The following is a 121,896-nucleotide window of genomic DNA, read 5'->3' on the forward strand; positions in this document are numbered from 1 at the left end:
TAGAGATCGCCAGTCCCTTCTAGTTGATAATCCACCACAAGTAGAGAACAGAGAGGATTTTGGTTTGGCCTTTTTGACTACTTACTCCAGTCAACACTGGGCCATCAAACGAATAATTAAGAGACATTGGCCCATTATAAAAAATGATAGGGTCTTGGGGCCTTTGCTGGCAGATAAGCCTTGCGTATTATTCAGGGGAGCCTCAAACCTTAAGCACTTTATAGCACCTAACGTCCCGGATCCACCCACAAGACCCACCTTTTTTGGTGATCTAAAAGGTTTTTTTCCTTGCAAAAAATGTCAAGTTTGTAAAATTAATGAGTTTAAGGGTAGGAAACTAACTGAGTTCACATCAACTGGGACAGGTATGACATATCCGATTAGATCCTTTATCACCTGTACCACAAGATGTGTAGTATATCTTTTGAGGTGCCCTTGCGGGTTAGAATATGTAGGGCGTACTACCAGGAAGTTACAGGTCAGATTGGGTGAACACATCGCCAATATACGAAGGGGTTTTGACAAACATAATGTTTCAAAACATTATGACCCTAAGCATGACAGGGACCCCACAGGCACAACATTTTTTGCCTTGGAGAAATATATACCACACTGGCGAGGGAGCAACAGTAGACGTTGTATATCCAGGAGTGAGACTAACTGGATATACCGTCTGGGCTGTCATGTACCCATGGGCCTTAATGTAGAGTGGGACATCAACTGTTTTATTAATAACAGTTGATGTCCCCTCTCCTGTCTTTCTTCCTTCTTTTGTTGTAATTTTTCTTTTTTTTTTTTTTTTCTTAAATTCCTCTTAAAGTTAATGTCCCCCCCTTTTTTATAATGGGGTTTTCACTATTCTATGATATGGTCGGAATGGAGATACAGTATTCAGATTGTGATTTCTGAATATAGAATATATTTCTGAATATATAGAAAATTTTGATTGAAATATATCTGTCACGGAACGCCCCACACTCCGCTTGAGTGCTTCCGTCTGTATACCGCTTCCTAAGTTCTGGAACACGAGTCCAATGGATCTGGCTATAGAAACCCCAAGAACTAGACAACACCAGTCTTGGAGTACATCAGAACTGCCTTTATTTTGAGATCTCACAGACCTTTTTATGTCAGGGATGACTCAAAGCTAACCTAATTAACATGACCTAATTTACTACAAAATGTACCCAGACCAGATGACAGTCTTGTGGGCACCGGGCTTCACACATTAATACAATTAACAATACAAACAACAATCTCCCCCCTCCTCAGCCTAGACCATTCGTCTATTAGCCAGGGCTGGTGGCTAATGTGATCAGCTCTCTCAATTAACATAAACAACAATGGGTGAAAAGACTCTTAGAGCCACACTAAACACATTATAGCAGAGTTGATGACATTAGCATTTAACAGTACGAGTCCCAATGGTATAAATCAGTCACCATTCTAATATGGCATATAAAGGGTTCCAGAGTCTGTGTGTTTTGGGGGGACATGGAGCTGAATCCATAGTAACATCAACCCCAGGGTCCCCAGGCATACAGCTCACAGAGAGCACCATTCCCCCAAATGCTAGGGCCCATAATCGGTGGGCAACAGGCCTGCATACAGTCCTCTCCAACAGCCTCCGTCCCGGCCAGGTCCGTGACATTTCTCCCCTTTCGGCAGGAGACTAACACAGGAGGAGACCCCAGACGGGTTGACTCCGAAGTTAGTAAACAGCTCCAGTCCTCTACTGCCTGTACCCACACCGTACCCCAAATAAATTATTCCAAACAGAGTATCACTCACCCAGCCAACCTCTGCCTCTCTCAGAGAACATATCTGCCGCTGGGGAGAGGCCCGGACTGGCTCTTCTCCCTGGAATCCTTTCTGCCGCTGGAGAGAAGACAGGGGGACTGGGCTCACTCCATCCTGCTGTTGGGGATCTGGGCCGACTGCCCAGCATTCCTGGGGTATACAGGTGGGGACTGAAGCCCCATCAACCGACACCAGATCAAGCTGCAGTTGTGAGGTGATGACTGCATTCTCTCCTTGGACCTCCACAATTGCTGCAGGTGTGGGGCAGAGGTCTTGGACCCTCTGTCCGGTTGCCAGCACTTCTGCTGGGGGTTTGCCAGGTGGTTCCTCCTCTACAGAAACGTCTATTAAATCCCCAGTCTCTGGAATTGGTAAAAGTGTGGGACAGAGGTCTTGGACCCTCTGTTCAGTTACCAGATCTTCAGCTGGAGAAGTTTGTTTTAACTCCATAGATGCTGCTGGCAGAAAATCACATGTCCCTGTCAGTGTTGTGGGAGAAAGGCTGACTACCTCTTCTCTCAGTAAGGCCGAAGCCACTGTTGGTGCTGGGCAGAACACAGTGAACTTTGGCCCTGATAGCAGCTCTTCTGCTGGAGGCTCATCAGGTTGTTCTTCCTCAGCAGAAAAGTCTATCAAATCCCATGTCTCTGCAACTGATGTCTGGGAATAGAGGTTCACCATCTCCTGTCCATGGAACCCAGAAGATGCTATCATTTCTGGACAGAGGTTAGCAGAGCTCTGCCCTGTTGTCAGCACTTCAGGTTTGGGGACGGCAATCTCCGGATTTTCCACTGCCGATTCTCTGGCATGCTGCTGAACTTGTTCTAGCAGTTTCCTGTATGCCCTTTCCAGATGCTGTTCCTTCCTAAGCAAATGGTCCAGATCAGGTTTGAGCTCTGAGACCCCTGCAAGACCGAGCATAGACTCTCTATAGTCTCTCATGTCCTCAAGGTCAGGTTCCCCCTCATCGCCAAACATAAAAAGATCTGTAAGGTTCTCCCACAGCAATCCAGGGCCGCCAAAGTCATATCCCTCCGGAGAGCATTCTGTTGTCTCCCCTAAATATCCCTCCTCTGCGTGCCATTGCAGAGCCCGATAACGATTGTCCAGCTCTATCTCCTGCTGGACCAACCTGTCCAACTCAGTCACCCATTGCTCCTGGGGCTGCTCTCCCAGGAATGCCATCCGCAATGCCCGTTGGTCACTGGCCCGTTGCTCTTGGGTTTGAAAGCACTTGCCCTGTTTTATACCAGCGAGACGGAGGGCTGCATTCCAGAGCTCCACCCGAATCAGCTGCCTGAGCTCCAGGTATTCATCCTCAGACACAGTCCTGGTGTACGTTGAAAGGATGATCCGCAGCAGCCCCGGGAATTCTGATGCCAGGTCCATATCTCCGCTGGGGTGACTGAAGTCTGCTATGCTGATCTTGGATCCAGTTGGAGGTTTGGATGTCCCAGACTTCAGACTTCAGGAAGCTTTCCCGCTGCTTGCCACCAATGTCACGGAACGCCCCACACTCCGCTTGAGTGCTTCCGTCTGTATACCGCTTCCTAAGTTCTGGAACACAAGTCCAATGGATCTGGCTATAGAAACCCCAAGAACTAGACAACACCAGTCTTGGAGTACATCAGAACTGCCTTTATTTTGAGATCTCACAGACCTTTTTATGTCAGGGATGACTCAAAGCTAACCTAATCAACATGACCTAATTTACTACAAAATGTACCCAGACCAGATGACAGTCTTGTGGGCACCGGGCTTCACACATTAATACAATTAACAATACAAACAACAATCTCCCCCCTCCTCAGCCTAGACCATTCGTCTATTAGCCAGGGCTGGTGGCTCATGTGATCAGCTCTCTCAATTAACATAAACAACAATGGGTGAAAAGACTCTTAGAGCCACACTAAACACATTATAGCAGAGTTGATGACATTAGCATTTAACAGTACGAGTCCCAATGGTATAAATCAGTCACCATTCTAATATGGCATATAAAGGGTTCCAGAGTCTGTGTGTTTTGGGGGGACATGGAGCTGAATCCATAGTAACATCAACCCCAGGGTCCCCAGGCATACAGCTCACAGAGAGCACCATTCCCCCAAATGCTAGGGCCCATAATCGGTGGGCAACAGGCCTGCATACAGTCCTCTCCAACAGCCTCCGTCCCGGCCAGGTCCGTGACAATATCTAAATTCCTCCTCTCTTTATTATTATTTTTATTGATATAGAGGTCTATATGATTTCAGTTGCTGAAGGGTGATTCGAATGAATCTTTAGTCATTGGTTTTTCCCCCCACCTCTTTTAATGTTTTTTAATAAAGTTTTTGAATAGTAAGGGTAATGTAATAAAATCCATTGCTCTGAAGTAATATCAAGTTTGTCCACAAGATGGCACCATGATGACTCTATGGAGTTTTAATTGTAAAGGTTAAAAAGCAGGTGTGTGTGTAATTGCCATCCCCCTGGAATGGTAATTGTTTGCAGCTTTAACACCTTCCTAGTGTTACCAATGGCTGAACTTTTTCGTTTTGCCGCTCGGACATATAAGGCGCATGCGCAGACGTGCGGGCGTGCCCCTGATGATGTCATTTCTGACGAAACGGCCGTAGGATAGACACGCTCGTACCGACGGCGCATGCGCGGAGTTTCGTTTTAAAGCTGTATTGGTTCCTTGCAAGGAAAAGTGTTTTTATGGATGCCAGTGAGGCGACTTTTAATAAACAAGAGATAAAACGTTCTACACCATTGGAGTTTTCTCTTTTCTTTTAAACACTTCCATATCAGTGAGAGCTCTCTTCCCTGATTGTACCGCTGTCTGGAAGCCTGTGGCGATCGTTTGTGGATCTACATCCATCATCCCAGCTAAAGTTCCAGCCGCTGTGGAGGGCAAACCCCAAGCTGTTAGCTCTATGCCTCTGATCAGAGGCTATCTGGTAAGCCTTCAATCTATACCAGGTGACGGGATTTCAACACGGTGACAGTCACGGATTTATTATTCAAAGTCACATTTAATTGCTTTTTTGGACATTTGTTTTGACATAATTTTTGCATCTTTGGACTTTTTTCTAAATGTGTGGATAAAAAACTGGGAATAGTCACGCATATATATCGCTATAGTGAAGCATTCATGTTATTGTTCACGCATATATATCACTATAGTGAAGCATTCATGTTATTGTTCATTTCTATTTTTTTCTTTTATCACATATGAAAGTTGTTGGTGCTTTAATAGTAATATCAATTTTTGTTGTATTTTTGCATTTATATCCAGCGCTGTGCTTTTTGTTATATCTATTTAGTAGTGCCCTTATCAAGGTATAGTGCATAGCTGCAGGATTTTCCTTCACGGGTGATATTCACTAAGTTACTGTTTGTACACCTAGCGCAAATTTTTTCTTTAGAAACATTTATTCACTTTTGATAAGCACTATTTGCTGCTGGTGTATCCATAATGGATATTTTTGATTATAGATCACAGATTGTCACTAACACTGCAGGGGTTTTTGATGGTAATGATGACCCAAGAGATGATTTAGCAGGTTGTTTTTTGAGATTGAAAAATTTGACCACCACTGAGGTTCACACTAGGTGGGACATAGCATATCTGGAGGAATATGTTAGATTAAATATGGTCCCTAGGAGCCTCCGATGGGATGTTAACCCTCAAAAGGAAGACAGTGAGTTAGCCGAATGGTTTAAGTATTTTAATGAGGTGGGAGTAAATTTTTTACAGTTTCTAATAGCAAAAAAGAAACGAAAGTTGACTGCTCTGGATTTAGACATTAATAATATTAAGAGCAAATTAACACCCTTTAAGAATGAAACTGAATATGTGCAGAGATCTGAGGCTCTAAAAAATATTTTAATCAAGGAGGAATCAGAACAAAGAATAAAGAATGTAGCTCCTCCGGAACCATTACCAGTTCCAACTGGAGTGGATCTGCGCCCCCCCCGCAGTTAATAGTGGAGTTACCACATATCAAACCTCTCCCAAACCCCCAAGGGGTAGAGTAGGTGCATACCAATCTCAAGGCCATCCCAGAGGAGGAGGTAGAGGTAGACGCTCTCTTTCTCGTCCTAACTACCAATCACCCCCCCCCATGGAGGCATTGGGAAGAACAACACCCTCACTCTAATTACAATGGGGTACCCAATCCCCATGAACATAATGATCCACAGGATCAATATGGGGTGGTTACCAGGAACAGATTTATTCCCCTATCCAATAACACCAGAGGATCTAATTTGAGGGCAGGGAGGGGTTATGATGCCCCCCTTCCCCCCTCAAATCAGCGGGATTTTCAGAAGGCCAACAGGGGGGTCTGAAAAGAAATGGAGACGGAAGAGAGGGAGCAGAGGGGGGAGGAATTTTTACTCCAAAAAGAAGAAGGACCTAGATACTAATGGTATTATTAATCTTAGCAATAAGTAATTAACTAAGGAAGAACTTTTGACTTTAAGTAAAGGGTTAAAATTTGCCCCAGAACGGAATCTGAATAAGTTCCAAACCTTCATAGATGTCCATAAGTATACAAGGAGACTAAATATCAAAAGGTATCTTATGAGCAATCCAACCAGACAATCAATGAGGGAAACCTCTACTATCGTTCATTCAAACTTGTCCAACGCCTCACTTTTTAACCCCCCGGGGAATTTGGCGCCTAATGTCAATATTTTCCGGGATCTGGTTATTAAAGATTTGGCAAGTTTGAATACAAGAGTTATTCGATCTAAACAGGACATTAAGGTTGGAATGGAATCTCTTTGTAAGAGGAAGGACATAGTGGTTCGCCCTGCGGACAAGGGAAGGGCCATTGTTGTCTTAGATAAAGAGTCATATTCTAATGAAATGATACGGATCCTCTCTGATTCTGAGACATACTCCCCCTTGCCCGCAGACCCCACTTTAAAATTTAAACAAAATTTAAAAGCCTTGGTTCAGAAGGGCTCAGATATGGGTATTCTGAACAAAAAGGAGAGAGAATATCTGGTGCCTTTGGCACCACGGCTGCCAATTATGTATATATTGCCTAAGATACATAAAACCTTGGTCAATCCCCCTGGAAGACCCATCATCAGTGGGATTGACTCAGTCACATCACGAGTCGGTAAGTACATTGATAAGTACTTACAACCACTGGTGATGGGGACCCCCTCCTTCCTAAAAGACACTAAACATGTCATCAACTTACTAGGTGAGATAGAGTGGAAATCTTCATATCTGCTGGTAACCGCAGATGTAGCATCACTCTATACGGCTATCTCCCATCACTTAGGCCTTGAAGCGGTGCAGCATTTCCTTTATCGAGACTCCAGTATCTCCATCACGCAGAGTAAATTCGTGTTGGAGCTACTGGACTTTTCGATGAAGCACAATTACTTTTGGTATAGTGGTACTCACTACCTACAAATAAAGGGAGTAGCCATGGGAGCAAAATTTGCTCCGAGCATGGCTAACTTATTCATGGCCAAGTGGGAGGAGGATGTGGTTTTGAATGTGAGACGCGATGAGCTGATCCTATGGAAAAGGTTCATTGATGATGTCCTTTTCATATGGGACGGTGACATCGAATCTGTCATGGCCTTTTTATCATTTTTGAACAATAACGATAGGGGTATTGTCCTTACACATGAAGTGAATGCTTCGCAGATTCACTTTTTAGATTTGAAAATAACCATTGAAAATGGGAGGCTTATTACATCTACGTACTTCAAAACAACAGACAGGAACGGGTACATTCCATTAGACTCTTGCCATCACCGTTCCTGGCTATCAGCAGTCCCTAAGGGACAATTTTTGCGACTCAGGCGTAACTGCACTAATCTAGAGGATTACAAAAAAGAGGCCTTGGTTCTTAAATCTAGATTTTTAACCAAGGGCTATGAAAATCAGACTCTAGATTTAATAATAGCAGAAGTGGGAAATAGAGATCGCCAGTCCCTTCTAGTTGATAATCCACCACAAGTAGAGAACAGAGAGGATTTTGGTTTGGCCTTTTTGACTACTTACTCCAGTCAACACTGGGCCATCAAACGAATAATTAAGAGACATTGGCCCAATATAAAAAATGATAGGGTCTTGGGGCCTTTGCTGGCAGATAAGCCTTGCGTATTATTCAGGGGAGCCTCAAACCTTAGGCACTTTATAGCACCTAACGTCCCGGATCCACCCACAAGACCCACCTTTTTTGGTGATCTAAAAGGTTTTTTTCCTTGCAAAAAATGTCAAGTTTGTAAAATTAATGAGTTTAAGGGTAGGAAACTAACTGAGTTCACATCAACTGGGACAGGTATGACATATCCGATTAGATCCTTTATCACCTGTACCACAAGATGTGTAGTATATCTTTTGAGGTGCCCTTGCGGGTTAGAATATGTAGGGCGTACTACCAGGAAGTTACAGGTCAGATTGGGTGAACACATCGCCAATATACGAAGGGGTTTTGACAAACATAATGTTTCAAAACATTATGACCCTAAGCATGACAGGGACCCCACAGGCACGACATTTTTTGCCTTGGAGAAATATATACCACACTGGCGAGGGAGCAACAGTAGACGTTGTATATCCAGGAGTGAGACTAACTGGATATACCGTCTGGGCTGTCATGTACCCATGGGCCTTAATGTAGAGTGGGACATCAACTGTTTTATTAATAAAAGTTGATGTCCCCTCTCCTGTCTTTCTTCCTTCTTTTGTTGTAATTTTTTTTTTTTTTTTTTTCTTAAATTCCTCTTAAAGTTAATGTCCCCCCCTTTTTTATAATGGGGTTTTCGCTATTCTATGATATGGTCGGAATGGAGATACAGTATTCAGATTGTGATTTCTGAATATAGAATATATTTCTGAATATATAGAAAATTTTGATTGAAATATATCTAAATTCCTCCTCTCTTTATTATTATTTTTATTGATATAGAGGTCTATATGATTTCAGTTGCTGAAGGGTGATTCCAATGAATCTTTAGTCATTGGTTTTTCCCCCCACCTCTTTTAATGTTTTTTAATAAAGTTTTTGAATAGTAAGGGTAATGTAATAAAATCCATTGCTCTGAAGTAATATCAAGTTTGTCCACAAGATGGCACCATGATGACTCTATGGAGTTTTAATTGTAAAGGTTAAAAAGCAGGTGTGTGTGTAATTGCCATCCCCCTGGAATGGTAATTGTTTGCAGCTTTAACACCTTCCTAGTGTTACCAATGGCTGAACTTTTTCGTTTTGCCGCTCGGATATATAAGGCGCATGCGCAGACGTGCGGGCGTGCCCCTGATGATGTCATTTCTGACGAAACGGCCGTAGGATAGACACGCTCGTACCGACGGCGCATGCGCAGAGTTTCGTTTTAAAGCTGTATTGGTTCCTTGCAAGGAAAAGTGTTTTTATGGATGCCAGTGAGGCGACTTTTAATAAACAAGAGATAAAACGTTCTACACCATTGGAGTTTTCTCTTTTCTTTTAAACACTTCCATATCGGTGAGAGCTCTCTTCCCTGATTGTACCGCTGTCTGGAAGCCTGTGGCGATCGTTTGTGGATCTACATCCATCATCCCAGCTAAAGTTCCAGCCGCTGTGGAGGGCAAACCCCAAGCTGTTAGCTCTATGCCTCTGATCAGAGGCTATCTGGTAAGCCTTCAATCTATACCAGGTGACGGGATTTCAACACGGTGACAGTCACGGATTTATTATTCAAAGTCACATTTAATTGCTTTTTTGGACATTTGTTTTGACATAATTTTTGCATCTTTGGACTTTTTTCTAAATGTGTGGATAAAAAACTGGGAATAGTCACGCATATATATCACTATAGTGAAGCATTCATGTTATTGTTCATTTCTATTTTTTTCTTTTATCACATATGAAAGTTGTTGGTGCTTTAATAGTAATATCAATTTTTGTTGTATTTTTGCATTTATATCCAGCGCTGTGCTTTTTGTTATATCTATTGCCTCCTACTATGCCTATGATCGTCTCTCCCCCCACTCGTCCATCTAATATTCCTCCTCCATTTTCCGCTCCTGCCTTCTCTTCATCTGATCATCTACACATCCCCCTTCGTGACAGCTTTGCTTCTGCCAGTTCATCTGCTGTGTTTTCTCCTCCCTCTGAACTTCCCATCTCTGACGTTTCTGTCTATGGTGGACGAATGGATCCTCCCTCCGATTCTCTCACAGGCACAAATGACGCAGCTCTATCAGCTGTTCTCGTTCAGCAGCTGACCAACTCTTCCTCTACTCAGCTATCTGTCAATCAACATAGAAAGTCTTCTCGTAATTCAAGACGCTCTTCATCTCGTCCTGTCTCCTCCTTATCTCACTCAGCTGTTTCTTCTAGAGGAAGAATTCAAAAGACAGGTCGTATTTCATCTCCTTCTACACACAAACAGCAGGGTAAGCATCTCTCCTCTGCTAAAAAGACTAAATTCTCGGGCATTTCTACTCCTCTTGTTTCTGAAAATTCTAACATTGCTAATGACTTGTCTGGTGCTGTCTTTCCTGAACAATTAACTATTAATTCAGAATGCTTTCAGACTTCTCCCCCTTTGCAAGCTACAGAGTCCTCTTCAGCTGCTCAGTCACAGGCTTCACTCCATGCTGATGACGTCATTAATATTGCTGCAGGCTTGCAGAATGTTAACCCTTTACTTCCTGTACAAGTACCATCTATGCCAAATAATGGTGAGTTACAAAACTATCAAATGTTTTGTGATTTTGCTCGTAATTTTGGTTCCTTTATGGAACATTTGAACAAAACTGTATCTCCTATATCTAATACTGACTCTGGTGTAGCACATGTTTGGTTAAATAATAATGCTAATGTAGAAACTACTTCTTCTGCTTCTTCTGTTGCGATACCTACCGTATTGTCTATCCCTCCTGTTATGCCTGTTTCTACTGCTGTCCCTGAAAGTACTTTTAAAGAAGTGTTACATTGTGAGTTGTCGCCACTTGGATTTCATTTGCCTGTTGCAGTAAAAGAAAAAATACAGAATGGCGACTATGTTGACATTATGTCTTTAATTCCTTCATCAAAAGATAACCATTTTGATAAGAAAGATTTGGAAAAATTTGCTGATGATAAATCTAAGTCTAATCCTAGAAATTTTTCTAATTGGCTTCATGCTTTCTGCATATATGCAAGTGTTTTAGGTGAGAGACATCCGGAGCTATGCTGCAGCCTTTTTCAGCATGTCGACATCATTTTAGAAGCATATAAGAACTTTAATGGCCTCGCGTGGTTCTATTATGATGAAGCATTTCGACAGAAACTCTCTGTGCATAAATCCTTAAAATGGGGGGAAAAAGATGTAGGATTGTGGTTGAACTTATTGTTACCACAGAAGCAATTTGTGAAATCTACGCCTCCTGCTACTTTCCGTCGCGGGGTGTGCTTTGGTTTTAATGAAGCCCATTGCAAATGGCCTCATTCTTGTAAATATAAGCATGAATGTGCTTTTTGCACTGGTAATCACCCTGCTTCACGGTGTTTTAAGAAAGTTTCTTCTTCTACGACTCCTTCCTCTCGTGATCTTTTTCTTAAAAGCGGACACACCGGTGAAGCTTATAAGCATGGTTCCGTGGCTTCAACTGTGGCCAAATCAGCAGATAGCAGTCATGCTGTTTAAAGGTTTTACAGATGGCTTCCCTTTGCCCAGTTATCAAGGTTTTGGTTGTTCGATCGTAAAAAATTTACCTTCGGTTGATCGACACTTTCCTATAGTTGCTGAAAAAATTTCAAAAGAAATACAAGATGGTAGAGTTGCTGGCCCTTTTCTTTCCCCCCGTTTGCCAATTTTAGAATTTCCCCATTGGGTATTATTCCTAAAAAGGAACCAAATTCATTCAGGATGATACATCATCTTTCCTATCCCTTTGGTTATTCCCTGAATGATGACATTGATGCTACACTATGCAGTGTCTCTTATTCTTCTTTTGATGACGCCTTGATAAAAATTAGGAGATTGGGTCATAAAGCATTATTAGCTAAAGCGGATATTAAGTCTGCTTTTAGACTTTTACCTATTCATCCTTTAGCGTTTAACTCATTAGGTTTTTATTTTAATGATGCCTATTATTTTGACAAATGCCTTCCCATGGGCTGCTCACTTTCTTGTCGTTATTTTGAGATGTTTTCATCGTTTTTGGAGTGGGTAGTCTCTTATCAATCCGGTTCGACCAATTTATTGCATTGTTTGGACGATTTTCTTTTTATGGGTCCTTCTGATTCTGAGGAATGTATGTATCTTTTTACGGAATTTCAATGTATTTGTCGGTTTTTTGGCGTACCGCTTGCACATGAAAAATCTGTCCTTCTGACTACTTGTTTAGAATTTTTGGGTGTAACTCTAGATACGGATTTAATGCAATTTCGCTTACCTCAACAGAAGATTGCCAAGCTTCTTTTTCTGGTTGATTTTGTTCTCTCTAGACAGAAAGTGGTTTTGCGAACGTTGCAATCCTTATTGGGTTTGTTGGCCTTCGCTTCCAGGGTCATTCCTATGGGCAGGGTGTTTTCTAAACGATTATATCGGTCTATTTCGGGCATTAAGTCTCCTTATCATTTTATTAGGATTACTGCTTCTTTGCGTGCTGATTTGCTAGTTTGGAAGCAATTTTTGTCCTCTTTCAATGGTTGTCCTTTTTGGCAACATCCTTTTTGTTCTTCAGTGGCCCTTGATCTATTTACAGATGCTGCTGGCTCCGTCGGTTATGGCGCTTATTGGCAAGGTCATTAGTCAGCGGGTGAATGGCCCCGTTCCTGGGTTGACAGTGGTTTGACGGCTAATATTGCCCTTTTGGAACTGTTCCCTGTGCTGATTTCCTTTGAAATTTGGGGTTCTTATTTCGCTAAATCGAAGAATACTGTTATATTCTGATAATAAGGCTGTTGTATATGCTGTTAACTGTCTTTCATCTAAATCTTTACCAGTCTTGGCCGTTCTTCGTCTTTTAGTTTTAAAATGCTTGGAATTAAACATTTGGTTGAAAGCTAAATATGTTCCCGGAATTGATAATTCTGTCGCTGATTCTTTGTCACGTCTACAGTTGGAACGTTTTCGAATGTTGGTTCCGGATGCGGACGCATACGGAGTGCAATGCCCTTCTCGGCTGTGGGATCTGGTTTCTTGAAGGTTGGTTTGGCCATCAGTAATTCGTTAGCCCCTTCCACGTGGGTGGAGTATAAAGCCGCGTGGAATTCTTGGTGTGCTTACCTGGATACTATTGGTCAGGCTAGCACTCTTATTTCTGAACATTTACTATTGTCTTTTTTGGAACGACTAATGCTTCAAGGTTATTCTTATTCGCATATATTGAAACAATTAGCTGGAATTTCCTTTTTTGCAAAGTTGCTGGGTTTCCCATCTTGTATGAGTTTTTTCTCTGTTAAGCAAGTCTTGAAAGGTTATCGTAAATCATCTGTGACACATGATTCTCGTTTGCCTATTTCCGTTGATATTTTGAAAAAACTCTGTATTTCAACTAAAACAGTCTGTTTTTCCATTTACGAAGCTTTATTGTTTCAATTGGTCTTTAGTTTATTTTTCTTTGGAGCTTTTAGAATTTCTGAACTTTTACCTAACAATGTTAAGGGCTGTTCTGGTATTACTTTTTCGGATTTAGTTTTAGGTAGTGATTTTATAAAAATTAGGATTAAAAGAAGCAAAACGGATCAATTGGGTCTTGGGCGATGGGTCACGTTACGTCCACTAGACTCTTCTCCAATTTGTCCCATTTTATTGATTCATCAATATTTAACAGTCCGCCCGGTTGGTCCTGGTTGTCTTTTGATCCATTGTTCTGGCCTACCGCTCACACGTTATCAATTTTGCTCAGTTTTAAAAATGTTTGATTCATTTAGGTTTAGGTCATCTACCTATTACTTCTCATTCTTTTCGGATTGGGGCTGCTACTACTGCTTCCGAACTGGGTTTATCTGCAGATGTTGTTAAGAATATAGGTGGATGGAGATCGAGTTGTTATCGTTCTTACATACGTCCTAATTTTTCTGTTTAATTTCAGGTCAGTTCTATAACGTCTGGATCGTCGGACATTCGTTCATATATTGGGCTTTTCATAGAGCTGTGGTTAGAACATATGGTGTTAACTTAAGTTTTCCTTTTGACAATTTTCATTTATGGTGGTATGCTTTGCGTGGAATGCGACTAAATGATATGCGACAGACTTTATCTTCATTGTATGCCTCCTGGCCTCCTCCAAATTGTCATAATTCATATTTCCGGTAATGATATTGGCAATCGCCATACTTTAGACATCATTTCGCAATTAAAATTTGATTTTATTCAATTACATTCCGTTTTGCCTAATTCCATTCTTGTATTTTCCGAAATTGTCCCACGTTTGACATGGCTACTTACCCCTGAACTTAAACATTGTGAAAAAATTTGCAAAAAAATCAATAGAGCCATGGCTAAATTTATGCCTTACGTCAATGGTTTGTCTTACCGACATATCGATTTGGAAGGAGGTCTGGTTGGTTTTTATAGGTCTGACGCTGTTCATTTGTCAGATATCGCTTTGGATGTTTTTAATGTAGGTATTCAAAACTGTATTGAATTGGCCGTGGGGCAGGTGGGGTGCCAGGCTCATCTTTGATAAGCCTGGCGTATGGGACAGTTATGGAACTGTTTAACATGTCTTGGTATTAACTCGAGCTGTCATGGCTGAGTTATAGTGATGGTTTACAGTATAAATAAATGAGTGTTATGTTTTAAAGAAAATGGACATGTTTATTATTGTTATAAGTTGGTAAATAAATTATAATACCAATAATAAAGGGCCCCGGCCATTCAAATCCATTGTAGTATTGGTTTATTATTGATTAATTATTATAATTGTAAATGTAATTGTTCTGCATACGGTCCCATGGAAAAGGGAGGAGCAAACGAATTTGCTCCGCCCACCTATGGGGCCGGGGCAGACTACATGTAAAAAATGACAGTTATTTAGTAAATTTTTTAAATAAATATTTTAAATAATATTGGCTAAAAAGGCAGGTCACATGTTAAGGTGGCACGAGCTAACCCTTATATAAGGAATTAATACTGCGTAGGAACAACAGACAGCGGAGGATCAGCTGAGAAGAAGAAGCATCCCACCCTCCCTCCCATCGTCGAGGCCCTTGTTATGTGGTTTGGTCCTTTTCTCAAGAAAAGGGACAGTTATGGAACTGTTTAACATGTCTTGGTATTAACTCGAGCTGTCATGGCTGAGTTATAGTGATGAAAAAATAAGGGGTTGCGCTAATAACTAGGTTCATCAATATAGTGTCTACAGTGAAGATAATTGAGTCTTAACTATGAATAAATCAAAAATATTGTGCAAACATGACATGTGAAATACATTCATCAAATAAAGCCATCAAAAATGATATCTTAGTGAGTCCCAAAAACATCAACAAAACCCAACAAAAGTCCAAGTGATGTTTATAATTAATCCGTGACAGCAGGAAAGGGTCCACCACCAGAAAATAGAAGGGGTAGATCCTTACCAGATGTCCGTGACCCCCCACTACAGAGGATCACAGCAAGCAGAAATCTTTACAGGCCAGAGTTAGGAATTGCCCACGATATCCACTAGAGGTCCTCACACCATCAGTCACCGCAATGAGCCCATGGCAGCGATCCGAAGATGGATCTGGATGGCTATCGTAGAGCTTAGCAGCAGATGTACTTCAAAGAAAGGAGAGGAAATGGCTGGAGGAAGCTGATGCAAGGCCTGATGGGATTGAAAGTACGGAGGCTTGAGTTATAGTGATGGTTTACAGTATAAATAAATGAGTGTTATGTTTTAAAGAAAATGGACATGTTTATTATTGTTATAAGTTGGTAAATAAATTATAATACCAATAATAAAGGGCCCCGGCCATTCAAATCCATTGTAGTATTGGTTTATTATTGATTAATTATTATAATTGTAAATGTAATTGTTCTGCATACGGTCCCATGTGCAGTACAAGAAAGTCAACGTACTCAAGTGAACATGGCAAGACCTGTTACACTGATGGGTAAGACTGTTGCTGTTGAAGTCATGGGAAAGGCTGACTGTGGGATTGCTCACATTGAAGTGGAAATGATCCCAGAGGGGAGATCCACTGTTAGTGCAGAAAAGGACTTGCCTCACTGCAGTGCCCTGTCCAGTGGGGAGGCAAGTGTTAAAATTGAATGTGATGATGTGAAACTTACTGAGGAGTATGATCATACTGGTTTTGAGTTAACTAATGCTGATAATGTGATGCTTAATTAGGTAGGGGTGATGGCTAAGCAGGATATGCAATTCCCCTTAGCAACAGTATATAAGGCTGCAGAGGTGTCCCTAGAAACCTCAAGGGAGCTCTGTGTGTTGGAGCCAGAGATTGCCCGGGACAACTGTGGTGCCACTCTGATTTATAAGAGGGTACTTGACCTTGGTGATGAGAATGTGTCAAATGGTAAAACTAAAATATTTGAAGTTACTTGTGATTAATAATGGGTTACTGTGGTCTGTCACTGCTGACAGCAAAAGTCTTCATGAGTTTAATGAAGCGCCACCCGAGCAAGGAGGTGAAGTTATGGTATTGCAGCCTGCTGTGTTTAAAAATGTTTTCCACAGGTTAGTTTAAACAAAAGTGATATGTGCAATGTGTCTGCTGTGGAGCCACCCTCTCCTATGATTCCTTTGGTAGTTGGAGCGGTACTGCGTAAAACCTCTGATGGGAGCACAGAGAAAGTAGACTGGGACAGATGGGCAACAAGTCTGTTGGCTTTATTGAAAGAAGGCTTAGTGTGTAACAGACACAAATTCCTGTTGTGCTGAATGGAGGGACTGCAGAGCAACTTATAGCCCAGGGTGCATTTGTTGCTGCAGAAGGTATCCCTCAGGAGATGGAAGGGCCAAGGGAGCTTGAGCACATAGCAGAGGTCGTGCCCACAACCCATAAAGAAGTTATTTGTGTGGTATACCAAACTAATTTTATCCATAAAGAAGACCTGGAACAGATCATTGACACTGCACCTGAGAGTTTTGTAGTGACTCCCGCATCTGGCTGCGCTCTAGGAGAGCACCAGGTTATTACATTGGATACCTCCAGTGGGGAGGAAGCCCCTTTAAGAAGCACCACCTCTAAGGCATCAGTAAATGAGTCTTTCCACATCCCCAGGAACATAAAAGACCCCAGGAAGGTCTTAGGTGTAGAATCATGGTGCCTTTTTATGACAGATATGCTGAGAGAAATATTAAAGTGTCCTCTCCTGCGTTTGGAGAACTTGTACCATGGGGTATGCATAAATGGAGCTGGATGTTACAGGCTGTACGATGCAGAGATTGCCAAAGTTGGAAGCATTTAATGCGATTGTTGTTAATGTGGAAAGTTGTCTCACTTGGGGCACTCTGGGGTACTGTTGGACAGGACAGATGTCTGGGCGGAAGTGCCAGAGGGCTCAAGTACATGTGATGTGGTTGGGGTCATCAACCCAAAGGTGAAATCAGATAGTGAGGATCAGGTATTGGGACAGTTGCTGGAGGAGGATCATGTGGCAATGGAGTTGGTGATTAGTGACGTTGCCAGGGGAAACAACCACTCTGCATTGTACGATTCCCCTCCAGACACTGCCTTGCAGAACACTGGCAAAATGAGTTCTGATAAATTTGTTGATACTTCTGACAATGTGGAAAAGTGCAACGCACTGGTAAATGTTTTGGTTACCATGGGTGACAACAAAAATAAAAGTAGACCTGAGGGTCAAGGTGACGTGGGTGCTGCTAAACGTAAAAAATGTGGGAAGATGAATGATGGTATGACTGACCCGGAAGATGGAATAAGTGCACTAGAATTAGGCCCCATACAGGTTCAGTTAGGTAATTTTGGGAAAGATTTCCAGAGGTCCAGGAACCTCCCAAGTTGTAAGAGTAAAAGGTCTGAGGACAATGGCCCAAAACTTAACAAGGTGTCATTAAAAGAGTTTCATTCGGGGGGGCGTGTCCTGACCATGGAGGAGTGAGGTCGTGTCTTGCCTCAGCTCCGCTCCACCGCCGCACTAATCAGCAAAAAACGGGGGGTAAATCGCCGCTTCAGACTCCCCACATGTCACAGCGACTAAGGCAACCCTCCCAACCGGCAAGGACCGACAAAAAAAGACAGGGACAGCTGGACTCCTACTTTTCAGGGACCCGGGGACAAGGCTGCGAGCCCTCCAAGATGGCGCCGACCGGGAAGGCCCAGAAAGCAGGCAAATCCTCCCAGCCAGCTGCAGCCACGGCCCGGACACTGAAGGGAACAAACTCCCCAGCATCTCCGGTTCCATCCCCAGGGTCGGTGAGTGATTCAGCCCCATGTGCCTCCCCTGCTTCTCTGGGAGGCCGCTCTGAGATCTCTGACCATCTAAGTGATGAGGACATTCGGCGCCATATCATGTCCCTACCCACCAAAGAGGACTTGGAGCGCTTTACATGCAGGGTAGAAAAAGCCTTCACTGAGGATATAGCCCAATTAAAAGCTGACACTACACACCTGGGCAATAGAGTGGAATCCATAGAAGAAAAATTAGAGGAGGTTCTCCCCACTATTGCGCTGCTGCAATCTCAATGTCAAGTACAAAGCCAGCAAATTGAAACCTTGCTTTGCCAGCTGGATGACGCTGAAAATCGCAGCAGGAGAGCCAATATTAGGATCAGAGGTCTGCCTGAAGCCACAGCATCAAGGGACATTATTCCCACACTGACAGACATCTTTAGAGATATACTGGGCCTATCAGCTACCACGCCAATAGAAATTGATAGAGCACATAGAGCCTTAAGACCTCCGTCTCAAGATGTGGACAATCCTAGGGACATAATTTGCAAACTTCACAAATACAACATCAAAGACCGCATTATGCAAAAAATGCGTGGTAAACCATTCTATGACTTTGACGGCGCGCACTTATTTTTTTATCAAGATAGCTCCAGGCGCACCCTCATGCAACGCAGAGCTCTACGTCCCCTCCTGAATGCCATCCAGGAGGCGGGTCTGCCATACCGCTGGGGCTTTCCTTTCTTCCTACAAGTAACTAAAAACGGACGCCAAGTTACATTGCGCAATAAAGATGACCTCCCAAATTTCCTCTCCAATCTTGATCTAGATCCAGTGGACTTTCCAGATTGGAGGAACCCATTTGATGCCTCTGGGATTCAATTACCCTCTCAGTGGTCAACGGTCTCCCGCAAGAATCGCAGAAGAGACAGACAACACCAGAATCAAGATCCTGTAGTGGGGCCCTCCACCACACGAGATTAAAGCTGCATTCTTCATGTGATATCTTGATGACTCTGGGTTACCTATACATTTACCATGAAGGAACCATACACACATTCTGAGACGTTCCCCTCTCTCTATCAATCTGATATGCAAGGCGGGCTATACAAATGCAAGACCTCAGATTAACCAATTTAGAACCAAGATACCCGTGAGAGAAGTCGATTACTAACTCCAATCAACAAATGAGGGACCTTTGCTGACAAAGCCCGGGACCCAGACAACCCCACACGATAACCACCCTTCTTATATTAATGTTTTACCTCTCTCACCTAGGCCCCATATAAGAAAAGGCTGTATTTATTCCCCCAGAATGTCTCCCCCTGTCCAAAACCACAACTTAAAAGATGCGGTGGACGGAGACGGTACCCCATGTCTCCCCCCCGTGTTTAGGCTCACGTTTCCCCACGTAGGCCACCCCTTGTTGGGTACTGTCCCTAGTTGGGACATTAGTCTAAGGTCTGAGGCCCCTTCCGTTGTTAAAGCGGACCTCACACCTCACACGCAGAAGTTTTTTTCATTAACAATGTTACTCATAAGTTGTACTGTTTTGTATGTTTTAACAGTAATCTTTTTGTGCTATCTCTCCCTTTACTTTTCTGACTTCCTTCACCCTCTTCCTACCCCACCCCCTCTTTCCCAGGAGCAACATATCGCTGGGGGCTCTGCGCCGGGCGGGTTCGATCGCGCGACATACGTCCAAACACCTGACACATCATGTCTACGCTAAAGGTAATATCCTATAACATAAGAGGCCTATGCTCCCCTGGGAAGAGGAGCAAATTATGGTGGGAACTTAAAAAACTGAAGGCACAAATAGTTTTCTTACAGGAAACTCATTTTACCCACCTCTCCTTACCTAGACTTCCAACCCATTTATATAATCAATGGTTCCATAGCACTTCCCCCAACTCTAAATCTAAAGGGACCACAATAACGATCCATAAAACATGCCTTTTTCAACTTTCAGACAGTAAAATAGATCCACAAGGCCGATACATTTTCCTGAAAGGTATCATAGCAGGGCGCAAATACACACTCGCCTCGATATACGCTCCCAACTCAAATCAAATTTCCTTCATAGATAAAGTCCTCGAACTTTTGACAGAGTTTAAGGAAGGATTTGTTGTCCTTGGAGGAGACTTCAATGTCAGCCCAGACCCTTCCATTGACACCTCCAACACTAGCCACACATACTCTTATGCTTTTCTCAAGCATTTTCGTAAGTCCCTTCAATCACATATGCTTCTTGATAGCTGGAGGACCCTACACCCTGTAGAGAGGGACTTCAGCTATTATTCTGTAGTACACAATGTCTATACCCGTATAGACCATATATATGTTGATCGACCCGCACTGGAGCTCCTACAGTCAGCATTCATTGGAAACATCACACTGTCAGACCACGCACCGGTAGGTGTGACACTCAAGCTCCATGGCTCTCGTGGGGCCTGGACGTAGAGATTAAATGAAAATTTGCTGGACGATGTGGCGGTGGGGGCTAAAGTGTCGGAGGTCATCACAAACTATTTTAGAGAAAATACCACTAGCGATGTCAAAGAAGGCATGGTGTGGGAAGGCCATAAGGCTGTAGTCAGAGGAGAGTTAATATCCCTAGGGGCCAAACTTAAAAAGATGCTTCAGGCAGACTTCACAAGAGTACTGACCACCCTACAAGAAGCAGAACTGAAACATAAATAAAATGGGAGCCCTGAGGCGTTACAGAGGTTAACTGAACTACGAAACTTGTTGTTACGTCTACTAGATAGGCAGACTCGCAAGCAGGCCAGTTACCTTTCACACAAATATTATGAACATGGAAACAAGTGTGGGCGCATGCTCGCTAGAGCTCTTCGTAAGAAGCAAGCTCAGACTTATGTCCAAAAACTACGCTCCTTAAATGGAGACATTTTGGTTCGGTCCTCTGGAATTGCCTCAGGGTTTCAAGACTATTATACACAACTCTATAACCTGACCCCTGACCACCCTTTAGACGCTCAGACAAATAGAACTACAGCCATACGAGACTATTTGGCTTCAGCCGGTGTCCCGCCTTTAAATGACGATCAATGCACAGAACTAGAACTACCAATATCACCAGGGGAAATAGAGTTGACAGTGAAATCCTTGCCCAAAGGGAAAAGTCCAGGACCGGATGGCTTCACGGGGACATACTATAAAACATTCCTACAGCTCCTAAGTCCCCACATGTGCAAATACTTCAACGCCATTGCGGAAGGGAACCCTATCCCCACTGGGGCGCTTCTAGCACACATAACAGTGCTACCCAAAGAGGGCAAAGACCCGATGCTGCCCCAAAGCTACCGGCCCATATCCCTTCTTAACGTTGATGTTAAGATTATGGCGAAGGTATTAGCAAATAGACTCGGAAACCTTATACCTCACATAGTCCACTCAGATCAAACGGGGTTCATCAAAGGGAGGGAGGCAAGAGACAACTCAGTCAGAGCCATCCAACTTACACACTGGGCACGTACTCGCCCACACCCAAAACCTTATGTAATTCTCTCTACTGATGCCGAGAAGGCTTTCGATCGGGTTGATTGGACATTTCTAAAATTGGTATTAGAGACTCTAGGACCTAAAACACGCATGCTAGCCTCGATTCTAGCTCTATACTCCACTCCCTGTGCACAGGTAAAAGTGAACGGAGTCCTATCCTCCCAGTTCCCGATTCGGAATGGCACGAGACAGGGGTGCCCCCTTTCTCCTCTCCTCTTTGCTCTAGTTCTTAAACAGTTATTATGCACTGTCAGAGCAAACACAGACATAAAGGGCCTAAAGGTTGGAACAACTGAACATAAACTGTCGGCATATGCAGAAGACGTTCTGTTCCATTTATCAGAACCTCTGATCTCGCTGCCAATTCTGATGAAGGAACTAAACAAATTCGGGTCATTATCAAATTTTAAAATTAATTTCTCTAATGCCGCGTACACACGGTCGGACTTTTCGTCTACAAAAGTCCAACGGACGCCGACGGACTAAAGCTGGCTGGTAATCCGATCGTGTGTGGGCTTCTCCAGACTTTCAGCGGACTTTTTCAGCCTCAAATCCGACGGACTTTAGATTTGAAACATGCTTCAAATCTTTACGTCGTAACTACGACGGACCCCGAAATCCGCTCGTCTGTGTGCTAGTCCGACGGACAAAAACCGACGCTAGGGCAGCTATTGGCTACTGGCTATGAACTTCCTTATTTTAGTCCGGTGTACGTCATCACGTACGAATCCGTCGGACTTTTGTGTGGTCGTGTGTAGGCAAGTCCGTTCGTTAGAAAGTCTGCCGCAAGTCTGCCGCAAGTCCGCCGAAAGTCCGCCGGAAGTCCGCCGGAAGTCTGTCGGACAGGCTGTCGGACTTTTGTAGACGAAAAGTCCGACCGTGTGTACGCGGCATAAGTCAGAAATTTTGCCTGTTCACTTGCCTCCCTCCCTGAAGATTAACTTACAAAACACCTTTCCCTTTACCTGGGCTAAATCCTCAATCAGATATCTAGGAATACAACTGACAGACAGTTATGATACCCTGTACGCCACAAATTTCCCCCCACTACTTAACATAATTAAGAAAGACCTTTCACAGTGGACTAAGACCGCTTTCACATGGATAGGACGTGTCAATATAACAAAAATGAACATTTTGCGCCGTATCCTTTTTTACCTACAAATGATTCCTATCTCCTTACCGAACAATTTTTTCTCCCAGATTAACAGTATACTATCGGGTTTTGTATGGAATGCACAGAAATCTAGAATAGCTTTGAGAGTACTGAAAAAATCCAAATTGATGGGGGGTCTGGGAATTCCTGACATCTTGAAATATCATAGAGCCATAGTCCTTCAGAGAATCCTCAGCTGGCACTTCCACACCCAGTCCAAGCTTTGGGTTTCCTTGGAAAAATGGCTAGCGGACAGGAACCTGGCCTATGCTCCATGGCTACCCAGAGAGTGCAGGGGACTGTCGGATGATACTTCCCCTCTGACGCTTCACGCACTCTCCACTTGGGACAAATTAAATTCGGCTCTAAATCTGTCTCCTCCTATGTCCCCGCTAGCTCCATTGGGAGGGTTCCTTTGGTTCCCACCAGGTGAGCAAATGGCCTTCTTTGGTCCTTGGTGGGATGATGGTAATGCCAGCTGTGGGAAACTAATGCATAAAGGCAAACTAATGGACTTTGAATCTCTACAAAAGAGACACGGGGGCTCCAAAATGAATTTCTGGAGGTATAGGCAGCTCCACCACTTCTTCGAGATACATGGGAAATCAATTAGAGACCTTTCCACTCTCACAAGTTTTGAAAAGTTTTTCATAGAAGAAGAACCAATTCCTCACATGGTCTCGGAAATGTACCATTTATTAAGTAATGTTACCGACAATCTTAGACCAACCTATATACGGGCATGGGAAAGGGACTTAAAGATGGACCTCTCCCCAGCTCAACTGACACACCTATATCACCTCACTCACTCGAGCTCCATAGAATCCAAATCCCAAGAAACTAATTACAAAATTTTATCACGCTGGTACCGTGTTCCGGCCGACCTAGCTCGCATCTACCCCTTGGTGTCGGACCAATGCTGGAGGAGGTGTGGACAAAGGGGTACACTCCTCCATATTTGGTGGGAATGTTCACTGATCCAACCATATTGGATTGAAGTCAAAAACCTAATAAAGGAGATCTTAGATCTTGACATCCCCTTGTCCCCGGCATACTTCCTCTTGCATATACACCACATAGTGAACAAGCTCCACTTCAAATATTGAAAGGACCTGCCGTGGTCGGGACCCGCTCGGCGCAGATCTCTGAGACCCCTCCAGACCACAAGGTACGCTCCTCACTTACCCCCCCATTTTCCCCCACCTAACTTCTTCCCTCCCCCTACTTCAATTCTTTTTCTAATCTTTTCTCTCTTTTTTCCATTTCTCTTCTACTACTAACTATGGTTTATAAAGCACACAATATCTCTCTGCCCATAGGTTGGATAATAACTTTCTCATTTACTGCAACAACCAGAAATAAGATTGCAGTGGCCAACCACAGGAGGGGGGACCCGGCTCCTCTAAACCCTATTGGGACGGGGGGGCCGTGTCTCACGCTCCGGAAAAAGGGAATTTGTTATACATGTTTACTCTGTGTACAGTTTTTCACTGAAATGTTCTTAAAATAAAGATTTTACAAAAAAAAAAGAGTTTAATTCTAAAATAAAAGAGCCCACTCGTAATACTGAAGTGTTTTTAAAAGTGTGGCCCCTAGGAAAATGGGCAGATGGCGCTTTTGGAAGCACACCCACAAAAAGTCACAGGGGTATCTTTGTTGTACCCAAGTCAGTGTAGCAGGGGGACACAGGGAAAGTCACCTGATAAGACTGGGTTTAGCCCTTGTGGGTGATAACTGGCACAGAGGTGCCAATTTGAAGAGGTTTGGCTGGTGTGTTATGCCCCCTCCGGGGTCGAAACGGGGGGGAGGATATGTGGCAGAGTGTTGCCCTGCCAGAGTCTAGAAGGAGGTTGTGACCCAGAATTCTCAACCGGACAGGTTGAGGGGCTCCAGAGAGCTTGTATCATGAAGGAAACTGGCTTTTCAGTTTTCTCCCTTCTTAGAAAAGTCCACTTTGGGAACTGGAGCCCGGGGATTTCTGAGGGATTCTGGTGGGATGAAATCCCCAGTCCTGGGTCCTGATTTTGATAATAGCCAGCATACTAATTGGTCAGGTGTGTGCTGGGCTTTTAGTAGCAACCTGACCATGGTTCTGGGCTCCACAGATAGGAAGTCTGGCCAGGAGGGCTCCACGGGTGAGCCAGTGCAGCAAGAGGCTGCTAGCTTTGTGCACAAAGTTGGTCGGTGAAACAGTCTGTACAAGACAGACAAGGGCCTGACGTGTACGGCCAGAGCAGCAGTGCTGCAAGTGAGAGCCAACTAGGCTCAATGTTGTTTTGTTGATGGAAAAAGGAATGCTGAAACCCCTGCGAGGGAACTTGCTTTTAATAAAAATGGGCAAACAAAGCCCTTTAAAAAGAAGAAAAAGCAAGTGGCGGTGTCCTTAAAGCTCTACATTTGACGCTAGTCCTTTACAAGATAATATTATATATATATATATATATATATATATATATATATATATATATATATATATATATATATATATATATATATACTGCATCTCCAGGAATGCGAAAGTTAAATGCTAGTCTTGACTATGAGGAAGTGAACAGGCAGAAATACTTACTTACTTACCTATTTCCAAAAGCAGCCTAATTGAGGGGTGGGAAACCGCAAACAAACACCAACAGGCCCACTTAACAAGACAGATCAAGAAGGGCTTGACAGACTCAAAGAGCAACTGGTAGCACCTTATGCCCAAAACTGTCATCAGAGAAGGCCTAAACATCCAACTTGTAAAACTTGACAAACGTGTGAACCAAATTCTTGGTGGCAGGCTTGAAAATCTAAGAAACCGATGCCTGATGCTGAAAAGTCCACAAAGTACTAATGAATTTGTTAAAGTGTACCTTAATAGCGAAGGAAAGAACCCTATTGTTTAGACCAGGGATCTCCAAACTACGGCCCTCAATCTGTTGCAGAACTACACGTCCCATGAGGCATTGTAAGACTTTGACATTCAATGACATGATGGGAATTGTAGTTCCTGAACAACTGGAGGGCCATAGTTTGGAGACCCCTGGTTTAGACCATAGGCTCCAATGATGATTTGTTTATCCACTTAGCAATGGTGGAGCAAGAAGCAGGGAGCCCCCTGCAGGTACCCTCGGGAAGTACAAAGATGGAATTTGATTGCCTAAAAGAGGCTGTAGCTGAGAGGTAGACTCTCGCAGCGCATGCAACATCCAGATAGTAGAACAAAATTTTCTTAGGATGTTACGAGCAGGACAAGGAGGGAAGGGTGGTGTCCTGGTTGAAGTGGAAGGAGGAAGCCACCATAGGGAGAAAAAAGGCTTTTAGTTCTAGAACAACCTTAAAGTGGAACTCCAGTCATTTTTGTGTTAATAAACACACTCACCTGTCCCACGATCCAGTGATGTGCTCACATCTCTTTTCTCCCTGGTGCCAGCATCTCAACTGTGGGCGCCTCCTGAATGGTCTGGCAGTCTCCCGGGACCCAGGAGACTGCAGGGAGGGGGAGAGGAGAATTTCCACTCGGATCGCCTAGGCAATCAGAGCGGACGTTGGAGTGGGTACCTGTCAAAACTAGGTACCCCCCCCCCAAAAAAAATGACATGCCAGGGGAGGGGAGGAGTACTTAAAGCGGAACTTCCCTTTTTGGGTGAAGCTCTGCTTTAACCTTGTGTAATACTTGGAAAGACATTTTACAGAATTAGGTGATTAACAGAGACCCTATGTGTGAGGTCAGTGTAGCTAAGCAGACTACCTTGTGAGGGAGGTCAGATAAGTGAATATCCCTCGTATGTTTGAAGGGCAGAAAGAGCCAGGTTAAGGTCTCATGGAGTACCAGGGGAACATACAGTGGGAGAAATGTGTTCAACGCTCTGCACAAAGGCCTCAACGAATGAGAGGCCAATGGTCTCTGAAAGAGAACAGCCAAGACAGATTTTCCCTTGATTGCCCTTAGAGCCAAATGACCAGGGTTGAGTTCGGACACGATCTGTCCCACTAAAATTTCCTGGTCTCACCCTATGCAAAATGAGACTTCCAGCCACAATGATAGACTTTGCACAAACTTGATTTCCTAGCCTTTAAGAGAGTAGGGATGACCAAAACCAATCAGTCCCTGGCTTTCAGCAGAAGATCCACATCTGGTGTCCTCTACCTGCAGCGAAGGGCTTGGAATTCCTCTGGCTCCTCTGGGCGGAAAGCCCATTCCCATGTATTCAGCCACTGACTGCTAAGAATGTCCACCTGCCTATTTTCCACACCTGGATGTGGACGGTGGACAGGGCCAGAATGTTTTGTTCTTCCAAAAAAGATTATCAAGTATACTTTCTTTTCAGAGGTCTGACTTCTGGAGCCTTCTTGATGGCTGATGTAGGCTATGACCGTGGCATTGTCCAACTGAATTCTCATCAGCTAACCTCACAACTGAGGGGTCTAGCCTTCAAGAAACAACCGAATCGCACAGAGATTCAGGATGTTAATGGGAAGATAGCTTGCTTCATGACCAATCCCCTCACTGTGAGGGCATCCAGGACTCCTGCCCAGCCTGATAAGCTGGCATCTGTTGGGAGAGTTTTTCGGATAATGAGTATCCCTGACTCCGCCTCCAGGTTGGAAATCCACCACTCCACAGAGTCTGGCCTTGCAGGTACAGCGCATAAGGTGGTCCATAGACAGTCTTTTTGCCCCATACTGTCAGAATGGTGAGTTGCAATCGTCTGGCGTGAAACTGGGCATACGGTGCTGCCTCAAGTTAGGCTACCATCAAGTCCACGACCCTGAGCCAAAAGGGCCTGGGCACAAAAGCACATTGACGGAAGTTTTTCTTAGGGCAGAAAGATCTTGGTCAGGACCATATCTAATGTCAGGTCCAGGTACTCAAAAGTGGTTAGCACTTCTGAGTACCTGGATAACCAGAACCACTCCAGCAGTGGTTAGTACTTCTGCCTGGCATCACTAAGGTCATAATTTTGAATACCAACCATGGCACTACCTGTCTGGAGTTTGCATGTTCTCCTTGTGGCTTTCCACCAGACACTTCGGTTTCCTTGCACACTCTAAAGACATGCTAATAGGTTAATTGGCTCCTGCCTACATTTGCCCTAGGATGTGTATGTATGAATGTTATTTAGGGACCTTGGATTGTAAACTCCTTAAGGGCAGGTATGGATGTGAATATACAATATAGATGCATAAATTGTAGGTGCTATATCTAGTAAATACCTGTCATAAAATACTCCTAATGGGTGTGTTGATTCTAGCGACGACTTCTGGGGATTGCAGGGTCTGCACTGTCCACTGGATATTGGCTGACAAGGATAGGGAGAATTGATCCTTTAGCAGGAGATCATCCAAGTAATCTGCAATGTGTATCCCCTGAGCACACAACAGAGCTAAGACTGGGGCAAGCACCTTGACAAAACCTGGGGGGCCTTGGGCAGGCCATGGGAAGGGCAACAAACTGGTAATGTACCCACCGCCAAACCCAGATGGCATTGGTGAGTAGGAAAAATGGGGATGTACAAGTGTACATCACTGATATCCACTGAGCCCTGAAAATCCCCCCTCCCCCAAAGGAGGGAAAGAATTACTGACATGGCTGATTCCATGTGGAGCTTTTGAACTCTCAGGAACAGGTTGAGTACATCACTGATATCCACTGAGCCCTGAAAATCCCCCCTCCCCCAAAGGAGGGAAAGAATTACTGACATGGCTGATTCCATGTGGAGCTTTTGAACTCTCAGGAACAGGTTGAGTCTTCATATCCAAAACAGGCCAAATGCCTCAATTTGGCTTGGAAACTGTTAACAGGTTTGAGTAGAAACCCAGAAAACATGCCGTGTTCAGGACTGGGGCACCCCCTGCAAGAGGAATTGCTTAATAGCAGCACAAAGATCTGTCCGTTTTTGCAGGGAAGATGGCAAATTTAAGACCAGTAAGATAAATTTGACAAAAGGACAGTTTCTAGCCCCTGCAAATGACACTCTGGACCCAAACATCTGAGATAATTTGGGACAAGAAAACCAGAAAGGGTCCCATCCCTGGGGAGAGGACTTAGAGCCAGATGTGGCTGGCTTGGAGGTCCACGTCTTCCAGTGAAAGTGTGTTTCAGACTTTGACTTATGCCCCGTACACACGGTCGGACATTGATCGGAAATTCCGACAACAAAATCCATGGATTTTTTCCGATGGATGTTGGCTCAAACTTGTCTTGCATACACACGGTCACACAAAGTTGTCAGAAAATCCGATCGTTCTAAACGCGGTGACGTAAAACACATACGTCGGGACTATGAACAGGGCAGTAGCCAATAGCTTTTGCCTCTTAATTTATTCTGAGCATGCGTGGCACTTTGAGCGTCTAATTTGTGTACACACGATCGGAATTTCCACAACGGATTTTGTTGTCGGAAAATTTTATAGCAAGCTCTCAAACTTTGTGTGTTAGAAATTCCGATGGAAAATGTGTGATGGAGCCTACACAAGGTCGGAATTTCCGACAACAAGGTCCTATCACACATTTTTCGTCGGAAAATCCGACCGTGTGTACAGGGCATTAGAGCTAAAAGCCTAAGAGGGACAAAAAGAAGAGTAGAAGATCTACCTGCAGAAACATCAGCCACCTTTTACTGGGGAAAGGTGAGTATGCCTATATGTCCAAAGAGACACCAGGTATATTCCCCTCAGGCAGCTCAGTGGCAAACTAGCAACAAAAAAAACAAACTGAGGCTAGTTGAAGTGGGAGGGATTATATAGTGGATGTACCTTTTAGCCAATCAACTAAAAATAATGTGCTCTCACGGATATATTAGAGTGCCCCTCAACAAGTAAGGGTGGAACCTGATCCTTGAGACTATACGCATGGATGATGGTCTGCCTGAAAAAAACCCTAGGGAGAGGCAATGATGACATTGCAGAGCTCTTATAATACCATACCTGTACAATGTCAATGCTGTTTAAGCATCATTTTTGCCGGTGGCCTTGGCACAAAAAGGCACCCAGTTCTTAGAAGGATTTACCACCAGCATTTAGGGTCTTCCAACTCCATGAGAGGCTGAACACGGAGGGGTAGGTTCGGCGGGGGGGATCCAGCAAAACAAATTACTTACCAACTGCAATCAACATGTGGCCTGGAGCTGACCAAAAAAAGAACATCTTAGTTGGGGGAGGGGCTGTCTTTTATTCAGCTTGGAACATGTGGTCATGTGGGGGCTCCAAAGGAGGTGTTAACTCGTTATGTGCTGACATGAGGTGGGCCAGGAAAAGGGATATACACAAAGCAGGAGGGGGAAAGAGGAAGGAGGACGGAAAGGTCTATGAAGGATAAAGTTGTCCTGGATATACACGGCTGAGATCTCTCAAACAAAATAGTCATATATTGCTGGTAAAGTATCTTTTTTTTTTCTGCTTTTTGATAACTGAATCATTTTAACACCTACATAGCAGGAACCATTTAATCTTTGTGGCATAGCATTGGAATTGTTTTATTTCTACCTGCAGCATGACATAATGATATTCCAATTATAGGAGAAATCTCTCTAAAAAAAAAAAAAAAAAAAACGAATTCCAAAGTCTAAACAAAACCATTGTAATGTGTTTAAACATAAATTCATTCTAAATGTATTTTTTTACCTTAAATATAGTTTTGGTTAAATTACCAAGTTGATATACGGCATAACCTTCTGTCCGTGTGTTTTTAAAGTTAGAGCTTGCGAGACCTGTTTGAGAGAAATCACGTGTCGATTTCAACACTTTTTTTTTAAGTTGTGGTGTCATTGAGAAAAAAAGTTAACCATTCACAAAGCAGTTACTAAGTTTTAATAAGTTTTTAATAATATTTTGATATTATTTTGCACAGATTTTAGTAAATAAATATATATTTTTGCACACTATTGTATTCCTTCGTCTTCAGCTTAGAGCAGATAAACACATTTGAGTCATTTGGGTGATTTATGGAAATACGGGGGAAATCTCCTAAATCATAGATTTTTGCTTATTTCCATAAACATTAAACTGTTTAATATTTCAGTATAAATATCCTGACAGTGTTCTATCTCCACACAGTATAAAACTGCTTACTGTAATCATATCCTTTCTATGGGTTAAGCTACTAGAAACTTTGAATGCAGGATTTTGGAGAAATGTTTATAGGTACAATTAGAAGTGTGTGCAACAGAGTACATCATAAATAATGATGATTGGTGATATCTTAAACTATATTGTATGACTACTAGAAATGATTGGTCGTATGTATACACAGACGCTATTATGATGCCCATCTTCACTACTTGTGAATACCTCTGAATCCTCATTATGTTTACATTCAGAATGATTTGTTGCCCCCCCCCCCCCCCCAATTGGTACAGAAAAACCTTTACATAGTGTACACTATACAACTTGTACAAATACGAAAAACTCCAGGCAGATAGTTCTTCTTCTAATATTTTTCTGCATAACAGGACTCTACAAGGGAGAGGGAGTAGTGTGGGACAATCAAGGGTCTTTTCCATTGTCACTCTAGCACTGGTAGGTGGCTTACAGGATGGAAGAGCATGTTCTGTAACAGTATTCCTGCCCATTTCACTTTTAATACTGAGAAAGAGGTTACTGAGGGTGCAGAAATGTGGTAATCATTCCTAGAATTCCTACAGGCACTCACTAAGCTGGGTCCACACTAGCTGTGGCCGCAGCTCACTGCAGGGGATCCGTTGCGTCCCCGTCTCCTTTATAGGTGCTAATCGGGTCCGAATTTTTGGCTGGATTCGCACCTGAAACGGACCAGAAGACGCACAGGACCCTTTTTCACTGCAGACCGCTGCCTCCCCAGAGCTGTGTGAACTGGCTCCATTGAGAGCCTGTCACAGTCAATGAAACCCACATCCAATTCGCATAAATGTACACCCAGCCTAAAGGAAACCTGCAATATAAATAGGTAGTGTGCCACTGCTGATCCTGTCTATATGAAAATGCACGTTGCTTGCTTGTGTGCCTATCCAATTACTTTTTTTTTAAAACTAGTTAGAGAAGTAAGGGTGAAGACCGCAGGGCGGCATGGCAGCAGCAGGCAAAGAAACTGACTTAGTGATCTTCCCAGTGCAGGGGGGCGTGTCAGCAGAAGTCTGACCTTTGGAGTACAGGCAGGCTGTGCACAGGTAGAATGCAAAGAAGAAAACGGACCATTCTGGGATAGATGTACTTCCATGCAGTGGCGTAGCATGGGGGGTGCAGGGGGTGCCGTGGCCCCGGGCGCGACATTTAGGGGGGCGCCAGTATGTGTCACTGGCTGCCTCCTCCTAATTTTAAATTCCTGTGTCCCCGGGCTCCGGCCACCATGTTCAGTGTCCGGCGCCCTGTGATTGGGCGTATGGGGATCATGTGAGGCGTAGAGCTGGCCTATCCTCGATCACTCTTGAAGTTCGCCTTCGCACATGACCCCCATAATGCCCAATCACAGTGCACTGCGCTGGACACTGAATATGGCAGCTAGAGCGCGGGGGAGAGAAGCAATGTGAGCCGCCGAGCCGCCTCTGTCTTCTCCTCCTCCTCCTCCAGACTGATGCAGGCCAGGTGAGTGAGACTCCCTCGTGAGATTTGTGTTACTGGCCCCGGGGGGGAGAGAAAGTCAGTTATTGTAGTATGGTGGGTAGTTAGTGTAGTATGGTGGGTACTTAGTGTAGTATGGTGGGTAGTTAGTGTAGTATGGTGGGTCAGTTAGTGTAGTATGGTGGGTAGTTAGTGTAGTATGGTGGTCAGTTAGTGTAGTATGGTGGGTCAGTTAGTGTAGTATGGTGGGTCAGTTAGTGTGGTATGGTGGGTCAGTTAGTGTGGTATGGTGGGTCAGTTAGTGTAGTATGGTGGGTCAGTTAGTGTAGTATGGTGGGTTAGTTAGTGTAGTATGGTGGGTAGTTAGTGTAGTATGGTGGGTCAGTTAGTGTAGTATGGTGGGTAGTTAGTGTAGTATGGTGGGTCAGTTAGTGTAGTATGGTGGTCAGTTAGTGTAAGATGGTGGGTAGTTAGTGTAGTATGGTGGGTAGTTAGTGTAGTATGGTGGGTTAGTTAGTGTAGTATGGTGGGTAGTTAGTGTAGTATGGTGGGTCAGTTAGTGTAGTATGGTGGGTCAGTTAGTGTAGTATGATGGGTCAGTTAGTGTAGTATGGTGGGTCAGTTAGTGTAGTATGGTGGTCAGTTAGTGTAGTATGGTGGGTTAGTTAGTGTGGTATGGTGGGTCAGTTAGTGTAGTATGGTGGGTCAGTTAGTGTAGTATAGTGGTCAGTGTAGTGTGTAATGGTCAGTAAGCCCGGGTTTACACCACAACGGGCTGCGGATCGCACAGGAGCGCTGTGCGTCCCTGTTCACCGTTTCAGGGACGAATCAGGGCCGATTCTATGCCTGAATTCGGCCCTGAAACGCAGCCAAAGACGCACAGCGTTTTTGTGCAGTGCGCACTGCAGCCGCCCCGGAGATATATGAACTGGCTCCATAGGGAGCCAGTCACATTCTCCTGCTATGCGAATTAGAGGTGCGGAAACGCACCTCTAATTCGCATAGGTGTGAACCCAGGCTCAAGGAATCAGGTTGGTCAGTGTTGAAATCAAGTAGGTTAGTGTAGTGGTCAGCAGGCCCGGATTTACTCCCTTTGCCGCCCCAAGGCCGGGTCCTTCAATGCCGCCCCCCCCCCACACACACACACACACCACCATTCTCGTCCTTTATCGATGACTGCTACAATAGATCAATTAAAAACATATCTCCACACACGAGAACACTGACAACAACTGGCTTTAATTGTACTTCAGGGTAAGCGCGCGGGGGGTAACAATTTTTCGCGGGCAATTTTTCAGGGCAATTGCTGGTGTTAGTGCCTCAATCATCCCCGGCACCATGGTTGGTATGGTGTCAGGATGATTGAAGCACATTATTTCTATCATTACATTGTAATGTAAAATGAAATAGTTCAACTCACCATAATGCAGAATCATTGGGAGTCCTGAGAGTGTCACTTGCCACCATCGCTTGTCACTTGACACTATGCCTGCCACCAGATGGAGATGTCACTTGCCATGCTGCCACCACATGGGGATGTCACTTGCCACACTGCCTGGCTGCCACCAGATGGAGATGTCACTTGCCACACTGCCTGGCTGCCACCAGATGGAGATGTCACTTGCCACGCTGCCTGCCACCAGATGGGGATGTCACTTGCCACGCTGCCTGCCACCAGATGGAGATGTCACTTGCCACACTGCCTGGCTGCCACCAGATGGAGATGTCACTTGCCACGCTGCCTGCCACCAGATGGGGATGTCACTTGCCACGCTGCCTGCCACCAGATGGAGATGTCACTTGCCACACTGCCTGGCTGCCACCAGATGGAGATGTCACTTGCCACACTGCCTGGCTGCCACCAGATGGAGATGTCACTTGTCACGCTGCCTGCCACCAGATGGGGATGTCACTTGCCACGCTGCCACCAGATGGAGATGTCACTTGCCACGCTGCCACCAGATGGAGATGTCACTTGCCACTCTGCCACCAGATGGGGATGTCACTTGCCATGCTGCCACCAGATGCAGATGTCACTTGCCACACTGCCTGGCTGCCACCAGATGGAGATGTCACTTGCCACTCTGCCTGCCACCAGATGGGGATGTCACTTGCCACACTGCCTGGCTGCCACCAGATGGGGATGTCACTTGCCACGCTGCCACCAGATGTAGATGTCACTTGCCACACTGCCTGGCTGCCACCAGATGGAGATGTCACTTGCCACGCTGCCACCAGATGGAGATGTCACTTGCCACACTGCCTGGCTGCCATCAGATGGGGATGTCACTTGCCATGCTGCCACCAGATGGGGATGTCACTTGCCACGCTGCCACCAGATGGGGACGTCACTTGCCACACTGCCACCAGATGGAGATGTCACTTGCCATGCTGCCATCAGATGGAGACGTCACTTGCCACGCTGCCACCAGATGGAGACGTCACTTGCCACGCTGCCACCAGATGTTGATGTCACTTGCCACACTGCCACCAGATGGAGACGTCACTTGCCACACTGCCACCAGATGTTGATGTCACTTGCCACGCTGCCACCAGATGTAGATGTCACTTGCCACGCTGCCACCAGATGGGGATGTCACTTGCCACGCTGCCACCAGATGGGGATGTCACTTGCCATGCTGCCACCAGAGGGAGACGTCACTTGCCACACTGCCACCAGATGTTGATGTCACTTGCCACGCTGCCACCAGATGTTGATGTCACTTGCCACGCTGCCACCAGATGTTGATGTCACTTGCCACACTGCCACCAGATGTTGATGTCACTTGCCACGCTGCCACCAGATGGAGACGTCACTTGCCACACTGCCACCAGATGTTGATGTCACTTGCCACGCTGCCACCAGGTGTTGATGTCACTTGCCACGCTGCCACCAGATGGGGATGTCACTTGCCACGCTGCCACCAGATGGGGATGTCACTTGCCACGCTGCCACCAGATGTTGATGTCACTTGCCACGCTGCCACCAGATGTTGATGTCACTTGCCACGCTGCCACCAGATGGGGATGTCACTTGCTACGCTGTCACCAGATGGGGATGTCACTTGCCACGCTGCCACCAGATGTTGATGTCACTTGCCAGGCTGCCACCAGATGTTGATGTCACTTGCCACGCTGCCACCAGATGGGGATATCACTTGCCACGCTGCCACCAGATGTTGATGTCACTTGCCATGCTGCCTATCTGCCACCAGATGAAGGAGGGCGGAACAGCGGTGCTGGCAATGAGAGATGTCATCTCTCTCCCCCCGCCGCCGCACCGCTGACATTACTTCTTAATCTTTTTCAAAAATGGCGCCGGGCAGCGAAATCACGCTACTGCGCATGCGCCGCCCGGCCGAGCGCATACGAGTTTTCCCGAGCCTGGCCGCTTCAGAACTGCGCATGCGCAGTAGTGGGTGGCTCGCGGCCATCTTTTCTAAGGGCACCGGTGCCCTTAATCAACTTTAACGAGCAGCCCGAAAGGGGGGGCGGCCGCGAAGTCGCCGCAGGAGCGGCGCCGCCCCTGCACCACTGCCGCCCCGAGGCCTGGCCTCGGTGGCCTTATGGCAAATCCGGCCCTGGTGGTCAGTATAGGAATCGGGTAGGTCAGTACTATTGTATTTGAAGGGACTCGGGGAGTGCTAAAAGTCCGCAGGTTAGGGGGGTGCAAATTATTTGCCTTGCCCTGGGTGCTGGCAACCCACGCTACGCCACTGCTTCCATGCGTGGCACTTTGAAATAGGAAAGCAGGGGACTGTCAGGATCACCAGGTATTTTATACAAAAGGAACAAAAGCAAAGAGAACAGAATACTTTTTCATACAAGTACACGATAACACAGACGCACATATGAGGAATGTGAAATGTTGGGGTAGCATACACTTCAAATGTCGGATACCATTAACATGATGATTATGAAGGAAAAGATAGCGTTAACCTTTTGATGGAAAGAAGGAGAAGCATAATCAAATCCTAGAGTGATGTTTTGTTTTGTTGTTTTTTTTATTGGAGTTTGGATTTGTCAGTGACTGTTCCTATTTTTTAATCTTGCAGTTGCATGATCAGAAATTGTGTGTGGAGATTAGCCTGAAGACTGCTGCTAATAGATGGTGTTCATAAGTGTTCAGCATGTAGCTGGGAAGCTTGCCATCTGCTCACTGCACAGGTTTGAATGATGAGGATCCCGGTATGGGTCTCACAGCCTGCCATTGCCATCAGCTCCTGTTTATTACAGTGTGAGTGGTTAAGCAGTTTTCAAACATTTAGAATTATTATTTTATTGCTTCTTGAGTGTGTGCTATTTTCTCATTATGTAGTACTCATTTGAGATGCTTTCAGACTACTTTCTAAATGCTTACTAGTTGCCTAAGGCTACTTTCACACTGAGGCAGTGGGGGCGCCAGCAGTAAACCGTCATTTTAGCTGTGCTTTTTTCGTCCGCTAGCAGGGCGCTTTTAACCCCCCGCTAGTGGAACGATGAAGGAGTTAATAGTGCCACTGCCGAATCGCTGTGCAGACGCTCCGGCGGCACTGCCCATTGATTTCAATAGGCAGGGCGCTTTAGGAGCGGTGTATACACCGCTCCTAAAGCACCCCAAAGATGCTGCTTGTAGGACTTTTTTTTCCTTGTCAAAAGAAGTTTATTGAGTATACAATGTTATAAAGATACATAAAGTAAGTTTACAAGGATCTATAAAGTAAGCTCATTGTTTTACAATAGGGTTTATATAGGTAAATATCATGAAATTTCAAATATTAAACATTGGGTTCACGTAAACCTAAATTAAAGATATATATCATTTCCTTAGTTACTTTTGTAGGTATTTAAATGATTTATACCTACTATACATATTGTTTACAAGTAGAGTGTATATAGGTCAAATAAATTCTGATAATGAGCTTTAATCGTAAGGTGGAGAAAAGGAAAGAGAAAGAAGAAAAAGGGTAGAAAGGCAGAGGTATGGTCCACAAGGTTGTCCCGCTCGTCAGTTTATTATTCTTTTTAGTTCTCTTTGAAGCCTTAGAATGGGTGTCTCTGTAAGTCATTTAATCTGTTACCATGGCAACAGGACAGAGTCATTGAAGTTTGACAGGAATTGTTGTTTTATCCAAGGATGCCAAAGTTTTTCAAATTTTGAAATTTGATTTTGATCGATGGCTACCATCTTAGCATGGGACATTGTATTATTCATTCTGTGAATTGTTTCTGCTAGTACCAATGTAGGAGATTTCCATGCCTTGGCCACTGTTTGTTTTGCAGCCGTTATTAGTTGGATCATAAGTTTTAATTGAGAGAGTGTTAACCATTCCGGTTTTAGATTAAGTAAAGTTAAATATGGATCTGGTTGTATTATTTTTTTAAATATTTTAGATGCAATCACGAAGACTTCCTTCCAGAAGGTTTGGATTACTGGGCACGTCCACCATATGTGTAAATATGTGCCTATTTCTGGGCATCCTCGAAAACAAAGAGCTGAGGTATTAGGTGAATATTTTGCCACTCTAGCGGGTACAAGGTACCAGCGAGTTAGGACTTTATAATTTGTCTCCAGTGCTAAGATGTTGAGTGAAGATGACTTAGATGTGAGCCATATGTTAGACCACTCCGTGTCTTCTAAAGTTCGTCCCAGGTCCTCCTCCCACCTCTGAACGTAAGAGGGTCTATTAAGATTTGCTACTCCATATAATTGATTATAAAGTGATGAAATTGTACCTTTAGCAAATGGATCTTTTGTACAGATTGATTCAAAAATGGATAATTGGGATAATGGTGTATCCCCCTTTAGGAATGGTGTATAGAAATTTTTGATTTGGAGATATCTAAATATCTCAGAGTTTGGTAGATCATATTTTTCTCTAAGCGATGGGAATGAAAGGAATGATTTAGATGCTATGAAGTCATTTAGTGTCTGAATGCCTGATGTTGTCCAAGCTTTAAAAGAATTTGGGTAGATCCATGCCGGATAAAAGGCCGGATTTCTGATAAAAGAAAGGAGAGGATTGTGTGGAGATTGTAACTGATATTTGGTTTTTAGTTTATCCCAGAGAGATAAGAAGTGTTTAGTTATGGGATTATCAATTTTAAAGCGGTCTTTAGGATCAAGCCATAATAAATTTGATATTAATAGAGGGTCATTTTCTGAAGCCTCTATAAATACCCATAATGGGATTTCCTGTTTTGCATGGTATTTGGACAGACTGGCCAAATGTGCTGCTCTGTAGTAGTTAGTAAAATTAGGGTATCCCAGGCCTCCTTTATTTTTGGGAAGATGTAGTGTGTGTATAGGTATACGTGGTTTAGAAGAGCCCCATATAAACGAAGTTGCTCTTTTTTGTACTATTCTCAAAAAATAGGAAGGAATTGGAATAGGGAGGACTCTGAATAGATAAAGCAATTTGGGTAGAATAGTCATTTTGATTGCATTAATCGTCCCCATCCAGGATAAAGGAAGTTGCGACCATTGTTTTATTAGATTTGTGATCTGTCTTAATACAGGAGGATAATTGGTTGAGAATAAGTCAGAATGAGATGCTGTTAAATGAATTCCAAGATATGGGATTGATTTTTCTGCCCATGTGAATGGGAGTGCAGCCCTAGCCGGGATCAATTCCATGTTTGTGAGTGAAATATTAAGCACTAGGCATTTCTTAGGATTAATCATAAGGCCGGATAGGGCTGCAAATCCATCAAGAGCTGGTATTAAGTTAGGACCAGAGACCTGTGGTGATGATAGAAAAAGTAATATATCGTCTGCAAATATACATAATTTGTGTGTAATACCTCCTACTTCAATGCCAGTTATAGTTTGGTTTGTTCTGATGTATTGGGCCATGGGTTCGAGTATAAGGGCAAATAATAAGGGAGATAATGGGCAACCCTGTCGGGTACCTCTTTCGATATTAAAGGCTTCAGATTTGTATCCAGCATATTTTATATAGGCTTTGGGTTTATTATATAATGCTTTGATCCATGTTAAAAAGTGGGGTCCAAAACCCCATTTTTGTAATGAATATTGCATATATTGCCAGGATACTGTGTCAAATGCCCTCTTAATATCGAGAGATAGAAAACATAAAGGGATTTTCAGTTTTTTAGCAATATGTGCCAATAACACTGCCCTGCGTATATTATCGCCTGCCTGTCTATTTGGCATGAAGCCTACTTGATCTCTATGTATTAATTTTCCTATAATGCTATTGAGGCGTTTTGCTATTATTTTTGCTAATAATTTAATATCGAGGTTTAACAGAGAGATAGGCCGATAATTCACACAGGAAGTATCATCAGAAAGGGGTTTTGGGATCATACAAACAATTGCCATTAGTGTTTCTTGCCGAAAAGAATGTCCATCTAGAAGTTTGTTAAAAGTTTCAGTGAGAATGGGAGAGAGTATTTCTGAGAATGTTTTATAGTATAAAGCCGAGTAGCCGTCTGGGCCTGGTCTTTTGTTAAGTTTTAGATCTTTTATGGCGTTAGCAACTTCATCTATAGTTATAGGCTCATCCAAACTGCTTTTTTGATTCTGAGATAACTCAGGTAAGGTTATTTTTGAGAAGAAGGATTCAGCCTCTGTAGGATTAAATTCATTGTTTGTCTTGTATAAAGTTGCGAGATGTGAGTGAAATTTATGGACTATTTTAACTGGATTACAAGTGTAAACATTTTTTGATAATTTCAAACGTATTGGTTTGAAAGATTTGTTAGTTGAATTTAATGCCCGAGCCAAATATGTACCTGGTTTGTTTGTATTCATGTAGAAATTGTGTTTGGAGCGTTTGAGGGATTTATCAACTGACTCAGTGAGAAATAGATCGTATTCCAATCTAGATTTTTCCAGATGAGATTTTGTACTCTGAGATGGATTATCTTGAAATGATATGTAGGCTGCATTAAAATTGAGTTCTAGTTTTTTTGCTAGATTTTTGCGTTCCCGTTTAAATAGTGCCATTTGTCTTTGTATTGTACCACGCAAGACAGGCTTATGAGCTTCCCACAGTGTTATTGGGGAGATGTCTGTTGTATTATTAATTGATATGTATTCCTTTAAAGCTTGTTCAATGGCCATCTGATGTAGTGGGTGTTTGAGCATTATGTCCGGTAAGTACCACGTTGGGTCATGCGCTTTTGGTATGGCTGAGGCTATAGTAGTGTATACTGCATTATGGTCAGACCACGGAATCGGAATTATATCTGATGCAATAATTTCTGGTATCATTCCTATTGTTAGAAAAATATGATCTATTCTGGTGAAGGTTTGATGAGGGTGCGAGAAATAAGTGAATTTCTTTTTCATTGGGTTACTTTCTCTCCATGAATCTACCAGATTGTATTTGGAAAGAAGTTGAGAAAAAGGTAATCTAGAGGTTATTTTGGATGGTGTAAAAGGTGATTTATCTAGAAATGGGAGGAGGACCTGGTTCGAATCCCCACACATTATCACTGTTCCTATTTTGTGTGTATTAATCACTTGTAATATATGTGAGAGGAATGGTGTAGGTTGTTTGTTAGGAGCGTAGTAGGAAATCACCGTGATTGCTGTATCCATTATATAACCCATGAGTATCAGGTATCTACCTTCTGGGTCTTTAATTTCTGATAAGGTGAATGGTGTGGATCGGTGAAATGCAATTAGAGTTCCCCTTTGCTTGGTACAGGCAGAAGCCGTGTAAATTTGTTGATAAAAATGAGAAATATATTTTGGAGTAGAATCTTTGGTGAAGTGTGTTTCTTGGAGGCATACTATGTGAGCCTTCTTGTTATGGAAAGTACGGAAGGCTTTGGTCCTTTTTTGAGGGACATTTATTCCCTGAACATTCAGGGAAAGTATATTCAGTGGTGCCATGGCAATAGATCAAATAGTTTTGACTTACTTTTTGTTATGCAGAGCTGACTGCGCAGATCAACCTGTGTGGACTGAAGAGATGAATAGATAGAAAAGAAACCAGTGAATTCTGGAGTAAAGAGTAAACAAAAAACATATGAGATTAGATGATACATTGTATAAATTATTTTTTGCAAGTAATCACAATTTACCCGTGAAAGAGAATAAATATCTCTCTCAGGGGAATAAGTGCCTTCGTCACACTCCCACATAATATGGTTGGGAGAATGAGGAGGGCTAATGGGGGTACACGGATCTTCCGCTTACAGGAGAGAAGTGCTATGTCAAAAGACATCAAAATGATGTTTCATTAATTGGAGTGCAGAATATAGTTTTTGTTGAAATTATTTATTCCAGGGTGGTTGTATATGGTTAGTCTTGCCCTAGGCTAAATAATTCAGTTAGAAAGGTACTGTTAATAACTTTGGTATTGATGAAGATAGTTTGAATTATTTTGGGATTTTAACCCTTTTAGAGTAAACAATTACATATTTTATTCATATGTAACTGTTTAGATATGTTAACTCATAAAATTGAGGTTGTATTGCTTCAGATTAGAATAAACAAAAACATAATTCTAGGAACTAGTTAGGTAATAATATATTTGTTTTAAGAAAAGAAAGAAAAAACTTCCATTACTTCTGGATTATTGAACATATTTGTCCTAAAAAGTAATAAATCTATTGTTATTACCTGATAATATATAACTGAACAAGAATTTCCTTATTTCACTTATATATTCTAAGGCTATATGAATCAGAAGTAATAAGAAATATAACTGGAATGTAACATGATCCCACACAGTGTGTGACTATCAGAATGCAGTTACATTCAGTTATAAATATAGGTTTTTTATAGAGAACCATCTCTTAGTATAATAAATGAAGAGATATCAGGAATTAGGATGTCAGTCCATTGAATCTTCTTGGTCCATGGATGATGTGGCATAACAGCCTCTTTTGTGAGAATGATGATTCCCATTTTGTTCTGAAATTTTCTGGGTGCTGCCTGAAGGTGAAGATGATGCCATTCTTCTGCGTGTGGGAGTGTTGCTGCTTGTGGGTTCTGTCAGATTTAATTTTAAAAGGGTTTGTTGTAGTTCATCTGCTGATCTGCTTCTGTAAATTGTACCTTGGTAGTTAAATCTGACTGAAAAGGGGAAGCCCCATTGATACATAATGTTGTGGCGTTGCAGTTCCATTAGTTGGGGTTTCATGGATCGTCTTTTAGTAATAGTAAGTTGGGATAGGTCAGCAAAAATTTGATAATTGTGTCCTTGAAAATTAAGTTCCTTTTTTTCTCTTGCAGCAATTAGTATTTGTTCTTTCGTTCTGTAATAATGACATTTTGTGATTATATCACGTGGGGGTCCATCTTTCTTTTTAGCTGTGAGGGCTCTGTGTACTCTGTCCAGTTCTAAACGTTCAATAGGGATATCTGGCTTTAGTTCTTGTAATAGAGCAGTAATAGTAGATTGCAGGTCTGTCACAGTTTCAGGTATTCCCCTTATGCGCAAGTTTGAACGTTTGGCTCTATTTTCGTAATCTTCGAGCTTAGTTTGAAGTATTAAATTCTCTTTTTTTAATTGTTCCAATTCTGTTATATTTTCTTGGGTTGTAATTTCAATTTCATCCATTTTTATTTCTAAGGCTGCGGTGCGGTTTCCCAGCTCTCTTATTTCTTTGGTTAGGCTTTTTGTTATTTGGTCTGAGGTTTGTTTTAAAGCCTTATGAAGCATCTTTTCAAATTGTAATAATATTACTGGGGATACTGAGGAGGCTTGTGGAGAAGTTTGTGAGAGGATTTGTTCTGTATCTGACTCAAATGGAGAGTCTTGCTGTGACATTTTCTGTCTGTGAGAGCGCCCTGATGCTGTATCTTGTGAGGTGACTGGAGCTGCTTCAGCTGCAGTGAGTGCCTGTGAGCTCTTTGTGAGGTGATTTTTATTTCTGCCACGGTTTCCTCCCAGTACCATATTTCCTGCCCAAACTTTCACAGTTTGTTCCCTGGGGCAAAAAGGTTCAAATGGATACCTTTTGAGCCTGCAGGCTCCGCTTTGTCCTTCTCTTCTCTCCTCAGCGGTGTGGAGCTCTAACAATGCATGTCTTCTCCGCTAGGCTCCGCCTCCTGCACCTGTAGGACTTTTTTTAACATCTCGCAAGCGCACTGCTCCAGTGTGAGGCACTTTGCAGGCTCTATTTTCAGCGCTAAAGCGCCTCAGTGTACACACAGGTATATGTAGCCACCAGCAGTTGATGGCGTAGATCAAGGTAACCTGCCACCCTTATCTTTGATTGTTTTAGGACTTTGAAAGAAACTGTTGGTAGTATGTTGCCTTGACCTGTTCACTTATTTCTGTGATTGACAGCTAGTTACATTTATTGGAAAACTGGCCTGTGTATGATTAACATTTGCATTGTATTTTGTAACTTTGGAACACAGATTACCATATCCTACAACTCTGTCACTCAATACATATATGTAAGTGAAAGGTATGCATACAGAGCTTTTCTATAATCTCATGAATTATATACATATCTCTTTTACTCTGTGTTCTCATATTGAGAATGTTATTACTGTATTTTTATATGTAATGATATTTTTAATAAAGAAAAGTACAAAACACAAATGTATTTTTGCTAATTTATTTCATAATTTGTTTATGTATTGTGGAGTATTAATGTTAGATGCCAACAGCATGGTCTTTAGTATCCATTTGTTTTGTAAAACTTTGCCCGCGCAATACAATCATTCGAGTAGTCCTTCCCAGTTGTATTACTGTCAACTGCATCAAAACTTTGGACGTTGTCTGGACCCATGTTGTATGCTGCTAAAGCACCTGTGATAAAAAAGGTTATATTTGTTTAAAAATTGACCAGTATGATTTAAAAAGGACAATATCATGTGCCTAGAAAATACAAATACACTGTTCACTTTGCAAGGGCAATTGCACTTTACAAGAGCATGTCCCCCAGACCTTAGTGAATGTGGTAAAAATTCACTTTGTAAAGAATACCCAATCATGCACAAGGAAAATAAAAAAACAAAAAACGCTTTTTTGCTTGCATACCATTCCCTTACGCAGTGAAGTATATTTGCCTTCAGTAATTCAACCCTATAATCTTGTCTTTTCTTCTGCGGATAGAAAGGAACCTCTGTATAAGCCCTGAGTTGCTTCGAGCTCTCACAGGACTGAGCGCTGGAAGGGGTCTTTTTTTTTGGTTTTTAAAATTTTGATGGCTTAATAGTGAGGCAAAGGAGGGGGGCATAAAAATTAACCTGTTGCTAACAGGTTCACTTTAAAGCATACTTTTACCATTTTACAAAACATCAGGATATTCCTCTGCTAGAGATTAGTGACTTGACAATTAGGAAAGATGAAGGAGGGAATGTGCTTTTATAAAGCACTGACCGCTCCCATATTTAACATGACATGTTCTTTTTAAGATATCCAATCATTTTATATACTGTATGCTGGATATTTGAGCATTTGAATCTCCACGGATTACACATTTGATCATGTGGATGATTACCTTTCATAACCTGGCTTCTTGACCAGCTTGGAAATTTTTGCTTGATTGCTTCAAACATGGAAATCAGTATTTCTGTGGCCTGTAAAATATGCTCTTCACTGTCCCATGCTCCTCGTGGAGTATGCCATCTTTTGTCGATCTGGTGTTAAGAAAATCATATGATCTGTTAGTTGAGCTTTAAAAAGTACATACAATTAATATCACATTTAGTTGCAGCAGATTGGGGAAGAAATACTGTATGCTGTATTGTTCCATTAAAATCTACATAATGTGGTATTAAACCCAAAAATCATTAGATGTGATAGTTTTCTTCTTTTAGGTTTTTTCCTCTTTGTTTTCACCTGGTGATCTGGCCAGTAATGTACCACCTGAATTAGAGTGCTCCCACTCTGATGAATGGGCACAGCAGACAGCAGCATTGTCATTTGGTGGGGGGGGGGGGTGTTAGATGTGCTAGCAGATATAAATACACTAACAAATTGAAGCTGAACTCCAGCTAACACTTAAAGCGGTGTACCGCCTGGGGGGAAAAAAATTGAAAGTCAGCAGCTACAAAATACTGTAGCTGCTACCTTTAAATATATGGACACCTGCCTGTCCAAGGAGTCCGATGTCTGCACCCTGGCCAATTTTCGGATTGGTTGTCAGGTGCTGCCGCCGCCATTCGTCATAAGGGAAGCCAGCAGTGAAGCCTTTAGGCTTCACAGCCGGTTCCCTACTGCGCATTCATTGCACTTTCTTATTGGCCCGGTGGTAGAGGAAGGAGGAGAGGGGTGAACTTCTGAGGGGTGGTGCTGTCTCCCAGAAGTGGGAAGAGTACATGTCAAAAACAGGTACCTGTTCCACGAACACCCCTCCCCCCCTTTCTGGAAAGGTGCCATATATGCATGGCACCAGAGGGGAGGAGGAAGTAGATAAGCGGAGGTTTCACTTTTGGGTGGAACTCTGCTTTAGGCGGTTACAGAAAACCTGTAACTGTAAGCACTCCTGCCAGCGTTGAATTGTTTGTCTCATCCCTGTAACTGATACTTCTGCAAGAACTTGTTTTTTGGAAAACAAGCTTACCAGCCAGATCAGCAGGTGAAAATAGAAGAAAGAGCCTAAAAAAAACATACAAAAAACAAATGCAGCCATCACATCTAAGAATTGGTAAGCTGCAATATAAGTGTAAGTGGTAGAGGAAAGCGCTTGCCAGTTAAATTAGCAATAGAAAAAATTATTTGCGCTGCGCTTGATATCAAAAAATTAAATAAAGTGGTATCAAAGATCCCTAGTGTATAAATATCAAATACGACTTACAAATTTCTATATGTGGTGTGTATCTTAACCTCTATATTATGCTTACATATCAAACACTAATGCCGCGTACACACGGTCGGACTTTTCGTCTACAAAAGTCCGACAGCCTGTCCGACAGACTTCCGACGTACCTTCGGCGGACTTGCGGCAGACTTTCTTACGAACGGACTTGCCTACACACGACCACACAAAAGTCCGACGGATTCGTACGTGATGACGTACACCGGACTAAAATAAGGAAGTTCATAGCCAGTAGCCAATAGCTGCCCTAGCATGGGTTTTTGTCCGTCGGACTAGCACACAGACGAGCGGATTTCGGGGTCCGTCGTACTTACGACGTAAAGATTTGAAGCATGTTTCAAATCTAAAGTCCGTCGGATTTGAGGCTAAAAAAGTCCGTTGAAAGTCCGGAGAAGCCCACACACGATCGGATTACCAGCCAGCTTTAGTCCGTCAGCGTCCGTTGGACTTTTGTAGACGAAAAGTCCGACCGTGTGTACGCGGCATAAGAGTGCAATGTGCATGTACACTCACGCCAAAGCAAACATAATCAAGTGATATATCAGATAACATGCAATATCTCACATCTAGTGTAGCATGCACAAAATCAAATCACATGAACATGAAATAACATAAAAGTGCTTGGTGCTTTTTAAACGCAGTCAAAATAATTTGAGCTTGGTGATCTCTTTATAATAAAGTGTCCATAAAATGTCCAAATTAAAAGTGCATCTGTGTTCAGCGAAATCCAACACATCAGGTGCAAATAAATCCAAGTGCTGCAATCAACTGTGATGAATCCTGGAAACCCCCCAAAGTGATTGCACTCACCTCAAAGCGTGTGACACAGTGGCTAACTATGTCAAATCACGCTTGGTAGCCCCTCTATGGGCTCTGCAAGGTCATATAGATCCGATCTCCACTCACTTTAGGTTGACAAGGCTCCATAGACATCCATATATAGAATGAAGAGAGACTACATAGTGTAATACTATCAACCACTATTTTATTAAAATATAAAAAAATCGCTTCCCCCAAAAGGGGTACTCACATTCTCCTGGTGCTGCTGTGCACCAGACAATAAAGCGCCGTGTAAAATCGCTAGTTAATGTGCCGCAGGGAATGTTTTTCCTCCTAGCTCAGCTGTATGCTTCTCGTCCGTCCTGGCCCCTCTCCTACGCGTGTTCGACACAGGGGGGTCACGTGTCTTCATCAGGGGGATGTGATTGGACGGATGCTCTATCACCTAAATACTCTCCCGGCGGCCATTTTGCCTGAGATCGCAGACTAGATCCTAATGGGCTACATTACTCTATCTCCTGTATTGCGAATCAATACAAAGACGCTGCATAGTTATAAGCTGTCACTATGTACCCAATTTTAAACCTATACTAATCCAGGACGGAGCATTTAGGAGGAAAAAACAAGATGCCCCGCTGCACCAAACATAGCTATACTTATTACAATACATATTTATTAACATAAAACCGATCATTAAAATATATGGTATAAGCGATACAAAGGACAATCAAAACGATAAAAGTGAATAAAATAAGATAAAACAATATTAAACAACCTTACATATCACAAATTTTCTTCCTTAGAATATCTCTAATATATTGCGAACGCTACCCCATATACAATATGCTAGGGGTTGCCATATGCCATAACTGTCATGGGACCTGTATATCTGAGTGAAAACATACAAGTGCCAAATTTGAGTGAAAACGCACAAGTGCCAAATTTAAAAAACAGCAGTCCCCATACCCCATTAACCCTTACATCGTTAAATCTTTTTATTAATCATCTGCAATTTCCAAATGAGGAGGAAGGGGGTGGGAGGTACGGGGGAGGGGGGGGGGGGGGTAAGGGGTGGTTGGTTCGATTGCATCTCCGTCCGAGAAACAATAACAATATGAAGGGGGGTTAATATCTTACTTGTGTGTAAAATCTTGTAAAGTAAATAAAATAGATCTATACCTTAAAGTGGCATACATAAATTATTCAACTTACTTCAACCCACATATATCTTGAGAGTAAATAAAAACTTTAAATTCAATTAAAAATTACTTAAAAAACATGTGAGATCAAACTCTTTGTTCAAGCCGCCAGGCGACAAGGAGCCAAGCTGGTAAATCCACCAGGATTCACGTTTGCTAATGTCCCTGGTGTAATTGGAGCCTCTCCAGTTACGTTTAGGTGCTTCAATTCCCCAAAATTTCATATCTTGCGTACTCTGATTATGAACCCTTTTAAAATGTATGGAGAGGTGATGTTTATCGTGTCCCTTTCTTATATTTCTTACATGCTCCTCCATACGATCTTTCAAAGCTCTAGTAGTACGGCCCACATAAATAAGATTACAGGGACATTTGATCGCGTATACCACCCCTATCGTGTCGCAAGATATAAAATCCTCTATGGTATGCAACTTACCCCTATGGGGATTAGAGAACTCCTTCACTCTCTTGTTATTAGAAGGTACCCTGACACAACTATAACATCTTCCACAGCCGAAAAAACCTTTCAGATTCCAAAACATTTTGGGCTTTGGTGGAGGTGGTTCTACTATATTGTGTACTAGGCTATCACGTAACGAGGGCGCCTTCTTGTAAACAATCTTAGGTTTATCGGACAATAGGTCTTTTAGGTGAGTATCTTGTTTGAGTACGCTCCAATATTTCTTTAAAATCCTCTCTACATCCTTACTTTGTAAACTGTAATCTAAAACAATACAAGTACCATCAAATTCTTTATTTCCCACAGCTGCGTTTTTGTCTCTCAGTAAATCATCCCTACTCAGGTTCCTGACCATATTTCTTTCTCTTTTCAGAAATTCTTTTCGGTATCCTTTATCTAAAAACATTCCTTCTAACCTATCTGATTGAGTTTCAAAGTCATCTTCAAGCGTGCAGTTTCTCCTCATCCTCATAAATTGGCCCCTGGGAATGTTATCAAGCCATGGTTTATGGTGACAGCTCGTAGTGGAAATATAGGAGTTACGATCTGTAGCTTTGAAAAAGGACCTCGTAATCATACCTTCTGATGTGTTGAGTATCTCCAAATCCAGGAAGTGTATACGGTCCTTATTTATATCCCAAGTCAAAGAGATATTACGATCATTATCATTCATGGTTTCTAATAGCGTCATTAATGATTCTTTACTCCCCTTCCACATGATTATAAGATCGTCAATAAACCTTTTATATAACACCATATCTGTATACTGTTCAACCATTACTGACTCCTCCTCCCACTTGGCCATATATAGGTTTGCTACGCTCGGGGCGAATTTAGCGCCCATAGCAACGCCCTTTATTTGCAGGAAGAATTTATTATTATACCAAAAGAAATTATGATGTAAACAAAAATCCAGACATTTCAAAATAAATCCACATAGGCCTTTATCAATCCCTTCCTCTTTATCAAGGGCCCATTTCACTGCTTCCAAGGCGCCCTCATGGTCAATGTTGGTATATAACGATGACACGTCTCCCGTAGCCATAATTATATCATTTTCCATGTTCAGTTCTTTTATCAATTGAAGGGTGTGCTTAGTGTCTTTAAGATAAGCACGTGTCTTTTTTACCAGAGGTTGTAAATGTAGATCTATATATTCCCCGAGCCTTGAGGTTAAGGACTCGATCCCACTCACAATGGGTCTTCCCGGGGGATTAGAACTATCCTTATGAATTTTCGGTAAGTAGTATATTACAGGAGTCCTGCTAACCGTGGGAATTAGATATTTGGCTTCTTGTTTATTTAAAAATTTGCTGTCCACACCGTGTTTGATAATGAGATCTAGTTCTTTCCTAAAAACCTTCGAAGGATCAGTGCTCAGCATCTGATACGTACTGTTATCACTCAGTATTCTGTTCATTTCATCTTTATATTGCTGCAGTGAAAGTACTACGATGCCCCCCCCTTTATCCGCTGGTCGTATTATTATGTCAGTTCTCCTCTCTAATGAATCCAGTCCTTTCTTGAGATCTCTATGCTCATATGCCTTCTTGATGGGTAATTGTTCCAGCTCAGTAATGACCAATTTCTTAAAAAGATCCACATATCTATTGTTGGCTATGTGTGGGTTGAAAACGGAGTTATTGCGCAGATTCGTAAATTTATTACTTACAGCGGTTCTTTCTACTGGATTTAGGGCGTAATATTTTTTAATATTAAGCTTCCTAATGAGTTTTTGCACCCCTATATAAATCTCAAACTTGTTTAACCCCTTCTTAGGTGCAAATTTAATACCCCTATCAAGAGTTAAAATTTCTTCTCTTGATAGGTCTTTGCCACTCAAATTGTATATTCCCTCACCTAATCTTCCCGCCTTCTTTTTCTGCTGTAGCCTTCGTCCAGCTCTTCCTCCTCTCTTTCTGGGTTTCTTGTTTCTCGGGTGTACCCATCCCTCTCCCTCCCTAAAAAAGACTCGTTGGGGTATTGATAACCATTATCCATCAGTGGTTGATAACTGTTATGTACAGGCACTCCATATTGATCCTGTGTGGATCTGTCATATCTCTCTCTCTGTGGTTTGGGTGAGTAGTATACTTCCCCTCTTTGAATATCACCTCTTTGTAGGGGAGGATATCCCTGGTTCCTGGGTTGGGGTGGTGGGGGTGGCGGGGGATCCCCATATGGTTGGCGTCGACCACCCCTGTAAGGTGTCCCTTGTTGGTGTCCCTGGTTCCTATATTGTTGTGGTCCATAGAAGGGTTGTTCCCTCTGTTGTCCACCCCTCCTGTAGGGCGTATAGTTGGGTGCATGTCCCCTTCCATACTGGTGTCCACCTTGCTGGTTTCTATAACCATTTCCTCTACTGTACGGTACTCCATAGCCCCAATTCCCTTGATTAAAGGGGGGGCCCTGATGATGGTTTCTGTGCCTATACTCATTTGGTCCTTGATTTTCATAATAATCATTCTGCGATTTTTTCGGAGGGTATTGGTAGGGTGTATAAGGTTGCTTATCCTCGTATCGATACGAGGGGTGCTTGTTGTTAGCTGGTCCCCTATCCTGTTGCTGGGGGTTTTTTATCTCCTGAGGTTGCACCCCTCTTACCTCTTCATTCCGATCACTAGTGGTTCCACCTTGTGGATTCACCATATTATTGTTTTCCAACGTGGATTGCCAGCGGTAAACCCGCTTGTTTTGGTAATCTTCAAGGTCCCTTATGTATTTCTTCTTTTTTCCATTTTTATTCTCCAAATCTTTTTTTTGCATATTTTTCTGTAGCTCTCCCATAAGTCTAATATATTCAGGTGTCTCTTTAAGTGGATACATTTTATCCCTAATCTCCTTGATTTGATTATCTAGCAATTTTAGCTTACGTTGTTTCCTCTTAATCAAAAACTCCATAACCTCTCTCCCTTTTCCCTCAAAAAAGGTAAACCATTCATCTATATCGTCTTTTCCTAACAAGCCATCATTAATGGGGACATCCCATCGCAGTTTCCTGGGGATCAAATTGTCCTTTAGATATTTTTCCACAGTGGATTGGTCCCACCATACATTGCTTTTTTTGTCCATACAGTGACCCAGTTTTCTGAATGACTGTGCAAGGTCATCTTCCCTAGATTTTTTGTCAGAGAATAGATCCTCCAGATCTAATTCTCTATTATCAAAAAAAGCGAATGGATCCATAGGCTACTAACAAGTGTATGAAATAATGGTTAAAACAAAAAGAGGGAAATCTTGCGAGCCACAATGATCCAGTGCCCAATGTGCATAAATGTGAAACTCCTAAACAAACAAAATATATGTAGATAACTGTGAATATCTAGCAGCACACGCAGTTCACGTATTCATATCCGTGCACAAGTATAGAAAAAATTATTTGCGCTGCGCTTGATATCAAAAAATTAAATAAAGTGGTATCAAAGATCCCTAGTGTATAAATATCAAATACGACTTACAAATTTCTATATGTGGTGTGTATCTTAACCTCTATATTATGCTTACATATCAAACACTAAGAGTGCAATGTGCATGTACACTCACGCCAAAGCAAACATAATCAAGTGATATATCAGATAACATGCAATATCTCACATCTAGTGTAGCATGCACAAAATCAAATCACATGAACATGAAATAACATAAAAGTGCTTGGTGCTTTTTAAACGCAGTCAAAATAATTTGAGCTTGGTGATCTCTTTATAATAAAGTGTCCATAAAATGTCCAAATTAAAAGTGCATCTGTGTTCAGCGAAATCCAACACATCAGGTGCAAATAAATCCAAGTGCTGCAATCAACTGTGATGAATCCTGGAAACCCCCCAAAGTGATTGCGCTCACCTCAAAGCGTGTGACACAGTGGCTAACTATGTCAAATCACGCTTGGTAGCCCCTCTATGGGCTCTGCAAGGTCATATAGATCCGATCTCCACTCACTTTAGGTTGACAAGGCTCCATAGACATCCATATATAGAATGAAGAGAGACTACATAGTGTAATACTATCAACCACTATTTTATTAAAATATAAAAAAATCGCTTCCCCAAAAGGGGTACTCACATTCTCCTGGTGCTGCTGTGCACCAGACAATAAAGCGCCGTGTAAAATCGCTAGTTAATGTGCCGCAGGGAATGTTTTTCCTCCTAGCTCAGCTGTATGCTTCTCGTCCGTCCTGGCCCCTCCCCTACGCGTGTTCGACACAGGGGGGTCACGTGTCTTCATCAGGGGGATGTGATTGGACGGATGCTCTATCACCTAAATACTCTCCCGGCGGCCATTTTGCCTGAGATCGCAGACTAGATCCTAATGGGCTACATTACTCTATCTCCTGTATTGCGAATCAATACAAAGACGCTGCATAGTTATAAGCTGTCACTATGTACCCAATTTTAAACCTATACTAATCCAGGACGGAGCATTTAGGAGGAAAAAACAAGATGCCCCGCTGCACCAAACATAGCTATACTTATTACAATACATATTTATTAACATAAAACCGATCATTAAAATATATGGTATAAGCGATACAAAGGACAATCAAAACGATAAAAGTGAATAAAATAAGATAAAACAATATTAAACAACCTTACATATCACAAATTTTCTTCCTTAGAATATCTCTAATATATTGCGAACGCTACCCCATATACAATATGCTAGGGGTTGCCATATGCCATAACTGTCATGGGACCTGTATATCTGAGTGAAAACATACAAGTGCCAAATTTGAGTGAAAACGCACAAGTGCCAAATTTAAAAAACAGCAGTCCCCATACCCCATTAACCCTTACATCGTTAAATCTTTTTATTAATCATCTGCAATTTCCAAATGAGGAGGAAGGGGGTGGGAGGTACGGGGGAGGGGGGGGGGGGGGGTGGGGGGGGGTAAGGGGTGGTTGGTTCGATTGCATCTCCGTCCGAGAAACAATAACAATATGAAGGGGGGTTAATATCTTACTTGTGTGTAAAATCTTGTAAAGTAAATAAAATAGATCTATACCTTAAAGTGGCATACATAAATTATTCAACTTACTTCAACCCACATATATCTTGAGAGTAAATAAAAACTTTAAATTCAATTAAAAATTACTTAAAAAACATGTGAGATCAAACTCTTTGTTCAAGCCGCCAGGCGACAAGGAGCCAAGCTGGTAAATCCACCAGGATTCACGTTTGCTAATGTCCCTGGTGTAATTGGAGCCTCTCCAGTTACGTTTAGGTGCTTCAATTCCCCAAAATTTCATATCTTGCGTACTCTGATTATGAACCCTTTTAAAATGTATGGAGAGGTGATGTTTATCGTGTCCCTTTCTTATATTTCTTACATGCTCCTCCATACGATCTTTCAAAGCTCTAGTAGTACGGCCCACATAAATAAGATTACAGGGACATTTGATCGCGTATACCACCCCTATCGTGTCGCAAGATATAAAATCCTCTATGGTATGCAACTTACCCCTATGGGGATTAGAGAACTCCTTCACTCTCTTGTTATTAGAAGGTACCCTGACACAACTATAACATCTTCCACAGCCGAAAAAACCTTTCAGATTCCAAAACATTTTGGGCTTTGGTGGAGGTGGTTCTACTATATTGTGTACTAGCCTATCACGTAACGAGGGCGCCTTCTTGTAAACAATCTTAGGTTTATCGGACAATAGGTCTTTTAGGTGAGTATCTTGTTTGAGTACGCTCCAATATTTCTTTAAAATCCTCTCTACATCCTTACTTTGTAAACTGTAATCTAAAACAATACAAGTACCATCAAATTCTTTATTTCCCACAGCTGCGTTTTTGTCTCTCAGTAAATCATCCCTACTCAGGTTCCTGACCATATTTCTTTCTCTTTTCAGAAATTCTTTTCGGTATCCTTTATCTAAAAACATTCCTTCTAACCTATCTGATTGAGTTTCAAAGTCATCTTCAAGCGTGCAGTTTCTCCTCATCCTCATAAATTGGCCCCTGGGAATGTTATCAAGCCATGGTTTATGGTGACAGCTCGTAGTGGAAATATAGGAGTTACGATCTGTAGCTTTGAAAAAGGACCTCGTAATCATACCTTCTGATGTGTTGAGTATCTCCAAATCCAGGAATTGTATACGGTCCTTATTTATATCCCAAGTCAAAGAGATATTACGATCATTATCATTCATGGTTTCTAATAGCGTCATTAATGATTCTTTACTCCCCTTCCACATGATTATAAGATCGTCAATAAACCTTTTATATAACACCATATCTGTATACTGTTCAACCATTACTGACTCCTCCTCCCACTTGGCCATATATAGGTTTGCTACGCTCGGGGCGAATTTAGCGCCCATAGCAACGCCCTTTATTTGCAGGAAGAATTTATTATTATACCAAAAGAAATTATGATGTAAACAAAAATCCAGACATTTCAAAATAAATCCACATAGGCCTTTATCAATCCCTTCCTCTTTATCAAGGGCCCATTTCACTGCTTCCAAGGCGCCCTCATGGTCAATGTTGGTATATAACGATGACACGTCTCCCGTAGCCATAATTATATCATTTTCCATGTTCAGTTCTTTTATCAATTGAAGGGTGTGCTTAGTGTCTTTAAGATAAGCACGTGTCTTTTTTACCAGAGGTTGTAAATGTAGATCTATATATTCCCCGAGCCTTGAGGTTAAGGACTCGATCCCACTCACAATGGGTCTTCCCGGGGGATTAGAACTATCCTTATGAATTTTCGGTAAGTAGTATATTACAGGAGTCCTGCTAACCGTGGGAATTAGATATTTGGCTTCTTGTTTATTTAAAAATTTGCTGTCCACACCGTGTTTGATAATGAGATCTAGTTCTTTCCTAAAAACCTTCGAAGGATCAGTGCTCAGCATCTGATACGTACTGTTATCACTCAGTATTCTGTTCATTTCATCTTTATATTGCTGCAGTGAAAGTACTACGATGCCCCCCCCTTTATCCGCTGGTCGTATTATTATGTCAGTTCTCCTCTCTAATGAATCCAGTCCTTTCTTGAGATCTCTATGCTCATATGCCTTCTTGATGGGTAATTGTTCCAGCTCAGTAATGACCAATTTCTTAAAAAGATCCACATATCTATTGTTGGCTATGTGTGGGTTGAAAACGGAGTTATTGCGCAGATTCGTAAATTTATTACTTACAGCGGTTCTTTCTACTGGATTTAGGGCGTAATATTTTTTAATATTAAGCTTCCTAATGAGTTTTTGCACCCCTATATAAATCTCAAACTTGTTTAACCCCTTCTTAGGTGCAAATTTAATACCCCTATCAAGAGTTAAAATTTCTTCTCTTGATAGGTCTTTGCCACTCAAATTGTATATTCCCTCACCTAATCTTCCCGCCTTCTTTTTCTGCTGTAGCCTTCGTCCAGCTCTTCCTCCTCTCTTTCTGGGTTTCTTGTTTCTCGGGTGTACCCATCCCTCTCCCTCCCTAAAAAAGACTCGTTGGGGTATTGATAACCATTATCCATCAGTGGTTGATAACTGTTATGTACAGGCACTCCATATTGATCCTGTGTGGATCTGTCATATCTCTCTCTCTGTGGTTTGGGTGAGTAGTATACTTCCCCTCTTTGAATATCACCTCTTTGTAGGGGAGGATATCCCTGGTTCCTGGGTTGGGGTGGTGGGGGTGGCGGGGGATCCCCATATGGTTGGCGTCGACCACCCCTGTAAGGTGTCCCTTGTTGGTGTCCCTGGTTCCTATATTGTTGTGGTCCATAGAAGGGTTGTTCCCTCTGTTGTCCACCCCTCCTGTAGGGCGTATAGTTGGGTGCATGTCCCCTTCCATACTGGTGTCCACCTTGCTGGTTTCTATAACCATTTCCTCTATTGTACGGTACTCCATAGCCCCAATTCCCTTGATTAAAGGGGGGGCCCTGATGATGGTTGCTGTGCCTATACTCATTTGGTCCTTGATTTTCATAATAATCATTCTGCGATTTTTTCGGAGGGTATTGGTAGGGTGTATAAGGTTGCTTATCCTCGTATCGATACGAGGGGTGCTTGTTGTTAGCTGGTCCCCTATCCTGTTGCTGGGGGTTTTTTATCTCCTGAGGTTGCACCCCTCTTACCTCTTCATTCCGATCACTAGTGGTTCCACCTTGTGGATTCACCGTATTATTGTTTTCCAACGTGGATTGCCAGCGAAATTGGAAGCAGTGAAATGGGCCCTTGATAAAGAGGAAGGGATTGATAAAGGCCTATGTGGATTTATTTTGAAATGTCTGGATTTTTGTTTACATCATAATTTCTTTTGGTATAATAATAAATTCTTCCTGCAAATAAAGGGCGTTGCTATGGGCGCTAAATTCGCCCCGAGCGTAGCAAACCTATATATGGCCAAGTGGGAGGAGGAGTCAGTAATGGTTGAACAGTATACAGATATGGTGTTATATAAAAGGTTTATTGACGATCTTATAATCATGTGGAAGGGGAGTAAAGAATCATTAATGACGCTATTAGAAACCATGAATGATAATGATCGTAATATCTCTTTGACTTGGGATATAAATAAGGACCGTATACACTTCCTGGATTTGGAGATACTCAACACATCAGAAGGTATGATTACGAGGTCCTTTTTCAAAGCTACAGATCGTAACTCCTATATTTCCACTACGAGCTGTCACCATAAACCATGGCTTGATAACATTCCCAGGGGCCAATTTATGAGGATGAGGAGAAACTGCACGCTTGAAGATGACTTTGAAACTCAATCAGATAGGTTAGAAGGAATGTTTTTAGATAAAGGATACCGAAAAGAATTTCTGAAAAGAGAAAGAAATATGGTCAGGAACCTGAGTAGGGATGATTTACTGAGAGACAAAAACGCAGCTGTGGGAAATAAAGAATTTGATGGTACTTGTATTGTTTTAGATTACAGTTTACAAAGTAAGGATGTAGAGAGGATTTTAAAGAAATATTGGAGCGTACTCAAACAAGATACTCACCTAAAAGACCTATTGTCCGATAAACCTAAGATTGTTTACAAGAAGGCGCCCTCGTTACGTGATAGGCTAGTACACAATATAGTAGAACCACCTCCACCAAAGCCCAAAATGTTTTGGAATCTGAAAGGTTTTTTCGGCTGTGGAAGATGTTATAGTTGTGTCAGGGTACCTTCTAATAACAAGAGAGTGAAGGAGTTCTCTAATCCCCATAGGGGTAAGTTGCATACCATAGAGGATTTTATATCTTGCGACACGATAGGGGTGGTATACGCGATCAAATGTCCCTGTAATCTTATTTATGTGGGCCGTACTACTAGAGCTTTGAAAGATCGTATGGAGGAGCATGTAAGAAATATAAGAAAGGGACACGATAAACATCACCTCTCCATACATTTTAAAAGGGTTCATAATCAGAGTACGCAAGATATGAAATTTTGGGGAATTGAAGCACCTAAACGTAACTGGAGAGGCTCCAATTACACCAGGGACATTAGCAAACGTGAATCCTGGTGGATTTACCAGCTTGGCTCCTTGTCGCCTGGCGGCTTGAACAAAGAGTTTGATCTCACATGTTTTTTAAGTAATTTTTAATTGAATTTAAAGTTTTTATTTACTCTCAAGATATATGTGGGTTGAAGTAAGTTGAATAATTTATGTATGCCACTTTAAGGTATAGATCTATTTTATTTACTTTACAAGATTTTACACACAAGTAAGATATTAACCCCCCTTCATATTGTTATTGTTTCTCGGACGGAGATGCAATCGAACCAACCACCCCTTACCCCCCCCACCCCCCCCCCCCCCCTCCCCCGTACCTCCCACCCCCTTCCTCCTCATTTGGAAATTGCAGATGATTAATAAAAAGATTTAATGATGTAAGGGTTAATGGGGTATGGGGACTGCTGTTTTTTAAATTTGGCACTTGTGCGTTTTCACTCAAATTTGGCACTTGTATGTTTTCACTCAGATATACAGGTCCCATGACAGTTATGGCATATGGCAACCCCTAGCATATTGTATATGGGGTAGCGTTCGCAATATATTAGAGATATTCTAAGGAAGAAAATTTGTGATATGTAAGGTTGTTTAATATTGTTTTATCTTATTTTATTCACTTTTATCGTTTTGATTGTCCTTTGTATCGCTTATACCATATATTTTAATGATCGGTTTTATGTTAATAAATATGTATTGTAATAAGTATAGCTATGTTTGGTGCAGCGGGGCATCTTGTTTTTTCCTCCTAAATGCTCCGTCCTGGATTAGTATAGGTTTAAAATTGGGTACATAGTGACAGCTTATAACTATGCAGCGTCTTTGTATTGATTCGCAATACAGGAGATAGAGTAATGTAGCCCATTAGGATCTAGTCTGCGATCTCAGGCAAAATGGCCGCCGGGAGAGTATTTAGGTGATAGAGCATCCGTCCAATCACATCCCCCTGATGAAGACACGTGACCCCCCTGTGTCGAACACGCGTAGGGGAGGGGCCAGGACGGACGAGAAGCATACAGCTGAGCTAGGAGGAAAAACATTCCCTGCGGCACATTAACTAGCGATTTTACACGGCGCTTTATTGTCTGGTGCACAGCAGCACCAGGAGAATGTGAGTACCCCTTTTGGGGGAAGCGATTTTTTTATATTTTAATAAAATAGTGGTTGATAGTATTACACTATGTAGTCTCTCTTCATTCTATATATGGATGTCTATGGAGCCTTGTCAACCTAAAGTGAGTGGAGATCGGATCTATATGACCTTGCAGAGCCCATAGAGGGGCTACCAAGCGTGATTTGATATAGTTAGCCACTGTGTCACACGCTTTGAGGTGAGCGCAATCACTTTGGGGGGTTTCCAGGATTCATCACAGTTGATTGCAGCACTTGGATTTATTTGCACCTGATGTGTTGGATTTCGCTGAACACAGATGCACTTTTAATTTGGACATTTTATGGACACTTTATTATAAAGAGATCACCAAGCTCAAATTATTTTGACTGCGTTTAAAAAGCACCAAGCACTTTTATGTTATTTCATGTTCATGTGATTTGATTTTGTGCATGCTACACTAGATGTGAGATATTGCATGTTATCTGATATATCACTTGATTATGTTTGCTTTGGCGTGAGTGTACATGCACATTGCACTCTTAGTGTTTGATATGTAAGCATAATATAGAGGTTAAGATACACACCACATATAGAAATTTGTAAGTCGTATTTGATATTTATACACTAGGGATCTTTGATACCACTTTATTTAATTTTTTGATATCAAGCGCAGCGCAAATAATTTTTTCTATACTTGTGCACGGATATGAATACGTGAACTGCGTGTGCTGCTAGATATTCACAGTTATCTACATATATTTTGTTTGTTTAGGAGTTTCACATTTATGCACATTGGGCACTGGATCATTGTGGCTCGCAAGATTTCCCTCTTTTTGTTTTAACCATTATTTCATACACTTGTTAGTAGCCTATGGATCCATTCGCTTTTTTTGATAATAGAGAATTAGATCTGGAGGATCTATTCTCTGACAAAAAATCTAGGGAAGATGACCTTGCACAGTCATTCAGAAAACTGGGTCACTGTATGGACAAAAAAAGCAATGTATGGTGGGACCAATCCACTATGGAAAAATATCTAAAGGACAATTTGATCCCCAGGAAACTGCGATGGGATGTCCCCATTAATGATGGCTTGTTAGGAAAAGACGATATAGATGAATGGTTTACCTTTTTTGAGGGAAAAGGGAGAGAGGTTATGGAGTTTTTGATTAAGAGGAAACAACGTAAGCTAAAATTGCTAGATAATCAAATCAAGGAGATTAGGGATAAAATTTATCCACTTAAAGAGACACCTGAATATATTAGACTTATGGGAGAGCTACAGAAAAATATGCAAAAAAAAGATTTGGAGAATAAAAATGGAAAAAAGAAGAAATACATAAGGGACCTTGAAGATTACCAAAACAAGCGGGTTTACCGCTGGCAATCCACGTTGGAAAACAATAATACGGTGAATCCACAAGGTGGAACCACTAGTGATCGGAATGAAGAGGTAAGAGGGGTGCAACCTCAGGAGATAAAAAACCCCCAGCAACAGGATAGGGGACCAGCTAACAACAAGCACCCCTCGTATCGATACGAGGATAAGCAACCTTATACACCCTACCAATACCCTCCGAAAAAATCGCAGAATGATTATTATGAAAATCAAGGACCAAATGAGTATAGGCACAGCAACCATCATCAGGGCCCCCCCTTTAATCAAGGGAATTGGGGCTATGGAGTACCGTACAATAGAGGAAATGGTTATAGAAACCAGCAAGATGGACACCAGTATGGAAGGGGACATGCACCCAACTATACGCCCTACAGGAGGGGTGGACAACAGAGGGAACAACCCTTCTATGGACCACAACAATATAGGAACCAGGGACACCAACAAGGGACACCTTACAGGGGTGGTCAACGCCAACCATATGGGGATCCCCCGCCACCCCCACCACCCCAACCCAGGAACCAGGGATATCCTCCCCTACAAAGAGGTGATATTCAAAGAGGGGAAGTATACTACTCACCCAAACCACAGAGAGAGAGATATGACAGATCCACACAGGATCAATATGGAGTGCCTGTACATAACAGTTATCAACCACTGATGGATAATGGTTATCAATACCCCAACGAGTCTTTTTTAGGGAGGGAGAGGGATGGGTACACCCGAGAAACAAGAAACCCAGAAAGAGAGGAGGAAGAGCTGGACGAAGGCTACAGCAGAAAAAGAAGGCGGGAAGATTAGGTGAGGGAATATACAATTTGAGTGGCAAAGACCTATCAAGAGAAGAAATTTTAACTCTTGATAGGGGTATTAAATTTGCACCTAAGAAGGGGTTAAACAAGTTTGAGATTTATATAGGGGTGCAAAAACTCATTAGGAAGCTTAATATTAAAAAATATTACGCCCTAAATCCAGTAGAAAGAACCGCTGTAAGTAATAAATTTACGAATCTGCGCAATAACTCCGTTTTCAACCCACACATAGCCAACAATAGATATGTGGATCTTTTTAAGAAATTGGTCATTACTGAGCTGGAACAATTACCCATCAAGAAGGCATATGAGCATAGAGATCTCAAGAAAGGACTGGATTCATTAGAGAGGAGAACTGACATAATAATACGACCAGCGGATAAAGGGGGGGGCATCGTAGTACTTTCACTGCAGCAATATAAAGATGAAATGAACAGAATACTGAGTGATAACAGTACGTATCAGATGCTGAGCACTGATCCTTCGAAGGTTTTTAGGAAAGAACTAGATCTCATTATCAAACACGGTGTGGACAGCAAATTTTTAAATAAACAAGAAGCCAAATATCTAATTCCCACGGTTAGCAGGACTCCTGTAATATACTACTTACCGAAAATTCATAAGGATAGTTCTAATCCCCCGGGAAGACCCATTGTGAGTGGGATCGAGTCCTTAACCTCAAGGCTCGGGGAATATATAGATCTACATTTACAACCTCTGGTAAAAAAGACACGTGCTTATCTTAAAGACACTAAGCACACCCTTCAATTGATAAAAGAACTGAACATGGAAAATGATATAATTATGGCTACGGGAGACGTGTCATCGTTATATACCAACATTGACCATGAGGGCGCCTTGGAAGCAGTGAAATGGGCCCTTGATAAAGAGGAAGGGATTGATAAAGGCCTATGTGGATTTATTTTGAAATGTCTGGATTTTTGTTTACATCATAATTTCTTTTGGTATAATAATAAATTCTTCCTGCAAATAAAGGGCGTTGCTATGGGCGCTAAATTCGCCCCGAGCGTAGCAAACCTATATATGGCCAAGTGGGAGGAGGAGTCAGTAATGGTTGAACAGTATACAGATATGGTGTTATATAAAAGGTTTATTGACGATCTTATAATCATGTGGAAGGGGAGTAAAGAATCATTAATGACGCTATTAGAAACCATGAATGATAATGATCGTAATATCTCTTTGACTTGGGATATAAATAAGGACCGTATACACTTCCTGGATTTGGAGATACTCAACACATCAGAAGGTATGATTACGAGGTCCTTTTTCAAAGCTACAGATCGTAACTCCTATATTTCCACTACGAGCTGTCACCATAAACCATGGCTTGATAACATTCCCAGGGGCCAATTTATGAGGATGAGGAGAAACTGCACGCTTGAAGATGACTTTGAAACTCAATCAGATAGGTTAGAAGGAATGTTTTTAGATAAAGGATACCGAAAAGAATTTCTGAAAAGAGAAAGAAATATGGTCAGGAACCTGAGTAGGGATGATTTACTGAGAGACAAAAACGCAGCTGTGGGAAATAAAGAATTTGATGGTACTTGTATTGTTTTAGATTACAGTTTACAAAGTAAGGATGTAGAGAGGATTTTAAAGAAATATTGGAGCGTACTCAAACAAGATACTCACCTAAAAGACCTATTGTCCGATAAACCTAAGATTGTTTACAAGAAGGCGCCCTCGTTACGTGATAGGCTAGTACACAATATAGTAGAACCACCTCCACCAAAGCCCAAAATGTTTTGGAATCTGAAAGGTTTTTTCGGCTGTGGAAGATGTTATAGTTGTGTCAGGGTACCTTCTGATAACAAGAGAGTGAAGGAGTTCTCTAATCCCCATAGGGGTAAGTTGCATACCATAGAGGATTTTATATCTTGCGACACGATAGGGGTGGTATACGCGATCAAATGTCCCTGTAATCTTATTTATGTGGGCCGTACTACTAGAGCTTTGAAAGATCGTATGGAGGAGCATGTAAGAAATATAAGAAAGGGACACGATAAACATCACCTCTCCATACATTTTAAAAGGGTTCATAATCAGAGTACGCAAGATATGAAATTTTGGGGAATTGAAGCACCTAAACGTAACTGGAGAGGCTCCAATTACACCAGGGACATTAGCAAACGTGAATCCTGGTGGATTTACCAGCTTGGCTCCTTGTCGCCTGGCGGCTTGAACAAAGAGTTTGATCTCACATGTTTTTTAAGTAATTTTTAATTGAATTTAAAGTTTTTATTTACTCTCAAGATATATGTGGGTTGAAGTAAGTTGAATAATTTATGTATGCCACTTTAAGGTATAGATCTATTTTATTTACTTTACAAGATTTTACACACAAGTAAGATATTAACCCCCCTTCATATTGTTATTGTTTCTCGGACGGAGATGCAATCGAACCAACCACCCCTTACCCCGGTTGATAGTATTACACTATGTAGTCTCTCTTCATTCTATATATGGATGTCTATGGAGCCTTGTCAACCTAAAGTGAGTGGAGATCGGATCTATATGACCTTGCAGAGCCCATAGAGGGGCTACCAAGCGTGATTTGACATAGTTAGCCACTGTGTCACACGCTTTGAGGTGAGCGCAATCACTTTGGGGGGTTTCCAGGATTCATCACAGTTGATTGCAGCACTTGGATTTATTTGCACCTGATGTGTTGGATTTCGCTGAACACAGATGCACTTTTAATTTGGACATTTTATGGACACTTTATTATAAAGAGATCACCAAGCTCAAATTATTTTGACTGCGTTTAAAAAGCACCAAGCACTTTTATGTTATTTCATGTTCATGTGATTTGATTTTGTGCATGCTACACTAGATGTGAGATATTGCATGTTATCTGATATATTACTTGATTATGTTTGCTTTGGCGTGAGTGTACATGCACATTGCACTCTTAGTGTTTGATATGTAAGCATAATATAGAGGTTAAGATACACACCACATATAGAAATTTGTAAGTCGTATTTGATATTTATACACTAGGGATCTTTGATACCACTTTATTTAATTTTTTGATATCAAGCGCAGCGCAAATAATTTTTTCTATACTTGTGCACGGATATGAATACGTGAACTGCGTGTGCTGCTAGATATTCACAGTTATCTACATATATTTTGTTTGTTTAGGAGTTTCACATTTATGCACATTGGGCACTGGATCATTGTGGCTCGCAAGATTTCCCTCTTTTTGTTTTAAATTAGCAATAGTCTGCTGCACCTGGGATTCCCTGAACACCAGGACTATGTAATGATTAAGCCCAGGTTCACACTGACAGCGGGTTTGAAATGAAATTCAGCTGAATTTGCATAATTTCATTCCCGCATGTCAGTCTGACTGTGGGTTCCTGCACAGATGTCTATACAAAATCGCACCCCAAAGTCACCAAAAGTAGTACAGAAATTACTTTTGGGAATCGGTGCGGCGTTGCACCGATTCAGACGGTGCAATAGCCGCCAATTCGGCATGCGATTTGACATGTCAAATTGCATGCCAAATCACATCAATGTGAACCTAGGCTAAATGTGTGAGATGCGCCGACTGTGTGATGGGATTAAAAAAAATAACCCACTATAAGGCCCCTTTCACACTGAGGTAACTGCCAGTAAAACACTGAGCGCTTTTGAAGAGCTTTTCAGACGCTTTTGAAGCGCTTTCCATTCATTTCAATAGAGAGGGGCGTTTTTCACCAATCTGCCAGTGCACTGCCCCACTGTGAAAGCATTCATTGATTTTAATAAAAATAGGTTTTCGTGAGATTTTCAGGCGCTTTTTTTTTATCATGAAAGCGCCTCAGTGTGAAAGGGCTCTTAGGGAATGAACGTGTGTTAATGCAAGGAATTGTGTGTATATCCTGGACTGTCTGATGAGTATCACTGCCAGATATACATGTAGATAAACACAAATAATAAACCTGTGTGAATGACAACAAAGTGTGTGTGTGAGCTTATCTAACCAATCAAGGTACAGATAGATTGTGCAAAGTATCTATTAAAAAATATCTAAAAATCACTTTAAACACAAACAAAAACAACAAAGGTGAATGAATTAGAGAGTGAACTAAAGAACATTCTAAAAAGTTCCAAAAAGATTAGGATACAGATCCCAAGGTGTACGGTCGCCTCACAGACTATGGCATGAAAACACCGCCGTGTTCGAAGGTAATTCAATTGGCTGCTTACCAGACCCGCACGGGTCACTGAGCGTGTGTGCTGATCCACAGCTTTTGGACTGTGTTGCTCTGTATACCAGCTTGCGGAGACTTAAGATGGACACCGGCTCCCGGCAGACACTGATGGATCAGTAAATGTGTGTACTCATCCACAGATGATGAGACGGGTTCCTCTGTACAACAACCTGCGGTGGCTTGAGTGGAGAACCAACTCTCAGCTCGTAGTGGAATGTAGAAATCGAAGGTAGCCTGATGGTGCATTACCGTTGGTAAAATCACGTACACAGAGCAACGCAGTCCAAAAGCTGTGGATCAGCACACACGCTCAGTGACCCGTGCGGGTCTAGTAAGCAGCCAATCAAATTACCTTTAAGCACAGTGGTGTTTTCATGCCATAGTCTGTGAGGCAGTTGTACACCTTGGGATCTGCATTCTAATCTATTTGGTACTTTTTAGATTGTTCTTTAGTTCACTTTCTAATTCATTCACCTTTGTTTTTGTTTAAAGTGATTTTTAGATAATTTTTAGATACTTTGCACAATTTATCTGTACCTTGATTGGTTAGATAAGCTCACACACACTTTGTCATTCACACAGGTTTATTATTTGTGTTTATCTACATGTATATCTGGCATACTCATCAGACAGTCTAGGTTATACACACAATTCCTTGCATTAACACACGTTCATTATAGTGGGTTCATTTTTTAATCCCATCACACAGTCAGTGCATATCGCACATTTAAGCTGCAATATAATAAAGGTTTGCTTTTGGGTTTATTACCGCTTTAATGAGTCTTCTTAAACACCGTGTAATGAATGCTGTTATGTGTTAGGCATTTGTGCCAAAAATAGTTTTTCTGCCCCTAGAAGGCGATAGGAATGCATATAAATCCTTTATGCAGCTTTAAAAACTTGTGAAGGAACTTAGAAGCATGCAGGCTGAATGCACCTTGAAGTGGATGTAAGCCCTCAGATATACTCAGTGAAATGAACAGCGTCAGATTATACACAGAGGTGAAACAAATCTCCCTACATAAGTTTTACTTGTATATCTGCTGTCTTCAGCTTTATATATTCTTTACAAAGCACACATGGTTTTAGAATTTTCACTTCCTCATTCAGCAGTAGCAGTGTAATGTTGGATTACACTGGGAGACAGCTGATTGGAGGAAAGGCACACACCCCCCACCACATAGGCATAGACTTTCACTGTTCTGTGAGTAGAGCAGCTTTCTGCTAATCTATTTATAGCACCCACCCTGCCACAAATTTCAGGCTGGTTTTATCATGTGTCGGAGAAGTTGTCAGGAGTTATCAGGCTGATAACAGAAGAACGGAGCAGGAGAAGGACACGGGACTTAGTGCTTTGAAGAGAGATAAGAAAACACCGCAGATATGTGCCCAGCTCAAATTTCATGAATCGGGTTTACATCCACTTTAATGCACTTTGCAGTTGCCTGGCTACACAAGCCCTCTTGACATGAACCAGCCCCTAAATATTTAAATGTATTGAGATCACAATGAAATCATTCTTCATGATCAGAGAAATAATTTTGATCATCATGTCTGCATACCCATATTTCACATGATAAACTTCAGAAAAAGTTGCGCAGATAACAGAGTATGATGAAAATAGTGTGCACTAAAGCAGAGATGCCAACAATCATGATATTAAAGCGGTTGTAAACCGCAGATGTTGTAAAAAAACACCTGCAAGGCAATGACATTATGAAATACCTTGGAACGAAGCCCTCCAGTGCTGTACTGTCACCGCTGAGAAGGCTGACATGTTTACCCCGTCTATCTTCCGGGTTCACACACTCCAGCTATGTCATTGGCCGAAGCCGCAATTATGTCACTCCCACGCATGCGTGTGGGGGCCCTAGTTTCCGACATGAAACTCTGAAGTTCTTGCAAGGTATGCCGGACCTTCAGAGCGCATGCGCCAGTGATGTCACTGGCTGCATGCAGGGTGAATATCACCTAAACTGTGTACGTTTTAGGAGATATTCATTTTACCTACAGGTAAGCCTTATTATAAGACCACGCAGGGTTTACTACCACTTTAAATTTATCACAGTGCACATCATTAAAATGCAACGTATAGTATTTTTAAAGTACAGCACCAGTCAACATGACAAAAAAAATACTGCTTTGAAGTCATAGCATGGAGCTATTTTTTCTTGGCCCTTATATACAGTGCCTTGCAAAAGTATTCACCCCCTTGGCATTTTTTGTGTTTTGTTGCCTCGCAACCTGGCATTAACATGGATTGTTTGAGGATTTGCATCATTTAATTTACAGAACATGCCCACAACTTTTGAAGATTTTTTTTTTTTATTGTGAAGCAAACAACAAATAGGACAAAATAACAGAAAAAGTCAATGTGCATAACTATTCAGCCCCCTAAAGTCAATACTTTGTAGAGCCACTTTTTGCGGCTATCACAGTTCCAAGTTGCTTTGGATAAGTCTCTATGAGCTTGCCACATCTTACCGCTGGGATTTTTGCCCATTCCTTCTTGCAAAATTGCTCCAGCTCCTTCAGGTTGGATGGTTTGCTCTTGTGAACAGCAATCTTTAAGTCTGACCACAGATTTTCTATTGGATTAAGGTCTGAGCTTTGACTAGGCCATTCCAACACATTTACATGTTTTCCCTTTAAACCACTCAAGTGTTGCTTTAGCAGTGTGTTTGGGGTCATTGTCCTGCTGGTAGGTGAACCTCCGTCCTAGCCTCAAATCACACACAAAGTACAGGTTTTGCTCAAGAATATCCCTGTATTTAGCACCATCCATCTTTCCCTCAACCCTGACCAGTTTTCCAGTCCCGACTGCTGAAAAACATTCCCACAGCATGATGCTGCCACCACCATGTTTCACTGTGGGGATGGTGTTCTTTGGGTGATGTGTTGGGTTTGCGCCAGACATAGCATTTTCTTTGATGGCCAAAAAGTTAAATTTTAGTCTTGTCAGACCAGAGCACCTTCCTCCATACATTTTGGGAGTCTCCCACATGGCTTTTCGCAAACTCAAAACTTGCCATTTTGTTTTTTGCTGAAAGTAATGACTTTCTTCTGGCCATTCTGCCATAAAGCCAACTCTATGGAGCGTACAGCTTATTGTCGTCCTATGTACAGATACTCCAGTCTCTGCTGTGGAACTCTGCAGCTCCTCCAGGGTTACCTTTTAGGTCTCTGTGCTGCCTCTCTGATTAATGCCCTCCTTGCCCGGTCCGTGAGTTTTGGTGTGCGGCCGTCTCTTGGCAGGTTTGCTGTTGTGCCATGTTCTTTCCATTTGGTTATGATAGATTTGATGGTACTCCTGGGGATCATCAAAGATTTGGATTTTTTTTTTTTATAACCTAACCCTGACTTGTACTTCTCAACAACATTGTCCCTTACTTGTTTTGAGAGTTCCTTGGTCTTCATGGCAGTATTTGGTTATTGGTGCCTCTTGCTTAGGTGTTGGAGCCTCTGGGGCCTTTCAAAAAAGGTGTGTATATGTAATGACAGATCATGTGACACTTAGATTGCACACAGGTGGACATCATTTCACTAATTATGTGACTTCTGAAGGTAATTGGCTGCACCAGAGCTTACGCATGCATACATACGCACATGCCAATTATCAGTTTTTTATTGAAAAATAGTTTTATGTATATATTTTTCTAATTTTACTTCACCAACTTAGACTATTGTGTTTTGATCCATCACATATAATTCGGATTAAAAAAAACATTGAATCAAAGGCTGTAATGTAACACAATAGATAAAAAGCCAAGGGGGTGAATACTTTTGCATGGCATTGTATTTGCATGCTGTGCATTATAAGTTGTTACCATATGCTTTTTATTGTCTATCCAGGGAGATGCAATTAGCAGACCTCCAGCTGTTGCAAAACTGTTGCAAAAAAGTCATATCATGCCTCTGGGTGTCATGCTTGTGGTTGTCAGAGTCTTGCTATGCCTCATGGGACTTGTAGTTCTGCAACAGCTGGAGGTCCACTAATTGCATATCCCTGGTCTATACTAATGGCCTCTGCTGAGGCGCCTCTCTGCAGAGGATTTTTCTTTTTTCATTTGTTTTATCCATTGCCAACACTACCCAACATGCTCTTAATGTGCTATGATTGTAATCTGTTTGTTATGCACATAGTGCCTGTATTTTTGAATTACCCTATTTATAAATAAAATAATAAATTTTTTTCTATATACACTGCATCCCCAGGAATGCGAGAGTTAAATGCTAGTCTTGGCTATGAGGAAGACAGAAATACTTATCGTACCTTACTCTTTGCTCTCACAGGCTTTCTTATGACCGATTGGCGTAAAAACCAGTAGATAATGAATATTAGCCTAACTCTGTGTCCCGTGATGTATGATAAAGAAATCCCAATTATCAGGTTTACATTACATATACTTAGAGGGATGATGGCAATCACACACCTAGTCTCTTTTTTCAATAGCCTTATGCCCCTTTCACACGGTCGGACCGTTCAGGTCCACCTGTCAGTTTTGACGGCGGACCTGAACGGGCGATCCATGTTAGCCTATGGAGCGACGGATGTCAGCGGAGACATGTCCGCTGACATCCGACCCGGTCCGATCTGCTAAAAGCAGACGGGTGGCCCTACGTTCAGATCTGTCGCTGGCGGATCGGATCGGGTGAGAACTGATTAAAACAGACATGCTGTCCGTTTTCGTCCAATCTCTCCATAGGCAGCAGCGGCGCTCGACAAGCCCCTCCCCGCGCAGAGAGGGACCTGTCATCCACCGGCTCAGCGGAGATCAACGGAGAGATCTCCCGCTGAGTCGGCGGACTGAGGCAGGCTCCGTGGAAGCGGAGTCCGCCTCGTCTGAAAGGGGCCTTAAGCATTATAGGAATTACAAATTCAGAAATGCTCCTGTCTTTCAAAACCTGGGCTTCAACAGCTATTCCGTTAAAGCCAGTGACTGTGAAACAGGATGGTAAATCTGTTCTTTAGACAAAAGAGCGTGTTGATCCAGTAAGCCTACAGAGCATCTGCCACCAGTCTTAACAGGTCAGCATACCACATCTGCCTTGGCCAGTCCAGAGCAATGAGAAATATCAGGGTGCCCCCATCTCAATCCTGTGAAGCACATAAGTAAGAAGCTTCAGGGGTAAAAGGCATAGATCAGGATGTACAGATCCTACAGAGCCATCAGAGCATTCATTGCTTCCGCTAGAGGATCCCTGTACCTGGAGACAAACCTGTCTAGTTTGCTGTTGAATCTGTAGGCCAGAATGTGGCACACATGTGGCATCCCCCACTTGTGACGCAGGTCCTGCAACACCTGCATGTGTAGGGATAACTCCCCTGGCTGTAGGTGCTAAGAAAGTCTGTCTGCCAATAGTCTACACCTGAGATGTAGACAGAGTAGGTGGCAACGTGAAGTTCTGCAACAGATCTGATCTACCTCTTTTGACATACCAAGCCTTCTGGTTCTTCACTGATGATTGATATGAGCCACTGCCGTGGCAATAACCAACTGAATCAGATGATCTTTCTGTAGAATGGTCTAAGATTGCAGAGACAACCAAATCTATCAATGTTCCCCTGCATCAACAGGGTGCCCAGGACTCCTCAGCCTGACAGGCTGGCATCCACTAAGAAAATCTTTCAAAAGACAAAGGAAGTACATCTGATTCTATAGCAAGATTCCTGCATTATCAAACCAGGGACAACCTGGTTCTCAGTTCTGAAAAAATTAGTCTGTCCAGGGACTCTATTGATTTGTCTTACACTGACAGAAAATGGTGTTGTAAATGCCTGGAGTAAAACTGGTCACATAGGAGTGTCTCGAAGGAGGCTTCCATCAGGGAACTCACTTTTGGGGGGGTCACATGAACCCTGGCTGAGATCTAAAGATGTGACCTCCCCCTCTGCTGCCAACCTCACCTCAGACAGGTTGACTCTGGAGAGGTGCTCCTAGAAGATGGAGGAGGTTGGTGGAGCCAAACAGTAATAGACAAGGAGGAATATTCTCCTCCGCTCTGAATGCTGGGGCCTCGGCCTCACTTTACTCTTTGGGCCTGTGACGTCACTGGTTGTTACACGGCAGGCAATCTTAGAAACCAGTGCAGACGATAGAGCCCAGTGGTGGAACAAACGAGTCTCAGCTGGCCAGGTCACTCTAAGTAAAGCAGAGCTGCTGCTGCGGCGGCCTTTTCTGGGGGCATCAGATTGGCCTGGGGGAAATCACCACCCTGCCCCCTGGCCCAGTTAGTCCCTGGCCCGAGGGGAAAATTGCCACCCAACCCCGGACCCAGTCTACCCCTGAGTGACGTGAGCATTCAAAGTATATATTGCCAGCATGCCAGGATCCTTCAGGGCCATGCAGTTTTTGTATCAAGCATCTCAAACATGTGCTGACAATTTTTGGCATTTAAATAACCATTTAGGTCATATGCTAGGCTAAGATATAAATTATAACCAAAACATTTCCAGTAAACAACACAAATCCAATTGGTTGAACTTAACAGGAAATTATAGATGTGGAAAAAGAGGCTGTAACTACTGTTGTCATATTAAGACCGGAAAAAATATATCCTCTTGTACCACGGGTAGAACTTATAATCTCTCCTCCTTCATTAACTGCAACACACAATCTTTGGTGTACGTCATCACGTGTGACAAATGTCAAATCCAATATGTTGGCCGCACAACACGACGTTTAAGAGATCGATTATACGATCACTTGTATGACATCGAAAAAGATAAGTTAACCAATGTGGCCAAACATTGGATTTATGTACACCAAAAAGATGTGTCTAGCCTCTTTATCCAAGGAGTCGAAAAGATTGCTACACCTGTCGGGGGGGGGTAAATTTCATTTACTTTGTAAACGAGAAGTATTTTGGATTTTTTCTTTGAACACTAGAATCCCCCTAGGAATGAATTTTGAATGGGATGTTTCTTATTATTACGATCAGTGAGAGGTATTTTATTTTATTTTGTTCTATCCTTTTCATCCTTTTTTATGGTTTTTAGTTCCATTACTTTATCTTAAAGTTCCATCTCAAAGATTCAGATTGGATGTTATAAAATCCTCACATATCGCTGAGTCTGTGGACACTAGGCTGTGTCGGCTTCAATCTTTGCTCTATTCAAACATTGCTTCGCTCAATCCCCGCTATATTTAGTCCCACATACATTTATTGTACAAAGTAATGCTAACTTGTTAGTTTGTTGATATAACTACACTGATACATTTACACTAACACATTAACATGCTTTGATAGACACAGCGGTTTAATATTGCTATGAAAGGCTTTAAACATCTTATGTTTTAAAAGCCTTACAAGAGATTCTCACGAATGGGTGTAGTAGATTAACAGCTAAACATCCTGGTTATTTTTCCTTGACGCTTTTCTCTGTTTGCTCTTTCCATCTCCTCCTTCTCCTTAAATGCCTGAATTTTTTCTATTACATATACTGCTTAGTAAAGATCCCAACTCCAGATCTCTGTGTTGTTTTTGCCTCTTTATCACTTTAATCTAGTCTGTCCTTCATTGTGACAGATCGCTGTGTCCATTCACACAGCGGCAGCTTTGACATATATTTAACTAACATATATATGGGGTTTGACGTGGTTTGCGGTTTCCTGTCTAAACGATCACATCCATCTACACACACATACACATTCAGACATCTTTAAAAATCGTTAGAGCTGAATTGTGCTATAGTTGGATTAAAAGGCTACAAGGCGCCTATAGATGTTACTGATCCTTTTACAAAACATGACAGGTGACCCTGTGCGAGTTCTCTCTCCCCTTCTCTTTCCCGTTTTTCTGTTCCCCCCCCTCCCCCCCCCCCTCTTTTTCTTCCCCTTCTCTTCCCATGGGGTTTATTCTATTGTCAACAATAGTTTAACTAATCATTAAATATTATACAACACACCCGTGGTTAGTTACCTGGACGTAGGGCGATGTGCATTTTAAATATATCTACACGGTTGCTTAACCCAATTAAAACCATTATAAACTTGTTTAACATATATTCAGTTGGACTCATGCATTTTAAATAGTCTGATCGTGGGTATATTGTCCTAATTGGCATGTCCTAATTAGCACGGTCCCTACAGGTCTTGTATATTTATTTGTATATACACACCTCTTTTCTATTAGAATATTCTACAGTTTGTCACTTGCTGGATTTAGATACATATATATATATTACTTGATACAGAATAGTCTGATAGGAGGTGACGTATATGAATAAGTAAAAAATAATAAAAAATGTTTTTATGTATGGATATATATATGTGTATACATATACATGTTATTAGATGGAGATTTCCCATATTACAATAAATAATTTTTGAACCACATCCTCCTGGAGTGCGGCTGTCTGGATTTTCTCACTCACCTTCAATATAACCAAAACATTAATAGCACCTTAAAGTGATTGTAAAGGTTCATATTTTTTAAAAAAATAACAAACATGTTATACTTACCTGCTCTGTGCAAGGGTTTTGATCCTGATCCTGCTTTTCTGGGGTTCCCTGGTGGTGCTCCTGGCTCCTCCTCATCGAGTACCCCCACATGGGGAGTCGCTTTCCACGGGGGCACTCGTGAGGGCGCGCTTCCGAGTCCTGCTGCTGCGTCCATTGACACAGACAGCAGGACTAGGCCCCACCCCCTGGCTCCCGTGTCACTGGATTTGATTGACAGCAGTGGGAGCCAATGGCCCCTGCTGCTATCAATCTATCCAATGAGAACCCGAGACAGTGGCTGGAGCTGCTGGGCTCGTCCTCAATGCTGGAATGATTGGGTTCAGATAAGAAAAAGGGGAGGGGGGGCTCTGGAGAGCTGCTGCAGCACAGAAAAATTTTCACCTTAACCCATTCCCGACCAGCAGTACAACTGCGGCAGGTTGGCTCCCCTGGGCGAAACGTCGTTACCTTACGTTGGTTTGACTTTTGACCACCGCAGCCCGACGCTGATGCGAGTGCCCGCGATCGCTCCACACAGATGTGAATGTTAATGAAAACGGACAGATCCCCATGCTGTCAGGGGTGAGGACAGCGATCTGTTGTTCATACTGAGTATAAACAACCATTGGTCTCCTCGCTCAGGCAGTCCCACCCCCCCCACAGTTAGAATCACTCCCTAGGACACACAATAAACCCCTTGATCGCCCCTAGTGTTAACCCATTCCCTGCCAGTGACATTTACACAGTAATCAGTGCATTTTTATAGCACTGATCGCTGTATAAGTGCCAATGGTCCCAAAAATGTTCCAAAAATGTCCGATCTGTCTGCCATAATGTCGCAGTCCCCATAAAAATCCATGATCACCACCCTTACTAGTAAAACAAATGCCATAAATCTTTCCCCTATTTTGTAGATGCTATAACTTTTGCCCAAACCAATCAATATAGGCTTATTGCAATTTTTTTATTACCAAAAATGTGTAGAAGAATACATATCGGCCTAAACTGAGGAAAAAATTAGCTTATTTATTATAGCAAAAGTACAAAATATTGTGTTTTTTTTTTCATAAATTGTCGCTCTTTTTTTGTTTATAGCGCAAAAAAAACAAAACACAGAGATGATCAAATACCACCAAAAGAAAGCTCTATTTGTGGGAAAAAAAGGACGTCAATTTTGTTTGGGTACAGCATTGCATGACCGTGCAATTGTCAGTTAAAGCGACGCAGTGCCAAATTGTAAAAAGTGCTCTGGTCAGGAAGGGGGTAAAATCTTCTGGGGCTGAAGTGGTTAATGTCTTCACTTTTCTATATTCAGTTCCTGCAGCTTTAACCTCCCTGGCGGTATGATTATTTCAGATTTTTGATGCTGAAAGCGGTATAATTATTTTGCATGGAAATTTGGCGTTTTATATTGTAGGCCGGTAATTCTTAGGAATAATTCACTTAAATCTGTCCAAACAATGGTCTAATAGACAATCTCGGGTATGATAAAGTTTGAAAAACGAAATAAAAAATTATAATATAATAAATAACTATAAATAATTATAATAATATAATAATAAAAATTATTCAATAATATAATCAAATAAAAAACACTGAAATTTGCTCAGTTGCAGAATTGTTGCTTTCGTTACTTTCAGTGTTTGATGATGGATTTCCCCACAAATCACTATCGCTCAATTCTGCAAGTGATTCTGATTTATTATCGCTGTTTTCTAGCTGGTCTAAAAGCACTTTTGATGTAAACGGACATTTTTTGGTTGCTATGGACAATCTCCAGTTTCCTGGCAGAAAGAATAGTGTTTATAATATAAAACTGCATGCAGGGCCCTGGACAGACCACTAGGGACAAAGGGGATATATAATTATTTGATACAGTACTGTAATCTGTAAGATTACAGTGTACTGTATCTATACTGTGTTTTTTACTTTTTGAATTTGGCGCCGAACTCCATCCCCGTGCGTCGCAACGCTCGCAGGGAACGGAGCTCCGCACTGTGAATCAAGCGAGACACGGCGGCTCGCCGATCACAGCGGGGAGACATCGCAGGATCCAGGGGACAAGGTAAGTAACCTCTACATGGATCTACATGGATCCTGCGATGCGATCCCGAGTCTGGCTCGGGGTTACCGCTTTTGGTATTGAAAATCCACCCCGAGCCAGACTCGGGAATACCGCCAGGGGGGTTAACTGGTGTGTGTATTACTGTTGTATGCAAGTGTGATTTGTAAAAATGTAGTACAGTTTATATATTGTGCATACTTGTCTGTATTTTTATTGCCATAAATTATATTTCATCAGCATTTCCAGTGTGCTGCTTATTCATTTTACCAGTAATGGAAACCTTTGATTACCTGCATCAGGCCAAAAGCATTGCCATTATCACCCTCATGATTGGCGTCCAAAACATTTCCAGCACGTGATTCACGAGACATGATTGCTGCAATTATAGCTGGATCCATACCAGTTTTCCTGGACACAGACATGATCTTCTCCTTATAAGAGTTTACCCTTTGCAGATCTGTTTCTGCCAGTTTTTCAGATGCTATTACTCCTTTAAGAAAGTAAAAAGAACTTTGTCATTGAAGATATTAGCGGAATGTTTTTATATAGCAAGCAAAATTATAAATTTGACCAAAACTCAAGATACAGCTTTGAAAATGTATACTGATAACCAATAAGAAAATGAACAAAATATTTGTTACAGGGAATGTTAGTGGTTTTTAGATAAAGATGAAAAATAAGTAAGATTTCTTTGAACTTATCAATTTGATCAATATGCGTTAAGGTTTTAAAAAACTGTCCTTACATGGGGCAGCCATATTTACGCATTGCATATTCATGCAGTGCATGTTCTCCATGCAAGCCTATAAGTTGTCATATGCAGCACTTACCCCCGAAGGAGCTGCTGATTTTGATCTGGCCTGTTCTCTGATCTCTTACACCCCTTTTAAACTTGTTCAATCCCCTTGACACAGCTGTAGTGCAGTGTTGTAGTGATACTGATACAAATTATAGCTCGCAATATCTCTATTACAATTATATATATCTACCTGGATTGTTTGTTGCTCCACCTGCAGGAGAAAGACAACACTGCACACAAAATTTTGTGATTTACCAAAATGACTTCTTTTACTGAACTGATATTTAAAAGTTACTACAGTGACTGTACTATCACACCAATGTAGTGCGACAGTACAGTAAATATTCACAACAATCTTTGTACATATATATATATATATATATATATATATATATATATATATATATATATATACTGTATGTAGCAATAACTCACGGTGGAGCTGCTGGTTTAAAGCGGGCTGTTACCGTCACCTTCGTTACCTCTATTTCACCAGAACAGGGTCTAGGGTCCCGTTGAGTTTAACACCAGACAATGTAGGCACCGGACACTTGAGTATCTTTTCCAATGCTTTAATAAACGTAAATTGAAGGAAGTAGCAGGAAAGAGGTAGAAGGAAAGTTGCAGGGCAGTTCAAATACCTTTTCTTAGTGTAGTATTAGGAATTGAAAGCTTGTAGATGAATATACTTTCTCTGTAGAGTTGAATCTTTGCCCGCCTGGATAGGTTTCTCTCACTAACCTAGCAGCCAGTACGCAGAACGAACAAAAGTCTCTGCCACAGATTTGATTGAACAAAACCCGTACGATCCTCTGCCACAGGATGTAATGGTTTATGATGAACAGCAAACACACCACTAGAACCTTTAAGCCGACCCGGCAGTACTAAGGATTACTTTAGGATGCGTCCTCTCCAGACCAGCACTCTGCATGATCCTTCCATGACGGGTCCTCCCCTGGGATCTTCTCAGTTGTCCAGCTTCTTCCCGTAGGACAGACAGCCCAGGACCATTCCTCTGCCACTGTAGTAGGCCCCAGACAGGCTTCTGGGCCCACCCACACGCTGCAGCGACATGGGCCTCCAAATCGGAGGACCACGAGGTAGTACTCTTAGCAAATACCTGTCGGCCAGGAGGGCCAGCAGGTGGAACGAAACGAACCCTAAAACATGGCGTCTGTCCCATAAATACCCTCTCCCAGAATGCAACTCGGAGGACCACCTCCACCGAGTTATCTCCGGGACAGAGGAGCACTCATACGATTCAACACCGTTGCCTTTCCAACACCGACCCATGGTGACAACGACATCCACAGGCACAGTGCGAAACTACATGCAACTCAGCCAAGCTGGAACAGAGGCAAATCTGACTATGTATAAACAGATAACCCACTAAATTTACCTATAAGCAGTAGATTGAAAATCTACCAGCGCTACACACATATACATATATATATATATATATATATATATATATATATATATATATATATATATATATATATATATAGTTTTCTTGAATAGACCCCCTATTGATGGGTCTCCAGGTGGGACCAGTGTTCAAAGTGAAATTGTCTTAACTCTGGATACCTTCCCACCTCCAGCACACTGTAGCAAGCGCAAAGACACAGGAATATAACTACCCCACAATATAGACACTAGGGAGCTCCCCCTGATTTGACAGTGCAGTCACTCTCTTTTGTGACTAAATGCAAGGCCTTGCAATGGAAGAAATAGTCCTGTTGTCATCAGTCTTCCGCTAGCTAAAAAAAATCAATATTCGTAATCCACAAGGTTTGTGATCAATAGCGCGGTGCAGGATGGTGCACAAAAGTAATTAGAATCAGGCGAATTGATTGAATACTCCTACTCAAAGGGAACAAACATCTAGTATCAATCCCTGGATAATGAAGTCTGATTTGAAGTCTGTGCAAATGTGATTTTTTTCCCCACTGAATTGTTCCGTGGGACTATCAGTCCCAGCAACACTCTGTAATCAATCTAAATGTGTGTAGTGTGGAACAAACTTCTGGGCATTAGACCTCTCACTGCACTGGATCCAGACAGATGGGTGTCTCCGTTCCGCAAGTTCTCAGTCTGTATGGCGTTACAACCACACTGTTACGCTGTTCCGTTCACTGACGACCAGTAGTCCTCGGTTACCTCCTTCACAGGTCTCCGGAACGATCACTGTGATCTATGGCAGGATCGCTGGTTGCTGTTCCGCTCCTTCACAGGGTAGGCCGCAACTCTGTGGGACACACACACCCACAGAGTCCTGCTGGCAGGCCACGCGTCCCAGGAACAAGAGAGCTAAGATAGCCGCTCCCAGCCCTTTTATATCCTTCCCACAATGCAGTTCAGTTCCCCTGAGGTTCATTGGCATTGTGGGTAGGTCAAGTTAATGTCCAAAAGTAAACAAATACTTCCATGTCACTTCTTATAATGATGAAAAATAAAGGTGTTGTACTTTTATATTTTGGCCGCTAGATGGCGCCATATACCAACTTATTACCCTTACAGCAATACATATGACTAGAAGCAAAAATTGTCAGCGCTACATACTCCCCCTGCTTTGAGTCTTTGGTCCCCAAAGATATGCAAGACCCTGTTTCTGCTACACATTTTGGCCTCTAGACGAGTGCACAAGACCGACAGAGGAGCCTCCCACCAATTCTCAGGTGTTGGGAAGCTATTCTGTGTACCCACAACTGTCACCTTGGTATCAGATACAGATGTGTCAAGGGGTGAAACAGGGCTCTCTCTTTCTAAATTGACAATTGAGGAACTAGGCTCTTCGACATTCCTTCTACTGGTAACCTTAGCTACTTCAGGACATTCGCCCAGTGTATCATATGTTAGTGTTTTGTGTGGGCGAATGTTCCTCTTTCCTCTTTGTTTTCTTGGTGTGTCCACTACTTCTGGGCAAACACTATTTTCTTCTATTACAGACCTCAGTTCCTCAAAGTCAGTGGGGGACAAACACTCTTCAGAACGTTCAGACAGTGGTACAAACTCTGGAGCTTCTGGCCTGAGGGCCTCACTATCTTCTCTGTCTGGAATGAAACACTCCTTTCAGCTTCTGGTGTATCAGACGACCACAACCAGCTGATGTCCATGTCTTTCTCCACATTATCCTCAGTTGTCAAAGATCCAGGCTGAGACCTAGTTACAGGCCGACGTGCAACATTGGATGTAGATGATAACTCCTCCTCAGGAATTATCCTGACTGCTTCGGTGAGGGGTAAAAGGTGATTCCGATGCCAAGTCTTAACTGGTCCAGCACTTCCTTCTGGTCTAATTTCAAATACTGGGAGCCATGGAAGTTGTCTACATACAATGAATGGCTGTGACCTCCAGCGATTAGCCAGCTTGTGTTTCCCAGGAATACCCGGATTTCTTAATAGAACTCGGTCACCAGATTGTAGATCTTGAATACTTACTTTGAGGTAAAAGTTCCTCTTATTTCTACTCCCTCTGTTTGACATAGCCCAAGCCTTCTCATAAGCAATCTTCAGACTCTTCCGCAGCCTATTTGCGTATCCTCAATGAGAGGTCTCTGAGGTATGGTCCAGAGAAGTCAGGTCAAATGGTAATCTGGCCTCTCGCCCAAACATAGGGTGAATATCCTGTAAGATCACTCTTGGTGCTATTATACGCATGTACCAGAGCAGTGATATGCTTACTCCAGTTGGGCTTTTGTTCAGAGGTCAGTGTCCCCAACATATTTAGAAGGGTTCTATTAAACCTCTCCGACTGAGGATCTCTTTGTGGGTGATAAGGGGTAGTTCTAGACTTCTGAATTCCCAATAGATCCAACAATCTCCCGATGAGCGTACTCTCAAAGTCCCTCCCCTGATCTGAGTGAATCCTCTGTGGTAATAAAATGGACGAAAAACTTCCACTAGCGTCTTCGCCACTGTGACTGCTTTTTGATCTTTAGTGGAGAAGGCCTGAGCATACCTGGTAAAATGGTCGGTGACTACCAAGATATTTCCTTGTCCATCAAGTCGGATTCTAAACACAGGAAATCTATGCAAACTAAATCCATTGGACCTTGGCTTGATAAATGACCCCTTGGGGAGGCTCGCTGAGGCAAAGTCTTTCTCTGTATACACCTATTACAGGAGTGACAGTAACTCTCCACTTCTTTCCTCATGTAAGGCCAATAGAATCTACCCCGTATCAGTTGAAGAGTTCTTTCTGACCCCAGATGGCCATGATAATCATGCAGGGCAATTAGCACTTTCTCCCTATGTTTCTCTGGCAGAAACAGTTGCCACTTCTCAAGATCTTCAGAGGGGCCCCTTCGGTAGATCACTCCTTGTTGCAACTGTAACCGACTCCACTCTTTATGCAGCAACTGAGCTTCCCTCCGGGTGCTTTTGAGAAGTAGATCGGGGTGCTGACCCTCCAAAGCCTCCAGTATCAAGCTACAGAGTGGATCTTCCTGTTGGTCTCTCTTAAGGTATTTTCTTGATAACTTAGGTAGACCTTCTGCTGCAATCTGGGAGATATTACAGTAACACTTTGGCACCCCTGCTGTAGACACCCCAACCTCTTCAGCTCTGGCTCCACCCCTCTCCCGCCGCTCCGCTCTTTCACAAAGGGCTCTTACCCCTTCTGGGGCAAGCGGAGTCCAATCTTCTTGAGAGCTCAGGGGGCTGTGGGGTCTTCTCGACAGTGCATCTGCATCTCTGTTACCCACTCCTGATTTGTATTTCAGGCTGAAGGAAAATGCTGAAAGAGCAGCCAACCACCTGTGACCTGTGGCATCCAACTTTGCGGTGGTGAGCAAGTATGTGAGGGGGTTGTTGTCTGTTTTGACCACAAATTCTGCACCATACAGGTAATCTCTCAACTTGTCCACCACAACCCACTTCAAGGCCAGAAACTCAAGTTTATGAGTGGGGTAGTTCTTCCCAATATTAGCAGAAACCCAGAAATGACCTGAGCTCAGTCACATTCGTGGGCCTGGGCCAAGAGGTAACAGCTTCCAACTTTTTGGGGTCTGTTGCCACTCCTTCTTCAGACACAATGTGCCCCAAATAGTTCACTGAAGGCTTATAGAACTGACACTTCTCCATAGAAAGCTTCAAGCCCTCATCATGTAATCTCTTCAGAACCTTTTCCAGACGCTCTTCATGCTCTTCGAGAGTTTAGCCAAACACTATGATATCATCCAAGTATACTAGCACCTCAATCAAGTTCATGTCACCTACTGTGTTTTCCATTAGCCGCTGAAAAGTTGCCGGAGCCCCAGACTTCAGGACTCATGGGGATCTGGTAATAACCACTCTTTAAGTCTAACACACTGAACCACTTTGCCCCTGACAGGCTCTGTAAGGCATCTTCTATACGAGGGGTAGTGTACTGATCGGGAATGGTCTGTCGGTTCAGTGTCCTATAGTCAATACACAGCCGTAACGACTCATTCTTTTTCCTCACTACCACTATCGGGGAGGCGTATTGACTCCTGGACTCCCTGATAATCCCAGTCCTTTTCAGCTCAGCCAGCTGTTCTCGGAGGTCCTCAAGATCTCCCAATGGGATCCTCCTGACCCTTTTTCGAAAAGGTTTGTCTTCCTCCAGCCAGATCTTGTGTTCAGCGCTCTTGGGATACCCCACATCAAACTCACTTCTTGAAAAAGCCTCTCTTCATCTTATGAGCTGGGCTTTGGCCCTCTCCATCCAAGCAGGTGTAAGAGAGGTGTTCTTCGGGTAGAAGTCTTCTAGGGGAATCTCCCCCTCTGGTCCTCTTTTGACATCACATGGTGAGACCGGGGTCGCTTGATTTGCCTGTCCAAGCAGCATCCTTGCTGGTATCTTCACAGGCAAACCTGTCGTGTTTTGAACACTGACCAAGACTCTCCCTCTGCTTCTCTTAAATGCCTTGGTTGATAACACTTTTGGGATTACTTCTAGACCGATATCTTCTTCTTGAGTGTCCGTCTCCAAGACAATAAAAGGACTAGATTGTCTCCAGCTCAACTTGACAGAGGCTTTCAAGCATATCACTTCACCCGATTGTAGCAGTTCTTCACCCCGGTCTAAAAGCCAAATCTTTCCCACCCCTTCCAGTGGGGCCTTCTGCTCGTGCACTATATTCTTGTACACTTGGGTTAGCATGGGGTGTACCTTCATGGCCTGGGCACTTTCCTTCTGCACAAGCGGTGTCAAAAGCCTTCTGACCAGATCAGTATTTGTCCCGATGATAAGGGAGCTTCCGTGAGCCCCTGGGGGGCGAGGACACACCACCGCCAGGGTGTCAAAAGTCGCCGCCTTTCCAGCCACACTCGGGTCAAAGGTGAGTTTGATAGGGATGAACCCCTCGTAAGGGAAGTTCTGGGTACCCAGGCCCCATATCTCCAATTCCTCCAACTTTTGCAGGGGCAGATGTTTGAGGTGCTTCTCATTAAAATCTTTGTATAATAAAGTCACTTGGGCTCCAGTATCCAGCAGTGCTTTGGCGTAGATTCCTTCCACCTGGATTGGGATGATTGGAGAGGGTCCTACTAGCTTGGGAGGGAATCCACAATGAGTGTTGGGCTTAATTTGCTTGCTAGTGCTTATCTTGACTCCTCGTTTCCATGAGCGCTTACTCAACTTCGTTCTCTCTCTTACCCTCAGAACTTGGTGTGCCTGGGTTTTGTTGGAGTTGGCGGCTGTTACAGGGCACCCAGTTGACTCCTTCACTGGGGCCCTTTGAAGTTTTCCGCCGGCTTTTGGCGTCTTACTGCTGCCCTTGGGCTTGGGCACACTTTTCTATAATGTCCAGCCCTTCCACAGTTGAAACAAAGCCCAGATTTCCTCTGAAGGGTGGAATCTGACACATTTTCAGTTTTTTTTAGTCCCTCCATTGGGCGGAGTAAGGGATTTTGCGGTCAACAGTGCCATCATCTCCATTAACTGTGCCACCTGGGTCTTAAGGAGCTCGATCTGAGGATCATCATCCATTACACTAACTGTCCTGACTCCAACAGCGTGTTTAGGCTCTTGAGTCTTTTCCTTCTCCGTTTCCAGGATAGCTTCTTCTTCCTGTACAATCCGAATCAGGTCAGGATATTTAAATATGCCTCCGTCTTGACGAGTTCTTAACTGGAGCGTGATGGGGTCCAAAGGCTGGGCACCCCTTAAAACTTGTTTGGCTCGAATTTCATACACCTCACAAGGATCTAGCCCCTTCAACAAGATCTGGTGAATGACCTTGTCCAACCGTCTCATATATTCTGACAGTTTTTCCCCTGCATCTTGATAGGTGTGTTCCAGTTGATAAATCAGATCCGAGACTTTTTCAGCACGTCCGAACACATCTTGCAGGATATCTATGTAGTCTTGGGCTACACAGTTCTGTTTTCTGAGTTTCAAAATTTGGATAGCCTCTGAAGCAGGCCTTTTTAAACTCTCAGTAATCCGCTGTTTTTTGTGCTTTTCAGGGATGTCCCACTCATCCAAAGCTTGCGTGGTCTGTTCTAACCACTCTTCAAAGGTGTCCTCCTCTGGAGGTACAGGCCATCGGCCTGAGAAAATACCCAGTTTTCGATACCCAGTCCCTGAGTATGTTGTGTTTCCTTTTTGACATTGGGACACAAAGTTCCCCAGGGCTCTTAAGAGTTCTGGTTCGATTGCAGCCAGAACTGACTGTGAGGGAACCTTAACTTTAGCTGATCTCATCTGTGGGAGGGTGGTAGGGCTTTCTTCCGGTCCCCCTGGATGGGTCAAATAAAATTTTGTCTTATCAGCTAGTTCAACACTTGTTCCATTGAAGTTTTCTGGAACTCCCTTTCTCCATTCTAATAACGCGTAAGTGCGGAATGTCTCATGATCCGGTCTGACAGCAATCACCTTTGCTTTTTGGTCTGGGGACATTGTTTTCACCACTCGGTTAATCTGCTCTTTCTCCCAGACATCTCCCCAGAGCTCAATCGCCACGCTCACTTCTGAGCGTGTGCCTTCTACCTCACACTGCGCTACGGTGGGGGATCCATTCTATGGCTCCTAAGGGGGTGCTTGACTTCAGAGAGACAGTTATCCCGGACGAGCCTCCACATGTAGCACTTACTCCCGAAGGAGCTGCTGATTTTGATCAGGCCTGTTCTCTGATCTCTTACACCCATTTTAAACTTGTTCAATCCCCTTGACACAGCTGTAGTGCAGTGTTGTAGTTATACTGATACAAATTATAGCTCACAATATCTCTATTACATTTATATGTATCTACCTGGATTGTTTGTTGCTCCACCTGCAGGAGAAAGACAACACTGCACACAAAAATGTTGTGATTAACCAAAATGACTTCTTTTACTGAACTGATATTTTAAAGGTTACTACAGTGACTATACTATCACACCAACATAGTGGGACAGTACAGTAAATATTCACAACAATCTTTGTACATATACACACACACACATATATATATATATATATATATATATATATATATATATATATATATATATATATATTTTTTTTTTTTTTTTTTTTAATAGACCCCCTATTGATGCGTCTCCAGGTGGAACCAGTGTTCAGGGTGAAATTGTTTTAACTCCTACCTTCCCACCTCCAGTACACTGTAGCAAGCGCAAAGACACAGGAATATAAATACCCCACAATATAGACACTAGGGAGCTCCCCCTGCTTTGACAGTGCAGTCACTCTCTTTTGTGACTAAATGCAAGGCCTTGCAATGGAAGAAATAGTCCTGTTGTCTTCAGTCTTCCGCTAGCTAAAAATATCAATATTTGTAATCCACAAGGTTTGTGATCAATAGCGCGGTGCAGGATGGTGCACAAAAGTAATTAGAATCAGGCAAATTGATTGAATACTCCTACTCAAAGGGAACAAACATCCAGTATCAATCCCTGGATAATGAAGTCTGATTTGAAGTCTGTGCAAATGTGATTTTTCCCCACTGAATTGTTCCGTGGGACTATCAGTCCCAGCAACACTCTGTAATCAATCTAAATGTGTGTAGTGTGGAACAAACTTCTGGGCGTTAGCCCTCTCACCGCACTGGATGCAGACAGATGGGTGTCTCCGTTCCGCAAGTTCTCAGTCTGTATGGAATTGCAACCACGCTGTTACGCTGTTCTGTTCACTGATGACCAGGAGTCCTCGGTTACCTCCTTCACGGGTCTCCGGAACGATCACTCTGTTGCTCCAGCACACTGTGATCTATGGCAGGATCGCTGGCTGCTGTTCTGCTCCCTTACAGGGTAGGCCGCAACTCTGTGGGACACACACATCCACAGAGTCCTGCTGGCAGGCCACGCGTCCCAGGAACAAGAGAGCTAAGATGGCCGCTCCCAGCCCTTTTATATCCTTCCCACAATGCAGTTCAGTTTCCCTGAGGTTCATGGGCATTGTGGGTAGGTCAAGTTAATGTCCAAAAGTAAACAATCAAACACTTCCATGTCACTTCTTATAATGATGAAAAATAAAGGTGTTGTACTTTTATATTTTGGCCGCTAGATGGCGCCATATACCAACCTATTACCCTTTCAGCAATACATATGACTAGAAGCAAAAATTTTCAGTGCTACACATATAAAAAAAAACGCACTTCAGTGTGGCTTATACATTATCTCAGTTTCACATACAGATCCAGACTAATTGCAATGTCAGTACCCTCTAGCACCTAATCTGCATGTTATTATATATACACTGTGTATATATATATATATATATATATATATATATATATATATATATATATATATATATATATATATATATATATATACTGTATATATATATCCATCCTTTTTTATATATATAATTTTTTTGTATGTGTGTGCATATATATATATATATATATATATATATATATATATATATATCTCTCTCTCCCTCTCATATCTATCTATCTATCTATCTATCTATCTATCTAGGCCCGGACATAGGGCAGACCGAGCATGGACAGGGTTAACACAGACCACAGCCGCCACTCGCCTACCGCTATGCGGCTGTGCCTGTTTCTTCGGCGGAACTTGTGGCTGCATGGGCTGAGCTGTGTTTCTCTCACACACAGCTCAGGCTCAGAGCCGAGCTGACAGTTCCGCTCTAGGCCCCTACGGACTGCTCCTCCTCCAGCCATAGGTGTCCGCACAGTGGGGTAAGGGGGGGGGGGAGCTGCGGGCCGCTGTCAGGATGCCCCCCCTCTCATGTCAGCAGCACGGGGGAGAAGAAAGCTTCCTGCTTGTTCTTCTTCCCTCCCAATTGGCCACAGCGGAGGGCCAATCAGAAAAAACTAGTGGGGCATGTAGAAGGCAAATGGGAAATGTAGTCCCAGAGATAGTAGGCCCAATTAATCTCAGCAGGGAGATGACTACAGCCTACAGTCCCCAGCATGCACTGTACTGGACTACTCGGCTTGTTTCTGGGTTTTCTCTTTTCTCCAGCATGCACTGTGCTGGGGAAAAGAGAAAACCCGGAAACAAGCCGAGTAGTGCTACACTGTAGCAGGTACTACAGGAGACATGGAAAAAGAAAGAGGACTATGCTGGGGGAACTAATAGCCCCAGCACCACCAGATAGAGCCACACTGTACCCACACCACTAGAGAGAGTGAGAGAGAGACGCGCTGTACCCACACCACCAGAGCGTCACACTGTACATGCACCACCAGAGAGCCACGCTGTACCCGCACCACCAGAGAGAGCCACGCTGTACCCGCACCAACAGAGCACCACGCTGTACCCGCACCAACAGAGCGCCACGCTGTACCCGCACCACCAGAGAGAGCCATGAGAGTCACGCTGTACCCACACCACCAGAGCGCCACGCTGTACCCACACCACCAGAGAGCCATGAGAGCCAAGCTGTACCCCCACCACCATAGGGAGCCAGGACCATCAGAGAGAGCAGGTCAGTGTCACTGGGCAGTGTGGGCACAATAGGAGACAGACAGTACTAGCATTGTATGGCCACAATAGTACCGGGACACTGTAATATAAAGGGGACTGCAATTACAGTGCCCCTTTACAGTGCAGTTCCCTTTATATCACAGTGTCCCTGCACATTACAGTGTGGAGGACCGACACCAGCCACTCCCCCAAATTTCTACCAACAACCCCCCCCGGTGGTAGCTTGTTTATGCAAAAATGAAAGTTAGTGTAACAATTACACTTACTGGTTCACAGGGTGGAGGTGTTTCTTTGATATGGGGAGTGTCCTGGGATGTGCTGTTATCTTGTTTCCGGCTCGGATTTCATTCCATCAGGCGTCTGGGTGTGGAGTCTGTAAACAGGCTGAACCGCTGCATCCAGTGCATGGAAAGCTCCACGCTGACCACTCTGGAGCGCGGAAGCGGAAATGATGTCACTGATGCACGGCAAACGTCCAGGCTGGTGTTGGGGATGATACAGGGATAGTACAGGCTACGCGCTCGGGGCTCACAGCTCCTTCTACTGGCCTTTTTGCTCCCTGGAGGAGAGCAGCTTGAATATATAGTGGAGGCAATTAGGCAATTAGGTTAAAGTGTATGGGCTGGAGGTCTGTGGCTGTGGAACCACAACAGCCAGCGGACCCACAATCTTCCAAAAAGCACAAAAAAGCTGAAAGTAAAGTATGAATAATAAATAAAAATATATAAAAATATGATGAATTGGGGGTAAGTTTAATAAATATAAGATTAATAATAGTAAGTTGAATTAGAGTTAAAACATTTATTTAAAAGATGAAAAAAATGTGGAAAATTAAAAATGAAATAAAAATAAAAAATAAAAAATAAAATGAAAAATAAAAATAGGAAAAAACAATGAAAAATAGAAATAAAAATAAGTATAAAAATAAAAGTAAATATAAAATTAAAATAAAAATAAGAAATAAAAATGAAACATAAAAATTAAAAATAAAAATAAGAATAGAAATAGAAAATGGGAAAAAAATAAAAATAAAAAATGAGATTAAAAAGCACTGGGATAAACATTATGAGGATGAGCTCAGGGGGGACATAAGGGAAGGGGGGGGAATAGGGGGGTGAAGTTGTTATATAGAACGGTGGAGTTGCTATCTGGGTCCATGAGGGGACAGCGGTCCCTCAGGTGACTGGATGATACGACAGCAAAGGACCATGGGGGTATTTTTATGTTGTAAAAAACTTCTACATGGTTTGTATAGCGATGGACAAGGTGTGTATATATATATATATATATATATACTAAGAAAGTGAAGAACGAATGTATGATTGGAAAGGGGAAGGGGGGGGAGAGGGGAAGAAAAGTAAACTACAACAAAGAATGTGTTTTTAATTCTTCATTGAGTCCTCCTGGCGAGAGAGTACCCAATGAATATATATCCAGTAGGCCTCCTGCTGACACAGGCGTCTAAAATGTTCCGCAGCAGGAAGACCTCTGGGCATGGCCTCGATGACCCTGACTCTGAGGCCCGTGGTAGATTTTTGGTGTTCCTTCAAAAAATGAAGAGGGACACTGTGTTTGTCCCAGCCCTTTTCTATGAAACGCTTGTGTTCGCCAAAATGTTGGCGTAGGGGGCGTATGGTCCTGCCCACATAAAAGAGACCACATGGGCAGGTCAGGCAGTACACCACGTATTCACTGGAGCAATTATAAAAGTCTTTTATGGTGTATGTTTTGTCTTTAACAGTGAAGTTTTTTTGTCCATGGTCAACAAATTTGCACGTTAGGCATAATTTTTTTCCAGCATTGGTACATTCCCACTAATGGAATTAGGGGGATGTGTGAGGCTGGAGTGGGTGGGACTTTACGGATTTTACTGGGTGCTATCTTACTTTTAATATTTTTTGCTCTACGATATGAAACCTTGGTTAGTTGGGTGAGGGAAGAACCTAGAAAGGGGTCTCCAAGCAAGATGCACCAATGTTTGGCTAAGATGTTCTCCATCTTCTTGTGACAATCATGAAACTGGGTAGTAAAACGTGTTGGTTATGGATTATCTGAAGTTTTGGGTTTGGGTGGAGGTTTCTTTGCCTGTAGGAGGAAGGCCTTTTGTACCAGATGTGGTGGGTATCCTTTGTCCTGAAATTTGTTGGAAAGGAGTTTACCCTGTATGTGGTAATCTTCGTCCTTGGTGCAATTCCACCGAATTCTATGGAATTGGCTATTGGGTATGTTGTTGATCCATGTTGGATGGTGACAGCTCTGGTAGTGAATATAGGAATTCCCAGCGGTGGGTTTGACAAAGTTTGTAGCATGTATTTCAGATTCACTATGAAATAGTCCAAGAAGATTAGTTTTTCAGGGTCTATGACATAGGTGAAGGATAACCCTAGGGAGTTGCAGTTGCAATGCTTGACAAAGGACTCTATACTCTCTGATGTGCCCTCCCAGATCAGAATGATATCATTGATGTAGCACCCATAATATATGATATGGGCGGCAAAAGGGTTGTTATGTGAGACGTATTGGAGTTCCCAGTAGCCCATAGTCAGGTTGGCGTAGCTTGGGGCAAAATTGGCACCCATGGCAGTGCCTTGAGTTTGTAGATAGAAGGTGTGGTCAAACTCAAAGTAGTTGTGTTCTAGACAGAATTGTGTAGCCTCCAGAATGTACTGTGCCTATCTGGGATTGATGAGGGGGTCCTCGGAGAGAAAATATTCTACTGATCTGAGGCCCACTGCGTGGGGGATGGAAGTGTATAGAGATGTAACGTCCAAGGATACCCACTGGTAGGTGGGTTCCCAGGTGTAGAAGGAAAGCATCTCCAATAGGTGGGTACTATCTCTAATATAAGATTCGAGGTGTTATGCAAGGGGTTGAAGGAAATGGTCTATGTACATAGAAAACACGCTGGTGATGCTCTCCATAGCAGCTACTATGGGACGGCCTGGTGGGTTGGACTGGTCTTTATGGATTTTTGGTAAATGGTAAAAATAGAGAGTTTTACGAAAACCTTTGATGAGAAATGACAGTTCAGCTTTGGAAATAATACCATCTTCTAGGGCTCTGTGGGCTAATTTTGTGGCTTTCTGGGTGAATTCTGGTAAGGGATCATGAGTGAGTTTGGAATAAGTGTTGGTGTCGGATAATAGTCTGAGTGATTCCGCCATGTAGTCTGAACTGTTCTGTATTACGATGCCGCCTCCCTTGTCGCCGCCTCCCTTGTCTGCTGCCTTTATGATGATATTGTGGTTGTTGGTTAACTCATCCAGGGCCTTCTGTTCTAGAGAGGTTAGCTCTTTTCTTGGGAGCCGATTTACACATTTGGACAAGGTCGGTATACATGACTTGATAGAATGCCTGTAGATAGGGGCCTTTTTTATGTACTTTTATGTACTTTTATGTACTCTTTATGTTGAAGATGGACTTGGGTTTGAATTTTGTATGTTGAATCTGAGGGGATGTTTGGTAGTGTTGAGTGTACAATTCCATATCTGCAAAGGGATATTCTGTATGGAGTTCATCTGGGTCCAAGATGATGGAGGAATCTGTGTCGGTATCTATTGGGAGGACATCATGGTTAATGGTTTCAATGGGTTCTTGCGAGGGTGGGGGTTTCAGAGAGGATTGGATATTGTAGAATCTTTTCACTGTCAAGTCTCGTATAAATTTATTAAGGTCTTTGAATAGCATGAATGGGTTTGGGCGGATGGTAGGTGCAAAGGTGAGACCTTTGCTCAAGAGTGAGGTCTCTTCCATAGATAATATATGGGTGGATAAGTTGAAAATCTTTATACTTTCCGTATTTTTCCTTTTAAGTTTTCCTGTGAGCCCCGAGCGTGTAGCCTGTACTATCCCTGTATCATCCCCAACACCAGCCTGGACGTTTGCCATGCATCAGTGACGTCATTTCCGCTTCCGCGCTCCAGTCAGCGTGGAGCTTTCGATGCACTGGATGCAGCGGTTCAGCCTGTTTACAGACTCCACACCCAGACGCCTGAAGGAATGAAATCCGAGCCGGAAACAAGATAACAGCACATCCCAGGACACTCCCCATCTCAAAGAAACACCTCCACCCTGCGAACCAGTAAGTGTAATTGTTACACTAACTTTCATTTTTGCATAAACAAGCTACCACAGTTGGCGCCTCCACACCCCTCCTTTTTTCAACATTGATTATTAACAGAGGTAATGGACACCCTCTGAGGATGGCTACCTCCTCATTCTAGAATTTACCTGCCTTATGTTAATGTGCTATTATAGCTACCATTGTACTATTTACCTTAGACATCACATGCTGCGGAGCGCCGGAGACCCCCCCTTTTTGTTTCTCTGCTGATTAATAAAAAAAGGTGAGGTTGCAGAGAATAAATAGATACCCAACATGTCAATCAATGACCCTACGGGTCATCAGCTTAGAGTTAACCTGAAGTAATGGGCCTAGAATTCGTTTTCACTCCGGCGTGTATGACGGTATGCAACATGTGTATTGCAATTGATGTTTTCCTAAGTAGGTGCCCCAACACGTGTTTACATTCAAATGTGTATGTAGGTGGGGGTGGGGCTCAACACTTTTTTGTGTGTGTGTGTGTGTGTGGGTCTGTGTGTGTGTGTGTGTGTGTGTGTGTGTGTGTGTGGGGGGGGGGTTAAATGCTTGTGTGTTGTGTTTCATTAAAATTTTATTTATTTATCATGCAGGGGACCAAAAGTCCCCTATTTAATTCAGAATGGTTGTGACAGGTTCTCCCTAATGAGACATCAGGGGTCTTTTAACCCCTGATGTCTCACCTGCCCACATTGAAGCTAATGGAGCACAGATTGCGCTCCATTAACTTCTTCTCTGGCTGTGGCAGCTGGGGGAAAGTGACAACTGAACCCAGAATTGATGTAATACACTTTGCTTATGAGTTCTTAATAGTTAGAGGACATCAGTGAACAGAGGTTCGCTGGTCTCTTCCCTTTACCTGGTAGCACCTGCCATGTCAGTCATGGCTCCGCAGTTGGGAGTGCCGTGGAGGCTGGTATAAATGGCGGGAATATGCGCAGGGTGGACAAATGCACAGGGGTACGTGGAAGGAATCAGGCCTGTCAGATTTACACACATTCCTGGCTGCTGTAGCATGAGTTAAAGCCCTGCTAATGCCAATGTATGCCATACATCAGAGGCAAAAAAGGGTTAAAGAAGTCAAGAAAGGCCAGAAATCCCAAAATCAAGGAGCATACCCAGTAGGTATTCCCATTTAACATTATCAAAGGCCTTGGCTATATCCAAGCTCAACAAAAGGCCAACGTTTGTGGTCTTAGCATGGTCGATAATATTTGAGTCTCCTAGTGTTATTCGTCAGCTGATTGCTAGGGATGAAGCCACACTGATGTGGGGGAATCACTCCAGAGATCATCCATGCGAGACAAGTGGTCATCCATATTAAGGCCCCTTTAACACTGGGGCGGTAGGGGGCGTCGGCGGTAAAACAGCGCTATTTTTAGAGCTGTTTTACAGCCGTAATCGGCCGCTAGCGGTGCGGTTTTAACCCCCCGCTGGCGGACGAAAAAGGGTTAAATCCACTCGTATAGCGCGGCTATAGCCGCGGTATTGCCGCGGCATAGCCGCGCTGTCCCATTGATTTCAATGGGCAGGAGCGGTTTAGGAGCGGTGAATACACCGCTCCTTCACTGCTCCAAAGATGCGGCTGACAGGAGATTTTTTTTTTCTCCTGCCAGCGCACCGCTTCAGTGTGAAAGCCCTCGGGCTTTCACACTGAACAAACAGCGGAGGCTGTTTTGGGGCGGTTTGCAGGCGGTATTTTTAGTGCAATAACGCCTGCAAACCGCCCCAGTGTGAAAGGGGCCTAAGGGCTGAAATGTTATCCAGCGGCATAGGGTCATTTCCTGGTTTGGAGCCCATTGTAATATGTGCCTGTTTAAGTCTCTATACCTATTACAGTAACAAAGATATGAAAGGTATAAAGTTTCTCTAATAAATAATCCCATAACTTTTTATTAATCTGACTGTGAATGTGGTCGTACAAAAGAAAATATTTCCATGAGTAATCTACAGTGCACAAAACACCTCATCTGGTGTTTCTCTGTGCCAGTGCATGTCGCTCCACACATTTTTTACCATAAAAGAACATCTATATTTTCTCAATCAGAGGCCCTGTAGACTACAAAAGATGCAATTTTTGTATGCACGATATTTGCGAAACTGTCCGTCAAACCTTTATTTTCAGGAAAAATACACTAAAATCAATTTTAGCGCACACAAAATTTAATCCCCCCCCCTTTTTTTTTTTTAAATGAAAGATGGAGGTTCATGTAAAGTAAATAAATACTAAATGTGGCAAGCCTCCATGATGCATTAAATGCCTCCACAGCTTCTTGGAGGTAGCACATGCCAGGCATGTAAAAGTAAAACGTAAAGTGCTCGGATGGCTCCGCACAGTGGTGGCTGGTGCTCTAAATATGTCAGGGCCAGCAACGCCGCAAGCAAACCCCCCCCACACACGGGAGTCGATCACCGCAAACACTCCCTGGCGGCAGACGAACGGCTGGTGGGAAGGCGGCGATCATTGCAAACACCCCCCCCCACAGGAGACGAATAGCAGATGGGGGAAGGCGGTGATCGCCCAGGTGGCGGCACAGACTAACCACAGGAGGCAGGGGGAATGAAGGGCCGGCACCTTTCTGCTCTCTGTTCTCCTCCGGGCTGAACAGGGAGTGTCCTGAGACTCGATTGGGAGTCCTAGGACTCCCTGGCCAATGGGGTCTCAGGAGCTGCTTCCTGATTGGTCAGGAGGAGAATCGGGTAGACAACAGCGAATATTTTGTGCCCCCGAGCCCACCCTTTTTTGAAGCCTATGAGAGCCTCAGGCTCTAATCACCTGCTTCTAAAAAAAAGAATTGCCATTGGAATCTATGTGTCCGCCACCCCACATGTAGATTAGGGGGCCGGACGCATGGTCCAGGGGGGACCAGCCATCAATGGCTCCGCGGCCACCAAGATCACACTTATATTAAAGCCAGGGGCCCAAAAATAAAAACAAGCCCACAGATGCTACTTCGGCCATAAGCTTGTTTTGACCTGTTGACTCTTTGAAATTGGTGAACTAGTTAAAATCCATCATTTGCATTAAAGGAGTAAAAATATTTCTGCTGCTGCATTTCAGATGGTATGGGCTTTAATTATAGTGGTTCTGCTATGACTGAGACTTAGACCAATTATAAACATATTAGCAGAAAGTTGCTGCTGATGGTCAATAAAATGAGATTCGAAGGTTCTAGTTAGATGATTTTTGTTTTCCCATACACCGAACATGACTATATATTTATCCATCACTGCAGTAAAAAAAAAGTCCTTTGTTACACTCAGCTTGATTTACTATAGAGTGTGTTTGCAAATTAGCTGAATGGTGTGAAGCCAAGGAAAAACTCACTTTGAAAATACTCAGTCCTATGCAAGGAAAATAAAAATGATTTTTGCTTTGAACAGGATTTGATGATTGGAATCAGCACAGTGCCAAGCTAGCTAAAAATCAAATGACTAACACCAGCACTAAGCTAGGTGGAAATCAAATTTTCAAAGTGAACATGCTTTATTCCTTTAGAAAATTAACCCCACTGTCACCTTGCTTCCCTCTGGCCCTATACCAGTGTTTCTCAACCTTTTTTAGTCAAGGCACTCTTTATAATTATGGAAAATCTCAAGACACCTCTACAATTATGCACAGTCTTGTTTTACATAATACATTAACATCCACACACGTAGGACACCCAATGTTAGAGGTGATTTATTCTTCCAAATCCAATACACTTTTTTTGAACACTGGTACTGACTAGTATTCCAGTGTTTCTTTTCTGGTGGCTAGAAGGTTGTAATTGTGCACAATGAAAACCTGTGGCTTTGTGTAACTAAAAGGTAGGCTTCATCCTTCTGCTGGCTTTTTGGGGCAATTTTTAGACATTTTGCCAAGGCACCCACTGAAGAAACCTCAAGGCACCCCAGTTGAAAAGTTGAAAAAGGCTCCCCCATTTTAACCTTGTCATCACTCCTTCATTGCTCCTTCCGCCATCGCAGCTGGCACTTAGGGATGTGCCGAACACCCCCCGGTTCGGTTCACAGCAGAACATGCGAACATGCAAAATTTGTTCGAACACGCGAACACCGTTAAAGTCTATGGGACACGAACGTGAAAAAACAAGTTCTAACTTTAAAGGCTTATATGCAAGTTATTGCCATAAAAAGTGTTTGGGGACCCGAGTCCTGCCCCAGGGGACATGTATCAATGCAAAAAAAAGTTTTAAAAACCGCCGTTTTTTCGTGAGCAGTGATTTTAATAATGCTTACAGTGAAACAATAAAAAATGAAATATTCCTTTAAATATCGTGCCTGGGGGTGATTATAGTATGCCTGTAAAGTGGCGCAGTTTTTCCGTGTTTAGAACAATACCACAGCAAAATTACATTTCTAAAGTAAAAAAAGTCATTTTAAACTACTTTTGGCTATAATATATTGTCGGGTCCTGGCAATATAGATGACAATCATTGAGAAAAACGGCATGGGTCCCCCCCACCAGACCATTACCAGGCCTTTTGTGTCTGTTATGGATATTAAGGGGAACCCGCACCCAAATTTAAAAAATAAAATGGTGTGGGGGCCCCCAGGCACTATATACTCTGAACAGAAATATATATACTATACGGCCTGCCCTATATACTCTGCAGAAAATTGTGCCTTAGGTGTTGGTGGTACCAGAACACTGTAAGCCCTCACAGTTATGCCCTGTACACACGGTCGGATTTTCCGACGGAAAATGTGTGATAGGACCTTGTTGTCGGAAATTCCGACCGTGTGTAGGCTCCATCACACATTTTCCATCAGAATTTCCAACACACAAAGTTTGAGAGCTTGCTATAAAATTTTCCGACAACAAAATCCTTTGTCCAAAATTCCGATCATGTGTACACAAATCCGACGCGCAAAGTGCCACGCATGCTCAGAATAAATTAAGAGACGAAAGCTATTGGCTACTGCCCCGTGTATAGTCCCGATGTAAGTGTGTTACGTCACCGCGTTTAGAACGATTGGATTTTCTGACAACTTTGTGCGACCGTGTGTATGCAAGACAAATTTGAGCCAACATGCGTCGGAAAAAAATTCATGGATTTTGTTGTCGGATTGTCCGATCAATGTCCGACCGTGTGTACAGGGCATAACTCTTGGTGAGCGCAGGAACAGGCCCTGCTGTGAAATACTATATCAAAAATTTTAATTACATGCCCCTGTTAAACAGGGGCAGAAAAATTGGGTCTTTGGTGGTGGTGGTGGTGGTGGTGCCACAACACTGTAAGCCCTCACAGTTACTCTTGGTGGGCGCAGGTACGGGCCCTGCTGTGAAATATTAGATCAAAAATTGTAATTACGTGGCCCTGTTAAACGGGGCGGAAAAATTGGGCCTTTGGTGGTGGTGGTGCCACAACACTGTAACCCCTCACAGATACTTTTGTTGGGCGCAGAAACAGGCCCTGCTGTGAAATATTAGATCAAAAACTGTAATTACGTGCCCCTGTTAAACAGGGGCAAAAAAATTGGGCCTTTGGTGGTGGTGCCACAACACTGCAACCCCTCACAGATACTCTTGTTGGGTGCAGGAACAGGCCCTGCTGTGAAATATTAGATCCAAAAAAAAATTGGGCCTTAGGCAGTGGTGGTGGTGCCCTAAACCAAAAATATTTTTGGAAGCTAGCATCATTTAAGATTGAGGAGGAATAGGGTAGTCACTCAGCATAGGCATTCTTCAAGGGATCCCACAGCCATAGAAAAATCAATCGGTTACATCAGCATCAGGTGCTTGATAGCTGCTGCTGATCCAAGACTGATTCATTTTTATGAATGTGAGCCTATCAATGGAGTCTGTGGACAGGCGCACTCTATGATCCGTTACAAACCCTCCAGCAGCACTGAATGTGCGTTCAGAAAGAACACTGGATGCAGGACAGGTCAGTAGCTCAATTGCATATTGAGCAAGTTCTGGCCAGTGGTCCATCCTCAAGACCCAGTAACCCAGTGGATGCTCTGTTGGAAAGGTCTCCAAGTCTGCTCTTGCCCCTAGATATTCCTGCACCATGTAATGCAGACGCTGACGATGGTTGTTTGAACGGATCAGACCTTGGCGCTGAGGACTGAAAAATTGTCTAAAGGCATCGGTCAGCTGGCCACCTTCTCCACCGCTCTTCCTCTGACTGAATAAAGCCTCAGCAACACGTTGTCCAGCACCAGGAAATTGTAACCTCCCAGGGTCTGAAAATTCATTGCACAAACCTTTCTTTGAGGCCTTCTGAAGATGTTTCATCCTCTGCTTCCTCTGCTCAGGCAGGATGAGTTCTGCAACCTTACCCTTGTAACGTGGATCAAAAAGGGTTGCCAGCAAGTAATGATCCCTCTCCTTGATACCACGAATCCTAGGGTCCTTTCGCAGGCTTTTCAGAATCAGGGAGGCCAGGCAGCGTAAGTTTGCAGAGGCATTCGATTCTGAGTCCTCTGGGTCACTAAGGATCACATGATCCGTAACCTTCTCCTCCCAGCCACGTACAACTCCTTGGGTTTCTGGGGACTGAAAACCATCCCTTGAAGACTGCTGCTTAGTGTTATCCTCCACGTCCATGCTGACACAATCCTCCTCCTCCTCTTCCTGTGTTTGGCGGGCCCGCAGGAATACTATCTGGATAAAGGGGCATTGAGAGGTAAGGAAGTGCTCCTCTTCCTCCCGCTGTTCTGACTCAAGTGCCCTGTCCATTATTCCACGAAGCGTGTGATCCAACAGGAAGACAAGAGGGACAGTATCACTAATGCATGCATTGTCGCTGCTCACCATCCTCGTGGCCTCCTCAAATGGTGACAGGACAGTGCATGCATCCTTGATCAGTAGCCACTGGCGTGGCGAAAAGAAGCCAAGATCCCCTGACCCTGTCCTGGTGCCATATCAAACAGGTACTCATTGGTGGCCCTCTGCTGCATGTGCAGCCACTGCAGCATTGCCAACGTTGAGTTCCACCTGGTGGGCATGTCACAAATGAGGTGGTTGGTGGGCAGGTTGCATTCCCTTTGAATGTCAGCCAACTGAGCACTGGCATTGTATGACCGGCGGAAATGACCACAGACTTTTCTGGCCTGGAGATCCTGTAAGCCTGGGTAACTGCTCAAGAACTGCTGCACCACCAAATTCAGGACGTGTGCCAAACATGGAACATGGGTCAAGTGTCCCTGTCAGAGGGCAGAGAGAAGGTTGGTGCCATTGTCACATACAACCATTCCTGGCTGAAGCTGGCGTGGCATCAACCACCTCTGAGCCTGCCCCTGCAGAGCTGACAGAATCTCTGCCCCAGTGTGGCTCCTGTCCCCTAAGCAGACCACTCAAGCACCGCATGGTATCTTTTTGTCTGAGTGCTTGCGTAGCCCCTTAAACACTTACGGAGCATCGCTGGTTCAGAGGACAAATCTGCAGAAGAGACCATGAAGGAAGAAGAGGAGGGGGTGGAGGAGAGAGCTGTGGCAGAATCACCACTAGCATTTTGGAGGCGTGGTGGCAGGAACAAGCTCCAACAATACTGAACCCTGTCTTGCATCCTTCCCAGCTGCCAGCAGAGTTACCCAGTGCTCAGTGAAGGAAAGGTAACGTCCCTGCCCATGCCTGCTAGACCATGAGTCAGCGGTAATATGCACCTTACTGCTGACCGCCCTGTCCAATGACGCCAAAACATTGCCTTACACATGCTGGTAGAGAGCGGAATGGCCTTCAGTGAAAAGAAATGGTGTTTTGGAACCTTCCACTGAAGTACAGCACATTCCACAAAAAGGGGGCAGAGTCTACCAGCTGAAAAGGCAGCAGTTGCAGTGCTAGCAATTTGGCCAAGCTAGCATTCAGACGCTGAGCATGTGGATGGCTGGGACCGAATCTTTTTACGGTTTAGCAACTGGGAAGGGAAATTTGCCTGCTAAAATCAGATGGTGGTGTACTGATAACAGATTGGCTGCAAGTACTTGGGACACCTATACCTTCATTCCTCTCAGTGCAGGTTTTTGAGAGGACTGGAGGTATAGTGGGGTTGGAGATCCCAGATGAGAAGCAAGGAGAAGTCCACCTTTTTCTTTGATGTGGGTCTTTCAAGTGTTATTGCCAACGGACTGCATGGGAGGTCATCATATGTCTGGTCAAGCATGTGGTGCCCAGCGGCTACTGTTCTGGCCACGCTTGATCCGCTTCAGACATAGGTTGCAAACAGCACATGTACATGTGTCAAAAAAAGGCCCACACCAAGAAACTTTTCAAAATCAGCAGGGAGTCAGCAGCGTTCTGCACCTGCTGAGCTCTGCGATGTGATGCAGTAGGGTGGCTGCTCTTAAGCTGCCCCCTAGAGGACATCCTGTCTTGTTGGAGTTGTGCCTCCTCCTCTCTTCCATCAGGCACACAAGTAGAGTCAGTGACCTCATCATCCCCTCCTTCCTCGTCACTGGAGCAAACTTGGCAGTATGCTGCAGCTGGGGGAACATGACTGCCAGTTTCTTGTCCTTCTTGGGCACCCCCTCTCTCTAGGCTCACGTGACTCCCTTCCTCAACCTGGGAACCAACTACGGAGCCTTCAAATCGCTGCGCATCCACCGTCAGCATGTACCCGACACCGTGGTCGATAGTTCGGGGGACTCCTCCGTACATGATGGTGGGGCTATGGAAGGAGTGACTGTGGACAAGGAGCCGGTGGAATAGGCTGCTTTGGCAGCTGTATTGGAAGGCAAACTACTCTGAGCATGGGTGACAGAGGATGAGCACGGCTTTGTTATCCACTCCACAAACTCTTCTGCATGTACAAGCCTGCCCCACAGCCACCTGCAGAGGATGCACCATGTCCATGACCAGCACTGTTGACTGTAGACACAGAGCCCGCTTGCCCTCTTTTATTGGCCTATGAGCGTCTGCCTCTCCTTGGTGGCCTTTTGGGCATGATGTATGTTTTGTTTTGCAACACCACACTACACTGTATTGTGTACTGTGTACACCACTAGAAAAGTAGTAGCAACTGCACTATGGCTGCACTGTATTGTGTACTGTGTACACCACCAGAAAAGTAGTAGCAACTGTACTAAGGCTGCACTGTATTGTGTACTGTGTACACCACCAGAAAAGTAGTAGCAACTGCACTACGGCTGCACTGTATTGTGTACTGCGTACACCACCAGAAAAGTAGTAGCAACTGCACTACTGCTGCACTGTATTGTGTACCGTGTACACCACCAGAAGTGTAGTAGAAACAGTACACCACGGAATGTACTGTAGAAATAGAATGCACTGTAGATATAGACTACACTGGATGCAGAGTGTATGTAATATATATATATATATATATATATATATATATATATATATATAGTGTTTTGCAACACCACACTACACTGTATTGTCTACACCACCAGAAAAGTAGTAGCAGCTGCACTATGGATGCACTGTATTATGTACTGTGTACACCACCAGAAAAGTAGTAGCAACTGCACTACGGCTGCACTGTATTGTGTACTGTGTACACCACCAGAAGTATAGTAGCAACTGCACTATAGCTGCACTGTATTGTGTACTGTGTACAGCACCAGAAAAGTAGTAGCAACTGTACTAAGGCTGCACTGTATTGTGTACTGTGTACACCACCAGAAAAGTAGTAGCAACTGCACCACGGCTGCACTGTATTGTGTACCGTGTACACCACCAGAAAAGTAGTATCAACTGCACTACGGCTGCACTGTATTGTGTACCGCGTACACCACCAGAAAAGTAGTAGCAACTGCCCTACTGCTGCACTGTATTGTGTACCGTGTACACCACCAGAAGTATAGTAGAAACAGTACACCACGGAATGCACTGTAGAAATAGAATATATATATATATATATATTTTTTTTTTTTTTTTTAATACACTGCCTGAAGTATTATTAGAAATAGTACACCACGGAATGCACTGTAGATATAGGCTACACTGGATGCAGAATATATATATATATATATATATATATATATATATATATATATATATATATATATATAGGCACCCTGCCTTTGGCCAATTATGACTCTCTTAGCAGAGGGAGCTGGGATTGGCCAAAGCATGCAGCTCAGGTGCATGCTTTGGCCAATCATCATACAGCAATGCACTGCGATCTCGCAGTGCATTGTGGGGCGTTCCATGGTGCTCGAATTTCCCGCAAACGTTCCATAATGTTCACTGTTCGGCGAACGGGTGAACACCCGATGTTCGAGTTGAACTTATGTTCGACCCGAACATCGAGCTCATCCCTACTGGCACTAAAATCCCTTGTTATTAACTATGCAAAGAAATAATGTACTGAGCAACACTACTCAGTCCTACTGATTGGCTACTAGACATGAGCACTGTTACAGGGAATGCGGCCACATGCACTGGGCAAGGTAAGTGTGAGTGGGCTGGGGAGGCCTCTTTGTGGAGACGCTGTCACTAGAACAGGTAAGTTTAAAGGTAACACAGTCTAATGACCAAAGAATTTACTTTTATAAATCTGAACCTGCTCTCTTCTCATTTTAGCAAGAAAGGAAGAAAATTAATCACACTTTTATAAAACACTTGTCCCCACTACAAGATTTCCCCTTATTTGAGAAAAAAAAATTTCCCTCACCTCCTGTTTTGGTGACTACTGTAAAAATTTGTATTTCACATCAGTTTCTATCCAATTAACAATGCTCACCAGGACAAACCTCTATTAGAAACTATAAGGCCCCTTTCACACTGGCAGAGTCTGCCAGCGGATCCGCCTGCTCAGCGAGGGATTTCTCAGTTGAGCGGGCAGATGACAGGTCCATGTCCGCTGATGCAGAGCGGACACGGACACAGACGCTTTCCTCTATAGGCGATCAGATGGAAATGGACCGCCGGTCCGTTTCCCTCTGACTGTCATCCGATCCAATAGACGGATGGGGAACTGTTTCCCAACAGTCTGTTTCTAGCGGATAGGATCGGATGTCAGCGGGTGTCAACGGACACTGCTCTATAGAGGGTAATGGGTGGTCCGACCCGATTGGCCCGTCCGCGTGAAAGGGGCCAAAGTGTTTTGGATATACATTATTAGTTTTGTGCAAGTATGTACATGTGCACAGAAAATACAGTGCGGGAGTTGAATCAAGTTGAATTTATTTAACCATATGCATTAAAGTACAGAATGTGATGGGACTCACCTGAAATATTTTCCCCATCTTGACCGCCGGTTTCAGGTGAGGCACCAGTAGTAGGAATATCGTTGAGATTACCATATTGGGCTGTGAAAGACATGTTACAGTTGAAAAAAAGTATTTTGATCCAGGCAGATAACTATGCACATTCAGAAAGCTTTTTCAGGTAGACGAATGCCTATCTTCCCCCTCTCTCTCTCCTAGACATATGACACTGTGGCCTGAGGGTGGCAGTATTCGTCTGCATGTTGAGGGCTCCAGCCTGCATGTGATCACTGTCATAGCTGAGAGTAATCATATATTAGGAATCACTTTGGTTTCCAATCATCAGTGGGGGCAGGAGCTGTCAGTGACACAACACAGTGAGGGGATTGAGTGCTTCACAAAGTGGCTTTAATGAGGGGGCATTTATAAATGTATCCATGTGACATTGTGCTGGGGGGTTGATTGGTGAGAAGGGATTAAAGTAATATTTTATTTATTTATTTATTTTTTATAATTAAAATAGAAAACATGTTATACTTACCTGCTTTGTGCAAGGATATTGCAGAACAGTGGCTTATCTCCTCTTTTTTCAGTCCCCAAAAATGCAGATGCTGTCTGCTCCTGCTTTCTGTGGGTGCCCCCTCAGCAAGTCGTGCACTGAGGGGGCACCCGGGCGGGAACACTCCTGAGCCGGGCTGTTGTGCAGCTCATCCACACCCCCAGATCCCTCTTCACAGGATTTAACTGACAGCAGTAGGAGCCAAGTAGGAGCCTGTGGTGTCATTGTTTTTTTAGTTTCTTTTTTGGTGTTTTTACAATTTTACTTTTAAATATTTATTACTTTCATTTATTTATTGTTTCCTTTTTTTCTTAATCAACCCTGTTGGGGGGCTTTGGTGAGATGTCAGGGGTCTAGACTGACCCCTGACATCTCCCTTTTGAGACAAGGAAAGGGACTGAGGACACAGATTCCCCAGTCCCTTTCTCTACAGCCTCAGCTGCACTAAAGATGAACGGAGAGGAGACAGCGGCTCCTCTCCATTCATAACTGAAGCATTGTAAGCACAGTTTACGATGCTCAGTTATGAATGGACAGAGTCAGTGACTCTGTCCATTCAGAAAAGAAAGGAGCCTGGAAATGACATATTTACCGGCTCATTCCTCTGCTTTCCATCCTGAAAGATCTGGGACAGGGGGGGCCAGAAGAGCACAGGGATGAGCACATGGAGGAGGACCAGAGGAGCACACGGAGCACACAGAGGGGTACCGGAGGAGGATACGGAGGACAGTCAGGGACGATCGGTGTGGCGGTGGGGGGAGTTACAATCACAGATCTCCCTGTGTGGCTTTCAATAAAGCAACTGAAAACCATGGGGGGGGGGGGGGGGGGAGAAGGAGAAGCAGCTGTCAGCTGCTTTATTGAAAGCCACAGAGGGACATCGGTGATTGTAACTCCCCCCACCGATCGTACACTCTGATCAGCGCTCCCTGCCATTGGCTGAGAGCGCTGAGCTGGAGTCGGTTGGCTGCTGGTTTTCCAGCATGCATGTCTGACAGAAGCCATCCAAATGGCCAGCTTCTGCCAGACAGACCAACATACACACTGGCAGAATGTTGGTATTTTTTGTACCGGCAAATGTCTCCCGACATTCTGCCCATGTACGGGGCTTTACACTGTTTGTTAAACCAGACAGTGTTCAAATCTAGTACAATTGATAAGATGATATCTACCTGCAGAGTACAGACAGAGTTAATTATGGCAAACACAGCTTCCCTGCCCCTCTAAAAACAAACAGAGCGATGCAGAATTTTTCTTGCTGGAATTTGGCTGCAACAGTGAAAATATCTTTAACACCCCGGTCACACTTGGCCATAAGGAGTCACAAGCAGAACAGACGCAATTCTCCCTGCGATTCCAAATCGCAGAAAAATGGACAACAAACGTTTTGGGTGCCATCCATCCTGAATCCAAAAATTTGGTCCCTGAGCTTTGTTGGTACGACAAACATGCAAGGGCAGCCCATTCAAGTGAACAAACAGAACATGCGAAAACTCGTGTGAATCTCGCTTTTCAAATCGCTAGCAGGAACCGACGTTCCTACTAAGCCATATGTAAACGAGGCCTAAACTGACTGATTGTTGGATTACTGCACCTGTCACCTCACTGATAGTTTTTACTCCTACTTATTGAATAAATCTGTCATTATAAATTGACTTCAATTCTGTTTGCTTTATTAGCACTGTACTGCACCAGGCTGGCGGCCTCAAGTAAGTCCAACACTGTCTACTTAAGTACGTTCAAGTTGTGCATCAAACACAGCCACTGTCTGTGCCCCTCAAAAGCTGCCACTGTGCCCATCAAACGCTGCCACTGTGCCTATCAAACTCCTGTTATATTGTCCAAACATTGTGTTAATGCTTAAACACTGATTTTGTTGGAAGTACCAATAAATATAGCCTTATTGATAATTTGCATTTTTATTCTCCTACTTATTGAATAAATCTGTCATTATAAATTGACTTCAACAGTTGTCCATTACAAATTGTCATACAATTGAAGCACATCCACAAATGTCTAGTTGGGACACTCAACGCTAATCAACTACCTATTTAACAGGATGTTAATGGATTTTCTGATAAAACCAAACTGCAAGCCTTTAGTTATTTAAAATAGCCACAAAATAATTAGAATAATCATCTTGTTAGGGATATCACATTCTGACAGCCTAACTAGTTTTAGGAAAGCATGTTCTTATTTGTATGTGTTGTCCATTGCCAGTTTGACACCACTGCTTTGGTATAACATCAGCTTTCTATAGTCTCCACCAAAGATAACATTTTGATAGTGATGATTGAATACTCACACATGATGGCTTTTCAAATTTTCCTAGTAAGGCCCCTTTCACGGGGGCGGCGGTAAAGCGCCGCTATTGTAAGCGGCGCTTTACTGTCGATATTCAGCCGCTAGCGGGACGGTTTTACCCCCTGCTAGCGACCGAGAAAGGGTTAAAAACCACCGCAAAGAGCCTCTGCAGAGGCACTTTGCCGGCGGTATAGCCGCGCTGTCCCATTGATTTCAATGGGCAGGAACGGGGAAGGAGTGGTGTATACACCGCTCCTTCCCTGCTCCAAAGATGCTGCTAGCAGGACTTTTTTTCCCATCCTGCCAACACTCCGCTCCAGTGTGAAAGCCCTCGGGGCTTTCACACTGCAGACAAAGCAGCGGCACTTTCGGTTCGGTTTTCAGGCGCTATTATTAGCGCAATAGGGCCTGCAAACCACCCCAGTGTGAAAGGGCCCTAACAGAAAAAGTAAAAGTGGGGAGAGCAACGAGGGTGGGACTTTACATGAAGAGCATGATAGCAAAAAAGTAAAATTGGTGCAAAAAGGGGAAAATTTAATTGGTTCATAAAGATATAACATGCAATTTATGATAATCGCTGTTACAATCAATAAGAGACATTAACATTGTACATAATAGCAATAGTGGTACATAATAATATGAACACAAAAGCATTCCACAAAACACCAAAATGGCAAAAGTATAAAACCATTAAATATAGAGTGTTGTATGTGTTGTCCATTGCCAGTTTGGCACCACTGCTTTGATATAACATCAGCTTTCTATAGTCTCCACCAAAGATAACATTTTGATAGTGACGATTGAATACTCACACATGATGGCTTTTCAAATTTTCCTAGTAACAGAAAACATAATGTTATCATTAAAATCAGTTAACAACAATTGTAGTTTTGTCATTTTAGAAAGTTTATAAAATTGTAATTATATAGAGAATGTAATCTAATAAAATACACACTTTTTTTTTTTATAACTGTATGCTCACCACTGCTGATTAATATGTTATTTAATCTACTCATATTAAAATATTTTATCTTTTTTTTTTGCCATACTTCACACCACACATTTTTGGAAAATCTTGAAGCAAGCAGCACTTGCTCCGTTTTAAAGGATAATTCTAAACAGTTATTCAAGGCAGCGCTATAAGTAATGCTGGCCATACACTATGGGAAAAATCGTTCAAGCTCATTTTCGAATAATGAACATTCGGTCGTGAGAGCGATAAATCATTCAATGGACATAAATGAATCAGTTTTTCGATTGTTTTGTCACATATGCCCAGTGCGAACAGTTTGGGCAAGAAACACATTAACCTTTCAATTTATCATTCATTCGGCAGAATTTTCCAACCTGTTCCTTTGATTTTTCGGCTCTAAAAATTTAAAACTGATTTTTCTATTTGTGCCCATTAACTGGACGAAATACAAATGAATGGTCCAAATGACAGATTTTCAAACGATTTTTCGGCTAGTGTATGGCCAGCATTAGACTACCCAAAGCATAAATCATGCAACAAACTTCAGCAAACAGCTAAAGTGTGCCATAATAAGCCCATAAACAGTGAATAATAGGTCCTGCAATAGTGAATCGTCACATAAAAGTGCCTGGGACACCTGACTTTCCTTCTGTTATTTGCACCACGTGTCTCTACACAGACAAACAAACCCCTCCAAAAACCTTTGTTATAAGAGGTCTTAAGCACGCCAGATGTATAACACCTTACTGTTGATCCAGGGGTTCCTTATCACAGCAGCAGGATGTTTCCCTCTTTAGGTCAATAATGCACTCTTCATCCTCTCATAAAGACAAAAATAATAGTGCTCTCTGTATAATGCTTTATTAAACTATACAGCAATATTGTACTCACATAAAATGAGTGGCATAGAGATTTGTGACAGGATCATACAGCAACCAGGCATAAGTTCTAGTATACAAGCCTACAAGATGGGGCTTCCTCAAAGGTTGGAGTGTGCAGGTGCCATCACGCTGTATTTATAAAGTGTTCAGGCTGCATTCACACTGACTTGCAGAAATCCCAACCTGCAAAAATTCATTTCAAGGAGGTGGCAAACTAATTTCAGGAAGGTGGCGCCCCCCCCCCCCCCCACACACACACACACACACAGGGGCGGACTGACAACTCATGGGGCCCCCGGGCAATAGGGGCTCATGGGGCCCCCTTAGTCCCCACCCACCCACACACAAGCCACACCCTCACAAAGCCCCACGTATATATTGCACTGCTACATTACATGCATTGGTCACAGAATTTCTCTACTTCATGTTCAAAATAAATGTTTAAAGATGAAAGAAAAATAAACTCACTTTAACCACATACATTTACTGCAGGGCTGCGTCTCCTGTGAGCAGAATCATGTACAGGTACTTGATTCTGCACTTGCGGGTCTGCATGCTGTTTGACCTGCTGGCGCTGTGATTGGACACACCGAGAGCTAACCAGCGGGTCCGGAGGACCCCATGTCCGCCAGGCCCCGACGATCGTTTCCAACAGAGGCAGAACTGTGGTCTGCCTATGTAAACAAGTCCCCAGAGAGCCTCCCCTTACATCAGGGTCCCCAGAGAGCCTCCCCTTACATCAGGGTCCCCAGAGAGCCTCCCCTTACATCAGGGTCCCCAGAGAGCCTCCCCTTACATCAGGGTCCCCAGAGAGCCTCCCCTTACATCAGGGTCCCCAGAGAGCCTCCCCTTACATCAGGGTCCCCAGAGAGCCTCCCCTTACATCAGGGTCCCCAGAGAACCTCCCCTTACATCAGGGTCCCCAGAGAGCCTCCTCCTTACATCAGGGTCCCCAGAGAGCCTCCCCTTACATCAGGGTCCCCAGAGAGCCTCATCCTTACATCAGGGTCCCCAGAGAGCCTCCTCCTTACATCAGGGTCCCCAGAGAGCCCCCTCCTTACATCAGGGTCCCCAGAGAGCCCCCTCCTTACATCAAGGTCCCCAGAGAGCCCCCTCCTTACATCAGGGTCCCCAGAGAAACCCCCCATACATCAGGGTCCCCAGAGAGCCCCCCTTACATCAAGGTCTTCAGAGAGCCCCCCTTACATCAAGGTCTTCAGAGAGCCCCCCTTACATCAAGGTCTCCAGAGAGCCCCACATACATCAGGGTCCACTCCCCAGAGAGCCCCCCCCCATGCATCAGGGTCCCAGAGAGCCCCCCGTAGATCTGGGTCCCCAGAGAGCCCCCCATAGATCTGGGTCCCCAGAGAGCCCCCAATAGATCTGGGTCCCCAGAGAGCCCCCCCCATACATCAGGGTCCCCAGAGAGCCCCCCATACATCAGGGTCTCCAGAGAGCCCCCCCAAACATCAGGGTCCCCAGAGAGCCTCCTCCTTACATCAGGGTCCCCAGAGAGCCTCCTCCTTACATCAGGGTTCCCAGAGAGTCCCCTCCTTACATCAGGGTCCCCAGAGAGCCCCCTCCTTACATCAGGGTCCCCAGAGAGCCCCCTCCTTACATCAAGGTCCCCAGAGAGCCCCCTCCTTACATAAAGGTCCCCAGAGAGCCCCCTCCTTACATCAGGGTCCCCAGAGAAACCCCCCTTACATCAGGGTCCCCAGAGAGCCCCCCCATACATCAAGGTCCCCAGAGAGCCCCCCCATACATCAAGGTCCCCAGAGAGCCCCCCCATACATCAAGGTCCCCAGAGAGCCCCCCCATACATCAAGGTCTCCAGAGAGCCCCCCCATACATCAAGGTCTCCAGAGAGCCCCACATACATCAGGGTCAACTCCCCAGAGAGCCCCCCTATACATCAGGGTCCCAGAAAGCCCCCCATAGATCTGGGTCCCCAGAAAGCCCCCCAAAGATCTGGGTCCCCAGAGAGCCCCCCCATACATCAGGGTCCCCAGAGAGCCCTCCCATACATCAGGGTCCCCAGAGAGCCCCCCCATACATCAGGGTCTCCAGAGAGCCCCCCCAAACATCAGGGTCCCCAGAGAGCCTCCTCCTTACATCAGGGTCCCCAGAGAGCCTCGTCCTTACATTAGGGTCCCCAGAGAGCCTCGTCCTTACATCAGGGTCCCCAGAGAGCCCCCCATACATCAGGGTCCCCTGAGAGCCTCCCCCCATACATCAGGGTCCCCAGAGAGCCTTCCCCCATACATCAGGGTCCCCAGAGAGCCTCGTCCTTACATTAGGGTCCCCAGAGAGCCTCCTCCTTACATCAGGGTCCCCAGAGAGCCTCCCCCCATACATCAGGGTCCCCAGAGAGCCCCCCCATACATCAGGGTCCCCAGAGAGCCCCCCCCATACATCAGGGTCCCCAGAGAGCCCCCCATAAATCAGGGTCCCCAGAGAGCCTCCCATACATCAGGGTCCCCAGAGAGCCCCCCCATACATCAGGGTCCCCAGAGAGCCCCCCCATACATCAGGGTCCCCAGAGAGCCCCCCGTACATCAGGGTCCCCAGAGAGCCCCCCCCATACATCAGGGTCCCCAGAGAGCCCCCCCATACATCAGGGTCCCCAGAGAGCCCCCCATACATCAGGGTCTCCAGAGAGCCCCCATACATCAGGGTCCCCAGAGAGCCCCCCATACATCAGGGTCCCCAGAGAGCCCCCCATACATCAGGGTCTCCAGAGAGCCCCCATACATCAGGGTCCCCAGAGAGCCCCCCCATACATCAGGGTCCCCAGAGAGCCCCCCCCATACATCAGGGTCCCCAGAGAACCCCCCATACATCAGGGTCCCCAGACTTAACCCCCCCAGAGGTTCCCCTGTACCTGGCTGTGCACCTCCAACCCAAGGGGGAGGTGGGAGGTGGCGATCAGCAGTTCTATGGTGCCTGTGGATCTCACTGGGGCTTGTAGTCCTCCTTCTGATTCTGTACAGTGGATAGGGGAGGGGCCTCTGACCCGGGCAGCAGTCGGCAACAGCGTACAAGCAGAGAGTGAAACTTGTAGCTGCCCGGGTCAGAGGCCCCTCCCCTTTCCACTCTACAATCTGGAGGAGAAATACAAGTCCCCGGGAGATGCTGCGAGCACCATAGAGCTGCTGATCGCCGCCTCCCACTCCCCTCACTGCATCCCAAACTGAAAGAGGAGATGCCCGCCTCATCCCCCCGCACCCCCCCCCCCCGCGGCAGTCGGCAGAACGGCTCCACCGCAGCACGCCCAGCAGCATACCCCTAGATCCGACGAGCATGTCTCCCGGGCCCCCTACTGGCTGCGGGCCCTCGGTCGGCGTCCGATCGACCGAATGGTCAGTCCGCCCCTGCACACACACACAGACACCAATTTAACACAACTAGAGGATGATCAAATGAAATGGAATCAGTATACAGAGGTTTACTTCTTCTGAGAGAAATTATAGGGACGCTAACCACCAGGGCCTTTTTTTCCACTGGGCACGTTGTGCAGTTGCCCGGGGGCCCCACTTGTCTGGAGGGCCCCATCCAGGGCCAATACTCAGTGATGCAATCTGCTGCTTAAGTTGACTGACTTCACTGGTTGCTCACTTGCTAGAATCGCCGGCCGCCCGGCGTCTCGCTAGCAACCAATGACGTCAGTCAGAGGCCGCGGCCGCCCTAGCATTCATAGCGCGCCGCCCCAGCTGCTAGTGAACAAGCTCCACCCACCTCTGCCATGTTCTTCAGATAGCGTGGAGAGGGAGCGGAGTAGAAAGATGGCCCTTGATAGCTGGCGCTGCCTTGCTACTGTGAGTGACACACTTATATAGGTTACATAGTAGGTGAGGTTGAAAAAAGACACAAGTCCATCAAGTCCAACCTATGTGTGTGATTATGTGTCAGTATTACATTACATATCCCTGTATATTGTGGTCATTCAGGTGATTATCTAATAGTTTCTTGAAGCTATCAATGCTCCCCGCTGAGACCACCGCCTGTGGAAGGGAATTCCACATCCTTGCCGCTCTTACAGTAAAGAACCCCTCTACGTAGTTTAAGGTTAAACCTCTTTTCTTCTAATTGTAATGAGTGGCCACGAGTCTTATTAAACCTCTCTTCTGCGAAAAAGTTTTATCCCTATTGTGGGGTCACCAGTACAGTATTTGTAAATTGAAAATCATATCCCCTCTCAAGCGTCTCTTCTCCAGAGAGAATAAGTTCAGTGCTCGCAACCTTTCCTCATAACTAAGATCCTCCAGACCCCTTTATTAGCTTTGTTGCCCTTCTTTGTACTCGCTCCATTTCCAGTACGTCCCTCCTGAGGACTGGTGCCCAGAACTGGACAGCATACTCCAGGTGCGGCCGGACCAGAGTCTTGTAGAACGGGAGAATTATCGTTTTATCTCTGCAGTTGACTTGTCTAACACTGTCTACTTAAGTACGTTCAAGTTGTGCATCAAACACAGCACTGTCTGTGCCCCTCAAAAGCTGCCACTGTGCCCATCAAACGCAGCCACTGTGCCCATCAAACGCTGCCACTGTGCCTATCAAACTCCTGTTATATTGTCCAAACATTGTGTTAATGCTTAAACACTGATTTTGTTGGAAAGTACCAATAAATATAGCCTTATTGATAATTTGCATTTTTATTCTCGTGCGTGATTGTGTAGACAGGGCCCCAGTGCACTGTATTGCCCGGGGGCCTATAATACTCTTAAGATGGCCCTGCTACACCACCATGACCACTTCAGTGATTTGATGTGGTCATGGTGATAGGAGTCAGTATGTGGAGTGTTTCTGCTTAAAACAGGTGGGGGGGGGGGGGCACGGAGAGAAGAGGAGGGGTTAGAGAGGGGGGCGACTGACAGAGAGATGGGGGCTGAGAGAGAGAGAGGGGCTCAGAGAGAGAGTGGTGGAAAGAGAGAGCGGGCTGAGACAGAGAGAGGACAGGCTGAGAGAGAGAGGATAGTTGAGAGAGAGAGAGAGAAAGGGGGGCTGAAAGAGTGTGGTTGAGAGAGAGAGCGAGAGGGGGCTCAGAGAGAGGGTGACTGACAGAAGGATGGGGGGCTGAGAGAGAGAGGGGCTCAGAGAGAGGGTGGTGGACAGAGAGAGCGGGCTGAGAGAGAGAAGGTGGTTGAGAGAGAGAAAGGGAGGGGCTGAGAGAGAGAGCGGGCTGACAGAGAGGGTGGCTGAGAGAGATAGAGGGAGGGGGGTTGAGAGAGAGGGTGGTAGAGAGGGCTGAGAGAGAGGGAAGAAGGAGAGAGAAAGGGGGGTGATAGAGAGGGGTGGGACGTATGTTCTCACAGTGGCGGGGCACTTTCTGTGGAGTGCAGTGCTCAGTCAGAGAGTTGCTGTTGGTAGTGGGCAGTGCTGTGTGGCCCCAGGGGTTAGCCTGGGGCCCGGGGTTTTCTCCCCCAGCTCAGGCATAGAAGAGGCTTTCCCTTGCCACATAGTCCCAAGTCAGATAGATAAAGAAAAAGATAGGCTGGCAGTCCGCTCCTGGATATCTGTACACTGAGTACTATTCCCTATATAAAACACTGACATCCGTACACTGAGTAGCACTCCATGTACAGATGTCAGTGTTGTACATAGGGAATGGAATAGTACTCACTAAGTGCTATTCCCAATATACAACACTGATCTCTGTACATGGAATGCTAGTACCTCTGACACTGATATTTGTCATATCTGTACACCAAGTGGCACTCAGTGTACAGATATCAGTGTGCACTCAGTGTATACAGAATTCAGGGTTATTAGACATCCATTCTTAAAGTGGACTCTGCGTGGAAATGGAGCACAATATCTTGTGATTTGTGTAGCACACTCTACCTTAGGCCTGTTTGTTTTAATCTGGTGGCAGGGGAGTGGTTTAGTATAGCAGTAGGTGACTGACAGGTGCCTCAGCTCTTGGGCGCCTCCTTTGTTTCCAGGGAGAAGGTTCTGGAAAAGGGGCAGGGCAGAGAGCTGGAGTGACATGGGGTGCATGTGGGAGCCCTGACCAATCCCCAACTAGGATTGGCAGGGGGCAGGCCTACTACATATACCCATGGTCTGCCTGCTGGGGGAGGAGTTGTCGGCTGGGTGAACTAGATGATGGAGTGTTAGACTGTCGTGTCTGAGGGAACCCCCTTTCTGGGGGGGGCAGGGGGGGTACCTCAGGCGGGGAGCTCGGGAGCTGGGAGGGAGCCTTTCCTTACACGGTCATGGAGAGATGTCCTGGAACAGGAGCTGGAAAGGACAGTTGGACAGCACGTCCGGAATAAAGTCATTCAGGAAGGATCCAGGACAGGTGTCGGTGAGTGGAAAGCACAGTGGAAAGCTCTGGAAGAGACATGCCAGGGGAGCTGGATGTAGAGCCAGAGGGAGAGACTGTGGGAGTTTGTGTCAAGTCGCTGCAGTCAGGAGGGGGGGGGGTAGGATTTGCAATCGGACTTGCTGTGATCAGTAGTCCATCTACATTTATTATTTTCAAGTAAATCGGTTGCTACCACAAAGGGGTACTGCAGACCCCGGCCTACAAAGGGCTATCAAGTAAAGACACTGGGACTTATTCAGAGTGAGGCCTAGTCATGTGCTGATGGTGTGACAGGAGACTAAAGTTGGAGAGTGAAGTGTTCCTAAGTAGTGTCCTGAGGAAAGGACTGTCAGTTTTGGGTCAACCATCTTTTGTTCTACTAAGAAGTATATGCGCAGTTACTTTTACTCTGCTGAGAAGCGTGATGCAGCTACTTTTTTATAAACCTCCCAACAGTCCCGGATTCTGCGGGACAGCCACGGATTCTGACTTATGTCCCGCAGTCCCACTCAGATTAGCTGTTTCCCGCATTGCCTCCACTGCCACTTACTCTTGTAGAGTGCAGGCAGTTTTCAAAGCTTGTGAGCAGCTCCTAGAGTGACCAATCGTTAAATAACATTTGCCGTGGCCCCATCCTTCCATCAGAGCAGAGTGGGAACTCTTTTTTTTTTTTTTTTTTATGTAGGGGCGGAGGCAGCTAGTGCCGCATTTGCCGACAGTTAGTTTAAAGTTCCGGCTCCCAGCCTGTCTGTCCCTGGCGGAGTGATATGGAGGGGATGCCTGTCTGCCTTGCTCCCTCAGTAAGTGTTGAGGGCAAAAGGTGGGGCTGCAGCGGACAGTGACTGTGAGGGACCGTGGCCGTCCATCAGAAAGGTACGTGGAGGACGTCTCTGACATCTGACAGGTAGGTGAACTTTCTGCTCCCCCTTCACCTACACACTTTCGCCTCCCTGCAAGGTCTCCTCTCAGTCCAGCTCATCTGCTTTTCTCCTCTCCTTCCCCACCACTGACAGCTCCAGCTCACTACTCCTCTCCCTGCAATCAGTGATTTAAGTCCCCCTTCTCTGATTCCAGCTCTCTTCCCCCTCTTCCGCAGACCTCTGTTCTCTCTTCACTAAATGCCTGCACCCTTTTCCTACCAGAAGTTCCTGGTAGACTTCTGGGCTGCTCCATTCCCCGCATACTTCTCCCATCCACAGCCCAACTCCCTCCACTTCACACTGGAATCCAGCCTGCACTATCTCCCTCTTAGCTGTCTGCATCCTAGGCTTAGGATCCCTGTCTATTTAATTCATATCCCTGGATCACCCATCCTAACACTCCCCGCTCTCCCCAGTGCCTGATGTAAAGGGGGACTCTTGATGTGAAGGGAAGACTGCTGATGTAATGGGGTCTCCAGATGTAAAGGGAGAATACTAATGTTAAAGGAGGAATACCAATGTTAAAGGGGGACTCTGATGGGAAAGGGACCCCAAATGTAAGGGTCATTGCAGATGTAAAGGAGGACTCCTGATGTTAAGTATAGGGGGCTCCTGATTTAAAGGGCCACTGCCGATGTGAAGAGAGGACTCCTGCTGTAAAAGGGGACTCTGATGTGAAAGGGTGGCTCTTAATATAAGGGGTCTTCTGATGTAAAGGGGAACTACTGTTGTGAAAGAGGGGACTTTAATGTAAAGGGGAGATTCTGATATAAAGGGTGACTAAGTATACCTTAGCCAGTGACTGTATCTAAGTGTATACATGGCAGGGTTAGGTCAGTGAGCCTTTCACTCATAGCACAGAAATGAGGGAGTATTATGTGGGTACAAGGACTGTGGACTGTGTACAGTATATACCACTGTAAAGCCGTATTAAACCCAAAATCAAAAATGTATTATATTGCAGCTTAGTAATCATTAGATGTGGTGACTGCATTCGTTGTTTTTTTTTTAGGCTTTTTCACCTGGTGATCTGGTCAGTAACATACCTCCTGTATTAGTGAGACACAACTCTGGATGAAAGAGCAATGGGGGCACCTTTGAACAGCAGCATTGTTAATCTGGAGGGAGGAGAGTGTTAGATGGACTAGCAGATTTAAATACACTAACACTTTATAAGCAGTTCAGCAAACAGATTTTTTCTTTCAGGATAAAGGTCTTGCATAAATAAATAAAAGCTGATCATTGTAAGCACCCCTGTCAGTGGTAAATGGTTTGTCTCAACAATTTAACTGCTACATCTACAGGACAGCTTGTTCTTTTGAAAAACAAAAAACATACTGGCTGGGTCACCAGGTGAAAATAGAAGAAAGCCTAAAAAAGAAAGAAAAAGAAAACAAATGCAGCCATTACATCTAAGAATTGGTAAGCTGAATTATAAATGTTTTGCTTGTGGGTTTAATACCGCTTTAGACTCTATTTAACTATGTTCCTTCATGCCACCTCAATATTAAACGTATTTAAGCCACGCCCATTATTGTCGCGGTGCGCTCCGCATGTTTTTTTTATCCCTAGGTGTCCCTCATTCTCAGGTTCCAAAGTTGGGAGGTATGCTTTTATTCTGCCAATTAATATTCATTCTATGGGCATCCCATGTCCCTTTTCCCCAACCAAGTTCAATCCCGTAATAAAAACAACAAAAACAAGCAAGAGAATGTTCATTGTCTGAGAAGTGTGTCTAATGGATGTCTGGCAGCAGGGTGAAATGTGTGAGGTGCGGGGTCACTCTGCGGTCCGTTGATGCAGTCCGTGTGGTGGGGGGCTGGCTTGGTCCCAATGGTGTAGGTGGTAAGCCGCTAGGTGATGGAGCATCGGTGAAGCCTCTATGGATGTCCAAGCTTGAATAACCAGCACGCTGAAGTTCTCTCTGTGGCAAACGGAAACCGGAAATGCGTATCAGCGTGGAACGCAGCTTCAAGGAACGGAAGTGACATTTTTAGGCACAACAAATCTGTTGCTGGGGGGCGGAACTCCGCTTTAATTATAGCCACGGTTCCATAGACTTTCTATTAGGTTGTGCGTTTTCTGAAAGCTCCCCAAAAGTCCTGCATGTTTCATCTTTGGTGCACTTTCAGAAAATGCAGCAAAAACATGTGACCTAATAGAAAGTCTTTGGGACCACAGCTAAAACTGTGAGTAAGCTTAGGTTCACACTGATGCGGGTTTAAAATTGTGCAAGTATTTCAAACCGGCAATGCAGTCCGACTTCAGATTTGACAGACATCTGTGCGGGTTCATGCATAGATGTCTATTCAGATTGCCCCAAAGTCGCCAATAGTATTACAGGAACTACTTCTGGAAATCGGTGCGGCACCGCAAAATCGGCGTGGCACAGATTTGGATGCAATAGCCAACGATTTGGCATGCGATTTGACATGTGTGTGGACACAGCTCACAGCAGGGGGTCCGGTGCATCCCTGTTCTCCGTTTTAGGGATGAATCAGGCACAAATTTGTCTGAATTTGGACCCGAAACTGAGCTAAAGACGCACAGGACTCGTGTGCAATGTGCTCCGCGGCCACCCCAGAGATGTGTGAACCCAGCCGGTCACAGTCTCCTGTCATGCGAATTGGATGCAGAGAAAATTTGCATCAGTGTGAACCCAGCCTAAAGGAGATTGTACAATCAGATTGTTTAGTGTATGGGCAGCCTGAAAGTACAGTTATCCTTTAAAACCAAATCAAACCGTCAGGTGTTTTACTTCTTATGCCTCCTAGCTACAAACCCCCCCCCCCCCCCCTCCCGAAGATTCAATTGTTTTTTTTATTCTCAAAGTAGCAAAGGGCAGGGCTGGTACAAGGGGTGGGCAGAAGGGACAGGTGCCCTGGGCGGGACAATTTCCTGGAGGAAGAGGGGCGCAATAGAAGCACCAGTGTACCGGCCGCGCTAAATAGATAATGACAACATGTGCCGAGTGCACTCCTGCACCCAGCACAAGCCTGAGACTAACCCTGCCCCGCCTCTCACTTCCCTATCAGGCGGAGTTTCTGTCCTGAAACCAGGACACAGCAGCATACCTCCATCCAGTCCCAACCCTCAGGTATCTAGCCAGTATGAGAACTCTGTGGGGGGGTATCCTTAAATGCAGTGATAATTAATCCTGCCGGCTGCAGCTTTCTCTGCTGTGCGCTCTCTCCCTCTGCCTGCCTTCTCCCCCGCGGGAACAGCTAGGGGAGGGTGAAGTAGAGGAGGGGGCGTGGCCCTCTCTCCAAACCCACTCTCCTGTGTTCCATCCTGATCCTCATGACCCCGGAGAGAGCCGATCCCCAGAAACATGTGACCGCCCTCTTCATCCATGCGGGCTCCGGTCCTTGAAGAGTGTCACCGCCCCTGACCCTTTCCAGTCCGAGAGATGGGTGCAGAGTGACCCACGAGGGCAATCAGCAATGTGGGATGCCATCATCATGCTCCTCTTCCTGAGCTGCCAACTGAAAGCCCACCCAGTGGCTTCTCCTGCCTGCCCTGGGCCCCAGCAGGTGAGTGCTACTTCATCACATCACACCATGTGAGTCCAGGGCTTGGGGGAAGGAAATAAGAGGATGAAGACACTGTAAAGTAATGGAGAGAAAGATCATCATAAGGAGAAGGTGGAGGATGACAGTATAGAGAATAATGGAGATTATAGGAGAGTAGAAAAGTTATGGCGAGGATGATAAGAAAGGGGAAGATAATGGAGGGTGAGGACAGAGATGGCAGGGATCATGTATAGTAATGGGGGAAGTGACAAAAATAATGGCGAGGATTATGATGACAGTAAAGAAGATGAAAATGATAAAGACAAGTGATGAGGATAATGATTATGGAAGGAGAGTAAAAAATGTCATAAGGATGAGGATGGTGCTGACAGTAGAGAGGAAGTTTGCTTAATTAGCAATGGTATTGGTAATATGCAGCAAGATGGATGTTAATGCACTAGTGGCAACAGTGGGTTAATTAACACTGACACTGGGTCCACTAATGCAGCACAAAGGGGGTAATTAACTGCCACTGGTCACTAATGCATCAGTGAGAGTGCATTACCCCCTTCCTGCTGCATATTACCAATACCATTGCTAATTAACCACTTGCTAACCCACTGGAACGTACCCACACGTCGCTGCCTGTTTCAGGTGCATGCTCCTCCCACCTACTCCCCTGTGATTGTACACAGAGAGAGTCTGTCAGCAGATCCCAGCCAATTATTCATTGCTGGGAGCTGCTGATCGGCTGTGTCCAATCACAGCCCAGAGCTCTGTGTTGACAATCAACACAGCGCTCTGTACAGGGGAAACAATCACTTTTTTTGCTTTTTCGTGCAAAGCAGGGAAAAGAAACAAATCAATCAGTAGTAAAAAACAGCTCACATTACACATTTTTAGACACACAGCTAACCCCTTGATTGGCCCTAGATGTTAACCCCTTCCCAACCAGTGTCACCCAACTTTGAAGCCGCACAGCACAGCATCAGCGCAGCTTGCAAATGACTTCTTAATAGAAGTCAATGCAAGCTGCTCTGAAGTTGCCCCCAAGTAGTGCAGGAATCTTTTTCTTGTCGCTCCGATTAGAACGGTTTCATTGCACTGAATGGGGCGTGACAAGTTTCTCCAGTGTGAACCACGCCCAAGTCACTGATCGCCGCCAATACTAGTATATAACAAATTCCCAGTATAGATCCCATCGTCTGTAAGCATTGTAGCTTTCACAGTGGGGGAGGGGGGTGCAGTTTTCCATCTTTGCCCTGGGCACCGAATGACCTTGTCCCAGCACTGGCAAAGAGATTTCTATGTCTGCATAGCCTCAAGCTGAAAGGGTTTCTGCACTAGAAAATTCTGCATGTCGGAGAGTAGCAAAGCTCAATGAGCAATATTCATTGTGATTGGCAATTAAAAACATCCATATATAAGAAAGTAGAAGAAGATCGTGTGGCCCTTCAAAGGGCAAAGATCTGCCTTCTAAATACAAGAGACTTCTTTCAAGAAATCAGACTAAAGCTGGCCATAGATGGGTCGAATTTCAAAAGAAATTTCTTGGGAAAAGAATGTTCTAAGAGAGTTTGTTAGTTTTTCCAATCATTAGTGGGACAAACCAACATTCATTTTCAACCACAATGACAAGAAAATTCGAAGGAGCGGGTTGGAAAATTTTTATTGAATTAATTTCTAACAGTGTATGTGGTTTTCATTCAGACAATTTCTAACAGTGTATGTGGTTTTCTTTCAGTAAAGTTCATTCATTCCAAAATCAAAAGTTAAAAGCAAACTAAAACTTTCAAACGGCAAAGGAGTATTCTGGGAATTTTCATACCAATTCATACAAATTCTCCAAAGACTTTTCCGAAGAATTTTCATTTAAAACTCTACTCATCTATGACCAGCTTAAATCTGTGCAGTTCATACAATCAGGCTCGGTTCACACCTATGCGTTTTTTGGTGCTTTTTGTAGAAACACACTACAGTTCATTTAACATGGTTTCCTATGGGACACGTTCACATCTATGCTTTTTTTTTGTCGCATTTTGCATTTTTTAATCTACTCAACAAAAATATTGTCCAAAAATAAAAGCATAAAAAATGCAAAACGCAGATCGCGGTAAAATTATGGCAAGAGTAGATTCATCCTTTCACTGTCCATGCTGAACCCCAGCTGTGTCTGAGGGATTGCACGGTTTGTTTCTTTTTCTCTATCTGCCTGTACTTTTATCCAAAAAAATAAAATAAAAATCCTTTTAAATAACGGCAGTGCTGCTGTATACTTATCACCAGTTATGTAAACCATTTACGGTAGCTTCCAATCTTTGTATATAATATTGAGATATGTTAGTATATACCGTATTTATCGGCGTATAACACGCACTTTTTTCCCCTTAAAATCAGGGGTAAATTTACTCTGCAACTGACAGAATAACTGTGATCCTAACATATCTGTAAAATCTAGAATACATACAGACTAATGCCGCGTACGCATGAGCGGACTTTACGGCAGACTTTGCCCGGCGAACGGGATTTCGACGGACAATTCGATGTGTGTGGGCTCCAGCGGACTTTGTTTTCTCAAAAGTTGGACGGACTTAAATTTGAAACATGTTTTAAATCAATCCGTCGAAATCGAGTCCGGTCGAAAAGTCCGCTCGTCTGTATGCTAGTTCGACGGACAAAAAGCCACGCTAGGGCAGCTATTGGCTACTGGCTATGAACTTCCTTGTTTTAGTCCGGTCGTATGTCATCACGTACGAATTTGACGGACTTTGGTGGATTGTGTGTAGGCAAGTCCGTTCATTCAGAAAGTCCGTCGAAAAGTCCGCCGGGCAAAGTCTGCCGTAAAGTCCGACCGTGTGTACGCGGCATAACATTTGTGTCCATTTATCACATGCACTTACCTCTTCTAGATAACTTGCACAGCCTTCCTTTCTGCAATAAAAAGGGATTGGCACGCATCTTTCCTATTTATAGAGATGGTGTGTCCTGCCCACTTAGAACCTGAAAGTGAAAATAACAAGCTGCAGATTGTTTCCTGGAAAAATAAAAAAATTACAATTTTCTACATCCAGGAAGGTGTCAGTGATTCACACGCATTCTTGTTTAGAGGAGACTTCCTCCTAATTTAAAGCTCATGGTTGCCTGGATAAGTAGATGTGTGTGCTTTGTGATGCAGCTTCAGGGTCAGTTCACACTAGTGCGATTCACACCGCATAAATCACATGCGATGTCTGTGCGATGCAAATTCAGCCATACAAACGGTATGGCTGATTTTGCATCGCATTCGGACCAAACTCATGCAGGACCCTTTTTTGTCCGCACTGGAATCGGATCGCATGGGTGTTTACAGTAAAATACGTAGAGGGTTCTTTATCGTAAGAGCAGCAAGGATGTGGAATTCCCTTGCACAGGCGGTCGTCTCAGCGGGGAGCATCGATAGTTTAAAAAAACTAGAGATATTAGATTAGATAAGCACCTGAATGACCACAACATACAGGGATATACAATGTAATACTGACATATAATCACACACATAGGTTGGACTTGATGGACTTGTGTTTTTTTTCAA

General features: G+C 43.8%; 1 protein-coding gene across 2 annotated transcripts; it reads right to left on the reverse strand.

Moving 5' to 3' along the window:
- Positions 1–43,804: 43,804 nt before the first annotated feature.
- Positions 43,805–121,346, reverse strand: LOC141127847 (lysozyme g-like). Of its 2 annotated transcripts, none has more exons than XM_073614681.1 (6): positions 121,229–121,346; positions 106,545–106,567; positions 102,891–102,971; positions 76,276–76,475; positions 44,707–44,845; positions 43,805–44,012 (listed from the first exon to the last, which is right to left on the reverse strand). In XM_073614681.1, the coding sequence occupies exons 2-6, from the start codon at positions 106,546–106,548 to the stop codon at positions 43,879–43,881; spliced, it is 558 nt and encodes a 185-aa protein (XP_073470782.1). In that variant the 5' UTR covers positions 106,549–106,567; positions 121,229–121,346; the 3' UTR covers positions 43,805–43,878. The 2 variants fall into 2 exon arrangements, with proteins under 2 accessions (XP_073470782.1, XP_073470783.1); XM_073614682.1 differs by lacking the exon at positions 106,545–106,567 and adding an exon at positions 105,734–105,756 and having other exon boundaries at positions 121,229–121,278.
- Positions 121,347–121,896: the final 550 nt, after the last annotated feature.

This window comes from Aquarana catesbeiana, linkage group LG02 (genome assembly GCF_042186555.1).
Source record: "Aquarana catesbeiana isolate 2022-GZ linkage group LG02, ASM4218655v1, whole genome shotgun sequence".
Classification (NCBI taxonomy): domain Eukaryota; kingdom Metazoa; phylum Chordata; class Amphibia; order Anura; family Ranidae; genus Aquarana; species Aquarana catesbeiana.

Bases quoted from the DNA above. Each gene is read 5' to 3' on its own strand.
- LOC141127847 (XM_073614681.1), bottom strand. The intron at 44,846-76,275 runs GTAATCAAAGGT...TCTTAACACCAG, and splicing joins ATGCTTTTGGCCTGATGCAG to ATCGACAAAAGATGGCATAC. The intron at 44,013-44,706 runs GTAATCATCCAC...TTTTTATCACAG, and splicing joins AAGAAGCCAGGTTATGAAAG to GTGCTTTAGCAGCATACAAC.